Source organism: Carcharodon carcharias, chromosome 3 (genome assembly GCF_017639515.1).
Source record: "Carcharodon carcharias isolate sCarCar2 chromosome 3, sCarCar2.pri, whole genome shotgun sequence".
In the NCBI taxonomy this organism is placed as follows: domain Eukaryota; kingdom Metazoa; phylum Chordata; class Chondrichthyes; order Lamniformes; family Lamnidae; genus Carcharodon; species Carcharodon carcharias.
The window spans coordinates 201,939,940-202,063,489 of NC_054469.1; the positions used below are offsets into that span (position 1 = coordinate 201,939,940).

General features: G+C 42.9%; 2 protein-coding genes across 2 annotated transcripts in view; both read left to right on the top strand.

Moving 5' to 3' along the window:
* LOC121276499 (catenin delta-2-like) overlaps positions 1 to 18,587 on the top strand; it is a 943,152-nt gene extending 924,565 nt beyond the window's left edge. Inside the window, exons 19-21 of the mRNA XM_041184989.1 lie at positions 11,608 to 11,754; positions 16,366 to 16,424; positions 18,327 to 18,587. Coding sequence (XP_041040923.1) covers positions 11,608 to 11,754; positions 16,366 to 16,424; positions 18,327 to 18,587 — 467 coding nt within the window. The remainder of the gene's footprint in view (positions 1 to 11,607; positions 11,755 to 16,365; positions 16,425 to 18,326) is intronic.
* Positions 18,588 to 49,632: 31,045 nt separating this feature from the next.
* Positions 49,633 to 114,754, top strand: LOC121275645 (death-associated protein). The gene is made up of 4 exons (XM_041183150.1): positions 49,633 to 49,809; positions 61,443 to 61,545; positions 109,802 to 109,847; positions 114,161 to 114,754. The coding sequence occupies exons 1-4, from the start codon at positions 49,755 to 49,757 to the stop codon at positions 114,278 to 114,280; spliced, it is 324 nt and encodes a 107-aa protein (XP_041039084.1). The 5' UTR covers positions 49,633 to 49,754; the 3' UTR covers positions 114,281 to 114,754.
* The last annotated feature ends 8,796 nt before the right edge of the window (positions 114,755 to 123,550 follow it).

The window sequence follows — 123,550 nt, forward strand, 5'->3', positions numbered from 1 at the left end:
CTTCCAGCTATCAGACAGCCCTCTATTACCCTGGTAATGGAGGTTGTGGTCTTCGCTGGAGGCACCTCCCCTGAGGAGGAAAAGAGGGGCAGAAGGGAGAGGAAGCCAGGTGTCCCAATGCAGCTTCCAGGGGAGCAACCTGTGGGAGGAGAGGCGCAGGCACAAGGTGGGGGCAGGGTCAATAGAAAGGGGCCGCAGAAGATGCCACTATCCTGCGGCCAGGGTTTGCAGACAGCGATGCAGCTACCTCAATACGTCTGAGGTGCAATGCCGAAGGAGGCTCCGTCCCTCAAGGGAGACGATGACCGTCATCTGTCAGATGATCGGGCCTGAGATCAGCTCCGACTGTGTGGGTGGACAGCCCATGCCAGTGGCAATGAAGATCACAGTGGCCCTCAACTTCTATGTCTCTGGCTCTTTCCAGGGCTCAGTGGGGGATCTTTGTGGATCACAATCAGCTGTCCACCATTTGTCAAGCTGGTGACAGGAGGTCTGTTCAGTCGTGCATTGACTTTCATTCATTACCGAACGGACAAGGCCAGTCAGGCTGAGCGAGCCACAGGCTTTGCAGCCATTGTTGGGTTCTCCCACCATCCAGGGTGCATTAGACTGAACACATGTGGCCATCAAGGCACCAGTGGGTCAGCTGGGTGCCTTTGTCAACAGGAAAGGATTCCACTCCATGAACATGCAGATAGCATGTTATTAGAAGCTGCAGATTCTGCAAGTTTGTGCAAGGTACCCAGGCAGCTCCCATGACACTTACATCCTGAGACACTCCCAGGTGCCAGGGCTCTTCAGTGCTCCAGTCCGACTGGATGGATAGCTGCTGGGTGACAAGAACTATCCCCTCAAAAGGTGGCTCATGATGCCTCTCCGCCACCCAAGAACAGAGGCCGAGCAGTAGTACAACAGGAGCCACGCCTCCACAAGGGTGGTGGTAGAGAGAACCATAGGTCTTCTCAAGAAGTGCTTCCAATGCCTGGACCATTCAGGGGTGCACTGCAACACCCCCCCAGAGCATGTGTCACTGATAATAGTTGCATGATGTGCTCTACACAATCTGGCACTGGCAAGGAGAGACCCAGTGGAGGAAGAAGGCCTTGACCCAGCTGCACAGGCAACTGATGATGAGTCCAGTAGTGAGCCCGAGGACAAGCACGGTGAGGAGAATGCTGAGAGCATGGACACTGACCTGGGTAACCTCCAGAGAGGCAGGGACACCTGAGATGCTTTGATCCAACGCTCCTTCAGCTAGCCTACCAAATAACCACCACCACATGTCAGGACTGCAGGCTCCATACTCAATCCTTGACAGGACCATTTCCTTGGCCAACAACATGCACTCTGTGCCTTTGCAATAAATTTTCAGGGGACACACATCCATCATTACATAATGGCTTACCCTGCACCTACAGAACAAATGAAGCATACAGAGGCCAATAGCATAAAATTACATCTCATTTATTTGTGAATGTGAAACATAGCTGAAATGAACATTAACCAGTGTTTTTAATCACACCATGAAAAAATGTAAAGCAAAATGGGGGAACAAAATATCACCCATGAAAAGTCCATCTTGCGCTTAAAGTGCTTTACAATTATGTTATGCGAGTGCTATGTCTTGGTGTCCCTCCCCCCACCCCCCCCCACCCTTAGCTGGCACCGGCATTGAAGGCAGCCTGCTGATTCTGCTGTCTTGTTGGCCTTGACAGTCGTCCTATGGCCCGTGGAACCTGTGCTGACCCCGCCTGAGAGAGAACAGCCAGTGCCAAAGCTGGCATCTCCCCAGTCACTGCAGCATCATCAGATGCCACAGTCACTGGCAGAGGGGCAGAGGAGCTGCTGACGTCATCCGGAGTGCCCTGAGAGGACCCCGCAGAGATGACAGGCAGCTCGTGTGCTGGGATACTGGGTGCCCAAACTATCTTCCACATTGACTAACCAGCTAAGGTCATTGCCTGTGTCCAAGCACATCCCAGGAACCCCAAGTTTGAGTCCCTGGACCAGCCTCTCCATGAGAGTCGCCACTCTCTCCATGGAGGAGGCATTGCGCTCAGCCATGAGGGTCAACACAGTGGTCATACTGCACAGGGACTCCTCCACAATGGGCACCATGGCACGCATACCCTCTTGAATCTCCGCCAGATCCTCCCGCACACCCTGCTGGACTTCCAGCATCTGCTGCCTAATGGATGACCCCAGTGGCCTATCATCAGCCATCGACTGGTCCCCATCAGTCTTCTGACTGCCAGCACCCTGGTACTCTCTGCCTCTGCCCGCACTTCAAGCGAGTGTGAAGTCCCCTCACTAAAGTACACCGAGATACTCGACAGCGATCATATGCCCACCGAGGCTCTGGTATCTGCACTGGTGCCTGCATGATAGAGAGGGTGTGACGCATGTGTGTGTTCAGCATGGTGGTCCTCGGGGGTCAGGGGTGGGCCTTCAGGCTCCTCATTGTGACCACCTGCTGGTGAGCCTAAAAGGGACAAGAAGGACATGTCATTAGTTTAAGTCATGACACTGTCACTGTGCTTGCCAGGCACTCTGGTGAGACAGAGATATGCATCACGGTGCCCTCGTCTTTCCATTACATCAATATAGAGACTACACTAGAATGGCTGCAATAGCCAACATTCTCACCTCAGTGCACTGCACTCTTACTTCCCTCTGACACCCCAACCTCACCGCGGCTGCTTAACCGAGGTGCATGGCAACTTCCAGCTCCAGGGCCTCGTGCTCATAATGTGTGAGGATTAGGAGGTGTAGGGGTTCCCCACCAGTCCGCGACCTCTCAGTTGTTATGGGATGTCTTCTCCTGAAAGGATAGAGGAGCATTGATTAGTCCACTCTCTACCTGCCGCGCCATTGCACTATGGCCCACCCCAGCTGAGGAACACCTCGCAGGGCTCAACCGATTCATGATCCTGGGGCTGCAAGGCACTCAGTCCAAGCAGCCAGAGCTCACCCCCTTAGCCAGATCCTGCCTCACTGACTTTTGCCACTCACGCTCTAACACCCCTGAGGTCCATGGGGTGGGTGGCCAACTCTTAACTGTTCTACAAAGTGACTCATGCCAACACAGTAGTCACCCTTCCCAATTGCAGCAGATCATTGAAGCGCTTTTGGCAATGCACTCATGTGCATCTCACCATGTCGTGGCTGCTGACCTGGATACCACCTCCTCCCAGGCCTTTTTGGTGAGGTGTGGGGGCCTCCTCCTCCTGTCCCTGGGGACAAGGGTTTCCCTCCTGGTTGCAGTCTCCTCCAAGAGGGCTGCAAGAAACTCGTCCAAAAAACGCAGGGCCGACTGCCCTGCCAACCTGTCCTCCTGCCTGCCGTGTCCAACCGCAATGGGATCCATGAAGACTTCAGCATTCTTCCGTGGCAGCCTTCCAGGGGCTGTCTGGGCCAGTTTTGAATCAGCCGCCAGGTTGCCATTGGACCTGGCGGACATCATGCCCCCACCCCCACCTGCCCCTTCTCGCAGATTCCCCAGCTACCTTTCACGCTGGGCATGCCTTAATTGGCCCACCAGCGTGAAATAGCGGTGCGCTGCCAATCAAGGGTAGCGGTCAGCTTTCCGATCGCCCCTGCCTGCCCCTGCCAAGCCCACACACCAAGAGTAAAATTCTGCCCAGGGAGTGGTGACCACTACTGGGACTACATCAATCCCCAAGGACAGTGTGCAGTGATGGGGCCCAGATGAAGTTAGGTCTGAAGCTTTGCCTGGGCTAGGGTGGCAGGCTGGGGCGATGGGTGTCGGGGTGGGGGGGGCAGAGGTGAACAGGCAGTGGGAAGGGGAAACACAGTAGGAATTAGCTTGGGGAGGGCTCCAATTGGCAAAAGGGCCAGAAAAGGAGGCACTTCCCCCCTCTTGCCTGGCCACCGCTCCACCAGATTTCACCTGGAGAGCTGGACATAGCACCATCCTCACCTGGCGCAGGGTGAGATCCCAGCTGGTGTGGGAGCAGCCCCTTAAGGGTGCAGGAACCAAGTGACCTGAGATATATGTGCACAAATTGGTGAAGATGGCAGGGCAGGTTGAGAAAGTTGTTCATGAGGCATATGGGATCCTGGGCTTTCTGAATAGAGATATAGAGGACAAAAGCAAGGAAGTTAAGGTGAACCTTAATAAAACATTTGCTCAGCCTCAACTGAAGTGTTGTGTCCAATTCTGGGCACCACACTTTAGGAAGTATGTAAAAGCATTGGAGAGGATATAGAAAAGATTTACGAGAATGGTTCCAGGGGTGAGAGACATCAGTCACGCGGATAGATTGGTGAAGCTGGGGCTGTTCTCCTTAGAGAGAAAGGTTGAAAGTAGATTTGATAGAGGTATTCAAAGTCATGAAGGGTCTGAACGGAGTAGATAGGGCGTAACTGTTCCCATTGGTGGAGGGATTGAGAACCAGGGGACACCGATATAAGGTGTTTGGCAAAAGAATCGGGGCAACATGAGAAAAAACTTTTCTTTGCAGTGAGTTAGGATCTTGCATGCACAGGTTGAGACCATGGTGGAAGCTGATTCAATTGAGGCTTTCAAAACGCAATTGGATAATTAAGTGACACAGTGATGGGTTTGAGATCAGCACTGCTGCCTTCTAGAATTCTCTCCCTAAACCTTTCCCCTCACTACCTCTCCTAATTTAATACATTCCTAAAAAGCTACAATTTTGAACAAGCTTTTTATCAAGCATCCTAATATAAAAAGGGGCGACTCATTGTCAAATTTTGTCTAATAATGGTCCTGTGAAGTGCTTTAGGATGTTTTTACTACATTAAAGATACTGTGTAAATGCAAGTTGTTGTTACTACTGATGGTAACAGGGTGATTTAAAGTGATGAACTAGAAGTTTCACATAACATGTTTGCATCAAGTAGGATTCCACACACATCCCTCCTTTGAGGTCTTGCATGGCACCCAAATATTATGCAAAATAAGCTTGTTGACGTCACTAACTGTCCCACGCCACTAATTCACCAAACACCATCGATCCTATTTCACTTTACTAGATCATAGCCAGGGATTTTACGGCCTCTTTCGCCCTGTGGGATATTACAGTTCTGCCAAACTAAATGAAAGTTTAAATGGCTCACCACATCTGCCAGGGGTAAGATATGCTGCGGCAGGGCCATAAAATCCTAGCCCATAGTTTTGCCTACTGTGTTAGTAGCTGACCATTCCCTGTCCTTATCTAAAAGACCCTTTAAAGCCTCCCCCACCCTCCCTCTGAACGTGCAGCCAAATCACACCCTCCACTGCACTGGCCCTGGCCTTCTTTGTGCCCTCCTCTTGTTCTCTGCTCAACCATCAGTGCCAAAGCCTTCAGTCATCAGGAACCAGAGCTAGAAATTTTTGATAGCCCCTTCGACCTTGTCACTTTTTTCATCACTCTCAGGTCTCTCACCCATGGGATCATACCCCTGCACCCTGTAAAATACCGTCGGAATCATATTCCTGAACCCTAGGACCCAACCGTAGAAAAACATTCCTGTACCCAAGCGCTTACGTGTGGTCAAACCCCTGTAATCCAGAAGCCACCTGTGGGATCATAATACCTCTGTGCCCCAGTACCTACATGCATGATCCAACACCTGTACCTTGGGACCTACCTGTGGGATAATACCACTGTAGTCCAGTACTGACCCATAGAATCTTATCCCAATACCCAAGTGTGGGAGTGTACCCCTGTATCCCAGACCTACCTGTGGGATCATACCCCTGTACCCCAGTAGCCAATTCGGGGACCATACGCCTGTATCCTAAGACCTACTTTGGGATCATTCCCTTTTACTCCAGGATATTCCTGCAAGATCATCCCCTGGTAAGATTCAGCACCTTCAGGACCTGATGGAAAATGTTCATGAATAGGGTTGAATGTTATCACTCAGAGGAGGAGGAGAAAAAAAAGCTTCAGATTGAAATGGGTTCATTGTTCTGGGTAGCATTTGAAAGGCTGTCAAAGGCTTTACGCAGGTTTCAGACAGGACTTTGTGTACTCAAATTCCACCACTGCCTCCTAGTATAAACTCATGGTGAAACCCATCCCAAAGTCGAAAGCCCCTGGCCTGACTATGTAAGAGAGCGCAGGAATGAAATCTCATTGTGGCCACTTGGGAACAGGGCAGTCCTACTGCAGGATTACTGAAGAATCTTGCAGCTCCAGTGAAGACTCCAGCTGTTCCTCAAAAGTCAAGAAGTCTTTGGGCTCACTGCCACATTTAGTCGAGCAGCAAACTCCCTACCGGGCAGTCTGTTTGTCAGTGGACCCCCAAAATGGCTAGACTATTGTACGTATCCACACATCTGCTACTCATTTCTGTTTTACATGGAAAGTGCCCCTCAGAGGGGGGAATAGTTTCACCAAATCATGTAAAATAGTAAATGAGTCAGAAAAGTCACTTATTTTTTTGTGACCTGGAGCGTCACTTATGTTTGTTTGGTCCATCATTGCCCTTTAACATTGTAATTTCAAAGTTTGTAAAAAAATCTATCTGACCACTTATCTGATGAAATCATTCACATTAAACATTGAATCTGTCATCCCATTTTTTTAAAAAATGAAGGTTATCTGACTATTTTGTGACTGCGTTATTGATCAGTTGCAAGAATGCCCCCTTCTAAAATCTCCATGGCTTTAGGTTTAGTCAAACAGATTTCTTTAAGTGAAAGCGGGGAGTAATTTTTACCTTGCTGCAGGGGAAAGTCCCATCCAAAAAAAGTATATTGAGAGAAAACTCAATTTGTAGCTTTTACCATCCATCAGTGTCAGATGACCCATGTATCACTGCACTGGTATTAAGGAGGGAATGAAGAGCATCACCTTGTTTCAAAATACAATTGATTTTTTTGAAGGCGATTGAGTTGAATGCATCATTGGGTCTTGCAAGACTGATGGGCATCATTATATAATTGCAGTTCAGTGCTCTAAGCCAATGTGACCATGTCTGAGAGTAATAGATGTCTGTACACTAGTGCCACGATTTTGTGTTTTTATAGAACCAGCTTCAGCTCCCATAAATGAACATTGGCTCCGCAATCCGGATATTACACCTTTTTTCTATTCTGTGCTCAAAGAGGTGCATGAAACTAAGGAACCATCAGATGCCCAAGTTGGAGCAGTCTGCTTCCCCAACTTACAGACATTTTGAGTTGCATTGCCAAACTACTTCTGAAACTGAACAAAATAGCAAAGCATAAAAGTTAAACGGTGAAAGAAAGAACTTTTATGACCTCAGGATGTGCAAAATCTCTTTACTGCCAATTTCTAGAAGTAATTTCAAAGTGCAAATCACTGTTGTAATATCGGGAATACAAAGTGCAATTACAAACAAGCAGAATCAGTAATGGGTCAACCACCCTACATAAAAATATCTTTGGATAGAATATTCTGTAAACAAAGCACACTGAATTTGATCAGTTCGCTGTCCATTCAAAGCTTACCTTATCAGCATTTCTTAGCTGTATCATTGTCTCTCAAACAGGCAGCAAACAGAACCTCTTATGCAATCAGCTATCACAAATCATTCAGCATACATTATGCTATATCTACATTTATTGCTTTATGAAGTGATGAAAATTTTTACATAAGGCATTTTCAGGGTTAATTTTGCAGAGACTTCCCCAAGTACCCTGGATTGATCTAAAATAGGAGCAATGTAGGAGAACGTTATTTAAATTCTACTGCAGTAACTCATCTGCTGCAATCATGCTTCTAAATGAGCCAGAACATGTAAAAGATCACTAGTTGGTTGATATTAAATCTGTGAAATTGACCTGAAATTGTACGTGTCATTGAGAAGAAAGGAAAAGAAAGCTTTGAACAGTGAGTCTTCCCATCAGCGTTTCTTGTAAAAACCAATCAGTCACGAAGATTTGTCACGACCTTCAAGGTCCTTTCGGGCTTTGATTATTTTTATTATTTTTTCATAGGTTATTTTTTTCCACCAATGTTTTTACCTTCCTTCATCCCTTGAAGACATAGGGACTCCTTGCTGCACTATGATCTCAAAGGCCCTTATATATCCTGTATGCATCTTCCATAGGTGCTCAGACTGCGACCAGAGGAATCTAGTGTGCCAGATTGGAACGATCAGATCAGTCTTAGTGATCTGATTCAATATTAGTCTGCAATCCTGCAGATCGGTGGCTAGGTGGAAGCTGTGCCCAATGGCAGGAGAACTAGATAGCCTTTAGTTTTCTTATTGTCGAGCAATGTTTATGTTAATTTAATGTTACTGTGCTCTCTACATGATCTTCCTAATACATACTACCGTTAAATGACTTTGATCTACACCTGATTTCCCATGTGCCAGAATGGCGGGATTAGACTGAAAAGTGTTCCGCCATCAAATTAAATATAATTTTCCCTTTTTTGAGTCTGCCAGGGATGGGGACAAACACAGGTCGGGGATCTGGTCATAATGGATTTGCCATCTTATTTCCCTCTTCTGCCTGACCATTGACTGTGTGGAAATGGGTAAAGTTACCCTTGTGTGTGACGTTTTATGTTTGGGAGTGTGTAGGTCTCAGGGCAAGGAGAGGGGATGGGAGATACCAGCTCCGAAAATCCACCACCTTTCCAACAGATTCCAGTGGGAGTCAGGCAGAATGGCCCAAATCTGGCCAGACTCAATTTTGGCTCAGATCTAAACCTGGTCCAGGTAGATACTCCTAGTTTGCATATATTCACTTGTGACTAGTTTCACCGAAAGAAAGATTTGCAATTATATGGTGCCTTTCACAACAGTATCACAAAGCACTTTACAATGATTTACATACTTTAGAAGTGTAATCATGATTGTAATGTAGGGAACATAGCAGCTGATTTATGCTTACAAAGATCCCACAAATAGCAATCCACCATAATAATAAACAGATATTTTGATTTGAAATTAAGGGATATATGAATATTGGCCAAGATACCAGGGAGAACTCCCTGCCCTTCTTTGAATAATACCATGAGATCTTTCACATCGTCCTGAGATGGCAGGCAGGGTCTCGGCTTCATATCTCATCTGAAAGACTGCACCTCCAACAGTGTTGCACTGCTTCAGTGCAGCACTGAGTTATCTATGGTGCACATTTTGAATACACTGAATGATACAGAGCAAGAACTTAATAACCACAAATATGTTTGCATTGCAGTCTGAATGTCATTCATAAATTATTGCATAGATGTCACTCAAATGCAATGTCACTCAAACCTCTTAACAGTGCCACCCAACCCCATATACTTGTACCTTTAACCATCTGTCATTCTATATACAAAACTGTACTCAAGTTTATTCAGTATAGGTAGTAAACAAAAAAAATGACATTTGACAGCACTCATGATTTAGTAGTACAGAATATTATTTTCTTGTAGGATGCAAGATGACACACTAATTTTCTAGAGTAGGAATGTTATCATTTAAAGGGTTAAAACATTTGACACATCTCACAACTACAGACACCAATCTTCAGGCCATAATCATTGTATTTTCAAAATAAAAATGACTCGTATAAACCTAGCTGTCAGAAAGTGTGTCAATGCTTTTGATTAAATGTGCAGCTGTGAAACTAATTCACAAATGCAGTTTTTTTAAAATCACCTTCCTCATATCCCACTTTCAAGACAAGTCTTGAGCAACGACTCAACACAGGACAGTGTATGGTATTAGAACAGGTTACATAGCAGATTCAGTTGTAGAGCAGAGGGAATATTATGTTTCACTGGCAGTCTCCTGGGCTCATTTGGCAGTACTCCTCTGATGATTATGGATTGTACACTGGGTATGTAGATGGCTAAATAAAAGCCAAGGAGAACATTTATTGACTTCGCTTCCTATCGAAATCTCAGATGGAGCTCAGGTCAGGTTTCTCATCCCAGTGGTCTTGCAATGAAATTGACAGTTGTCAAGAAGAGATTTTCTGTCAAAATTTGCTGAGGGAGCAAAGCATTGATCATTTTTAATGCAGGAAGCTGGAGAATGGAAGCATGATATCTAATACTTTTAAGAGAGTAAACCTGTGCCACTGTTTCAGTGGCACTAACTGGGGATGTGCAGCTGGAATACTCAAACAAGCAGTATTCCAGTAGAATTTAGTAAATTGGTAACTTTGTTCTCCAACCACTAACCCTGCTCACAAAAATATTCCACCGAGCTTTTAATTCTTACCTTGTAAGCACATTCCATTTTCTCAAGCTTCTCAACAGGCAGAGAAAAATGGAATGGGGCTTTGACACTTTAAAGGATAACTTTTCCTTTTGCACAAAATTAAGGCCCAATTCTTAACATACCAAATTCATTGGGAGTAAAACATTTTAGAAGGCCTCTCTACGCTTAATAACTTTAGCCAATTATTTTCAAAGTGGTATCGAATAGAAAAGACAGTTGAGTTCACTTGTTAACCCTTTCAGCTCTGCTTACCCATTTAAAACAAGTACGCCTGAGATTTCCTATTCTGTTCAGTCAATTCTTAAAATATGTAATTAACAATTTAAAACACAGTTTGAATTTTTTTGTACTCTTCACCTAGGTGAATCAGTTTTCTCTAGTGTATCACTTACTGCTGATGTTTTTGTGTGGTACAGTGATAGCACTCTCACCTCTAAGTCAGGAGCTGGTGGCTTCAGCTCCCACTGCAGAGACTTAGCACAATACCTAGGCTGACATTCCAGCGCAGTGCTGAGGGAGTACTGCACTGTTTGAGACGCTGTCTCTCGGATGAGGTGCTAAACCAAGGCCTTGTTTGCCTCTCAGGTGGACATACAAGGCCAACAGCGCTATTTCAAAAAAAAAGCAGGGAGGTGTTCCTTGGTTTCCTGGCTAACGAATATCCCTCAACGAACATCACTAAAACAGATTATTTGGTCATTGTCACATTGTTGTTGTGGAACCTTGCTGTATGCAAATTCACTCCTGCTTTTCCTACATTAGAACTGTGACTTCAATTCAGAAGAATTTTGTTCGTTAAAAAGTGGATTGGAACATCCTGAAATTGGGAACACCCAACATTGTGAAAAGTGCAATACAAATAAAAGTTCCTCTTTTAACTCGTGCAGATGCTTTTTCCCTCAGCTGCAGTTTTATTCATTCATTTACAACAAGAATTTGAAACAAATTTTGATAATGCTTTGACTATAAAGCTAGCTCCCCTCTTCATTAGGTCATAGATCATAGAAGAATAGTGTTCCTGACTCCATGCTTCACCACAATCATTGTATTGGCCCTTTTATTTGAGCGTGTCTTTGCCCAATGTGTTTAGCTTTATTGGGCCAGCATATCATTGTAATTCAGTGATTCTCCCTTCTTTGTCAGAAGGTTGGACATTCAAGTCCCACACAATTCAAGTTTTATCTCAATGGTTTTCTTTTCCATTGTCTTCAATGGATTAGATAATGGGGTGGGGTGCAAAACTAACTGCCGATTCCCTATTGCCCTCTCTGTGTTCCCACCCTAAGACAAGTTTCTGCCCCAAGTTATGCCTCAATCCTAAAAGGGTTTCAGCCAGTGAAACAGAGGGGACCTCTGCCATCTTCAAGAGGGACTGACCTCTTGCTTGCTCAAGGATGCAGGAAATGTATTGGAATAACATTGGTGCTCTCTTGTTTTCAGCGAGTGCCCCAGCCTCTCCTCGAGAGATGATCAACTTAAAGGAAAGAAAGTCAGACTATGACACAACCGGAACCAACTCTGGCTACCACGGGAGTAAAGGCGAGCACATCTCTAGAAAAGATACTCTTCCAGGTGAGCAAACTGGAAGCATCCCCATGAAATAAAAAAAGGTCTGAAGGGGAATATTCCACAGCATTTTCGATCCCCCCTTCCCCTTGCTGAAAATGGTGATGCATGCTTAAAAATAGTTTCACAGAATGACCCTCCTACCTGTTCAATTCTTTGCTCAAGAGGTCATTCATAACTGAGTCGTGGTGGCGTTACAAGGCAATGAAAGGGCATCACAGCTGAGCTGAACTCTGTCCTCAGCTGACTTTCATTAATTCGCTATTTAAAGAGATAAGGCCTGGTCCCTCTTTCTAACCCAGGCCACTTAAAGGGTGGAATGTAATATTAATCAATACAGAATCTGCAGTAAAATGGATGGATGCGTTCAACCATGTGAAACATAGACACAGACTAGGCCATTCAGCCCCTCGAACCTGTTCCACTCTTCAATAAGATCATGACTGATCTGCGGCCTAACTCCTAACTCCTGCCTATGTCCCATGTCCCTTAATATTTTTGGTTATCGAAAAGCCATCAATCTCTGTTCTAAAATTAGAAATTGATCTCACATCAATTGTAGCTTGCAGATGAAAGTTTCAAACTTCTACCACCCTTTTGGGCTGGATTTTATGTGCCCCCATCCTGGACGTGTTTTGGGTGGGGTGCTAGCCCACCACCCTCCCAACCACCCCTGAGCTGACCCCCATAATATGCCAGGTGGGCAGGTGCCAAAATCAGCAGCCTGCCTGCCATATGGAAATAAATAATTAAAGGTCTATAAAGCTTGTTAGCAAGCCTATTGACCTGGATAATATACTGCCCACAGCGTAATATGACTGACATGGGCAGGTGGGTGGGAGTGAATTGGCTTTTTCTTCATGGGCTACATGAAAAAAGATGGGAAGGAAGGGGGTAACGCATTTGGGTTGTGTCCCCTGTGCATCAGGGTAACCTCCCTCAAGATGTCACCCCCCCCCGCACCTCCCCTCCAAAACTCAGACCAACCACCACCCCCCCCCCCTCCCCCCCAACCCAACCCCCCCCCCCCCCCCCCCCCCCCCCCCCCCCCACCACCTTCTCCCCACTCCTTAGGCTCCAGGATTCCCCCCCGCCCCTGCCACTCTAAAACCCAGCTCTTACCTTTCTATGGCAGCCATCCATCTCCTTTGTTCTCCTTCCTGCAGTCCTGGTAGCACCCAGTACTGAGTTCTGGCACTGCAGGGACTGCTAGAACTGCCAGTCAATCTGATTGGCTAACAGCTCCCAGGAACAGGACTTCCTCCTCCCACTGAGGGGCAGAAGTCCCTCTCAACCACCTTAGCGCGCCTGCAGCATGTTATGGTTGCAGGTAGGCTTCTTCCAGGTGTGTTGGTTTCTGGCTAACATTCCTTCCCTGGGGAAGGGCGGGGCAAGCAGTCCACCCTCTGGTAAAATGCAGCGCTTGTGTGAAGAAGTGTTCCCTAATTTTACTTCTGAAATGTCTAGTTCTAATTTTCTGACTAAGTGTCTTGTCCTAGACTCCCCAGCTTGCAGAAAGAGTTTCCTCTGACCTACCTATCTCGTCCCATTAATATTTTGAAAACTTTGATCAAATCAACCCTTAGCCTCCTAAAATTCCAGGGAATATAACCCTAGTTTATTTAATCTCTCCTCATAGCTCGACCATTGGAGTTAAGGTATCATTCTAGTAAATCTATGCTTCACTCCCTCCAATGCTAATGTATGCTTACTAAGGTGTGGTGTGCACAAAGGCTTCCAATTTTCAAGGTGAGATATAACTAGAGACTTGTATAAATGAAGCATGACCTCTACCCGCTTCCATCACATTCTTCTAGATATAACGATCAGCATTCTAATAGCCTTTTTGATTAATTTCTGTACATGCTCATGATGTTTTAATGAGCTGTGTAGCTGTATTTTCTCAACTTTCACTGTTTCTAGCATTTAACCATTTAGAAAGAAAACTCTTCTATCCTTTTTAGGTTCTAAGTGGTGACCTCACATTTTCCTACATTGAAATCGATTTGCAACAGTTTTGCCCATTCACTTCATCTGTCAATATTTCTTTATAATTTTATGCTTCTATCTACACTGCTTACAATGCAGGCTATCTTTGTATCACATCCTGTCAATAGGAGTATTTGCCCAATATCCCTATCCTGGGTCTCCTTCTGCTCAGCCAGTTTCCTAACCAGGTCAATAATTTGCTTCCAACTTCATGTGTTTCAACTTTAGCTAACAGTTTCTTAGGAAGTACTTTATCAAATGCTTTTGGAAGCCCATATGAATAACATGTATGGACATTACCCTGTCCACTACTTTAGTCACGGCTTCAAAAATTTAGTCAAATTCATCAGCGTGACTTGTCCTTTGCAAATCGATACCAGCTCTCCCTAATCAGCTGAAAATTTTCAAGGTGTTCAGTTACCCAATCCTTAATTATAGAATCTATTAATTTCCCAACATTAGATGTTAGGCTAACTGGTCTATAGTTCCCTTGTTTCCCTTTGTAACCTTTCTTAAAGGGCAGAATGATGTGCAATTTTCCAGAGTAAAGGAACAGTTTCCAAATGGAGAGAACTTTGGAAGATTATAGTTGGGGCATCTTCAGTGTTCTCACCTACTACCTTCAAACCCTGCATGGAAGCCATCTGATCCTGGGTACTTGTCGCTAATTGGTACCATAATTTCTTCATTTCTGTTATTTTGTTTATATTAATTTTCTTGAGACCCTGTCAGTGTTTCAAAAATAGTTTCCTTGGGACGTCTGCCTTGCTGGCATGTGTGAGATCGCTAGCGGCAGTCTGTCCAGATAAGAGATTTTCTACTGACTATTTAACTGTTACTATCGATAAAGAGCCCCCTTTTTTGTCACATTTCCACTGCCGTTGAAGCATTTTTATATTTATACAAAGATAATTTTTGACTAGATCAAGATGTGGAGCACATTAGATAACGAAGGCACACGAAACAGGCTCAGTGGGTAAGGGAGCAATAACTTGCCAGGAAGGCAGTCAGTAAATTCACAGCCAGTCACCACTGGGTGTGGAGGAGCCTGGTTCCTGAGATTGTAGCAGCAGGGACCAGGAAGAGAGGACTGGTTACCAAAGGGAGCAATTAAAGCAGAAAAATCAGAAGCAAAAGAGGAATTGGCAGTGGGAAGTGCAGTCGAAGCTGAAGAGGTAGCAAAATGGGACAAGTCATCAAGCTGAACAGTCAACGGGAAATATTGGAAACAGGAGGGAGAGGGAATGGGAAGGAAAGAGGTAGTATGGGGTAGAGAGGTAATTGGGAGAGGAGAGGCAGTGGCAGAACCTGCAACTGCAGATCCAACAGGGGTGAGAAAGGTGTGAAAATCAGAAATTGGGGAGGTGAGGTGAGTTGAGTTTTTACGATACAAGTTCATGCCATTGCTCCCACAAGGCTTCCATATTAATAAAGAACATAAGAGTAAAAGCTGAATATATCTCACACATCTTCCCATTCCTGACCCCCAGCCTTTGATTCTCCTGCTGCCTCCCCTACTCCAGGAGACAGGAACAGAAGCATAGCTGCAGGGCTGAGGGGCCTTCAACTGTGGAACTGTGTTGTTGGCTTCAGAGCTTTCTGGCTGCTGTTGGAAGATGAACTAGAGCCTCTTCATGCCCAAAGATCTATTAAGAGACTTCAAAAGAATGGAGTTAAGGCCTTGTGGCCTCTTTTGCCTTGCTACCTGTCTCCTCTCAGACCTTCACCTCCAACTTCCACTGCACACTATCTGACTTGGGTGCAAATCACTGTTCCTCCATCATCACTGGAACACTTGGAGTTCCCTAACTAATCACATTCTGGTTTATAAGGGAGCCTTCACAACATGGACTGCTACCCCATTCAAGAAGGACCCACTGGCACCTTTTCAAGACAGCTAGGGCCAGGCAATAGCCACAGCATTGTCTTGCCACCCACATCCTGAGGACAGAGGAAGAAACAGTATGGTTCAGCCGGTTCCCCTAAAACTGAGAAATTTCAGATGTGGTAGGATGGGAGGGTTGGGTAGAACCTTTCTGCACCTGTTTTGGGCTCAAGCCCAGGCATACGATTCTATAATGTAAAGACACAACATAATGGAACTTGCCCTGTTTCCTCTGTTCCATTCAAAAAATGAATGTTCCCCAAGCTCACCACCACCTTCAAAAGGGCAATTAAGGATAGGCAACAAATGCTGGCCTAGCCAGCAAGGAATAGATCCTCTGAAAGAATAAAGAAAGGTTTGTTGGCGAGCAGTGTCGAGGCCATCGTTTTCAATGGGATTGGCTGCAATGACATGCTATGTAGCTGGCAGACATTCAATACTGGTATTCCTGGAATGAATTATTTTTGAGAGAAATTAAGGCCTAGTTCTATAGTTCAAAACATCACCAAGGTTGATCACGATGTGTTGTTTAAAAAACACTGTGCCCTGGACTTCAGGGGCCCAGAGATTATAAGAGTAAGCAAAGCCTCAAGGGGAGGTAGGGATTTAGTTATGTAGAAAGGTCAGCAAATACAATTCACCAAAGGAGATTTAGCCAATACCTACATGACCTATTGTACAACAAGCTTTGGCATTAATTTTTAACCATTTTAATTATGTCTCTTTCTTTATTTCAATAGCTCAACTTTCTGTAGTAGCTGGATCAGGCTACAGGAATTCCTATGCTACTCCCGTTGAAGCTACCAAGCACAACCAGGTTTGTTACACACTTTACAGAACATCTGATCGATGTCTTTGACCTTCAGCAGCTATCACTGCGATAAGAGATTTGAGTCCAGCATTGAATTGCAATACCTTTCCTGTATCTTAGTCTCACTCCACCACTTCCCGTTATAATGAAGGTTGGCTGCTTTTTTCTCTTGCTTTGCTTGGAGAGAAAATGAACCCTGTTAACCTTTCTGCCTCAATAATATCATACACAAGTGTTTTAATGTAATTTAGACGACATTTACAAACCGATGGAAAAAGAAAATGCCACTAGGCATTTAAAAAAAACTCAGCCCCATTTAGAAAAGAGAAAATTTCATTTTTCATTCCCAAATGCAACAGGTGGGGGCTGCGGAGGTGGGGGGTTGTGGGGGGGTGAGGGGTGGGGGGGGGGGCAGGAGGGTGGAGCTTGGGGGTCAAAATTGCAGGAAACTGGCTCTGCCTCTGGAATGGAGATATAGCCTGGCCATCCCAAATCTTGGTTCTGACATTCAGTTAGAATGTGGCTAATCTGCATTCAACTCCATTTACCTGCCTTTTCCCCATATCCTTTGACAGTCTTACCCAACAAAAATCTATTGATTTCAGTCTTGAAAGCATCTTTTGACCCGCAGCGTGCACAGCCTTTCGGAGAAGGGTGTTCCAGATTCCCACTGTCCTTTGTCTGAAGAAGTGCTCCCTGATTTTCCTTTTGAGTGGCCTTAGCCCTAATTTCAAAGTGAAGCTTCCTTCGTTCTGGATTCCCTCGCCAGAGGAAATAGTTAATTTGTAATTATTTTAAAACATCTCCGTCAGACCACTTCTTAACTTTCAAAACTCTGGTGAGTGATCATTACAAAATCTAGTTGTAAAACACCACCTAGCATCTATATACGTCACTATTAGCACTAACCACTACCATTAACAATCCCTTTGTCCTTTAGTTCATGACATCTTTGTCAATCCCTCCTTTGTTCCACCTATCACTGGCCTTCTATCCAGCTCCATCTGTCCCACCATCTTCCCCTTAAACAGTATAAATTTCATCACATTTCCACTTCTCTTCAGCTCTGCAGAAGGGCCATACGGACTCAAAAAGTTAACTTTGTTTTTCTCTCTCCACAGATGCTGTCAGACCTGCTGAGTTTCTTCCAGCATTTTCTGTTTTTGTTTCAGATTTCCAGCATCCGCAGTATTTTGCTTGTACCTCGCATCTATGGTCTGGAAAGTTTCTGCAGATGGAATTTTAGAACAAAGTTTTATTCTGAATTTCAAATTCCATTGATCTAGAAGATCATTGTCGTGTTGGATGAACCATTTCTTTGTAATCATAAAGTAACTGCGAGGAGACACTAGAGATGCTGGAATTATTATTCTTAGAGCAGAGGAGGTTGATAGGAGATTTCATAGAGGGGTTCAAAATTGTGAAGGGTTTTGACAGAGTAGATAAGGTGAAACTGTTTCCACTGGTACGTTGGTTATTAAGAGAATGCAGGTTGAAGGTAAATAGCAAAATAACCAGAGGGGGGATTGGAATTTATTTTACTCCATGAGTTGTAATGATCTGGAAGGCACAGCCTAAAAGGATAATGGAAACTGATTTGATTGTACCTTTCAAAAGGGAATTGGATATATACTTGAAGGGGAAAAATTGTTGAATTATAACCAAGCACTTATACAGAGAGAATGATAACTGAAATACCTCCTGCTTCAGAAAGCCACAGTTGCAGTAGCTTGTATCACCAAACATTACGTAAAACCTATGATCAAGATTTTCTTCCCCTGCCCTAATATCTCTTTGTTTGGTTCAGTGTCAAATGTTGGGGCATTTTATTATATTAAAAGCACTAAAATAATACAAGGTGTTGTTAAAAGAAAACAAGAATTATGGCCTGTATCTTCTTCTCTCTAGGTCTCATCACAACCTGCTGCACAGGAACCCAGTAGGAAAGACTATGATACCTATCAGGCCTATCAAAACTCAACAGCAAATTACGATGACTCTTTCTTTGAGGATCAAGTGCACAGTCGCCCAGCGGCCAGTGAATACAACATGCATCTCGGCCTGAAGTCAACTGGCAATTATGTTGATTTCTACTCTGCCGCCCGTCCCTATAGCGAGTTAAACTACGAGACGAGCCACTACCCGGCCTCACCCGACTCCTGGGTGTAAGCGGTTGGCCTCTTGGGTCTGAGCAGTGGCGGCAGATACACAAGAAAAGAATAATTATACAAGACCCTGGGAACTGTGCATGTGCATGAATACCACAAGACATTTTTCAGCAAGTCTTAGTCTATCAGTGGTCTGTTCCGTAGGACAGTCATCGGGTGAATCATGGCAGATGGCGTTCAGATGGATAAGTACAGAGAGAAATGCAAGTGACATTCAGCTCATACAAAGGAAATGGAAAATTTGCTCGCCAGAGGGTGGGACGGGGGCGGCTGCGGGTGGGGGTTAGGGAAGGATTAAATGATCTTGTTGTTCATCCAGAGAAGCAGGGTGGTGGGGGGAAAAGAATATCAAAAGTGTGCAAAGGTAATGGCATTGTGGGGAAGAATAAAAGTTGGCAATGGAAAGTGGTTGAAAGTGATAGGAAGGAAGTTGGAGAGGCCAGGTCAGAGGTCAAGCACAAGAACCTGAATGTGTTTACACTTGTTACGGGGACAGTCTGTCACCTCTTGGAAACAAACATTCTCAACTGATTGTGTGTCACAGCTTGTAGTTTGCAGTCGGGTTTTCTTCTGTACAGCAAGACCATTTCTCTCGCCACTTTCTTGGGTTCTTTCTTTCATTTTAATGCTTTGTTGTGAAGTATTGGATGTACATTACCGATCAATGAGAGCATTGTGTCCATTACAGCAATGCCAAAGTACTCCTTCCGTCTCTTGTTCTTAATACTGTTTTAATTATGGACAAAAAAATGTTAAGCAAATTTGATCAGATGTGTGAATTTCTGAGCTTTCTTTTTTATGAAGTAACTAACTGAAGGAAGTATTTAGCAGTATTGTTTGTTCTGGTATGTGGATTTGTTTGTGTGGTCACTAACAGAAAACCCCATCAATCGCTGATATTACGAGCATCATTCCACACGCTCATTTGATGAGACGCGCTCTCTCTCTCTTTCACTGCCTAAAGTTTTAGATGTAGATATTTGAAGACAATTTTTCATTTATACCGGTTTTGTTTATGACGATACAGTGTTAACAGTAAATAAATGAAGTTGTCATCCATGTTTGTAAAAAAAATCAAGGAAAAAAAGGAAAAAAAGTCTTTTTTTTCCATGTTTCTTTCTCTTCATACAAAGTCAACAATGGTCCCGATGTGCCATAAGGTCTGGTCGTATTAATCCGCAGTATCCCTTTTTTGGCTTGAAGCACATTGAACTTTCAGGGGGGATAGTGGATGATAATTATAGCCCAGTTCGCTGGGCAGGAAATGCATGGGAACAGATGGAGAACTTGTTTTATGCCTGCCCAATATTACTGTCCATCAACTTTTACTCTCTGCCCAATATTACTCTCCATTGACTTTTACATCCCACTCTAAATTGCTCTTAATTGACTTTTACACCCCTCCCAGTAATACTCTCCATTGACTTTTACACCCTGCCCAGTAATACTCTACATCAACTTTTACACCCCGCCCAGTAATACTCTCCATTGACTTTTGCACCCCGCCCAGTAATACTCTCCATTGACTTTTGCACCCCGCCAATAATACTCTCCATTGACTTTTACTTGGCCAATATCACACTTCATGGACTTTTAACACCTTGCCCAATATTACTCTCCTTTGACACAGGAAAACACAACCAAATTGTACCCTGCATTGACTTTTACACCCACCAAATTACTCATTGACTTCAAGGATTGGGGGAGGGAGAGGGTTGTAAAAATCAGTGTTGCAAAAATCAGTTTTGCACCTAATCTTGTAGTGTTGGATCACAATGAAACCGCCCCTACCCCAGGTCTTTACTGAAAAAGTCTTGAAGCGTAGGCCCAAATCACAGAGCTCCTAAACTCGATCATGAAGCATTTCAATCCCTTTTCAACGCACTTGGGATTGACGAACTGACCCGTAGCCATGCAATTTATTGTACATAAAGCATTGTGCTGCACCCCATGCAAACTGGAAACTTTCTTTCAAAGATCATATTGTATATCACGAGGCACCGACTATTGGCCTTAAAAAAAAGCTACACAGTGTTTTGCCGGGCTATGAAATTACCTACATAGGCAATCATAAAAGGGATACTGCCTGCTTTAAAGCAACTTTGTTTTCGGGAACAATAGTGCAGCAGTACTCTGGTGCCAAATGAGAGGAAAAAAACAAACAAAAAAAAAGACACTTTGAATTTTAATTGTAGGAAAAAATACTCTGAAATTGATGGCTAGCTAATTGTCCTGCTGACAGTTTGTAGATGTAGATAGATGAGATTTAAATTTGTTAAATGCTTTTTACAGTGTGTTTTGTCAACAACGAACAAAAAGAAAATATAAGGGTAAGCAGCATATTGGGTTACATAGCCTTTAAACCTGCAGTTGGAAAGAATCTGGGTGATGTGATTTAAAAAAAAGATAATAAATGATGCTATTAAAAACTTAAAAAAAAATGTTCAAAAAAGTTTCTTTAAGTAGTGCAACACAGTCAAGTGTCACAGTGTTTCCCTGATACATGACCGCTTTTGAAAATTCTCACAGATTGTACCAGTGTCTAAGGTCCAGGGCGTCATGGTGCCTTGTGTAATTATGATTCGATGTTGCAGGATCATACAGTGGTTTGCAGAGTATAGACCTGGAGTTTCCAAGCTAGCGTAAAATATCACGGAATTTTAAGCACAAGTTATGTCAAGCACAATCAGATTTCTGTGATCTTCAGTGCTGTTTTGAAAAAAATCATGCTGGAAGCCAACCCTGCCCCCAACAATGGCCATGACCCCAGATCGGAATAATTTTGCATGCCAATTTTCTGCTACTTGCATCCATTTCCAATCATTCAAGGAGGCTTAATTTTTAGGCACAAAGGCACATTTTATAAGTTTTTAAAGTTTAAGAACTAATTTACTAAGGAATTGACTGGTATTCACCAATAAAACTAGTAAATGGATATGTTTTTTAAGTCATTTTCAGTGATTTAAAAATTTAAACTCACAGTTGGTGGTCTGGACGCTCTTATTAAAAATGCTTATTTTTTGTGATATGCCCATTTTCAGCTGTATCAATAAAACTGCACCAAATTACCACTCTTAAATATATCAATGAATATTTTTAATGCAAGGCAAAGAAATTATGGATCTATTGCATGGCCTGATTCCACTGGTACATTCAAGGTTTTACCTTTGTGATTATGCAAATAATTTTGGGTGGATCCATGAGCCATAACTTCACTTTAGAAGAACTGTGCAATTTCAAGCTCAGCCTCAGCCATGATTGCTGATTGTGCCCAAAAGGGAAACTCTATGTAATGTCAGTGAATGTAGGATCTAACAGTAACACACCATTAATAGGAAGCACTTGGATTTTTCAACAACACAAACCATTTGTCACATACTACATACATCTATGCAATTCCATGAGCTCCAGCAATTCCATGAGCTCCAGAGTTTGCGCAATACTGGCATGTAAGCGATAGTGTAAAACTGGTGACAGTAAGCTGGCAGCTCACTTTACACCTCTTCCAATTATTATTTCCATTGCTGTCAGTCAAGTTTGAACTCCCAAGGAGAATACCTTGTTTCGAATCTCGCATTTTGATCGTCTTATATTCCTTGTGACATTCTCATTAAAAGGGCTGTCTTGAGCTCGGCATTTATTAGCCGCAACATATAATAAGGATTGACTAGCAGCAAATTCATTGAATTAAGATGCTGTCAAGGAATAACAAGGATGATCTGCTCCATTTGCGAATTAAAGCCTCTGACTCGTCCAATAGGTTCATGAATTACAGGATTCCTGCAATATAGCCATGTAACAGCACTTAACTCCACATCAGATGGTTTATTCCCATGATCTGGAGCTGTGAGATGTTTGGATGCAGTTCCAGGGTCAGCCTTGGCTCAGTGGTATTACTGTCAATGGTCATGGGTTCAAGTCCCATTCCAGGGCCTTGAGCACATAACCAAAGCTGACACTTTAATACAGTTCTGAGGGAATGTTGCTCTGTTGGTATGCTGTTTTTTGGATGAGATGTTAACCCCTTTCTAATGAACGTAAAAGATCCCATGACACTATTTCAAAGAGCAGGGGAGTGCTTTCCATTTCATGGCCAACATTTACCCCGCATCAGGGTAATTGATAGGTGGTCATACCTATATTTAAGAAAGAGGATAGAACATATCCAGAACACTATGGGCCTTTCCGCTTAACGTCAGTAGTAGGAAAAATAATGGAGATCCCCTACTTAAAGAAAAAATAGAAAAATATACAGAAACCAAAAATATAATAATGAACAGTCAGCGTGGATTTTAAAAGGGAAATTTTTGTTGACCCATGTCATTGAATACTTTGAAGAGGTAATAGAGTCCATCTGTAATTATCCACAGTCCATGAGGCACTGTAGGCATCTGTCTCTGTTTAGAGAGACTAATGGTTTTAGCTTAAGGGATGTACATCACTCCAACAGAGAGAGAGTAGGCAAGAGTAATATAGTAGATGTAATATATCTAGGGGCAGAATTTTTAGCTTTACAGGCGGGCATGATCAGGAAGTCCGGGATCAGCTGGGGAACAGGCTGCTGACCATGATCAGCCCCCAACCGCGATTCACATTGGCTCGAAGTAGACAGGAAACCTGTCTCCATGCCAAATAAGGGCTCCCCATCCCCAATCCCCCACCAACCTTGTGAATATCTGAACTTTAATCGAGGCTCAGTTGCAATTTCAAAATTTGGTCAACACCAAATTGGGAGGAAATGGCAACACAAGGATGACTGCAACAAATTAAAAGACGTTAATAAACTTGCTTCAGAATAGGCAAATTGATTTCAACATTGATAAAGTGCAATATTAAATTTTGGTAGAGAAAGTAAGGTCACATATTATTTAGAAAGTCAGAATTTAAATGGGGTGGAGAAACAAAGGAATCTCAAGAGTACAAATACACATATCATTATAAGTTGCAGCATAGGTCAATAAGCACATAACAAAAGCAAATTAAGCTCTAGAGCTTATTTCTAGAGAGATTACAATTGAAAAATAGAGAAGTTATGCTAATCTTGTATTGAATTGTGGTTGCACCACATTTGGAATACTGTATACAATGCTGGGTGTCATAATATAAAAGGATATAGAGGCACTGGAGAAGGTGCAAAAAAGGGTTAGGAGGTTATAAATATTAGGAAAGGATGAACAGGCCGAGATTCTTCTGAAATGAGAAGGCTGGGAAGTGACCTAATAGACATATGAAAGGCTTTGATAGAGTAGGCAGAAATGCTAAAATTTTACGCCCCTCCTCCACAGTCAGTCTTAAGCTGGCAGGCAAAGGCCGAGGGTGGAAAATCCTGTGGCATGATAGGGACACCTTGCCTGTCGCCTACCCACTTCAGCTGGAGTTTTACCAGCAGTGAGGTAGGTGTTGGCTGGCCTGCCTGCCCTTGGGCCAATTGAAGTTTTTTCCTACCTTCACTGGTATTTTACCAGCTGCCCACATCACACAGTGAGGCTGGCAGGTAATCCCTGGCAGCCTGACAGTGGCTGAATGGTCCCTCCGATGATGCTCCCTACCCCTATCTTATTCACCCACCCCAGCTACCCGATCATGGCCCCCCAGCCCCTCACCGGGGCCTGCCTATATTGCCTCTCTCTTATCACTTAACATTTAGTACAACATTCTGCTGTGTGTTAATCCTGCTTTAAAATGAGGCTGACAAGGAGGAGATGAATAGCTGGTCGATTTGGGAGTTATGATTCTGGTCTTCATTTGAAAATATATCTTGGAAGATTTATAAGTGTGTCCTCGCAATACTTTATCGCCCTACAGGGCAGATGTCAATTCAAACACATGTAAAGGATCAAATCCTGTTAGTATTTAAAGCTATCCACAGCTGTTTATAGACCTTTCTGCTGTAGAAACCTCAGCTGATTTATTGTTGGGAATGAATATTACCTGACATTCTGATCATTTCAAAGCAACAAGCCAGTTTAATCACAGATGATCCCCATGTAATCTAGCGATTAGCATTGCAATATATGCTTCTGCACATAAATCATTTCATATACACCCATCAATCATTCTTTTTTCCTCTGCCACAATATTTGCTACTTATTAGTATTGTATTGCATTATGTAGAGCCTTTGGACAACTGCGGGTACCTTTCAGTATCACAACTATTTACTGCCTTTGTCATCAGTTTCTTAATTCAGACAGATGACTGATCTTATGTAAGTGTATCCTGCAAGTTCTGGTGAATCCGCACTGTATTCTTTGAGGCCATTATTTCCTTCCTGAGGTTGATGCCCAGAATGGAACGTGGTTCCCTTGTTAGGCTCTGACCGAGGCTCTGTATAACTGAAGCATAACTATCTCCCCTTCGTATTCAAGCCCCCCTTGAGATATAAGTCAATATTCCAGAATGTTTTCTGTTTACTTTTTATACTTGGACACAAGGATCATTTTGCTCCTCTGCATCGCACCGCTGAGAAAGCATTCTGCTCTATCTTGAACCCAAAAGTTAAGGTGAAATTTAATCGAGGTGTTAAAAATTGTGAAGTGTTTCAAAAGAGAAAATACAGAAAAATTGTTCCCACTTCCAGGAGGGTCAGTAACCAAAAAGCACAGATTTAAAGTAATTGGCAAAAGAACCAGGGAGGAAGTTGAGCAACGTTCCCTCTAAGAAGCATGGATACATAGCAACTCGGAGTTCCAACGTGGGCTGCACAGAAGTAGGCCTCTTTAGTTACTACACGTGAGCAGCCATGCAAAACAATTTAATGGGCCCACGCAGTTAAACAAATCACCCACTCGCAACAAAAAAAGAATTAGAGGATAGGTTGGATGTTGAGCAAATAGTTATGATCTGGAATGCACTGCTTTAAAGGTTGATGCAATAGTAACTTTCAGAAAAGAATTATACAAATCCTTGTAACTCACAGCAAGCCCTGTTCCCCTAATATCTCTGTGCACACTGACCTGCACTGGCTCCCAGTAAAGCAACATGTTGGTTTTAAAATTTTCATCCTTGTTTTCGAATTCTTCCACGCCCTTGACCATCCCTATCTCTGTAATCTCCTCCAGTCAAACAACCCCCTGAGATATCTGCACTCCTCTAATTCTGGCCTCTTGTGCATCCCCAATTTTAATTGCTCCACCATTGGTGACCATGCCTTCAGTTGCCTAGACCCCAAATCTGGAATTCCCTCCCTACACGCATCCTCATCTCTGCCTTATTTTCCTTCTTTAAGATACTCTTTAAAACCTAACTCTTCCAACAAGGCCTGAATCTTGTGTTCCGAGGTCAGGAGGGCGCCCAACCCAAACACACGTAAAATTGCGCAAAAAGGTGTCAGGGGGTCTATTCCGATGTCATCGCGCATGTAATGCAATATTGAGGTCGGCAGGTACACGCGGGAGTTGGAGCAGCAGCTGCCGACAAATAACGGACCAATTAAGGTCATTAAAAAGCCTATTGACCGTGATTTTATGTTGCCCGTGCGGGTTTTAGCTTTCCACACGGGCAAAACGGGTGGGCGGCAATCACGTTTTAATCACTTCCTCAACCACCGGTGGGATAAAAGGCTCCTGGATCAGCTGCACTTTCTCTGTCATTGCCAGTCCTTTGTTGTGTGAGTACAGAGTTGTCCTAGAGTTTCTTGGCATCTCATTTGATTGTCAAGCCTGCCTTTCAGCATCTCACGTCCTCATCTTCCCTGGAAGATGAGAAGCACGGACTCAGTTGGTGCAGGGCCAGCAGGGAGGCCAAGGCAAGAGGGCATGCCAAAGACGCCACTACCCAGCACCTAGACTGTTTAGGCAGCATTCAAACCACCTCCAGATGTCCGAGGTCCAGTGCCGCAGGAGACTCTGCCTTCTCAGGAACACAATGACAGCAATATGCCACATGATAGGTCCAGAAATCGCTTCCAACTGTGTGGGTGAACACCCCATGCTGGTTGCTTTGAATGTCATGATGCCCCTCAACTGCTATGCCTCCGGTTCTTTTCAGGGCTTAGTGGGGGATCTGTGCGGCATTTCTCAATCAGCTGTTGTGTCAAGCTTGTGACTGATGGTATCTTTAGACACGTCCGCATATTCATCCACTTCCAGGTAGATGAAGCCAGCCAGGTGGAGAGGCCATGAGGCTTCGCTGCAATGGCTGGGTTCACCCGCATCCAGGATGTAATAGATTGCACTCACGTGGCCATCAGTGCGCCAGTAAGTGAGCCTGGAGGATTCATAAACAGAAAGGGGTTTCACTCAATGAATGTTCAGAGCATCTGTGACCACAGCACACAGATTCTCCAGGTTTGTGTCCATTACGCTGGGAGCTCACACGATGCTTACATCTTGCTGCACTCACAGGTACCAAGGCTGTTGTGGCTCCTTCACATGCATGAATGGCTCCTGGGTGACAAGGGCTATCCCTTGAAGAGGTGGTTGATGATCCCACTCTGTCACCCAAGGATTGAGGCCAAGAAGAGATACAACAGGAGTCATGCCTCCATAAGGTCGGTGGTGGACAGAACCATTGGACTGCTGAAGAGGCACTTCAGATGCCTGGACCGGAAAGGGGGAGCTTTTCCATATCCTCCAGAGTAGCCTTTCTCATAGTTGTGGCATGCTGCCCACGTCATGCCCACTAACCTGGGCAGCGACCTCGGTCCAGGCCTTCTTGGTCAGGTGGGGCAGCCTTCCCTTGCCATCCCTGGGCATTAGGACATGCCGCCTGGCATTGGCCCCTCGACCAGCACTCTCATCTGAGAAATGGGGGACAGAGTGCCCACCCGACATGCCCTCCTGCTTTCCATGACCATCAGGTGCTGAGGCCATGACTGCAGACCGGGACACTTCTTGGACAGCTTCCAGACAGCTCCATCAGCCTCCACCCCACAACTCCTGGCAGGGAGCTGCCTCTTCCGTTTTTTGAACACACCACTGAGTCCTCATTGGACCCAACGCCCAATGCATTCCCACCCCCACACACGGAAAACACATCCGGCAATCATGTTTTGTGCTGAGCAGGCCTTAATTGGCCACCCAGAGTAACGCAAACTTGGCCAGGAGCAGGTTTTACATCCACTTCCAGCCGTGCCGACTTCAGGCGCACCCCGAGGGTAAAATTCAGGCCAAAGTTTTTGGGTACCTGACCTATTGCTTCCTTATATGGCTCAATGTCATACATCATTTTATAATGCTCCTGTGAGGTGCCTTGGGATACTTTAACACTTAAAAAGACAAAATGTTGTTGTTATTGATGATGATAATTATGGCGATGATGGGAAATAGGAAATATTTGCAGGGCTAGGCAGATAGATAAAGGAATTGGAACTAATTAGCTAGTTCATTCAAAGATCTGGCACAGGTACCACATGGGCCAAATAGCCTCCTTGCATGCTGTATGATTCTATGAACACATTATGCAGAATCGTCCCAGATTTGCACAAAATGCAGTACTGGGCAAGAAAAAGGACATTTTACCTGCCGGCCGCAATGGCGGCCTTTTGCACCATATGGTCCCATTCCTGGCAAGTCGAGCCTCATTAATAATGCATTCCTGGAAAACACGCCAGATCACTGGCGAGGTGGCCTCTCATTCACCTGTCCCAAAGGTCGCCCCTGCACAGAGCTAGCTCTCTCTAAGATATCGGAAGCTGCTGGAAAGTCATGGCTGCCAAAGGGAGGAAACATGCTGTCCCCAAATTTAGCGACTCCTCCCTCAGGTATCTACTGGATGCTGTGGAGGCCCACTGTGAAGTCCTCTACTTTCCGCTGGTTGGAGTCATACCTAGCACAAAGGAAGTTGGCCATAGTTGTTCAAGACCAATCACCTCAGTTCCAGGACATTGCTGCAGGAGTTCCTCAGGGTAGTATCCTAGGCCCAACAATCTTCAACTGCTTCATCAATGACCTTCTTTCCATCATACGGTCAGAAGTGGAGATGTTCGCTGATGATTGCAATATGTTCAGCACCGTTCATGACTCCTCAGATACTGAAGCAGTCCATGTCCAAATGCAGCAAGGCCTGACCAATATCCAGGCTTGAGCTGACAAGTGGCAAGTAACATTCAGACCACACAAGTGCCAGGCAATGACCATCTCCAACAAGAGAAAATCTAACCATCACCCCTTGGCATTCAATGGCATTACCATCACTGATTCCCCCACTATCAACATCCTGGGCGTTACTATTGACCAGAAATTGAACTGCACTAGCCATATTAATACTGTGGCACTGCGAACAGCCACACAGACGTCAGATGTTCATAGAGGCAAGCTGAGGATGTCAGGACTGATCTCACTGCATCTTGTCATCATCCTCCACGAATCTTGCAGCTATGAGAGCCTCCTGAATGAACCTACCTCGTCTAGCCAGTGCAATGGCCTCACTGCTGACATCCTCACCTTCGAGGACCTCAGTACTATCATCCCCTTTGATGTCCTCTTCATCAGAGGAGCCATGCAGCTCCTCCATCTCCTCCTCAGCCAGTTCCTCCCCACTTTGCAGCGCCAGGTTGTGGAGTGCTCAGCTTCTGTGTGGCTGCTCACAGTGTACATACCCTTAGTGCTCAGGCTTATGTCAAGGAAATGCAACAGAGGACTTAATAGTCACTAGATTCCAGGAGGATGATGATGACATGCAGTGGGGTCATGCCATAAATCTTCACAGAGCCTCTGTGAATGTCTGACTCCTGTCTGGTTGAGGGCAGATCGCTTGCTTTCTGTGATCAGGGTCATATCATGGAGACACAGCCGTGAAACTTTAAATGTATCTGATACTTTGTCAGCCTTCAGCACCTGACCCCTTCAGGAGCACAGGGTCACCGGTCACAGATGCTGAAGAGATGGAGGGCCAGCCCCACCTCAAAGGTGCTGAGAGCACACAGATAGAATGACGGAACTCTGTGATGCCTGCCCATGACATTCTGGCAGCAATGACAAGCACCATCAAGGTGCAGGCATCACTAATGTGTCCAGTCGGTGTGAAGCTGGACCTTCACTTTGGTCCAAAGGTTACACACTGCACAGGGAAGAGGCCCTGGACTGAGACATCTGTCTTTATCTTGTGCAGGAGCCAAGGTTTCACATATGAAAGACATGAACATTGCTCATGGAGCCATAGGCAGGGACACACTTTTGGGAGTTTACTTACAATAGTGAACAGTATGTAAAAGTGATTAACAACCATGCCCAGGCTGTGCAGCCATATCTTCTTAACCTTCCCAACCCTGCTCCCCCAACATCCACAGCGGAGGTGGAGACAGCATTCACCATTTCACTGTTGTCCGTTTGAAGTCTGTACTATGTAAGACCTTGGTTCTCCTGTGATTCCTGTGACAACAGCAGGGTTTCAGATCCCTTCATGCTGAATCCTCACTGCCTCTCCCATATTTAGGTCAGGCAGAGGTCAGACGCCTCGATCAAAGTACTTGTTCAGCAAGTGATGATGATGTGTAACACCCTCGGTGGACTGTATTGCAGTGCTCCACCAGACCTGTCGAGGCACCGGGACCTCATTTTCAATATGCCTATCGTTTGCTCCACAAAAGTCCGAGCACAAGTCTCGTTATACCATCGCTCTGCTGCAGTCTGAGGCTACCACATGGGCATCATCAGCCATATCCTCTGTAGGTAGCCATGTCCCTGAGGAGCCAAACCTGCAGACTCTCTGGACACTGGAATATTTCAGGGATCTAAGACCTGCTAAGGATGTAGGTGTCTTGGGTGCTCCCTGTGAATCATGCACAGACCTGCAGAATATGTTTGTGGTGTTCACACACCAGCTGAACATTTGGTGAGTGGAAACCCTTGTAGTTGGTGTAGTTGACCGCTTGTTGTCACGGAGATCTAAGCGCCATGTGAGTGCATTCGATGGCACCCTGCACCTGTGGAAAACCTGAGATCTGCGCATTTCCCAGTGGTCTTGCTTTCTGGCATTCCTGATCCCAGGCAAAATGCATGAAGTTCTGTACTTTGGTGAAGGTGGTATCTGTGATCTCTTGGATACACTTGTGCATGGAAGCTTGCAAAATCCCACACAGGTTACCTGTGGAGCCTTGGAAGGAGCCACTGGTGTAAAAATTGAGCGCAACAGTCACTTTCACAGCCACTGGCACCCTCCATGTCCCCATGGCACCAAATCCTGCAGCAGGTGGCATATGTGAGCGATCAGTTCCCTGGACATGTGCAGTCTTCGGCGACATTGGTTCTGAGTCACCTGCAGGAATGTCATGCGCTGTCTATAGACCCTGGGCCTAGCGAGGCACATATGAGCGACAACTCGCTGTGGATCTTCAGCTGCATGCGCAGCTGGCCCTGTCGCACCTTCATCTCAAGGGAGGTGCTCCTCCCTTTACCAAGCCAGATGCCTCCACCACTCTCTTCTTCTTCTTCTCCGGTCTGACTCCACTCCTCCAGGGAACCAGCACCCTCACCAGTATCCAAAATGGAAAACCTGATTTGCGAGCGGGACCTCAGGGGACTCCTGCACAACCTCCCTTGTTCCCTTGGACTGCGGTCACCCATTCCCTTTTTGCCTCCATGCTCCGAGCCCATGGTGTAACCACCTCTCTGAACAAGAGGCCATGGAAGGATTTGAAAACAAGAATGAAAATTCTAAAATCAAGGCATTGCCAGGCTGGTAGCCAAAGTAGGTTTGTAACTGAACACCAACTGAAAATTCGGAAGACAAGACTTTACCTGTCTTGTTTAATTTATTTTAAACAGAAATACATTATTAAAGAAAATAGTGGGGTAGAAATTTAGGCACGGCGTTCTTGGGCTTATGGGGGCGGCAGGAGAATGGTGAGGACCGAGATGCCCCCGATATTGGGCCTCAGGCCTAACTGACATCAAACCAATGTGTTGTACAGCCAGCCAGCAAAGGATCAACAATGATCAGGCTGCCACGATGCTAACATCTGTTCCCAAGTATACAAAGGACAGAAGTGTCAGCCTAAATTCCACACTTGGGTTTCTGGAGTGGAAATTGAACCCACAACCTTCTGAGTCAAAGGCAATGATACTACTAATCGGGCATTGTCTGACATCTAAGAGCTGTGATCAATGTTCAAATTATAGTGTTAAAAAGTTAATTCTTACTTTGCATATAATGCCTGAATGCAGGTGATGCTGAAACCCGGTGACAGCAAGTACAGTTAAAATAAAGGGAGATTTATGTTCTTTTGTCCTTGAACTGCAAGGCAAGAGAAGACTTTATCTTTGTCACATTATCCTCTGCTGATTACACACTGGGAGATTGAAAGGTGGAATAAAATTATTTAAAACCAAGGCTTTGTAAAGCTAATTAAAATCTGGCCGTTACAGTTTTTTTTAAAGACTTGTCCAAACGATATCTTGGAAAATGCTCCTCATAGCTGAATTTTATCACATATTAGTCGGATCACTTGAAGTGGAATTACCATTGTCGCACAAGGTATTTAGAGATCGTCTAAACTGGAAGGTATTATAAGGAATTAGAATGCTCACAAAAGGTCAGGAAGAAAATTAGCAATGGAAAGATCAGGGAGCTTTTGGATGTTCGAATGTTTAAAGCAGTACTTCCCGAACGTTTTTTTGCTGTGAGCCCAGAACAAAAAACAACTTAGACAACTTTTGCATTTTGCAGGCTCTGTTGGTGTCACTAATCGGGCCTCAGAGCTCATTGGATTAGGCCACGACCATAGGCAAAAAACAAATCATACACATTTACCTCACAGCCGACCCCACGACTGCCAAATCTGAGCTGCCACTCCACAGCCGCCATTGCTCCCTCGGAGCTCACGACCCCAACTGTCCATCCTGTCACCCCATTTGGGATCACGACCCACAGTTTGGGAACCCTTGGTTTAAAGATTAATTTATAAAATTGAAACTAGTAGTGGAAAATGTAAAATGTACTAAAACAGTTCATTCTTAGCATGAATTTTAAAGTACAGGGAGGAAGCACGGTTATAACAGAGAAATTGCAGTATCACAGACAACAGTAGTTGGTGAGGTTAGCTAGAGGTCAGGAAAAGGAGGCAGAAGGAAGAAAATGACCATGGACAGATACTCATTAAAGACGTGCCCCAGGGATCAAACTGGACCATCATAGAAGAAGACAAATGTTGCAGCAAAACTGCAGCCTGCGGAAAGAGGTTATCTACTTTCATGCAGACATCACCCAGGGGACAGATTTATCACTGAAAGTGAACCAGTGACACCTTGCGGCATTGTCTGTGAACTTAGTCTTGCCAAGCTCTAACTGTAACCTTATACATTGAATATCATTGTTATTCAGTTAAAGCTAAGGTGTTATGAGACCTATAAGTTGCTATTGTTCCCCTGTTAACCTATGTCCTCATTTAAATAAGTATCAATCACCTTTTCTCTCATGACTGATTCTGAATTTTATGATGATCGTGTTCAAAGCATGCAGCTTCTAAACTTGCAACTGTGGTAGAGTGAAGTACCCTGTTCCCTTTAAGAGAATGCAAGTGTACTGATCATGTGACAGCACTGACGAATCACTGTACAGCGCGGGCAACTGGGAGCTGTTAACCGAGCTCTGGAGGTTTCTGAGTCAGCACGTATGATCTGTTGCTCTGCCCTATGTCTCAATAAATCTTCACTGTTTACTCTTACATCAGTCTCTCCGCATTATTGATTGCAAGCAGCAACTGAAGAGAACGTAGGAAGGCGTGCAGTTAAAGTTCGGTTGACCAATGAACTCATTTAACCAAGATATAAAAGCAACTTACCACTTGATGCCTTTGGAACTTAAGCATAAAGTTGAACTTCACATCACACCATATTGTACAGTGCAGGTGGTATTTCTGATTCAACAAATAAATCAATATTTTTGAATTTGGTCAAACAGGAGGCTCAATAAGACCACATTTTGATGGTAACACAATGCAGGTTCCAGAGATGCCTGAAAGAAAGTAGGAATTTGTGTTTGTATAGCACCTTTCATGACCTCAAGGTGTCCAAAAGCATTAAACAGCCAATTAAGTTTTATTTTGAAGAGCAATCACAATGATAATATAGGAAATGCAACAGCCAATTTGTACACAGGCTGTGACAATGATCAGATCATCAATTTTAGTGGCGGTAGTTGAGGGATAAATGTTGACCAGAACTCCCGTGTTCTTTTTCGAATATTGTCATGGGTTCTTTTATGTCCATCTAAGAGGGAAGATGGGGCCTTGTTCTGGCAACACTCCCTCAGCATTGAGTGTTGGCCTAGATTTTGTGCTCATGGGCAGAATTTTACAGTCTGACACTGCAAGTTTGCTGGCAGGGGGCACATAAAATTCCCTGGGCTGCCTTCCAATTACTGGCCACTTAAGGGCTGCTTCCTGCCTGGCCTCAATTTTGAGGCTGGCGGGAGGAGTTCAGGAGCAGAAGGAAAGCCTGTCAGGTCACACGGCTCAGGCCACGGGTGACCCTCAAGGGCCCCCTTTCCACATCAGACCTCTCCCCCAGAAACATCCTCCCCTTGTGTGTGCTTCCTAACCATCCCTTCCACCCCTCTCCATCAAAAGCCCCACCTCCTCTGTGCCACACCTCTCCTCCCCACTGTGAGAGTCCCCAACCCCAAACTTACCTGGTCTCGGACTCAGGGACTTAGAATCTGGAGACAGCTTGTAGTTCAAGTCCTGGTCACTGCTGCCATAGGCGCTGCAGGACTACAGAACTGCCAACCAATAATATTAGCTGGCAACTCTCTGAGATGGGACTTCCACCCAAGTGAGGCAAAGAAGTTCCATCTCCAGCCAATTAACGCTCCTCAGAGTGTTAAATGGCTGTGAGGCTGTTGTTATCAGCATAGATGCATTCCCCGATGACTCTCCAGGTGGTGGGGCAGAAAACCATGCATCAGAAAAATCCTGCCCATGTGTCTGTGGTGGAACTCACAACCTCTGATCAGAGGCAAGTGTATTACAACCTGACACCTCAAAAAGACAAAAACAATTTCCCGATGAAAGACAATTGTCCTTTCAGTATATTTTCTCAGCCTCGCTGGGAATATGTTTGCATACCATCCACCAGTTTTCTCCTTGTATCAGATTTTCAAAAAGTCTTTTTATTTGTAATTATGCCCATGCCCAATTATGACAGGAGTCAGCATTGCCGGTTCTTGAGTTCTACTGATTGCTTTCTGTCCTTCTCCACTTTGTTTTGTTCATTGACATTAAGGAACTCATTGGACCAGATTTACCCGTCAGCGGCAATGTCAAGGCACATGATTAAAACTGCAGCCTTTCCTCCTTCCAATGGAGGCTTAGGATCTTCTGATCCTGGCTGCAGGATGTAGCCATTGGCGAAGGCAGCCACGGATACTGGCAGGACGCCAAAGTGCTGAGGTCATGCCTCCTTTGAGGTCAGATTTGGAAGAAATGCCCCTTGAGTTCGAGCAGCTTTTCAGACTTCTGGTGAGTGTTTTTCAAAGTTCTTCATTTTTTTCACAATTTTCAATCCTTTAAAGACTTGTAATTACTTTTACAAGTTTGTATAGCCTCAATTTGATGTCAGTAAATATGGACAAGTTTTGAATTGAATTTAAAAAGTTATTTTAAAGAATAAATGGTAAAGTGCATGAGGTCTCTGAGTGCATTGATATTTTTAAATTCATTTGTTTAGTCAATGGAATATAATGCCTTAGGGCTCAGAATGCATTAGGTGAAATCTTCCCAGGTTTGCACAAAGTGCGGTCCCTGTTGGGGGAAAATTCGATTTACCCACCAGCTGCAATGGCGGGATTTCACGCCTCATCATCCCATTCCTGCCTCATTAATTACTCGCTCACGGGGAGCATGCTGTTACACTGGTGGGCGGCCCCTGATTCGCCCACCACACCATCACCTCGCCTCTTCCTCAAGCCGGGCACTATATTTAATCTGCAGCCACACTCACACCTTTCAGTGCTTCCAGTGCAGGACTGCTGCACAGAAGACATGGCCTCGAAAGGCCCCAAAAGTCAAGAAGGCTGCAGCCCTCCAATTCAGTGATGCGTCCCTGGAACGTCTTTTGAACGCCGTGGAAGCCCACTGTGATGGCCCCTACCCCCGCTCTGGCTGCAGTAGGGGCAGCAATACCACCAATCTGGCTTGGGAGATGGTGCCAATACTGCACACAAGAAGTCAGCCATCCAGTGCAGAAAGAGGATGAACAATCTCATCCATACCCCCAAGATAAGTCAACCGTCTCATCAATCTCATCTCACCCACTCACAAGCCTAACACACATTCACTGGCATCTCACTCACTGCCAGCTCAAGGGACATCACCACTCATTCTCTTGCACACACCTTCACATCTCCATCTGGCCTGACCTCCTCTGGAGATTGCCTCCTCAGCCCATCCATGGCTCCACTCAGCACACACACATGCACAACTGACATCTTCTCATTTGGCCGGGCATGCACCTTGCTCACACTCTTTCCATCTGTCTTTGTGCAGGACAAGATCGCGCACAATAAAAGGGAGAGGTCCGGGGCTGGAGTGCCAGACATCAAAGTCCTCACTCCCTTTGAAGACCACACATTAGAGCTGGCTGGAGAGGACATGGACCATTTCTGTGGCGATGGTGAGGTCGGTGCCAAGCATCGAAGTGAGGATCATGCACCAGATCACTCCTGTGGCAACTCAACACTGTTCTGTGTACTGTGGCATCCATGCACTAATGATCTCCACTTTCTCTCGTAGGCACATCCGCCCTGTCGACCTCAGGCAACCTTGTCCCCAACTCCAGTGCCAACAACGCCTCAGATGAGGACCCTGAGGACAGTACCCATCACAGCGCTCTCCCACACCCCCCACCAGCGCAGTGACATGCACCTCAGTTGGACTGACATGTACAGCAGGCTCAGGTTGTCAGCACAGCAGACAATCTGTTCCACAGGAGGTGAAGGCAGGGACACCCAAGGTTGCCGGCATTCAGAGGACTGCTGGAGGCAAGGGATCTGCTGAATCCAAGTCAGATGATGAGCCTCTGGACTCAGTCCTCAATCAGTTGTTGGATCTACAGCGACAATCATGCAAACAGAAGGAAGGGATGACAGCTACACTCCTCAGATTGAAAGGCACGATGGAGTCCATCTGCTTTCAGTCCGAGGTGATCGTGACTCATGCCAATGCACCGAAATCAACATTGGTAGGATGGCAGTCGCCATGGAGACCTTGGTCCAGGACATCAGTCCTGCACTGCTGCGCAGGCTGAAGTCCATCACTGATGCCATAGTTGGCCTCCAATAGTGTCAGCGCAAGAGGGGTGCAGGGAAGCTGGATCTCATTCCAGCTACCCCTTCTCCTCAAGGACTCTGCCAGGGACTGTCAGCAACCCATAGGGAGGGGGACCATGCAACAGCTCAACACCCAGGGTCATCCAACCAGGTGACTCTGGGAATGTCTGGCCGATCTAACTCCCCTCTTCCTGCGACCCCATTAGCTCCAGCGCCACAGGCCGAGGAGGGTGCCACTGCTGCACAGTAGGAATTCCAAAGCAGGCCAGGGCCCTCCAGGTCTTGGCCCTCCAGAGGACATCCACCAAGGTCATCACAGATATGGTATAGCAGTCAGCAGGCTGCTTCCTCCTCTGCTGTGGATGTTGGAGGAGCACCAAGATGTAGCAGCAGGGTTAGGAAGGTTAAGAAAATGTAGTTTCACCACGTGGGCAAAGGCATTAATCACTTATACATAATGCTGACTATTGTAAATAAACTCCCAACAATGTCATCCTGTCTATGGCTCCTTGTCACGATGAGCAGTGTTTGTGTCAGTCTGAGTGAAAGCTTGGCTCCTGCAGAAGATAAAGATCGGTGTTTCAGTCCAGAGCCTCCTCCCTGTATTTTGTGCAGCCTTCCCAGCACACTGATGATGCAACTTCACAGTCATTAGACACATCAGTTATGTCTGTACCTCAATGGGGCTTATCATTGCTGCCAGAATGTCCTGGGCCGACAGCACAGAATTCCGTCATTCTCTCTGTGTGCTCTCAGCAACACTGAGGTGCAGCTGGCCTCTCATCTCATCAGCATCTGTGTCCAGTAACAGTGTGGCCTTGAAGGATTCAGCCTATGAAAGATGCCATAGGATCAAGAGAAGTTAATGTTTCCCAGCTGCATCTCCATGTTATGACCCTGTTCAGAGAGTGCAAGCGATCTGCCATCAGCTAGAGAGGAATCAAACATTTACATAAGCCAAGTGAGGATCTATGGAGTGTCCCCACTGCATGTTGTCATTGTCCTCCTGGAATGTAGGGACTATGGGCATCCGTTGTGTCTCCATGACAGGAGACTTATCTCAGAGGGTATGTATGCTGCAATCAGCCAGACTGGAGTCAAATGTTCACAGATGCATTGTGAGGATTTATCAAGTGTCCCCATTACATGCCATCATCATCCTCCACGAATCTAGCAGCTATGAGGGCCTCCCAACCGTGCCTGTCTTGTCTGGACAATGCAACAGCCTCATCGTTGTCATCCTCACCTTCGAGGACCTCATCACCCTCATCCCCATTGATGTCCTCTTACGTGCAGCTCCTCCATCTTCTCCTCAGGCAGCTCCACCCCCCTCCCCCACTCCAGTTGTAGTGCCAGGTTGGGTAGGGCGCAGCAGGTGACAACGAAGTGTGACACCCTCTGTGGGCTATATTGCAGGGCTTTACCAGACTGGTCCAGGCACCAGAACCTCATTTTCAACATCCCAGTGGTTTACTCCACCAAAGTGCAAGTTGCAGCACAAGCTTTGTTGTACCTCTCCCTGCTGCACTCAGAGACCACTGCACGGGTGTCATCAGCCAAGTCCTCTGCGGGTAGCCCTTGTCCCTGAGGAGCCAAAACAGTAGCCTCTGTGAACCATAAGACAGTAAGACTATAAGATGTAGGGGCAGAAGTAGGCCATTTGGCCCATTGAGTCTGCTCCACCATTCAATGAGATCATGGCTGATCTGATAATCCTCTACTCCACTTTCCTGCATTTTCCCCATAACCCTTGATTCCCTTACTAACTAAAAACCTGTCTATCCTCAGCCTTGAATATATTTAATGACTCAGCCTCTACAGCCCTCTGCAGTAAAGAATTCCACAGATTGACTACCCTCTGAGAGAAAAAATTTCTCCTTATCTCTGTCTTAAATGGCGATCCCTTATTCTGAGATTATGCCCTCTGGTCCTACAACCTCCCACAAGGGGAAACAACCTCTCAGCATTTACCCTGTCAAGACCCCTAAGAATTTTATATGTTTCAATAAGCTCGCCTCTCACTCTTCTAAACTCCAATGAGTACAGGCCAAACCTACTCAACCTCTCCTCAAAATAAAATCCCTCCATACTTGGGATCAACCTAGTGAACCTTCTCTGGACTGCCACCAATGCCAATATATTTTTCCTTAGATAAGGGGACGAGTATTCTAGGTGTGGTCTAACTAGTGCCTTGTATAGTTTTAGCAAGACTTCCCTATTTTTATACTCCATTTCCTTTGAAATAAAGGCCAACATTCTATTTGCCTTCCCATGCAAAGTATTTATTCAACTCTTCTGCCGTTTCCTATTATTTCCCCAGCCTCATTCTCCATAGGGCCAATAAGGGGCCTTGGAATATGCTGAGAATGTAGGAGTCATGGACACTCCCTGGGAATTATGCACAAGCCTGGAGGATGTGCTTGCTGTGGTTGCAGACCAGCTAAACATTCAGTGAGTGGAAACCCTTGTGGTTCACAAAGTGCACTGCTTGTTGCCATGGAAATCTAAGTGCTACATGAGTGCAGTCGATGGCAACCTTGTGGAAAACCAGAGATCTGTGCAAATCCTAGCGCTGTTGCTTCCTGGTTTGTCCGGTCCCGGTCGAAAAGCACAAAGTTGTGGTGTCTTCACGAATATGATGTCCATTACCTCCTAGATGCACTTGCAAGATCCCTGTGGAGCCCTGGAAGAAGCCACTGGTGTAGAAATTGAGCGCCGCTGTCACTTTTACGGCCACTGGCCTCCAAATCCCCTTGGTGCCGAATTCTGCAGTAGGTGGCATATATGACTGAACAGTTCCCTGGACATGCGCAGTCTTCGGCGACACTGGTTCTCAGTCAGCTACAGGAATGACAAGCACCATCTGTAAAACCTGGGTCTAGCCATGCGCCGACCCGTGACAGGTCGCTATGGCTCTTCAGCGGCATGCGCAGGAGCCCCAGCCCTCCCTTCTTCTTGAGGGCGCTACTCCTCCCTCTGCAAGCCTGCTGCCTCCATTGCTCTCTTCTCCTTTGTCTCTGCTCTCTGTAAGCCTTGAGGCATACAGCCAGGTCACTGGGCTCCATGCTCCTGATGTACCCCTCCTGCAGGATAAAAGAGAGAGACACATGGGTTAGCATTGGTCTCCTAGAGACTTCCCATGGCTACATGTGCTGCTCCAACTCCGCCTCAAGGTCACTTAACACATCCTGGAGAGTGCTGGCCACCACTTGGCTGGCCAGAGTTTAGTGTGCTGCAAGGCTGTCCGAAACCCCATCCACCTCCGCCTCGCTCCACCTGACCAATTGGTGGCTGCTTCACTCACTGAACTGACTGCATGCTTTGCTCTCAGCTCAGGCACAGACATTCTCCTAACCCACACTGCAAGGCTACGCTGTTAGCATGGACCAGGGGGGAAACTGGTCCAAACCTGAATGAAAACATTGCAAGGGGCTGTGAGTGCCTCCACCAGTGACTGCTCCATGGCCAGCTTTCGCAAGGAGATTGTCCAACTTGCCCATTCGTCCAATTGTTCCGCAGCCCCCTAAGATGCTCATTAATTTGCAATCTGTGCCTGAGGGGGTGAATAGTTCAGGAGCATTTTGTGGCACTTTCATGCCTCTATTTTGCTTGACTGGGCAGATAAGCTAGAGGCCCAACTCCTATCATGTCAATGTAGCTGTGCCTGAACTGTTTCAGTTGTGGAAGAATGCTCACTTTATACAAGGTTTCCCTAATGCATGGCCACTTACCCCCCACCCCCAACATGTGCTTGTATACTACCACCAGACTGTGCTGCCTTGCCCCCTGACCTCACCCTGACTGCAGTGCAGCCCTTGACCCGGCACCACGCTGTCAGCCAGATGTGAAAAAATGACTTGCCTATGCCCTCGCCTAAATATACGGCGCCTCTTCCTTGAAGTTGAACGGGCGACTCTCGCGAGTTCCCTTCAAAGTTCTGCTCGCCAGGTGCATGCCTTTTAAATGTTGTTGTGAATCACGCCGTTCCTAAGTCACGCCGATGTGGGAGGTCAATTCAACGTGGGGGGGAGGATGATTGCGGTGGGCAGAGAAGACAATGAAATGCAAATACATTGAAATTATTATCCCAGCAATGCATGGCAGGAAAGGCGGCCTGCTGTTGATGGGTGGAACGGACAGTGGCTAACTGGTTTCATGATGGCGTGAAACTGACTGTTAACCTAAAACAAAAACAGAATTACCTGGAAAAACTCAGCAGGTCTGGCAGCATCGGCGGAGAAGAAAAGAGTTGACGTTTCGAGTCCTCATGACCCTTCGACAGAACTTGAGTTCAAGTCCAAGAAAGAGTTGAAATATAAGCTGGTTTAAGGTGTGTGTGTGGGGGGCGGAGAGATAGAGAGAGAGAGAGAGGTGGAGGGGGGGGGGGGGTGGGTGTGGTTGTAGGGACAAACAAGCAGTGATAGAAGCAGATCATCAAAAGATGTCAACGACAATAGTACAATAGAACACATAGGTGTTAAAGTTAAAGTTGGTGATATTATCGAAATGAATGTGTTACTTTACAACTTTATGTCCAACTTTAACTTTAACACCTATGTGTTCTATTGTACTATTGTCGTTGACATCTTTTGATGATCTGCTTCTATCACTGCTTGTTTGTCCCTACAACCACACCACCCCCCCCACCTCTCTCTCTCTCTATCTCTCCGCCCCCCCACACACACACCTTAAACCAGCTTATATTTCCACTCTTTCTTGGACTCGAACTCAAGTTCTGTCGAAGGGTCATGAGGACTCGAAGCGTCAACTCTTTTCTTCTCCGCCGATGCTGCCAGACCTGCTGAGTTTTTCCAGGTAATTCTGTTTTTGTTTTGGATTTCCAGCATCCGCAGTTTTTTTGTTTTTATGACTGTTAACCTTCCTGTCATATTGCAACCCCCGCCACCAGCGGGGGTGGACTATTCCACCCATTGTTATCTTTTAATTGCAGAAGTGTTTAGCAATGGATAAGAACGGTTTACAAGTTGGTTGGTGAGTCAGGTGGGAATGTAGACGGGTGGAGTATGGGGGGGGGGGAGAGGTTGTGGGGGATGATTGGAGGGTGGTGAGTGTTAATTTTTCAGCAAGTTTATTTTTACATACATTTTGTGATCATCCTGGTACAGTTTCTGCTGTTAATCACTTTCAAACTAGGTCGTTTGCCTGTGATTAATAGCATGCGTATCCTGAAGTAAATTCCTCGGCAAGTTCAGCTGAAGCCCACAATAGCAGGGTCAGCACGGAGGCATCCAAAAGGAGTCCAGGCCGCAAATCGCTGCCCATCAGAAGTTTGAAATTCTTGGGTAAGTACAGCACATGTGCGCACATCGGGACTTCCTCTGGGTTCTGATGCTCAGCAGTGGTGAAGAACGTGTGAAAGTTTGCTGCTAATTTAATCAGAAAATCTGGGCCATTTACTTCCCAGTTTCCAGATTTGCTGACAAGTCAATATTAACTCAACATTACTGCTCCCAAATTTTTCTGGACCTGCTGTGTTTTTACAATTGTTGTTTTATACAAATATGGATTATGTGGAAGTATTTGACAATAAGGTGAAAAAGATTGTGTGTATTAATAAACTTGGCACTTACATGTCAAGTCATTCTGGAGCAACTGCTACCCCCTTAATAATGGATTCCCCATTTTCCTAATGATAGATGTTAGATTAACTTGCCTATAATTTCCTGCTTCCTGTCTTGAATCGAGGTATTACATTTTGCAGTTTTCCAATCCACTGGGACTTTTCCAGAATCTAGAGAATTTTGGAAGATTACAAGCAATTAATCCACTATCTCTGCAGCCACTTATTTTAAGACCCTGGGATGCAGGCCATCAGGTCAGCCTTTAATCCCATTAGTTATCCAAGTACTTTTTCCCTAGTGATCATGATTGTTTTAATTTCCTCCTTCCTTTTGCCACTTGATCCTCTATATTTTTGGGATGTCTTTTGTGCCTTCTACTGTGAAGACAGATACAAACTAATGGTTCAAAGTCTCTGCCATTTCCTTCTTTTCCCATTATTATTCCCCTAGTCTCACCCTCTAAGGGACCAACACTCACTTTAGTTACTCTTTTTTTTATATACTTGAAAAAACTTTTACTGTCTTTATATTTCTGCTTGCTTTCTTTGATAATCCAAATTCTCTCTCATTATTTTTTTAGTAACCCTTTGCTGGTTTCTAAGATGTTTCCAATCTTCTGGGCTACCACTAATCTTGGCAACATTGTATGTCTTTCCTCAATTTGATATCATTCTTAACTTCTTTAGTTAGCCACAGATGATACATTCTTCTCACCGAGTCTTTCTTTCACAATGGAATATATATTTTTTGAGAGGTTTGAAATATCTCCTTAAAATTCAGTTATTGTTACTCTACTGTGTTATCTTTTAACTTATTTTCCCATTCCACTTTAGCCAACTCCGTCTTCATACCCTTTGAGTTGCCTTTATTTAAGTTGAAGACTCTAGTTTAGAATCCACATTTAGAACCCTCATACTGAGAATGAACTTCTATAATGTTATGATCACTCTTATCTAGAGGATCTTATACTATGAGCTAATTGATTAAACCTGTCTCATTACACAATACCAGGTCTAAAATAACCCGTTCCCTGGTTGATTTCAGAATGTATTGTTCTAAGAAACTCTCCTGAACTCCATGAACTCATCCTGCAGGTTGCCTTTGCCAATTTATTTGCCCAATCTATGTGAAAATTGAAATCTCACACAATTATTGCAGTACATTTCTTACAATCCCCCATCATATCTTCATTTATACTAGCTGCTGTCAAGGAGCTTATAAATTATATCCACCAGTGACTTCTGTCCTTTGCTATTTCTTATCTCCACTCAAACTGATTCTACATCTTAATTTCTGAACCAAGATTATTTCTCACTACTGTACTGATCTCATCCTTTATTAACAGAGCTACCCACCTCATTTTCTATTCTTCCATTCCTTCTGAAATGTCAAATACCCTTGAATATCCAGGTTCTAGTCATGGTCACTTTGCAGCCTCGTCTCTGAAATGACAGTCATATCATACTCATTTATTTTTGTTTTGATATCAATTCAGTTGATAGATTATTGCTGATCTGTACCTCAACTAAGGGAATATTAGGGCAGTAAGAGGCAGGTTTTAAGGAGCATCACAAAGGAAGAAAGGCAGCCATGGAGGCAGAGCGATTTTGGAACAGCTTGGTTCCAAGACAGCTGAAGATAGGATAGAATGGTAGGGCAATTAATACCAGGGGTTCTCAAGAGGCTAGAATTAGAGCAGCACAGATATCTTGGAGCATTGTGCAGCTGGAGAAGATAATGGAGATAGGGAGGAACACATGGCACACAGTTTTGGTTACTAAAGTGCAAAGGCCTTGGGATGTGCAAAAAAAAAGTTGCAAGGCTGTTCCTAGCTACCAGAGGCTTGAGATATGAGGGAAGGCAAGAGAAGAGGGCTTCTTTAAAACCTACCTGTTTGACAAAGCTTTTGGTTATCTACCATAAAGTCTCCTTCTAGCTCAGTGCCATATTTTGTTATATAAGGCTCCTGTGAAACCTTTGTGGAAATTTATTACATTAAAGGCACTATATAAATACAAGTTATTGTTGCTGTTTAGCCTTGAATGACGGTCACTGAGACAAGAGTTGGGATTTTCTGGTCCGGTCGTGGCAGGATCTGCTGTGGGAGATTCGGCAGCCCTGCCAAAAGTCCATTGACTTTCGACGGGACAAGACAAGCTTGGTGGTGGGCGGGGCCAGAAAATCCTACCCAAGGCCTCATGCAAATCTATCCAGATAATAATCTTTAAAAAATCTTACAACTGCAACATTAGTAATGCTACAACTGCCTGCTCTTCCAGACAACTTACTACTTGCTTTATGTAAACTTGCCACACGGTAATTGGAACCTCTCCAAGTGACTGGCATGAGAAGGTAATTATATCACAAGTTTTATTCATTGCTTTCATTAGACACAGATTTAAACAGAGATTTAAAAACACAAACAGGCTATTCAGCCCAGCTAGTCCATGGTGATATTTACCCTCTACATGAATAGCAATCAGAGTCACTGTTCCCACATGCCTTTCCTTTAATCACCTAGATCTTTTTTAAAATGTTGGCATTATCCCTGCTTCAACAACAACTTAAAATTATATAGTGCTTTTGATGTAGCAAAATGTCACAAGACAATAAGAATGTAATCAGACAAAAAATAGCACTGGGTCAAAGAAGGAGACATTATCAGAAGCGACCAAAAATTTGGTTAAAGAGAAGCATCTTAAAGGGGGAGTGGTGGTGAGGGGGAGAAGTTTAAGGAGGGAATTCCAGAGCTTAGGGTCTAGGGCAGCTGGCATTACAGTGGAGTCAAGACAAATCAATCAGTAACTTTACAGTTGCAACTGCTTGTATAGAAATTTTCTCCTATTCTGTGTTCAATCTCTGATTTTTAATTTTTTATTTATATTTTCTTCAATCTCGGCAACTCAACCATTGGAAACAGTCTGTTTCTATCAGCTGCTCCAAGATTTTAAACTTCTCTGTCAGTTCACCCGTAGTTTTTTCTTTAAACAGGGATTTATCATGCAATATAAAAATAAGAACAGTATGTATAATATTAAAATGGTGTCTGAATTATATATGTGTGCCCTGGTGCAACCATCACCTAATTTCCAATCGCATTTCAACTAAACATTGTTCTTGCTCTTGACTGCCCTCATGCAATGCCATGATTGTCAACAAGTGAGATATTAAACACTATAGAAAGACCATAAGACCATAAGATGTAGGAGCAGAAGTAGGCCATTTGGCCCATTGAGTCTGCTCCACCATTCAATGAGATCATGGCTGATCTGATAATCCTCAACTCCACTTTCCTGTCTTTTCTCCATGACCCTTGATTCCCTTACTGATTAAAAATCTGTCTATCTCAGCCTTGCATATACTTAATGACTGAGCCTCGACAGCCCTCTGCGGTAAAGAATTCCACAGATTGACTACCCCCTGAGAGAAGAAATTCCTCCTTATCTCTGTTTTAAGTGGGCACTCCCTTACTCTGAGATTATGCCCTCTGGTCCTGGGCTGTCCCACAAGGGGAAACAACCTCTCAGCATCTACCCTGTCAAGCCCCTAAGAATCTTATACGTTTCAATAAGGTCACCTCTTAATCTTCTAAACTCCAATGAGTACAGGCCCAACCAACTCAATCATTCCTCATAAGAAAATCCCTCCATACCCTGGATCAACCTAGTGAACCTTCTCTGGACTGCCTCCAATGCCAGTATATTTTCCTTGGATAAGGGGATCAAAGCTGTTCACAGTATTCTATGTGTAGTTTAACTAGTGCCTTGTATAGTTTTAGCAAGACTTTCCTATTTTTATACTCCATTCCCTTTGAAATAAAGGTCAACATTCCATTTGCCTTCCCTATTACCTGCTGAACTTGTATGTTAGCTTTTTGGGATTCATGCACGAGGAACCCCAAATCCCTCTGTGCTGCAGCTTTCTTCAGTCTTTCTCCACGTAAATAATATTCAGCTCCTCTATTCTTCCTGCCAAAGTGCATAACCTAACACTTTCCCACATTATGTTCCATCTGCCATGTTTTTGCCCACTCACTTAACATGTCAATATCCCTCTGTAGAAATGTAGGATTCTTTGTGTCATCATCACCACTTGCCTTCTCACCTATTTTTGTGTCATCCGTAAACTTGGTGATTGTACATTCATTTCCCTCATCTAAGTCATTAATATATATTGTAAGTAATTGTGGCCCCAGCACTGATCCCTGTGGCACTCCACTAGTTACAGGCTGCCATCCTGAAAGTGCCCCCCTTATCCCAACTCTGTCTTCTATTAGTTAGCCACTCTTCTATCCATGTTAATATACTACCCCCAACACCATGGGCTCTTATCTTATTAAGCAGCCTTATGTGTGGTACCTTATTGAAAGCCTTTTGGAAATCCAAATATGTTATGTTTACTGGTTCCCCTTTATCTATCTTGCTTGTTACGTCCTCAAAGAATTCTAACAAATTTGTCAGGCATGATTTCCCCTTCATAAAGCCATGCTGACTCTGATTGATTATATTATGCGTTTCTAAATGCTCTGCTATTACATCTTTTATAATAGACTCCAACATTTTCCCAATGACAGATGTTAAGCTAACTGGCCTATAGTTACCTGTTGTTTGTGTCCCTCTCTTTTTGAATAAGCATGTTGCATTGGCAGTTTTCCAATCCTCTGGGACTGTTCCAGAATCTAAGGACTCTTGGAAGATTACTACCAGTGTATCCACTCTCTCTGTAGCTATTTTCTTTAATATCCTAGGATGCAACCCAACATGTCCAGGTGACTAATCGGCCTTTAGCCCCATTAATTTCCCTAATACTTTTTCTCTAGTGATAGTTATTGTATTTATTTCCTCCCCAACTTTTGCCCCATGATTATTTAGGCTAAGTGCAGAATATTATTTAATTGTAAACCATGATGTAAGACAAGAGATTCAAATTTGTTAGGATTGCTGTTCTATCGCTGGAATACAAGGCAATTCAAACATGAGTATAAATGTTGAAGAATCAATGAACATCTGAGCTCTGAGACGAGCTGGATAATCTAAATCCGCATGAGTGAAATGGATAGTTGACAACTGAAGAGGGTATTGCCTCCCATCCAACAACTACCACATAGGCCAGTTGAAGAGGTGAAACTACATTCCCTGATAACACAACGACCACAGAGAATCAGGCTTCTTTTTACCAGTTTTATTCAAGCATATCCAAGGCAGCTGCAATCCTTCCTAAGAAGGAAGACCCAGCAGCTCCCTGATTGATTACATTTCATTACTTTTGTACTTTTTCTTATCACAATACATTTGAATATATCCAATTGGTAACCTACACATAGGTACCATGTTAAAACTATCCTATTGAGTACATAAACATGTGATTTTGCTAACCAATTATTCTAAAGGGTGTATACATAATTATATTATCCAATCAAAATTAAAACATGTACGCAAAGACCTTGGTTCTCACAACTCAAGACTGCTTGTGTTTCATCAAAAGACTTCTCTTGTCTTTGTATGTCCTCCCAAATCTAAGCTAAACCATCTGCCCTGTACCGTTCTGAGAGAGGAGTATACCTAAACTAACTTCATGTTATGTTTTACCTCCAGTCCAGCTCTCAAGGCTTTACCGCATCGTAGCACCACTTGAATGGTTCTGCCTGTGACTGGACATTAGCTCATCTCTTGAAACTGTGTAAATCACACAAACTCAAAGCTTCTTTGTGTGCAATGTCCATCTGCTTACCCTCAGCTGTCAAAAAGTTTAACATCCATGGCTGCTTGGAGGTTTGAATTGTCCTTCAGTAAATTCTTACAGTGTTCTCTTTTAGCATTTTTAATTTTCCCCTAACAGCAACTATGGTGGGACACCAGTAGCTTGGTTATTTGAAGGGCGGACAACTGAATCCCAATATCATACAACATAGAGTGTGGCCATTTGGTCCAGGATGCCTGTACTAGCTCTTTGAGCGAACTATTCATTCCATTTCCTCCATTTCCCTGCAATTTTTTTCCTTTCAAATATATTTTTGGCACCCTTTCACTGGTAAGGAATGTTAGGGATGCAGCCCTGGAACTTTGGTGAGGTCATCTCCCTCACTTCTTTTGATGGCTAAACAGACCAAACCAGTCCAGAATCAGCTTATTCAAATCATATCCATATATTCAAAATCATGAGGGGTGGTAGACAGAGTTGGTGGGGAGAAACTGTTCCTAATGGCGTAAGAGTAGAGAACCAGAGGACACTGATTTAAGGTAAATGACAAAGGGACCAGAGGCGATATGAGGAAAAAGTGGCTAGGACCTGGTATGCACTGTCTGGGAGTGTATAGAAGCAGGTTCATTGTGCCCCTGAGGGAATTCAAACCTAAAGAGAAAAAAATTGCAGGGCTAGCAGGAGTGGGACTAGCTGAAACAAAAACAAAATACCTGGAAAATCTCAGGTCTGACAGCATTTGTGGAGAGGGATACAGTTGACATTTCAAGTCCGTATGACCCTTCATCAGAACTAAGACATATAGAAATGAGATGAAATATAAGCTGGTAGAAGGGGCTAGGACAGGAGAGCTCGATAGGGGGCCAGTGATAGATAGAGTGTATCAACACCCCTTTGTCCTTTTGTCTATGACATCTTTGGCAGTCTCTTCTTGGCCTCCACCTATCACTGGCCCCCTATCGAGCTCTCCTGTCTCGCCCCCTTCTACCAGCTTATATTTCATCTCATTTCTATATGTCTTAGTTCTGATGAAGGGTCATACGCACTCGAAACGTCAGCTGTATCCCTCTCCGCAGATGCTGTCAAACCTGCTGAGTTTTTCCAGGTGTTTTTGTTCTAGATTTCCAGCATCCGCAGTATTTTGCTTTTATCTTAGTGGGACTAGCTGAGTTGCCCTTGCAGAAAGCCCCCGTGGACATAAATGGCCAAATAGCCTCCTTCTGTGCTGTAACCATTCTATGTTTCTACGATATCCAGTGCCCTTTTGCAATTGGATCTACCTCCACCCAGCCAGCCTCTCTGACAATCCATGCCTCATGCCAATAACTGCAAAATAAACAGATCTCCTCCTTCCTCCCCCCGCCCCTCTGGTTCTTTTTCCGATTGGTCTCTTTACTTCCGGTGGCTTCTCTAAGTGGCTGGGCAACGCATGACGTCACAATGCCACTTTGTATTCCCACGTGGGCCGTCTTTCTCTTCCCAGCTTCCAGACCCCGTTATGTCATGGCCTGGCACGGCGCTACGACTGCGCAATGACGCAACGCCCCCGCGTATGATGACACGATGGGATGGAGAAGAAGGAGGAATTGGAAAGTGCGCATGCTCGGGAGGTGTTGATGTGTATGTAGCCACGTTGCCACTTTGTAGCAGCGAGTGAGCGAAAAAGTAGCTAAGGGCAAGGATGTCATCACCTCCCAGGGAAAAAGTGGAAACCAAAGCGGGGCACCTTCCTGCCGGTATGTATTAATCCATGGGTTGTCAAGATGGGCGGCTTGTGGCATCACGGGATTAATTGTGTTTTTCTCCCCTTTTTCTGAATCATTGGCTGCAAAGTTCACTCAACGTAAATAAATATGGAAGAAAAAGTTGCAGTGATGCAACCTTGCAGATCAGTGTAGCCCTAAAGTTTCCAACTCTCGTTAAATTTATTCAAATTTATTCCTTTTCTTCGGTGTATTTGGTGACTGGCGTTTCACTTTCGAAACAGAACTTTAAGTTGTAACATTGAAGTGAGAACATGATTTACTCCTGTTGTCCAAGGGTCAAGAAATGCCTGGTCTGGAGGGACACGGTAAGGGGTTAATGGAAAGAAACAAATAATCGAAGGTTGTACAAATTGCTGTGGCAATTTAGTCTCACTTTTGTGGATGTTTACTTAAAATTAAGATCTTGGGTTTTTGAGAATGCGTTTTAATAGTTTGGTAGTTGAAAATCTATCTGTCAGCAGAAGACTCTTCTATAAGTTAAAAGCAAACAAGAGGCAGGAGCTGTAAATCGGAAGCATAAACAGCCGCACTGCTGGAAATACTCAGCAGGTCTGTCTGTCAGTGTCCGTGCAGATAACAAGTTAAAGTTTCAAGTGTGGGTACTTCCGACTATTTCTGGTACGTGATTTAATGTTCCATAAATAATGATTTGGAAATATGGCTGCTTTTACCAAAGCAGATTTAACTGTCTAGCAATCAAAAACAAAATACTGTGAATCCTGGAACTAAGCAGTAAAAAGAGAAAATGCTGGAAAACATTCAACAGATCGGACTGCATATGTGGGGAGGGAAATAGTTAACGTTTAGGGTCTATTACCTTTCTTCAGAACTGCTTGTTTTATTCAGCATTTTCTGTTTTTATTTTGAACAATCCATCTACTTGTTCCCTCGGTTTTAAAATTCTCATTCTTGTTTTCAAATCCCTCCATGGTCTTTGCCCTGCCCAAGCTCTGGAACTTCCTCGAGCCCTGTCATCATCTGAGATCTATGCACCCCTTCCAATTCTGAAAATTGTACAGCTTGTTCATGCCCTAACTTCAATTGCTCCACCATTGTTTGCTATGTCTTCAGCCGCCCGGGCCTTGAGTTCTGGAATTCCCTCACTCTTCCTTTTAAAATACTCCATAAGACATTTGATTAAGTTTTTGCTCACCTGCCCTAATATTCTGCTCTGTTTTGGTGTCAAGTTTTGTTTGACAACATTCCTGCAAAATGTTTTGGGTTTTTTTATTACATTAAAGGTGGTATATAAATGTATGTTTGTTGCGGGATAAACCTGCTTAAATATCAATTATGGATAGAAAAATTATGCTGATCAACTTTCAAGAATTAGATGCATTTGATCAGCATTTATTTGATTTGTTGGCCTGTTTGTAATTGCCAAAGGGTAGCGATCTCAAAATACTGCTTCTCAGATGAATTTCACATAATACTTAATTTGTCTGTTAAAAGATGCTTCATAGGTCATACCAATCATGTTGTGCTGTATTAGTTAATTGGGGAGTGACATTAGAGTACAACAATTGACCTCAGTACCTGGTCTGAGGAAGGGAAACATCAGCTCAGGTTCCTGTTCCAGATTACTGTCAATCAACTCCTGCTCTAAGTAGTGTACATGCATTGGATGGCTGTAATGTCCATCAGCAAAGTGTGTTCTATCCCATTTCATGCTTGAAAAGTGGCCACATTGCAAGAGCTGAAGGGCCCTTGCTGCTTTTAGAACCCCAACCCATCATGGAAGCACTTTCAGCAGGGCAAATGGTGAGGCGGAAGTAGAACAGATCAGTAAGAGGTGAAAAAGTCTTTTTTTTTCAGTACAACACCACTCTTCACTTTGAGAACCCTGACTTCAAAGTATACAGTCTTAATAAGTGGACTATTTGAAGGTAATCTTTGAATTTGTATGAGTTATAAATCTGCTGCTAGTGGGGCATTAGATTTTCCACCTGTTAACTGTGAGTAATTGGAGGTTTGACTTTTTCTTTTTTCCCAGTTTTTGGAATGTTGAGGGTGTACCGTAAGTAATGGTTTGGAAACACTTGTGAGAATTTTAATGTGACAGATGATTGTGTTATTCTACAGATTTGTGACACTATAACAGCAGTGTGGGTATATGTGACACTGTAGTACAGTTGTTCCTGGGAACTGTTAGAGATGGCAAGACCCTTTTTAGAATCTCTGACTTTAGGTTTGTGCTTAAGATAATATGGTCTAATTTTACTTTCTTCCAAACATGATCTGAGGTCTGTATCCTTCCACTTTTGTCCACCTTTCCCATGTCGCCCCATATTCAGAACAGCTGCCTTTAAATCTTTAACTCCAACTTCACTTGGCAGTCCAAGAAATTTGCATTAGAATCTTGTTTCCAATGAATAATTGTTTTTGTTACAATCAGACATGAGACCTTGGAGGAAGCCATTTTTAAAAAAAAAATGAAAGCTGGGAGAGTTGACCTGCAGATGCAGGCTTTCACAAGTTAACTCTCCCACCAATGGCAGAGAGAATCATTACATTTGTAGTTTTTATTGATCTTTTACTACACTGTCCACTCTGATGTTCCGAAAGAGCAAATGTTTTCTTTGAAGGAATGTGACTTTAATGTACAAAAAAGGTAGTAATGGGGAATGAGATACAAGATATACAGCAACACTTACATGGAAGGTTTGCTAAGCTGTTAGCATCATCTATGTTCTTTAATTGTTATATATCATTTAACCGTACAGATGGTGGCCATTGGACCCTTCATGCCTATTGGCATTCCTGCTTGGCAAATGAAGCTTTGCACTGGGGCTGATAATTGGTTAAAATCTACCTCTGCATTTTAACATCCACCTAATTGGATAATTACTTCAAGGGGAGAAATTTGCAAGGGAGTGGGATCAATTGAAAAGCTCTTTCAAACAGTCAGCACAGCACAACGGGCTGAATGTCCTTCTGTGCTGTGAGATTTTGAGAATACTTCCACTTTTGGGTGTGATGTAGAAACTGACCTTTATTTTTTTAACATTTTTAACCTTTCCAGTTGTTAACTGTGGTTTGATTTCGCTCAAGCACTTATTATGCATAGTGATAACCATTGATGGCCCTTAACCTCAAACAATGCAGGATAGTGTGGTAAAAACAAAAAAACTGCGGATGCTGGAAATCCAAAACAAAAACAGAATTACCTGGAAAAACTCAGCAGGTCTGGCAGCATCGGCGGAGAAGAAAAGAGTTGACGTTTCGAGTCCTCATGACCCTTCGACAGATGCTGCCAGACCTGCTGAGTTTTTTCAGGGTAATGTGGTAGTTGTTTTATATATGTACTTTCAGAAGGCATTCAACGAAGTGCCTCATAGGCTTATTAAGGAAATGTAAGTCAATGGAATTAAGGGGAAAGTGACAGTATGGATACAAGATTGACTCAGTGATGGGAAGGTTGGTGGTGGATGTAGGTTTTTCAGACTGGAAGGTTGTTTGCAGTGCAAAACTCACTGGCCAATTTTGGTTCAGTTACTCTTTTTTTCAAATTGTATAAACAACCTAGACTCAGACATGTTGGGCAGCATCATTAAGTTTTCAGGTGATACCAAACTTGGCAAAATAGTAGCTATAAATTTCAGGGTAATGTAAACAGAATGCTGCCATGTGCAAAAGCATGGTAGATATAATTGAATATGGAGAATTATGAAGAGATGCACGTTGGGAGAACTAATATGGAAAGGTAAACGTCATGATTTGCAAAGTGCAAATGACCAGGGGATCTTGGTGTCTTATACTCAAATCCTGAAAGCTAGTTTGAAGAAAAGCATATGGGCTATTTAGGTTTATAAATAGAGGCAAAGAATATAAATACAAATAGGTCATGCTAAAACTTTGAGTCAATGGTTAGACCTCAGGTGGAGTATTGTGAACAATTCAGGAGTATGATGGAATACTCCATTTGCCTGAATGAGTGCAGCTGCAACAGCACTCAAAGTTCCATACCATCCAGGACAAAACAGCCTGGTTGATTAGCATCCTATCTACCAATTTAAGCATTCACTTCCTCCACCACCAATGCACCGTGGCAGAAATGTGTGCCATCTATAAGATGCACTGCAGCAACCCACCAAGCTGCCTTTGACAACATCTTCCAAACTTGTGGCCTCCACCACCTAGAAAGACAAGGGCAGCAGATGCAAGGGAACGCACCGCCTGCAAGTTCTTCTCCAAGTCCCACACCATCCTGACTTAGAACTATATCACCATTCCTTCACTGCTGAGTCAAAACCCTGGAACTCCCTAACAGCACTAATGGTGTATTTACACCACATGGACTGCAAAGGTTCAAGAAGGCGGCGCACCACCACCTTCTCAAGGGCAGTTAGGAATGGGTAATAAATGCTGGCCTAGCCAAACACACCCACATCCCATGAACAAATAGTAAAAAAAAAAAATCTGAGCACCACATTTAGTAAAGGCCTTAGGATACTGAGGAGGGTTACCACGGATGAGGGACTTCAGTTATGAGAAGAGGTTGGCAAAGTTGGGATCCGTTCTCCTTGGAACAGAGATGCTAATAGGTGATTTAATAATAGAGGTTTCCAAGATGATGTGACGTTTGGATAAAGCAGATGGAGAAAGCTATTTCCTCTACTGAGTGGGTTGGTAACAAAAAGTGATGAATTTAAAATCATTAGCAAAAAATATAACTGGGAAATGAGAATTATTTTCACTCTGAATTGTCAGCATCTGGAATGTTCAACCTGAAAGGTGATGGCAGCTGATTCCATAAATAACACTTGTAAGGGAGTTAGACAGGTACTTGATGAAGAATTTAAGATTTATGGACAAAAAGCGGGGATGCAGGACTAAGCATGACATCCAAAGAACGGGCACAGGTCTGAATGACCAAATAGCCTCCTTTTGGGCTGTACGTTTCTATGAAAAACTGAAAATGAATAGGTCAGTCAGTATCTGAAAGAGAAAAATGGACTTTCTTTTATTCTAAATTTAAGTTGTTTGGGGCTTTGGCTGTTAGTTTGGCAGTTTTGTTGTAAAATGCTGCAGACAAGAGAATTATAAGTCATCATATATTCTGACCTCCATACTTATTCCCTATAAAATAAAATCCCTATTCAATATTAACTAATCAACTGACCTGGGTTATGTGTAAATGCTCTTTGGGATTCTCTGTTAATTTGTACATAGACAGAAGTGTTTCTATGTATGCTGTCTTGACAATCTCCAAGGGTGATGTGAGGAATGACTACATAATTGACTGACTTGAAAGCCATTTTAATGTCAGCACACAAGTGACATTCATCTGGGAGGCAGGATTAGAATCTGATTTGTCTTGATAAAAGGCGGCTGTATATAGGATGGGAACTTGCACATTTCAATAAGCATTCCATTAACAGAAAAAGAAATCCTTCATTTGCATAATGGAAGACCTTGAAAATTTTGTAGTTGCATAGGTAGCATTTTTAGTTCAAAAATCTCTCCAATTCCAATTTACTTATTTTTAACCTGATAAATGTTTTTGAGAGAAGCACAAACATTGGCTTGTTACTGGATTTTACATGTGAATCACTGCTTGATAATTTAGCTCAAACAATTCTGTTTCCTGTTGAATAGCAGAAGCATTTACTGGTTAAACCTGTCCTTGCCTCCTAAAATTTGTATTATAGTGCCATATTTGAAGGTTATCCCTGCTAAGGTCTATATGACTAGTTTACCAGTTATCAAATGCCCATCATAACTCGTACTTTTAAAGTGGGAAAATAAACTTTGCACAGGTAGTTTTAAAATCAGCGATAACAAATCAGAGGTCACAATGTTGCTATGAAAGTGCCCCCTCCCTCCTCTGCCCTGGTCTGTCTCTATGCCAAATACATTTCCTTTGTTTGAGAATCACAGGCTAGTACCTGACCTCTATGTCTGTGTTTTCCATCTAGTTACAAGGAGTTGTGGTACATGTTCCTGAGCATACCCTTACACTGTTGTCCATCTCTAGCCTGCCTCCTTATTTTTTTGAAGCATCTGACCTTTGCTGAGTTCCACTCTGGAAAAGCATGGTAGATTTGCCAATTCTGGCGGAACATATTCTTGGAGTTCTCATCACAAGACTTTCTGCAACAACCCCACCCAGTCTCACAGCCTTTTATAAAACAAAAACATTGGAAGGAAATTAAAACAAAATGAAAAAAAATATATTTTCTGCCTGATTTGCTCACAATGTCTAAGAAGAGAAAAAGAAGGACTTGTATTTATACAGCCCAAAGCACATTATAGCCACAACCAGAAATCCTGAAGTTGTCTTGCCTGCCTGGTGCCAGGGTTAGGGACATCGTGGTTGGACATGAACTTGGATTGGGAGGGGGAGGATCCAGTTGTCGTGGTCCATGTGGGAACCGATGACATAGGTAGAACTAGGAATGATGTTCTGCTGAGGGTTTGAGGAGTTAGGGCCCAAATTAAAACGCAGAGCATCAAAGATAAGCACCTCTGGATTATTAGCCTAGCCACTTTAGCATAGGCCAAAAAAATTAGAGAATTAAACACATGGCTCAAAGAGTGGTTTGGGAAGAAGAGGTTTTGATTTATGGGTCACTGGCACCAGTACTGGTGAAAGAGAGAGCTGTTCCATTCGGATGGGCTCCATTTCACCTGGGCTGGGACCGGTATCCTCACAAACCATATGACTAAGGCTGTGGTTAGGGCTTTAAACTAACAGGGTGGTGGTGGGTGGTGGGGAGAGGTTTCGGGTGAAGGGAGATTTAGAAATCCAAAAAGAAAAGTTGAGGCAACAGGATAGCATAGCAATGTGGGTAAAGAATAGCAGAGTGGGACAGGAAGGAACAGCGAGATTACCAGTAATTGTGCATCAACGAATAAGGTCCATGCAGGGAATAGTTTTTAAAAAAAAAAGAAATTATATGCTCTTTATTTTAATGCACAAAGCACCCATGATAAAATAGATTGAACTAATGGTATAAATAGAGATAAATGGTTTGGATCTATTCATCATCACAGAGACATGGTTACATGGTGACCAAGGTTGGGAAATAAACATTTCAGAAAGACAGTATGGCAAAGGAGAAGGTCATAAAATATGACACAAGGATATTAAATGAGGTATGATCTTTGCTCAGAAGATGCTTAATGGCCCAGAACTTCCATTCTCCAAGGGTCATACTGGGAGGTACCCCAGAAGATGCGCTGGGGGACACCCCAGAAGATGCGCTGGGGGACTCCCCGGAAGTCCCCAGGCAAGGACTGCGCAGAATTGGCTAGGAAGTATAAACTTCTGATAGGCAATTACCCTGTATTGGGAGCCATCTGATACTCCAGTTTTAAATTAGAGACTGATGGTTCTGACTCCCTTAGCAGAATAGTTACCCAGAAAAAGTTAGAAGGATTAAAACCACTTTCAGCTCCTGGATAGCTACACTATTGACCCACCCTCCTGACTATCAGAATCATCATGGGTGGAAATTAGGTATAGCAAGAGTCAGAAAATGATACAGAAAAGTAGCTTATAGGCTTCCTAACAGTAGTTATACTGTTGGACAGAGCATTAAACAAATTATTGGAGTATATAACAAAGGCAGTGTAGTAATTCATATAGATCAGAGCAATCAAATTAACACAGTTGTCTAAAACATGAGTTTATAGAATGTTTTTGACAGTTTCCTGGACCAATACATTGTGGAACCAACAAGGGAGGAAGCGATTTTAAATCTAGTATTGTGTGATGAGGCAGGTCTAATGTGTAATCTCCTTGTAAAAGATCCACCGGGAACTAGTGATCATTAATACAGTTGAACCCCATGTTAAGTTTGAAAGTGACATACTGTAATCACAAACAAGAATCTTAAAATTAAACAAAGCCAATTACATTGGTATGAGGGGCGAAGTGACTAATGTTGATTGGGTAAATAGATTAAAAGGTATACTGTAAACAAATGTGGGAAACATTTAAAGAAACGATTCTGAATATCCAACAAAAATACATTATATTGAGAAACAAAAACTCAGCAAGAAAGATCCAGTCATAGCTTACTCTGGGAGTTAAGGATAATATTAGACTAAAGGAAGAGGCTCGTCGTGTTGCAAAAAATAGTAGCAAGGCTACTATTTAGTTCCTTCAGTGTAGCAAGGCTGAGGATTAGGAGTGCTTTAGAAACCAGCAAAGGGCCACCTTAATATAAAAGCAAAAAACCGCTGATGCTGGAAATCCAAAACAAAAATACCTGGAAAAACTCAGCAGGTCTGGCAGCATCTCCGGAGAGGAGCACGGTTAACGTTTCAAGTTCGAATGACCCTTCAACAAAACTAAGGAAAAATAGAAAAGAGGTGAAATTGTGCTGGATTAAAGGTTGGGGTGTTGGGGGTGGGGAGCGGTAGAGCTGGATAGGGGGCCAGTGATAGGTGGAGATAACTAAAAGATGTCACAGACAAAAGGACAACGAGGTGTTGAAGGTGGTGTTATTATCTGAGGAATGTGCTAATTAAGGGTAGAAAGCAGGACAAGCAAGGTACAGATAGCCCGAGTTGGGGTGAGATGGGTTGAAGGAATCAAAAAAGGCTAAAAGGTAGAGATAAAACAATGGATGGAAATACATTAAAAAAAATTGGAAATAGGTGGAGAAAGAAAAATCTATATAAATTATTGGGAAAAAAGGGAGGGGGGAAATTGGAAAGGGGGTGGGGATGGAGGAGAGAGTTCATGATCTAAAATTGTTGAACTCAATATTCAGTCCGGAAAGCTATAAAGTGCCTAGTCGGAAGATGAGGTGCTGTTCCTTCACCTTAAAGTTAATTAAAAGGAGAAAAATTAGAATACAAGAGTAAACTAGTCAGTAGTATAAAAACCAACTGTAAGAACTTTTACAAGTATATAAAAAGGAAGCAAGTAGCTACAGTAAACAATGGCCCCTTTGAAGCAGAAGCAAGATAAATTGTTATAGGGAATGAGGAAATGGCAGAGACATTGAACAATTATTTTGTGTCCATCGTCATTGTAAAGGGACAATTTGCATTCCAGAAATAGAGGGTAACCTAAGTGCTAAGAAGAGTGAGGAAATTAAAGTGATTAAATATCAGCAGAGAAAAGCACTGAAGGAACTAAAATCTGAGAAATCCCCAGGGCCTGTGGCCCATGTCCTACGCTTCTAAAAGAGATGGCTGCAAGAGAGAATGGATGCGTTGGCTATGATTTTCCAAAGCTCCCTAGATTTTGGAAAGGTCTCAGAAATTTGCAAATGTAACACTGCTATTCAAGAAAGGAGTGAGAGAAAAAGCAGGGAACTACAGGCCAGTTATCCTGACATCAGCCCTTGTAACCATTGTCGATTGTTGTAAAAACCCATCTGGTTCACTAATGTCCTTTAGGGAAGGAAATCTGCTGTCCTTACCTGGCCTGGCCGACATGTGACTCCAGACCCACAGCAATGTGGTTGATTCTTAAATGCCCTCTGAACAATCAATTAGGGATGAATCCCATAAATGGATTTTTCTTTTCCCACCTATTTCCATTATTTTTAAATGTATTTCCATCCATTGTTTTATCTCTACCTTTTAGCCTTTTTTGATTCCTTCACCCCACCCACCCCCACTAGGGCTACCTGTACCTTGCTTGTCCTGCTTTCTACCCTTAATTAGCACATTCCTTAGATAATATCACCGCCTTCAACACCTCTTTGTCCTTTTGTCTGTGATATCTTTTGGTTATCTCCACCTATCACTGGCCCTCGAGTATCCAGCTCTACTTGTCCCACCCACTGTTAAACCAGCTTCTATTTCACTTCTCTTCTATTTTTACTTAGTTCTGTTGAAGGGTCATTCGCACTCAAAATGTTAATTGTGTTCCTCTCCGCGGATGCTGCCAGACCTGCTGAGATTTTCCAGGTAGTTTTGTTTTTGTTTTCGATTTCCAGCATCCGCAGTTTTTTGCTTTTAACAGTCTGCGTTTGGTCTCTCCAATGTAGAGGAAACCACATTGGGAGCAATGAATGCAGTAGACTAAATTGAGGGACTGCAAGTGAAATGCTGCTTCACTTGAAAGGAGTGTTTGGGCCCTTGGACATTGAGGAGAGGAGAAGTAAAGGGGCAGGGGTTGCATCTTCTGCGGTTGCATGGGAAGGTGCCGTGGGAGGGGGTTGAGGTGTAGGGGGTGATGGAGGCATTCTGCAGGGATCATCCCCTCCGGGACACCCTGGTCCACTCCTCCATCATCCCCTACACCTCAACCCCCTCCCATGGCACCTTCCCAAGCAACTGCAGAAGGTGCAACACCTGTCCCTCTATTTCCCCTCTCCTCACCATCCAAGGGCCCAAACATTCCTTTCAAGTGAAGCAGCATTTCACTTGCACTTCCCTCAATTTAGTCTACTGCATTCGTTGCTCCCAATGTGGTTTCCTCTACATTGGAGAGACCAAACGCAGACTGGGTGACCGCTTTGCAGAACACCTTCAGTCTGTCCGCAAGCATTACCCAGACCTCCCTGTCGCTTGCCATTTCAACACTTCACCCTGCTCTCATGCCCACATGTCCGTCCTTGGCTTGCTGCATTGTTCCAGTGAAGCTCAACGCAAACTGGAGGAACCGCACCTCATCTTCCAACTAGGCACTTTACAACCTTCCAGATTGAATATTGTGTTCAACAATTTTAGATCATGAACTCTCTCCTCCATCCCCACCCCCTTTCCAATTCCTCCCCCCACCACCATTTTTTTCCAATAATTTATATAGATTTTTCTTTTCCCACCTACTTCCATTATTTTTAAATGTATTTCCATCCATTGTTTTATCTCTACCTTTTAGCCTTTTTTGATTCCTTCACCCCACCCCCACTAGGGCTATCTGTACCTTGCTTGTCCTGCTTTCTACCCTTAATTAGCACATTCCTTTAGATAATATCACCACCTTCAACACCACTTTGTCCTTTTTGTCTGTGACATCTTTTGGTTATCTCCACCTATCACTGGCCCTCTATCCAGCTCTCTTGTCCAACACCTCCCCCCAAAACAGCTTATTTTTCATCCCTTTTCTATTTTTCCTTAGTTCTGTTAAAGAGTCATGCGGACTCAAAACGTTAACTCTGCTCCCTTCCGCAGATGCTGCCAGACCTGCTGAGTTTTTCCAGGTATTTTTGTTTTTGCGCTGGATTTAATGATGAACTGATTTCTTGTGTGCGTGCTTTTGAGGTAGCAGTGAACTTTGCCCATTTGCCCAGTTCAGGAAAGCGCTCCATTCCATGCCTTGAGGAGCAACCACATGCCATAAGGAGATGTAGGTGATGAGGTAACTTTGGAATCTGTACTTTGAGGAATAAGGGCTTTTCCCAAAAGGCACAGTTTGTTACTAAGCTGCGCCTCATACCACCAATTTAAAAACAAGAAGTCAATGATTTTGTTTTGTGAATGATTATGATTTAAAATACAATTTGCCTGAAACAATGAGATATCCAGAAATTTGTCCATTTTTATTCTGTTAACTTTCTCTTTTTATCTCTCCCCCCCCCCTCCCCCCGATGTCCTTTCCTTCTGTTACACTGGGGTTTGCCTCCTTCCCCCAACTCTTTGCCCACCCTCCCCCTCTCTTTCTTTCTTTCCCTGGTCTTATTCTCACTGTGCAGTCAAAGCAGGCGGTATGCGGATTGTGAAGAAACATCAGGGCCCTGTGAACCAGGCTTCTGCTGTGGAGAAAGATAAAGAGAGTGAAGACTGGGAAAGCAACAGGTGAGATTGACTTATCACCAAGTAGAGCAAATCGATAGTCCTTAAATGTGCTAGAAAAAGCAGGTGTGCGCTGATATGGTGACTTTGATCCCTATGGTTACAGGTATGTTTTACCGTATGAGATTAGTGCAGATGATGTGATAATGCTACAATTAAGAATAGTTGGCACCGTGAGTGGAAAGACATTTAGGGACTGCATGAACATATGGAATTGACTGGAATGTGAAGCCAGCAGGTGGATCCAGCCTGTCCCCACACCAGAGCACCATGACTAAACGCCCAGCCCCTCACCCAACCCCTTATAGCCAGTAATATCCTTAGAGGGGCAAAATAAGAGAAAAACCCCAGGAGCAATCGGGGAACAATTGCGGACAATTCTTCTGTCTTTGGGTGATCAAAACCAGTTCAGGAGATCGTGTGGACTATATCTGTGAAGTCAGTTACTTTTGGTATGCTGTGATCTGTCTCTGTCAAAAGCCAGTCCATCTTTGCCTTGAAGGAATACAGAGAATCGATACTCACTTCATCAGCCAATGCTGAATATAGTATTCTTTATCCATTTTTGTTCCACTCTATCCTACCTTGATACGCCTTCTGTTGCTTGGCTAAGGTAAACTGAAATGTGGGAAAGCTATTTGATCTTATCGAATGAAATTAATATCTCTTCAACTTGCTAAGTGCACTCAATTAACCTTTTTGGATTCTGTTTGCTTTCACTGCTTTTAAAATAAACATGATTACTGCTCATGGCCTCCCATGGAACTGTCCTAACTGTTGATATTACTCACAGGAAGTGCAAGAATAAAATTACTCCCATCTTAAGATGCTGATCCAGAAAACCTCATGAACTATTATAGAATCATAAAATGATACAGCTGTTCAGCCGATTGTGCTGGTGCTGGCTCTTGAAAGAGCTATCATTTAGTCCCTGCAAATTTGCTTCCCTGCAAATTTTTACCCTTCAAGTACTTATTCAGTTTCCTTCTGAATATTATTGAACTGCTTCAACTAGCTCCTGAGACAGTGCATTCCAGATCATCATCATCACTACACAAGAAGCATTCTGCTCATCCAAAATTGCTCCATCAAATGTAAATACTGTTTTGAATTATTGCATATCTCAAGGCCAGTTATTGATGGGCAACAAATTCTAGTGTAGCCAATGATGCCCACATCCCATGAAAGAATTAAAAAAAAAATTAATCAGAAGAGTCAACAAGAGCTTGCATATATACATAGTGGAAATAACCTAAGTTATTTTGCTGTAATGAGATGGGAGGACTTTGGGGGGTGGAGGGGGGCTGGTGGGAAGAATAAAATAAATAGGACTAGATGAGGGACTGGTTACGAAACATGGGTACAAGATTAGGGAGAAGCTTGGTTGCAAAGGTGAGTCTTGAGAAAATTTTTCAAGGTAGAGCAAGATTAAGCCAGGCTCAGGGAGGTAGCTCTAGTGAGGGGAGGGTGGAAACATTAACTCTGGATGGGTCCCTTGAGGTTTCATTGCATGATATCTTTTCTTTAACCACCCCACCTCAAATATTTTTGTAACAAATAGTTAAGAGTTCAGAGAAACTGCTAACAATACTCCATCCTCTTAAAACATCTGATTTTTTTTCTCCACTGCTGCTTGCAGCAGGAGCCCTGGTGATTAATCTTTAATTCCTAGAGACTCTGGAAGGTTGCGAATCCTAGAGCAGGTTGAGGCAGCTGAAAGACATGCTGCTAACGGGGAGAGGGAACGAAGGAATGGGAGAAGTGGAACAGGGACCAAAGGCGTGGGTTAACTACCGGAACAACGCAGAGTTAGCATTGGAAGAAATGTTCAATGCTCTAGTAACTATTATTAATAGAAGTTACCAAAAAAATTATGTTAAAGCAGAGGCAAGTTCATTTGAGGCTAATTAACGTATGGATTAAGGGTAGAAAGTAATGTAGTTATAGCTTTGCAAAAAGTTGAAGGAGAAATGAAACTTAGAAATTTTTGATGCAACTGAAGGGCTTTAGAAATTGTACTTGGGATTCTATCAATGCAGAGCTTGATCTTGAAATACTGCTGCTAAGAATGAGTGCTTGGAATATTGGACCCAAAATCTCTTGTTTCCATTAAACCCTAGTCAGATTTATTTTTACTTGCACAAGAGAGAAAATGAATTTTTTTGAAAAAAGAGAATTATTCCAGCCACAGACTATATTCTAAGCTCTCACACAGAAAGAAGATATTTGGCAGCATTAGGGTTATCCTTAGAACATCACCTCTGCTTTGCTTTGTTGCATCTTTGGGCATGTACTCGAGAAACAGAAAATGTCTCCTTAAATGGAACCCATTGTTAACACCAGTACTTGTGCTGTGAGATTTACTTTTCACACCACACAACACTTGGAAATTTCCATAAAATGTGGTCAACAGTAGATAAAAACCTTGATGTTTTAAAAAAACATGATATTGAAAACATTGCAGTATAAAGTGAATGGAAGATAATTGTGGGAAAAACAATGGGATAAGATGTACTTGCTGTAAGAGGATGTCAAAATCAATTCTGACGATTATAGATTTGGAAGTAGCTGAAATAATTTGAGGTATACTCAATATCTGCTATACAGATTTTAAGTGGGTAGCTGAAGACTAAGGGATTTAAGTTGCTATCAATGCATAGATAAATGATGGCTGTATGATTATAAGTGGGTAAATGTGGTTCATTATCATGTGGAGATATCCAAAAGTACAATTAAAGTAGTTTTAGCTCTGGTCCGTGATTTGACAGTTACAGATCTAAGAATACGTTGCTCTAAGTGAGGCCCATTAGGCTCTATAGCACTGATGCTAAGAGAATGCTTTTTAACTGAAGGGATTCAAAGCAACAATGTGTATTATAATTTGGCAAAATGATTATAGATTGTAAATTCTAGGAGAAAGCTAACTAACTATTCAAAATTAGAAGCACAAGATTGAAAAAAACATGATGACGGAAAGGATGAAGCTTGACTGGACAAAATAACTGGGAAAGACGTGCACAGAATAGCTGCACCATGTTTTCTTGTTATTGAAGCTACACTGACTTAGTTGAGGAGAGTAGGAGGGACCTTATAGAAAGAAAGACCTAAACCGGCTAGACATACATGGAATGTTATGACCAAGTGAGAAGAGATGAACTGGCTCCCCTCTATTCAACCTCCCCATTTAGTCTGACAACAAAGGTTTAAGTTTCTTTTTTACGAGGATACGCCTCTTCCAAATTGGAATGTATTTTACTATTTAAGCTATGCAATAAGGAGCCAATCAAGCGAGGTTTTTTTGGTTCAAAGAAAGGGCAAATTTATGAACTACTAAACCAAGAGAAAAAATAATAACGTGTTGTCAAGCATTCAGCCCTCATATAGTCATTAGTCTGCGTATGCCACACACACACACACACACACACACACACACACACACACACACACACACACACTCTCACTCACTCTCTGCCACAGGTATCAGAAGTAAGGGGAGCTAAGGTCCAATTTTAAAAAAGGTAAAATAATATACAGTTAAGTGTCCTTTGATTGTCCTTGAGGCATAGGTTTTAAACGTTGCAGCCAATTTAGGTTAGCTGGCTTCTTGGATGTGGTCAGATGTAGAGATGTTGCAATTATCATGAGTTCTCAGTTCGCTGGTAGGTTTTTGGTAGAATTGGCTTCTCGAACCAGGCGACACACTTATTTCAGAAGAGAAAGACAGAGAGGGAGCAGCCTTCAGCCTGTTTCCTCTGCTGAAGACTTTATTTACACTGTCTTTGACACTTGCAATCTCTCGCTAATGGCTGGGTAGCCTTGCCTTGAAATACTTCACCCATTGTGTGTTTCCAAGAGGTTTTGGGTGTGTCTGTCTATGGCAACCATTGTTTCAATACCCAGTACTTTGCACTTGTAATGTCTCTTCCTGTAATAGCTATGAGTTTTGATAGGTATCAAGGTTATAGGAAATGTCTCCATCTTCACGCTCCCCTCAGGGTGGTTTGCTGGTTTCTCCAACTTGGACTGTGGCCTTGCATTTTTTGAGCAGTTTGCTCTGTCGCAGTTCAAATTGCAAAATTTCCAGTCACTTGAAAGTTGAAAAATCATATTTTTAAAAAAATGAAAGGGTGTAGCCCCACAACAGGAATAAGAAGTTTGCTGTTGCTTGGTAATAAAAGGGTAGGGCTTTCAAGGGAAGTCTTTCTCGGGGATTGTCACTACATAATCTTAAAATTGGAGCTAGGTAATTTAAGAGAAAAATCGGGAAGCACCTTTCACACAAAAGAAATATGGATTTTAGTCATTTGGTATTAACAGAACTTGAGTATTTCTGAAAAAAATACTTTTTGTCGAAGCTTTTCACCTTTCACTCATCAGGACAATTTGCAAGAAAATGTCAAGGGAAACAACAAATTTATACTGTATGAGAAGAGAGTACCAATTGGTTGGCAAGTGGACTCTGGTAGAGACGTGGCCATGGAGAATGCAGCAAATTATGGTGGCTGACAGTTAACTGTCAAGTGTTGTTCGAAATTTAAACCAGGCAGCTTGACTCTGATCAGTCAAGACATTGCCCTGAGAAATGAGTCAGTGAATGGCTATCACTTATTTTGTGAAGCTGAAACATGCAAAATGTGTGCACATCATCTTTATGTATGCAAATAACAGGGCCCTGTGTATGTAACTTCCAGTATACACACATGTGCCACACTGCGAGCCCTACTGACCATCTTAAATTGGTTGTCAGCGTAACTCTTAGCACACTGAGTCACATCTGTTCATAGATGACTGGGACTTGATGCAAGTAAGGAGACGGGCAGCAGAACTTTGGAAAAGTTGAAGTTTATAGAGGGTGGAGGCTGTCCAGGGCATCATTGGAATAGTTGAATTTGGAGGTGACGGAAAGCATGGACAAGGATTTTAGCTGTAGATGGAAGAGATGAAAGGGGTGGAACAAGTTTGGTTGAAAGGAGGTAAAAGTATCAAGAGTAGTGGGAGATACCAAGGTAGAAAGTGTAGGCAGCTGGGCAGGCTTCAGTGAGAAGCAAGATTTCAGCATCTGTGAACCAGGCCTCTGTCAAAACAATCATCTACAAAAATGGACCAAGAGGGCAAAAAGTGATAGAGTAATGGACTCAGTTGACTGTGGTATCCAAAATGTGAAAGCAAATGGGTATGGGATTGGCATGCCCAGTTTAGAGATTTTCCTAATACAAGTTGATATGCAGGGGTCAGTCATGTGGAACCTGTTTATTTTTAGGGCTGCTTGATATTCAGGGATATTTTGCAAAGTGTGGGGTTTAAAATTCGGTTCAAACTATCTGAGCAAAATTTAGAATGGTTCAAAAATCTGAACAACTTAACAACTTGAACCAGAGACAACTGTGTTAATAGTATGTTAATTATATTGTTACGACACACTGGTGAAGGGCATTATTTAATTAAGAACTTTGATCACAAATAGGGGACAGCTGGGATACTGGGTGTTGGCGGTGAGGTGTGAGACTGAACAAAATCAGAAAACTTGCTTAGTAAAGAAAAGCTTCGTGTCTTGGTTTTGACTTCACCAACCAGCTTGGATTCTATCTGCGATGCGATGTCACTCTGTAGTGGATGGCCACATGACTGAAAGTGGTGAACAAACTACTGTTGGTTTGAGCAAGGCTTTAGCTTTCAGTCATGTGGCCGTGGTAGGAATGAGCAGATTGCAACTGTAATGAACTTACGAAACAACAAGAACAAATTAAGCCACCAGCTGGAGAAAAAGAACAACCTTTGGTTTCCCATAAATGTTTCCATGAGCAAGATCAGTGCAGCACTGCCCTCGGAGATAGTATGATTGGTTGGTGGGGGTTGTTATAACAATATAGTGCTGTTAATATTCCATCACTTTTTTTCAAAATGCAATGCTATTTCAGGGTATACTATCTGTCTTTGCTTCACTGATGGTCAATTTTAATTCTAGCAGGGAAGGAGCAAAATGACTATATGGTTGTCCAGCTAGATGATGGGTGGGATTATAACAGCAAGAGAACAGTGTACAGGAAAAACAAATTGGGCCGTAATTTCCAAGCTCCCCAGCATCGGATCTGGGGGGCACCCAAAGATGTCCTGGGGAATCCCTCTCGGAAACTTCCAGATAAGGGTTTGCACGGCAATTTCCCAGAAGTGCTAACTTCCTTTGGACAATTGCCCTGTGGTTTAAATCGCAAACTTTGGATAGTTTCACTGGGGTTACACCAATAGTTACCAATAGTTACTCAGAAAAGGTTAGAAGAATTGAAACCTCTTCTAACTCCTGGGTAACTATTGTAAACACCCAGACTGACCCCCGAGGGACTAGCCAACTCCACACCCCCCTCACCCCCCACCCCCACCACCAACCTCTGACCCTCCTAACCCCCTCCACCTCTGACCCTGCCCCCGACCATAAAAAAGGGGACGTGGCCTCCTCATACCTGCCGGAGCTGTACTTCACTGGGTCCTGCATGGAGTCTTTTGATGTAGGCCCCAAGCAGCTTCAATGATTGGAAGTGTTAATGTAATTTTTAAGAGCAAGTATGTATTTATTTCTTCTAATTCCTGCAGACTATCACTTTCCGATGCTAGTTGGCAGTTACAGCCCATAAGATACTATGTAACTTAATGTAGTTACAGAACAGAAAATGGCATTTCTGTTCAAGTGGTCTATGCTGGTGTTTATGCCCCCCACAAGCCTTCACCCAACCCACTTCATCTAACCCTTTCACCATAGCCACCTATTTCTTGTGCCCTGATGTAATTAGCTAGCTTCCCATTCAATACATCTGTGTTATTTGCCTCAACTACTCCATGCAAAAGTGAGTTCCATGTTCTAACCACCTCTGGGTAAAGAAGCTCTCCTGAATTCTCTGTTGGGTTTATTAGCAGCTATCTTGTATTTATGGGCCCTAATTTGGTCTCCTCATGTGTGGAAACTTTCTCTCTGTCTATCCTATCAAGTGCCTTCAAAATTTTAGAGGTCAACCATCAGTATTTTTTTTTCTCAAAAAAAGAGCTCCAGCCTGTTCAACCAACTTGTGATCAAAGAGATGATAAGATGCCCTGGCATTGCCTTTACCCTGTAACATAAGCACAAGAGCTTCAGCTGATTTAAGATGATGAAATTTTAATGTTAGTCTAGGCTTTTGTACAAATTTACAACCTCTGTATTCAGTACTGGAAGCCAAAAGATAAAAACAACATTAACTCAATTAATGGAGTTAACAAAAAGAAACAGGATATTGCATTACGTTAATAAAATTTTTTTATGGGTTCTCCAGATACAAAATAGTGCCTACAAGGTTTTCACCAGGGGATGAATAGAGTATTCTGCTGTAGTATTTAAAATGCAACAAAAAAAGCATTGGTATCAGAGAACTGATGAGGTAATTGCCAAAGGTCCTGAGATCAAGTTTGAACTGAATACATTATACGCAGTATAATGGTATAGTGGTAATGTCACTAAACTAGTAATCCCGAGGTTCAGACTAATGCTTCGGGAACCCAATATCAAATCTCACCATGGCAGCTGGTGGAATGTAAATTCAATTAATTAACAAATTAAATTGATAAAAATTTGGAATTGAAAAGCCACTCTCAGTAATGGTGACTGTGAAAACTATCGTCGATTGTTGTATAAACCCATCTGGTTCACTAATACCCTAAACTTTCCACTGGTTGGAGTCATACCTAGCACAAAGGAATATGGTTGGGGTTGTTAGAGGTCGGCCATCTCAGTCCAGGACATCGCTGCAGAAGTTCTTCAGAGTGTTGCCTGAGGCCCATCTATCTTTAGCTACTTCATCAATGACTTTCCCTCCACCATAAGGTCAGATATCTGCTGATAATTGCACGATGTTCAGCACTATTTGTAACTCCTCAGGTACTGAGGCAGTCTGTGCCCATATTCAGCAAGACCTGGACAACACTCAGACTTGTTGATAATTGACAAGTAACATTCACACCATGGTGCCAGGCAATGACCATCTCCAGTAAGAAAAACAATCTAACCCTCTCCCTCGTTGAATCACCCACCATCAACATCCTAGGGATTGCTATTGACCAGAAACTGAACTGGATCAGCTTTAAAAATACTGTGGCTACAAAAGCTGGGAATTCAAAGAACAAAAAACAAAAAAAAGTACAGCACAGGAACAGGCCCTTCGGCCCTCCAAGCCTGCGCCGATCATTCTGTGGTGAGTAACTCACCTCCTGACTCCCCAAAGCCTGTCCACCAATTAAAAGGCACAAGTCAGGAGTGTGATGGAATACTTTCCACTTGCCTGGATGAGTGCAACTCCAGCAACACTCGGAGCTTGACACCTCATCCACAACCTTAAACATTAATTTCCTCCTCCACTGATGTACAAAGGCAGCAGTGTGTACCATCTACAAGATGCCCTACAGCAACTCACCAAGGCTCCTTTGACAGCACCTTCCAAACCTATGACCTCTACCACCAAGAAGGAAAAGAACAGCAGACAGATGGGAACACCACTACCGGCAAGCTCCATGTACCATCCTGACTTGGAACTACATCGCTGGTCCTTCATCATCACTGGATCAAAATATGGGACTCCCTTCCTAACAGCACTGTGGGTGTAGCTACACCACGGGGACAGCAACGGTTCAAGAAGGTGACTCACCACCATCACCTCAAGGGCAATTAGGATGGGCAACAAATGCTGGCCTTGCCAACATCACCCACACCCTATAATTTTTTAAAAGCGCAGATAAAGCAGGCAAACTTGGTTGGTATGCCATGTTATTGGAAAAACAAAACATGTCTAATCTTAGTGTAGGAAAGTACCATCCATTCCATGAATATTAAGTAAAATCAAAATTAGTACGGCCCTTCAAAGTATTTTGAAGTGTGTACATTTAATAAAAGTGATCCAATTTCATTCGTTTAGAGGTTCTTTTGAGAAATCTGCTACTGGAACGTTGCTTGGGCATGAATGCTCCATGAGTTATAAAAACTGAATTTGAGGAATTCTTTCTATTGAGCACAGGCCCCTGGTGGAGTTGGATTCGGCCCGGAGCTTGATGAAACATTAGGGAGAAAGGGTTTCTTCTAATAAACAATGCTGATAGCTTGCATTTATGTAGACCCTTTGTAGAAAATGTTCCATGGCATTTAAATAGCATCTTTCATGTCCTCAAATGTATAACAAAATGCTGGACAGCAATTCCTCACTTAACATCGTAGTAGCGTACTTAAAAGAGTTCATCTTTAAACCAAACAATGTAAGCGAATCAGATTTTCCTATAAGAATTAATGTGTAAACTGCAGTTAAGTTCTTTTGGACTCGTACAGTATATTCCTTACAATAACTTTAAAAATAAAATGAATTTCTAAATATAAAAAATTGAACATTACTCTCCAGTGATGGTTGTGGTGCTTGTTTGGTGGAGTGGCAAGTGTTGGAGTTAATAGGACAGATTTCAAGGACAAGGACAGTAAATGCATAGGAAAATGACCACCAGCAAGTTCACCTCCAGGCCACACACCATCCTGACTTGGAACTATATCGTCATTCCTTTACTGTCGCTGGGTCAAAATCCTGGCATTTCCTTCCTAACAGCACAGTGGGTGTTCCTACGCAACATGGGCTACAGTTGCTCAAGAAGATGGCTCACCACCACCTTCACAAGGGTATTTAGGGATGGGCCAACAAATGCTGGCCTTGCCAGCAGTGCCCACACCCTGTGAAATAATTTAAAAAAGCATTCCCTGTGTCAAAGGACACCTGGGTATCCTGGCAAAGTTGCAACCATTAGACAATGACGTGGCATCTAGCAGACTGTTTGGCTTTACTTCAAGCAGCTGTTAGTGCATTCAGAGTATTCTTGCTTGGATCTCTTTTGTAATTAATGAGAGCAGATCACTTTGTTTCAATGATTTGTTGCATTACAGCAGTGTTAGCCTGTTGGTGTGTTTCAGCACCTGCTTCCCATATGTTGAGTGCGGTATTGTCAATGGTACATTCCAATTTGCTTGTGTGGGAATGCCAGCGAGTGCCTGTTCAATTGAGTCAAGGAACTGCTGGCTCTTATCAGGGTAGGCAGTTTGGCTGACGTTGATATGAGGACAGCCTTTTTGCTTTGAATGAAAAAATTTTCAAGGATTGCATTCTGGTGCATACCAGGGCATGATCTGTATCGCAGTCAGTATTGTGGTAACTGTGTGTATTGAGAATGCTATTGAGAGAGTCATTCTGGGTGATCAGGTCCAGCTGGTCTATATCATAATCCTTGATGTATCCAGGACACCTTGTGGCATGGCTTGTTCTGAAAGGTGTTAGTTCCACAAAGCTCGTGTAGTTACTGTCCATTTTTCATTTATGTTTCCCTAGCCATGATGCCTGAAGCAGAAAGCCCATGCCTCATGGTCCGTGCCCACTCCTGCATTGAAATCTCCTGTAGATAAAGATGTTCTGTCTTGGATGCTGCTGATGGCAGTATTGAGCTCCCCTGAAGAACTGGTCGTTCAAGGCTGAGTTAGAGAGATTTTTGATTGACAAGGGAGTCAAGAGTAATGGACGGGCAGGAAAGTGGAGTTAAGGCCACATCAGATCAGCCGTAGTCTGATTGACTAGCGAAGCAGGCTGGAGGGCCAAATGGCCTACTCCCACTCTTCCTGTTCCTTATGTTGTTCCTTAGATTAGACTAAATTGATTCCAGAGATGCAGGGCTTGTTTTATGAGGAAAGATTGAGCAGGTTAGGCCTATACTTGCTAGAGTTTAGAAGGATGAGAGACGATCTAATTGAGGTATTTAAGATGCTAAAGGGGATGGACAAAGTAGATGTGGGGTGGATGTTTGTGGGGCATTCTAGGTTGAAAGGTCCATAGTTTTAGGCTAAGGGATGGTATATTTAGATCAGAGATGAGGAGGAATTACTTTTCCCCCAAAGAGTCGTGAATCTGTGGAACTCACTACCTCAGAGTGCAGTGGATACCAGGACGCTGAACAAATTTAAGGAGGAGATAGACAGATTTTTAATTAGTAACGGGTTGAAAGGTTATGGGGAGAGGGTGGGAAATTGGAGTTGAGGCTGAAATGAGATCAGCCATGATTGTATTGATTGGCAGGGCAGGCTTGAGGGGCTGAATTGTTTACTCTTGCTCCTAGATCTTATGTTGTATCTTTCACCCTTGCAGCCCAGCTTTGGAACACAGACACTCATGAGGTTAACTGGCACTGCTTGAGTTGAAAGGCGGATAGAGTGAACAATCCCTGGTGGTCGAAAATGGAAGTATGGAAATTGTTATGCCCACAGCCGATGTTATTTGCTGAGCAAACCGAATCCCAGAGGGAAACTGGTCTTGCTGATCATAACCTTTTAATTTCTATTTTGAAAATGAGTGAAAGAACTACTGACCCCAGAAGCTTAGAATCCCAGTAACACTTTTATTAGGATTTTAAAATTAAAAGACATATTAACTGAAGGAAAAAATAACTTAAGCATACAAGATTAAAGTTATACAGTTTAAAAATAGTTTCACAAAACTTCTCCATTCCACCCCCCCCCCCCCCCCCCCCCCCCCCCCCCGCCCCCCACCCCAACCCCCAAAAAAAAACGACTTGGTCAAAACACAGAAGTAAACTTCTTGGCAACAGCTCCCTTATAGATTTTTAGCCATAAAATCTAGTAATATTACCCAAGGCAAAAACTGCTGTCACTTTAGTAGAGGTATACCACATGACTTCTCACTCTCGTCCACTTTGTTGTGGAAATCCATAAGAAAGTTTCAGAGACTGGCTGCTTTCTGAAAACAAAGACTTCTCTGGCTTGAAAACTCAACGGCTGCTTCAAATTCACAACTTTCACACCTTTTCCCAGCGCAGATCTGGTCTCAGGACATAGCCGCCACAACTCAACTAAACAGCTTTCCTTAAATATCCTTTTCTCCTTTCATCTTAGGTTCCATTGTCCTCAACACCTCTTTGATCTCAACTTTTCCAAAATATAACATTTTTTCATGTTTTCCTATTGTCTACACTTTTGGGTTGAATAAAATGTAATAACTTTCCCTTGTTTACTTATGAAATCTTTGTAAGTTGTTAAAGTCTCTTGCCTGAAATTTCACAACTGAAAATTCAAATCCCTACCTATAACCTAACGCCAATTTTAAAACCCAATCAATTTGCTTGTAAATCCACTTCACCAGAGCCTCTCATTACAAATGCTTGCACCTAACATGTTTACCCTTTAATCTCTCAGTTCCCACAGACAAGCTTTCTTTACTAACCTTCCCCCAGTTTTAATTAATAATGGATGTACTCAAATACACAGCCTCCTTTGCAGAATACCACCATGTTCCCCAAAATATTTAAAAAAAACAAAATATCCATCTTCACAAAATGGAAATTAAGCAACATATTAACCCCTGTTGGAGTAATTGGAAGAACTACAGTGGAGTGTTATGTGATAGCAAATGTCGTTGAACCTGAAAGGAAAAATCTATGTCAGCTGTGAGACTGGCCTTGTTCTATAATGCAGAAACTTGGGCACCATGAAGAAGACAGGAACAATGGCTGGATGCTAATGAGATGTGGTTGAGATGGTTGTGTGGTGTAACACAAAAGGATAAAATCAGGAATCTGCACATCAGGGGGGTCAGTGAAGATTGTAGGAGCACAGAATGAAGTAGCTGAGAAGAGATTGAAATGGTTTGGTCATCTGTCGCAGAGAGAGAGAGGCAATGTGGTGAGGCAAGTGATGGTGATGGGACTGCCAAGAATGAGAAGAGGAAGGCTTAACACCAAATGGAAAGATGCGGTTGCAAGAGACTTAAATGTGTTGAGAATGGAAGAGGAATGGGCAACTGCCAGAGGAGATGGGAGAAGGTTGATCAACCAGCATTGTGGCGATCCCAAATAAAATGGGAGAAGCCAAAAGGAGAGGACTGTACTTGAATTTTGTCAGGTTTCCTTTCCAAGAAGGCTGAAAGTAGATCTTTGAATCTACATGCTGTAGTTGTAATGACCAGGAATTGACATGGTACTTCCCTAATACCTTGAATTCCTAATTTTAAACTCTGAAACAGTGAACATACAGAGAATATCAGTGACATCTCTTGTACATTTGTTGATTTCCCTGTGGTTCTTGGGTGCCGCCTAGTGGGTGGCATTGATAGAAATAATGTAAGATAACTAGTCTCCACCTTATTGGAATATCGCAGGAAAGACAAGATTATATACCTTCCATGTTTGAAATAAAAACATTGCTGGTTGTGAAGCATCCTTCCAATTGCAATTTGTACCACCCACACCCACCCCCACCCCCATTTGCACCATTGTTCTCTTTTAAAGTCATCCTCACTGGACTCGGTTTCATCCTGTGCTTAAGGGCATCATTAATAGATACTGTCACAATTTTGCTGAATGATGAATGGTTGCCATGGGCACTTTTAGATTGATGATGTCGCAGATGCATTTGACAATACAAAGGAGGTAAGCTCAATGTTCCCCAAAACCGTGTGGGACTCAACTTTCTTGGATCCCAAGAGTGATCAAACCACTTTTTCCCACTGGCCTTTCTAATGGATTCCACATCCTCCAGTGCCATCTTACATCAAATAAACTTGGGTGACCAACACTAAGACTTCAGAGTCTTCACTTCAATGTCCTTTTTCTGCAGCCCTAATTTTAAATGTGAAAGTGCTAATAGACTCTCTTGTCTAGTCTGAAGGATCCCAACAGAACATAATTGTTCCCCTTCCCCTCCCCATCCCATTTCTCTTGTTCTGCAATTAATTATGCAGAATAATTACAGTAAGGCTGATTCTTTGCCTTTGTCATATTGATTTCTAAGGTAAAGTCTTCTCTCTTTTAGGTGGAAGATTTTATTTTCTAGGTTTTCCATGATAGCAAATTTCCAATTCCTTTTATGTTAGTGCGATCAAACACAGCTCCTGTGTAATATGAAAAGTGCCTCATTTATTGAAATTAATGTTTTACTTACTAAGGGGCAAACTTGATTAGCTAGTGGTCTGGGCAGTGAACCTGGCTTAACCTAAGGCCAGATTAAACATTTGGGCTCAAGGTCAGTGTGCCCATCATAGCTCTCTCAATTATCCAGTCATTAAAATTCATTGAAAAAAAAATTTCCAGGTCTCAGAGCTCATGGCTGACCACCAGGAGCCCAGCCTGGCAAAACTCATCCCTAAATGTATAGAGATAACTTAAATTAATGCAGCTGATACGAACTCTCATTAAAATTCTGATTTTTTTACACACACTGTTACATATGTCTCTCTTTTGTTATTCCTTTCTTTAGAAGGTTCTCAGCAGCTAAGCATATGTATAACAGCAAAGCTATCAGTGTGGCTTGATCAGTTTGCTGTTCACAAACAACCCTTTAACCAGGTCTGTCTGTTCTTGATCACTTCAGTTTGATTTTTAGCACTTGTTGAAACAAGGGTGTGTTCAGATCTATGTTGTTCTGCATGTGTTTTTAACACTTGCTACTGGATAAGCAAAATAATTGGGACTTGTCAGGCACCTAAGAGATGACCAAGACTTTTTTCATGGTTCTCTTTCTTTTGTAACTTTAAAGCTGTGCCAGTTTTGTCCACATATGTTGCCCTATACTTTGAATCCTCTAGAAACCTTAAGAAGGAGTTGTGTTCATAATATCAAAAGAAGTTGGTGTAGAACAGTATGTGAGCAAGAAATGTGCTGAGGTAGGATGCAACCTTGTAAACAGTGGTGAATTCAGGACCTTAGCTGGCTATCTGAAGGAAGGTAGATGAAAGCAAGGCTCTGTATTCCTTTGCACCTCTCCCCCCTCCACTTACTGCATTTCGAGATGAAAGCATGTTTAATTTTGACCAAGCTTTTGGTAACCGATTCTAATGTATCTTTGTTTGGCTTGTTGTCATTTTTTTCTGATTACGTTCTTGTAAAGTGCTTTGGGATCTTATTCTATGTCGTCTTTTGCATGAGAAGTTAAATTGAGGCCCCATCTGCCAGCTCAGGTGGATGTAAAAGATCCCAAAGCACATTTTCAAAAAGAGCGGGGAGATATCTTCTGTCCTGGTCAACGTTTATCCCTCAATCAATATCACAGAAACAGATAATCTGGTCATTCTCATATTGCTGTTTGTGGGTGTTTGCTGTGCGCAGCTTGCCTGCCACGTTTCCAACAGTGACTACACTTCAAAATATACTTCTTTGGCTGTAAAGCACTTTGAAATGCCTGTGGTCATGAGAAGCACTATGTAAATGTAAGTCTTTCATTTTTATTACAATGTAAATGCAAGTTGTTAATTCATAACACAAAGGATAATATTTATGGGCAAATAGGAGTGTAATCAGCTTATAGATTCAGAGTACATGGGCCTGACTAACATCACTGCCTCATGCCATTGCCTTAAATACGATTAAAGCTTGCCCTTTTATTTCCCTTTTGCAGTCATGCATCCAGAAAGGGAATAATCCACTCGTCATCATATTGCTAATATTTGCATGCATTCTTTAGCAAATTGGACTGTAAATGAGGATATGTGCAATTGCCTTTAAATTTAAATATTTGCAATTAACAGTTGCAACAGTGACTGTAAGAATGTGCTGTATTAGCATTCTGCCTCTGGGCTGGAGGTGTTGATACAGCATGATAATTATAAATTGGCATTCTCTTATACATTTTTTTTAATTCTCTTGTGAAGTCCTGATTCTTTAAACAATGTGAGAAAAAAAACTCTGTCCCAATACATCTTTACTTTATTCAGTAGCCAGCTTGGTAATTACTCCTACATTCATGAATTTGTGGACTAAATTGCTTGAACGTTTAACAACAGGATTTTTTTTTAAACTTCAAATAAATGTTTACTCAAAAATAGACTGCTCTCTGAATTTGGTTCAGTATTCATTTAAAAATGCATCAAGTTCCCTATTTAAACTATATTATTCATTTCTTGACTTAATCAGTTAAGGGATTTTTAAAGAAAACATGTTTATACAAATTTTAAAATCCAGTAGTTTTGCACTGAGGCTAAAAGGGAAGACCCATGACTAAACAGATTATTGCAGTCAAAATTAAACCACCTTAAACCAGAGAAAAAGAAAATCATAAAGAACTAATTAGATATTTTAAATGGAGACATTTTACAGCTGTTCTCAGGCAGATGGCATCAAAGCAAATGATAAAATACAAGCCACAATAAATGTTCAGACCTGACTATGTGCCATGTGTGCAGGGCTGTGAAACTACGAACACCCAGCTGATTACAAACCAATGGGTTGGATAGAGGCAAGCAGCTAAAGGAGAAACTGTACTATAAGGCAGAGCTTCAGTTACTCTAGCATCCTCCTGTAAAACCTTAATTGCTTATTGAATAAATAATTCAGTATAAATATTTTGCTATAGAATTTTTATTGTCTATATAAATGGATTGCCAGCTGATGCATTTAGAATTAATCTAGCCCGTGCTTGCTGTCCAAAAATTGGAATCGATTGTTGCAATACATTCTTAACTGACCTAATATTTGCCACCATACATGATCCTGAGCTCATCCAAATCTCTGCTGCCTGTATCCTGACTTGCATCAGCAAGTGACATTCAACCATCAGCCCGGTGCTCACTGGCCAACATTGACCTCTGGTCCACCAATACCTCGATATTAAAATCTCATCCCTTTTATGGCCTTTCCCCTCCTTATCGCTGTAACCTCCTCCAACCCTACAACCCTCCAAGGATTCCATATTCCTCCAACTCTAACCTCTTGTGTGCCCCCCTACCACCAGCTCTCTGCCCAAAGCTCTGGAATGGGACTTCCCAAGTCTCATTACCTCTCCACCTCTTGTCCTTTTAGGATGCTCCTTAAAAGCTATCTCTTTGACCAAACACTTGGTCACCTATCCTAATATTTCCTCCTTTGTCATGGTGTCAATTATTGCCTGATATACACTCTCTTCTGTGCCTTCAGATGTTTCACCTCACTTAAAGGTGCTATATAAATACAGGTTGTTGTATTCCTATCTGATTTTAAATTGTTGGTTGCAATGCAGCTTGAAGTTCTGGCATTTTTTAAAATGGCATCAAATGCATTAATTAGTCATTAATCATTTTTTTTGTCCATTACTGAAATGTTGAGTACACTTCACTCGGTGCATATGCAGTACTTCATCTCACGACATTACTTTCCCGAGGCATAATGTCTTGACATTGAAATGTTGTAAAGTGAGCTGTGATTAGAAGTGCTCGGCCGTAAGGGAGATATCACTGCAGTAATTCTATCTCAGTGTGTTGTTATAGCTCATTAAGATTTTTACCACTTATTTTAATTACTTGCTTGAGATATGTCCTGAATTTTTAACTGCAACGTTTTGTATTCATACAAATCTTCTGCTTCACGATTTCCCAGCATTTCTGAGGCCAACAGCCAGAGGATTTCACCTTGACGCGTAGAATAAATAGCCAGAGTTGTCAGTGGTTATTGCCAGCTGTGGCTCTATTCGAGGATGATGTCTACTCAGGGCCGCAAGTTTCTGCGAGGGTCTTCATGTGACTAAACAGGCCAGTTCTGGAACCGTGGATCTTTGGGCACGTGGGGCAGGATGTCCCACGAGGTAATGGGGCTCTGCCTCATCATTAAGCCGTTTGGACTTGATGCAGCTTGATGTGCAATTTGTTGCTATTTCGAATGATTGGTAGCCAGCTCCTCCCAGTCATTAATGTCAACGCTGCCGTACATCAAGGAGAGCTTCATAGTATCTTTGAAGTGCTTTCCTTTCAGCCAAGCTGCGCAGCTAATCCAGTGTTGGATCTCCCCGTCAGTGGTGGCCTTTTGGGAGAGGTGGCTGCCAAGGTTTCCAGGGGAGGACAAAGAAAACGTTTCAAAGATGCTCTGAGTGTTTGACAACAAAGACCTCTGCAAGTCATCAAAAGCCCTAGTGTACAGAGCATTGTCATCACCACACTCCTGTACTGCTGTGAGACCTGAATTGTGTATTACCGACACTCGAGCACTAGAGAAATTCCACCAGCATTCTTTGGATTCGATGGGAGGACCGGCGAACCAACTGCAGGCCCTGTTTTCTCAGTGATCATACTCTTGCCTTGAGCTAGAAGGTAGTGGGTTCAAGTCCTGCTCTGGAGACTTGAGAATATATTGTAGATTGACACTCTCAATGCAGTACTGAGGGAGTGCTACACTGCTGGAGGTGCCATCTTTTGTGTGAAATGTTCAACCAAGGCTCTGACTGCCACCCTAGTGGCTATAAAAGACACCATGGCACTTTTCTGAAGAAGAGTTGGGGTGGTTGCCTCTCAATCCTCAAGTATTAAAACAGTTTACCTGGTTATTAACTCGTTGCTGTTTATTGGACCTTGCAGTGTACAAATTGCCTGCTTCATTTCCTACATTACACTGTTGAATACACTTAAAAAATTCTTTGTTAGCTGTAAAATGCTTTGAAACGTGCTATATAAATGCATCTCTTTCTTTCTGACTGACTGACGCTTCTTCCCCTTGCCTTTATGTGTCTCTTATTCCTCCTCTCTCATTGCCTAATTCTCTTTTGCTCTTCCCTTAATTTCTAGCACAATTAATTGTTGAGAATACCTGCAGTCCGTTATATACTGTTTATACTAACAGGCTGGCACAGTTTCACAAGAAGCTAAAATTTGTACACTGATCTATACATCTATGTGAGGGGAAAAGGGTCACAGTTCAAGCGTATCCTTAATTTCACTCCTAAGCTTACGTGTAAACTTTACTGATAACACAGCAATGCCAGAATGGAGATGGTGAGTTTCTGTACTTGTCCAGCCCACTGATTGCAAGGTTTTCATGTGTCAGTAACCTCTGCAGTAGCACTGCAGGCTACTAGTGAGGTAATACAGGGCTTAGCTTAAATTGCACTGTATTTGGAGCAAAGAAGAATTAATAGAGTTCAGGTACAAATCAATCATGGTTTGATTGCCTGGCTGGATGGTGAATGGTCTACTCCTATTGCTGTAACAAATTTGTACTTGTGCAAGTATTTCACCATTTGGCCTTAAACAAAATATAGAATCATCTTGCATTTTTCTCGGTAATGACATTTAAGTACTTCATTTGGATAATTATAGCATGATATTCATTTACCTTCAGTCCTTAGAGGATTCTCTAGGGAATCCTGAACCTTGCTTTAGTAACTAATGTATTATTTATCTCCCATTACATCCGCTGCCATCTTCCTGTTTTAAGTCTATATCTTTGACAGGCTCAATACGAAAACGTACTCCATCTGTGATCAGGTAGAAATCTAACTGCTGTTTCTGCAGTGTGCTGACTTAGGCTCTCGAGTGCATCTGTAGTCTTTCCTGATTTATCAGCAATCTTCACTTTCTAACTTCAAATTGACACATTGGATGTATTTTAAGTTGAAACTTTAACTTGTTAAACAACTGTTGCATTTATCTCTGAATTGCCTTAAGCACAATTTAATATATTTTTCTTCAAATTCACGTGGCGCCTGAAGATTAAGGCAAAATAACACCTCACCTTTTATTTCAGGCAATCAGATGTGTTAGTCGCTCACCCCCCTGCACACACACATTACCCCCCCCCCCCCCAACCCACAGCAACCCCGCTGTGCTGCCGGTTTCATTAAAACCATACATGGACACTTATCCAGACAGCGCCGTCTCTGAAAGATTCTTCACTTCTGGTTAAAGATGAGAAAGTAGTATTTTCCTGGCAATAGTTCCAACACTAGCCAATCACACAGAAACTCTTTCAACAGTTGCCAAAGATTGCTCCTATAATGTTGAATTGATTTTGCTACAGAGTAATCCTGATGTGTTTTGCCTATTAGGGACAATACTAAAGTAATAATCTGAAGTTGTTGTCGTGGTTTCAAACAGCATAGTCATTTGGGGAAATGACTTAGTTTTTCTTTTGCATTGGTGCAAGCTCCCTCTATTTTGATTTCATCTGCTTAAATTCCAGAAGTTTAGAAAGGGCTACCCTTGCTGCTATTGGAGGATAACTTCAGCAGATGAATAACATCGAAGCAGCCAATCACTGAGAGCAGAACTTTCCAAGTCCTCAAAATTCAGGCAGGTAAAATCAGTGGATGAAGAAGTAGACACTCCTGGTGTCATGGGACAGCTGGAAGGAGAAGCAAATGTTCCATGAGTTGGCAATCATTGCACTTCAAATATGTTTACTCTTAGAATTTGGGCTGTGTTTGCCTACAATCCTGCAATACAGCTGCACTATTTTAATGGTATCATCTCCCAATTGCCTTGTTGTAGGAGCTGATGGTTTCAATCACTTTGGAGTTCTATTTGGGAGAGTTTCTTCGTCTTGCTGTGAATGGAAGTAAAGAGACATTGTCTAAGATTTACTAGGAAATTTAATATGTACGTGATTGTTAGTTTGTACATAAGATAGCAATTTGTGGTGAAGAGGAGAAACACCTTGTTGTGAATTGCTACCAATTGCTAGATGACTTACACCAGTCTTAACCTGGCAACAAAGGAGGCTTGCTCTCAATCTCTCCATTAGTTTCAAGGCATTGACGCATTTGTGCTATTAGAATAAAGTCATTGCAGAAAGTTACTGATATAAGAGCCCTTCTAATGACAAGATTAATGTTTCTGCAATGTCACTCAACCTCTTAAGCCATTAAAGGGCATACTTAATACCCATGGCATCTCATTCTGTAGGAAATAAATTGTTCCTAGGGGTTTTTAAAATTTAAAATTTTACATGTTAATTTTTTTTCTCTCTCAATCTAACCTCTTCCCCTTTCTGTACCTGATTTGATTTTTAATTCACCCTGTTCCTTTTTTGTCGTTATGCTGTTTCTCTCTTCATCCTTAAATTTCATTAGTTGAAGAGAAAGGCTGTTGTTTCTGTTGTTCACCAAGGTACCAGATGCCCTGTTGTTCTCGCCATGCCATTATCAGCTTCTACTTCAGCTATTTGCAGTGCAAATATTTTTCAAGCTGACTGATGAGGAAAAAAATTCTAACTTGGCCTACTGCAAGATGCTTCCCTCTGGCAATTTTTTGGCCAATATCAGCTGTTACATTCTGAGTCTATTGGTGCAGACACCAATGTGCTTTTTACTGTGTTTTAACATATTGCTGCGATGTTATACATCTCCTCTTGAAACCAGTGTTGATGATGCCAATCATATTAGCAGCATCCATTGCATGATGGTCAGGGTACTAGACTAACGTAGGCTATCTTCCCACCATTGGCCATGATAAGGGTATTGACTTCAGTGATGGCAAAATCAATGTGCAATTATATAACTCCTTTAATGTAGTAACATGTCCCATATCCTTCATAAGTGGATTATTAAACAAAATTTGACACTGACGCCACCTGAGATGATTTTGGGACAGGTATGCAGAAGCTTAGTCTGAAAGGCAGATTTTAAGAGATCTGTTAAAGGGGTAGAGAGAAGTAGCAACATCAATTCTATATTGTTTCTTGACAGCTTATTTGATTTGATGCTCGTTGGCTTTGATGTCAAAAATTGAAGTCTTGAAGTAGGGAACATTACTGTGTTTTTCTCTTCATATCTGGCCTTTCTGCATCCCCTGAGTCCAATTACTTGGAGTAGTAGTTTAAATTGCAACTTTTTTTATAGCTCACTATCAATGGTTCACTCATTATAAATGATAAAGTATTAATAGTCCTTTCCACCAGTGGTATTCAAACATTTCAGACAATAAAGACTGGAAACTGAAAGGGCTGCATTGCAGCATTTCAGACACAGTACATCAAACACTGGGCATCTGGCAAATTCCTATGATTGATTAATAATCATCTCCACAGGTTGCCCTTTTATCTGACCCATCCCTCCATCTGGGAAAATATAATTCCAATTGCAACCAGTCACTTTCCTTGTTTCCAACCGTTCATCGGAATCTTAGCTGCACCTGCTGGTTACAAGTGACTCCTGCTCAGCTGTTGTTTCCTCCTAAACAACCTTTATCTTGTTTGCCTAATCACTCGGTTCCCCCATCCCCTTCTCAATCCTGTTATTCCCTAGAAACAAAAGCATCAACAGAATGCTGTGGACAGAATAAACCATTGTTTGACTTTTTAATTCCTTGGGCATATATAAAAATTGTATCCAAAGTTTTTTTTTCTTTCAATCTTACTGTGATCCTCACACCTTAAATGTCTGGGGATATTTTACTATAATGCAAGTTGTTGTTGAGCAACAGGTAACTGTTGGAGGAAAAAAAAACCTTGAATTTGCCTGTTTCATATTTTGTATGCAAGTCTCGTACCTACCTGTCAAAAGCAATTTAGGTTGTTTCAGTTAACGGTTTTTAACTGAGCGCAAATGAACACCTGTGTCAATACAAAATAGGGCCAAAGTAAAAACACCACCACTGCGGAAATAGAGCCCCATTAATATCAATCTGTGGGACTAGGTTGCAATTGGACCATGCAACTGTCTCAGCTGGTGGTAAAGTAACCTTGCCTGACAGGAGCTGGCTTCTGTATACTGTAAATGTCCCAGTCTAGAGACACAATCTAAGCTAACACTCCCTGTGCAGTACCACGGGAATGTAACAATGTCAGAGGTGCTGTCTTTTGGATGAAACATTAAACCGAAGACCCGTCTACCTGCTGAGGTGACTAGATAACGTGTTGTCGAGATAGTGTTTGAGAAGTAAATGTTGGCCAGGAGACCGGGGGTGATCCCACTGTTCTTCTAAGTAGAACCATGGGACCTTTTACCACTAACTGAGAAATGTCCTTGGTTTAATGTCTCATCCATATAATCAGTGACTATAACTGAGCTTCCCCATCTATGGGCCACAACCCCCATTGGGGTCGCAAGATGAGATTTTGGAGTTATGAGCTCCAAGGCAGCAATGGCTGCCGTGAAGCTCGGACTAATTTCTGACAGCTGTGAGGCCCTTTTAATGTTTACTTTATCCCCACTGTGTTCTCCTTGGTCAAGAACTAAAGCCTCCCTGCACCTTCCCTCAATAATACTGAGGCCTTTTTCTCCCCGTCAACCTCTTAGCAACACTGAAACCATTTCTCTCCATCCGCCCGCCCCAATCCCACCAGCAACTGAAGCCTGCCAGACCCCACTGAGCAACTGAAACCTTCAGCAGCTGAAGTCTTCTCCCTGCGCCCCCACCACCACCACCTACCCCCACCTCAGCAACTGAAGCCTTCCATTTCCCCCCACTCAACAGGAACTGAAGCCGCTCCCCTACTCCCCTAATTCAACAGCTCTTGTACTCCTCAAATTTCACTCTGGGGTCACAAAGTCTGAGGCATTAAAATGGGGTCACACTGGGGGAATATCAGGACTCGAGATGAAGGACCCAAAAGAGAATAAAAATCACCACTTCTCACTTCTCAGCAGAGACCCGCGAATAAAGTGGGGAGAAAAACTTTCACTTATAAGAGTGCCTTTCATCACAATGTCCCAAAGTCCTTTATAGCCAATGAAATACTCTTGAAGTGTAGCCACTGTTGTAGTATAGAAAATGCTGCAACCAATTTGCGCACAGCAAACTCCCAAGAACAGCAATGTGGTAATGACCACTGTTTTCATGAGTTGGAGGGAAAAATATTGGTCAGGACATAAGGAATAATCCCATTGCTGCTCTTCAAATTAATGCTAAGGGATCTTTTACATCCCTTTCTGAGAGGACAGATGGTGCCTTGGTTTAACGTCTCGTCCAATAGATGGCACCTCCAACCGTGTAGCACTCCCTCAGAATTACAATAGATTGTTAGCTTTGATTTTTATGCTCAAGTCCTGAAGTGGTACTTGAGCCCATAACCTTCTGATTCAATGGCAAGAGTGTTGCCAGCTGAGTCATGGTTGACACAGTGAATGTGAAGATAAGTGGGATTCTATGCCTTCGTTGCAGATTGTATGTTTTCCCTACCTTTGAGTAACAGATTGGAAATTGTCACTCTGATGGAGGCTGAGGTGACATTGGATGCTGTGTAGTTCTTCTTCCATCCCCGCTTTAATCACTACAGAAATCAGTCATTCGTGGAATAAAGTTAATGCAGTTATGCTTGATGAAATATAAGGCAGCCATCCTTTCTGTTAATATTCCCCATGGCTGAAAAATGTGGGGGTGTAACCATCTGGGTATGTACAACCCAAAAGCCAGCATTAGTGCTGCACAACTTCTAATTTATTTCTCCAAATCTATTGCCTTTTTTAATAATACCATAAAAAGGTTTAATTCATTCCTTATTGAAGTTCTGTTTGCTATATAATTTATTGCATTTCAAGATAATGCACCAAGGTGCTTTGGAAGATTTTGAAGTGATAAAGTGTTATATTTTATGTTAAAACTGTCATTGAATTACAAGGACACTAACCTGATTTTATTTCAGATATCAAATCTAAACATTACTTAAAGGCACTTATCACCATCTGCAAAGTTTGAAATCTGGTTAAGTCAGGTGCCGACTGAGTCACAGGATGCACATCGTTGCATCAATGCAGATGAGTCACGTGCATGGTGCTCTCACATTTACAAAGGTGTAACCACTTAAAACTAGGTTATATGCAGCCAGGCAGTAATGCTTTTGAGATTTGCTAACCACCCTTTATTGAAATAATTTCTTGCATAAAATCATATTTTGATGTACAGTTGAGTAATTTGAGAAACCGCATAGATGTATAGATGGCTAAGAGGAACAGGTGGCTTTAGACCTATAGTTACCCAAACCTTTCCACCACTGGAGATTTCCTTGCCTCCTGTCAGGATCTGTTGTAGACTAACTGATGGAGATTAATTGCCATAAGATTAGTCATTGTCACTGTTGTTATTGTATCACATGACTACCAGGATTATAGAACCCAACTAGACAGACTTGGGCTTTTTTTTAATCCAATAATTTCTATTTCTTGTACAACTGGGAGCCACTCTAAATATTGCTTTTGGATTATTTTAGTCTAGTTTTTATTTTGAGCGGTTCAAGGTGTCTATGTATATTCAGTGCTAATGAGGCTGTGAGTTCAGGGGGAGATGGTGGCGTAGTGGTAGTGTCACTGGACTAGTAATCCAGAGGCTCAGGCTAATAATCTGGAGTTCAGGGCAGCTGGTGAAATTTAAATTCAATTAATAAATCAGGAATTTAAAGCTAGTCTGATGTGACCACGGAACCATTATCGATTTGTCATAAAAATCCATTTGGTTCACTAATGTCCTTTATGGTTTTAAAAGAAAATCAGCTGTCTTTGTCTGGTCCAGCCTACATTGCTCCAGACACACAGCAATATGGTTGACCCTTAAATGTCCTCTGAAATAGCCTAGCAAGCTATTCAATTGAATCTCACTGCTCTGGGTTGAGTCCCTGCAGTGGCAATGTGAGAGGGAAATGGAGCAACTCGACATCCCTCCAGGTGCTCCTTCCATTCAAGGAGTCAGGCCTGGGCCCTAGGCACCCGAAGGGAGGAGAAATGGCCGCTGGACACCCCTGGGTCACCCATTCAGGAATTTCAGAGGCTGTCCCTTTGCCTGTGAAACCCTCAAGCTCATCCTCTTACAGCAGAAGGAGCAGCTGGCCGACAGGGCAGCCAAAGCAAGCCAGGGCCCTCAAGGCCTCACCTCTCCAGAAGGCCCATGCTGAAGTCATCAAAGGCAACAGGGCTAACCATTGCACAGACTGGCGTCATCCTTCCTGTGGATGCCAGGGCAGCACCGAGAAGAAATGATAGGCCAAGAAAAGTTAAGAATTTCTGATCACAAGTGGCTGCATGGGTGAACATTCTTCGTCACTTTATAATCCAAAAATATATTCGCTTTCACTGAATAATTTGTAATGGTGCCTTTCAGCTTCAGTGACAGACTTCGTGAGTCCCCTCCCTGCATCCACCCCCCACTGGCAGTTCAGCTGCACGCACTTGGCCCCCGAGGGATTCTGGATGGAGGAGTGTTTGTGTGGCAGGCCATTTTGGAGCCTCGTGCAAGCACAATCCCACGCACGCAGAGCCTTCCTCCATCACACTCATCTCAATGTCTCGAGCATTTTCACCGCCCTGCTGGGATTCTCTTTCAGCTGTCCATCTGAGCTGACCTGCATCTCTGCTTGCCCACTGATCACACTCCCATGCAGCACCCATGCCCGTCCAACACAGGGCTCCTCATGCTTTCAATTTCAGAAGCATGGTTGATGTAAGTATTGTTTTCAGCTCCTCCCTAGTTTCCCCTCCCCCAGTCAACCATGTCATTTCCCCCATCACTGTCGACCTCCAGCATCACCTTCCACCTCCCCACCATCACCTACCAACTAGAACCCTTTTCTTTCCAGGATGTCCAGGTGAACATGCGCATTCCCCATCTCCCTGAGATTCCCACCCCCATCCACACTCACCTCCCTAACCACTTCCCTCCCACCCCTAGGGTCCGTGTCTGTTCCAAGTCCCCTCCAACCACCCTTGCCATCTCTGCTACTGCAACCATCGCACCCTCACTTTCACCCTACAGGCTCACTCTGCTGTCTCTCATACTCCCCATTCCCTCCTACCACATCCACCCTCAGTTCGCTCCCCAGGAGGCAGTCATAGACTCCATAGGCCCCTCCCTTTCGCATTCACCCTGGACATCCTCTTCTCTCTCCTTCCTCCTCCACTCCCCATCCAGACGCCGACCTCCCCAGTTGCCGCATCCCCCCCCCCCAATTGCACTTCACCTTGATGCCTTCCTCTCCCAGTCAAACCTGGTCCTTCCTCTCCCACCACTGGCCACCATCTCCACCCTGGTATTCCCCTCTCCCACTCCCTTTACCCCCACCCCCACCCCCACCCCAAACCTGGTATACCATCCTCTCCCACTCTCAGCTGGTCCTTCCTCTCTTCGCTCCTCGACAACCATCTGTAGCAGCCCATGGCCAAGACACTGATGTCTTGAAGCAGACCCCAGACATCAGCGAAGATCTCCCACCTTCCGTGAGCTTCGTGGTAGAGCCACGTCTTCGACAATCCACCCAGCATGTGATGCATGTGTTCCTCCAGGGTCTGGTAGCTGTCGGGTTCCAGCATCTTCTGCTGCTTGGATGCCCATAATATGAACAAGGCCCTAATGCTAAGTCCCGACTTCTGCGCGTCACACTTGTCAAGATGTGTTCTGAGCTGGCATGTTATCCCACCAGTGTGGGCGGTAAATTTAATGTGAGTGGATGATTTCAGCCAGCAGTGCTTATAATTATATGCAGATACATTAAAATGAAGTTCCCGACATATGGCGGCAGGAAACGCGGCCCACCATTGAGAGGTGGAGCAGATGATCACAAACTGGTTTCACGATGGTGTGAAACCGATTTTTGGCCTTCTCACTATATTGTCCGCCATGACGCCTGGTGCCAATGGGGATGAAAAATTCCAGCTAATGTCTCAGACACCACCATCACCATCCCTGGGTATGCCATGTCCCACTGACAGGACAGATCCACCAGACGTAGCAGCACAGTGGTATACAGTAGGGAGGGAATTGCCCTGGGAGTCGTCAACATCGATTTTTCAACTTCGTGAAGTCTCATAGCAGGAGATTTCCTTGCCTATGTTGATGCTATTATCACTTATCCCCACCAAGCTGATGGATCAGTAGTTTCCCGTGTTGAACACCATGCGAGGGAAGCACTGAGGGAAGCAAGGGCACAGAATAAACTCTGGGTAGGGGAACTCTGTGCCCCATCACAGAGTGGCTCAGCAACACCACTGCTGACCAAGACTGCAGAGTCCTAAAGGACATAACTGCTGAACTGGGTCTAGTGAAGACTTATGCTCCAGACGTAGCCACAGCCCTAACCAAGCTGTTCCCATACAGCTTCAACGCTAGCATCTACCCGGCAAGGTGAGGTAAGAGTGACTGCCTTTGACATCAAGGCAGCATTTGACTGAGAGTGATACCAAGCAAAACTGGGGTCAGTGAGAATCGGGGAAAACTCTCCACTAGTTGGAGTCATACCTAGCACAAAGGAAGATGGTTGTAGATGTTGGAGGTCAATCATCTCAGTTGCAGGATATCACCTCACGGTAGTGTCCTCAGCCCAACCATCCTCAGCTACGTCAAAAATGACCTTCCTTCCATCATAAGGTCAGAAGTGGTTATGTTCACTGACTATTGCACAGTATTCACCATTCACGACTTCAGATACTGAAGTACTCCATGTCTAAATGCAGCAAGACCTGGATAATATCCAAGCAAGTGGCAAGTAACAGTCGTGCCATGCAAATGTCAGGCAATGGCCATTTCCATCGAGAGAATCTAACCATCTCCCCGTGACATTCAATGGCATTACCATCGCTGAGTCCCCCACTGTCAATATCCTCGGGTTTACCATTGACCAGAAACTGAATTGGACCAGCCATATAAATACTGTGGCTACAAGAGCAGGTCAGAGGCTGGGAATTATGGAGGAGCTGAAAACAATACTTAGAGCAGACAGTAACTCGCCCCCTGATTCCCCAAGGCCTCTCCACCATCTCCAAGCCACCAGTCAGGGACGTGATGGAATATTCTCCACTTGCCTGGATGAGTGCAACTTCAGCAACACTCAAGAAGCTGGACAGCATTCAGGACAAAGTTAGCCCACTTGATTGGCACCCCATTCACAAACATTCACTCCCTCCAGCACTGACGCATATTGGCAGCAATATGTACCATCTACAAGATGCACTACAGAAACTCAGAGGCTCCTTGGAAAGCAGCTTCCAAACCTGCAACCTCTACCACCTGGAAGGACAAGGGCAGCAGATACATGGGAACATCACCAGCACCTGGAAGTTCCCCTCCCAGCCACACGCCATCCTGATTGTAACTATAATGCCATTCCTTCACTGTCACTGGGACAAAATCCTGTAACTCCCTAACAGCACTGTGGGTGTACCTATGAAACATGGACTACAGCAGTTCAAGAAGGCAGCTCACCAGCACCTCGAGGGCGATTAGGGATGGGCAATGAATGCCAGTGCAGCCAGTAACGCCCAAATCCCATGAATGAAAAAAAAGTTGATTTTGCTTGTTATTGCACTGATGCACAGAGCATGTGCATATTTGCGCAATATTTTCTAGACATCTGTTGCATCGTACCATCTGCTACAGGCTTGAATTTTACCCTCCTTCCTGTGCAAACCTCTTCCATCACACCCCCTCATCTTTGTAATTCAACGTTATTTCAGTTAATCAAAAGTGGTTGCGTGTATTAGATTAAGTTGGCTGCATAACCTGGAGGCAAATTCGTGACAAAGGCATTTAAACACATTCATAGGTGGAAAGCAAAGTTATAGAAAATTAAACCCGCCCTGAGCCTGTTTCAGTTCCATAAAGTTTCAGGGGATAAAAGTGCATGGGAAACAGAAATCATAAGGACTGCTTCTGTTTCTGCCACCTGGTGAGTGTTGAGGTTCACACTGAGGGTTAGAGAATGAGATGCTATTGTGATTTTATGAGACCTTTTGGAATTGACTGTCAGATCTGACCAGTGCAATGTAAAAGGCAGCTTCTGTAAAAAGAAAGACCAGCATTAGGCCTATTATGATCTGGTTCAATATCATCTCATTCTGCTGGGTTTGTTTGCTCTTTTGCCACACTGTCTGAACATTGAAATTGGCCTTTCTATTGTCACTCTTAGTTCTACTTTGTTTCTTTCTTGGTAATTCGGTATCATTCATTGTATTACTTCAGTTCTACATTTTATTAGCCTATGAGTGTTTTACAACATTAACAGAAAACGCTGGAAACACTTGGCAGATCAGGCAACGCCTGTGGAGAGAGGAACAGAATTAATGTTTCAGGTCTGAGATTTTCCACCTGATTTGTTTAAAATCTGTTACATCCGTAATATTTTACAAGTGCAGAAGTAAGGGAAGAACAATGAAGGTCTGCGGTAGAGTGGATTACAGGAGTGATTTAAGTGACAAAAGGGATAATGGTGCAAGGCAAATGTGGGTAGTAATGGGACAAGTAACGAAACAAAAGATGTGCGCAGAGGAACTGTAATTGGCAACAGAAAAATCATTACTAGTACCTGCAGTCTGAAACAACTGGGCTAGTGGTTATGATCTGAAGTTATTAAACTTGATGCTGAGTCTGGAAGGCTGTATAGTGCCTAATTGAAAAGTGAGTTGCTCTTCCTTGGGTTTCTGTTGAGCTTCATTAGAACAGTAAACGCTGAAAATGCTCAGCAGGTCAGATGGTATCTGTGGAGGGAAGCGCGGTTAACGTTTCGGGCCATGATGAATAAAGAATGAAGGGCCAATCATGATCTGAAATGTTAACTGTGTTTCTCTCCACAGATGCTGCCTGACCTGCTGAGTATTTCCAGCGTTTTCTGTTTTTATTTCTGGTTTCCAGCATCAGCAGTATTTTGCTTTTGTTTTGGTTAGAACAGTGTTGGAGGCCCAAGGACAAAAAGAAAGTTCAGAGTGGGAGCAGGGCGGATAATAAAAATGATGAGCCACCGGAAGCGCAGGGTCATGCTTGTGGACTGAATGGATGTGTTCTGCAAAGCAATCACCAAATCTGCTTTTGTTCTCCCCAGTGCAGTGGAAACTGCATTGTGGGGGAAACACTGCATACTGAATTGAAAGAAGTGCAAATAAATCATTACGTCACCTAGCCATGGACAGTGGGAATGGCAGAGGTGAAAGGGCAGGCGTTCTATCATCTATACTTGCGTAGAAAAGGGAGCAGGCGTTGGGGATGATGGGAGAGTGGACCAGGGTTGTCACAGAGGGAACAGTCCCATTAGATTGCTGAAAAGGGAGGGGTGGTGTCATCATGCTGGTGGTGGGTGATCTATTTACATGTGGAGGTTGGTGGGTGGAAGATGAGGACAAGTGGAGCCTTATCATGATTCTGGAAGGGTAAAGAAGGGATGAGAGCAGAAGTGAAGGAAATGGGACAGTCAAGGTTGAGAGCTCTGTCGACCACATTGCAGGGGGATCCTCGGTTGAGGAAAAAGGATGGCATCTTGAAGGCAATTGAGTGGAAGGTTGCATTGTTGGAACAGATGATATCAAGAAACTAAAGGAATGTAATAGATCCCTTGCTGGAAGAGGAGCTGCAGAATGTGTAATAAAGGTAGCTTTTGGAGTCAGTGGGCTTGTTGCAGGCATTGGTTGATGACCTGTTTGCAGAAATGGAGATAGAAGTCAAGGAAGGGGAGAGAAGAGTTAGTGATGGACCATGTGAAGGTGAGGGAAGGTTGGAAATTTGAGGCAAAGTTAATGAAATTTCCCAGCTCACAGCAAGAGCAGAAGCAGCACTGACATTCATCAATATAGCAGATAAATAGGTGAGGGATGGAACCTGAGTAACAGTGACACAAAGAATGCCCTACGCATCTGTGAAGAAGCAGCATAGCAAACAGCACTTTTTTATTTGGAGGAAGTGAGTGGATTTACAGGAGAAGTTGTTCAAAGCAAGAACATTTTCCTCTGGAAGGGTGGTGGTGGGTGAGAACTTGGTTGGGCCCCCATTTCTAGGAAGAAGCAGAAGGCTGCAGACCATCATGTTGAGAGATGGAGGTGCAGAGATAAAAGGAGACAGTTAGCACTTAGGAACTGTTAGTGTTAGAGGCCTTTTGAAGTGTCGTGGATGAACATTGGAAGAGACTGGACAATGGGAGAAAAGGAGTCCAGAAGGGCAGAAGTGTGTTTTGTTAGGCAAAAACTTGCAGAAATGATAACTTTAATAGGGCGGTGTTGTTTGTGGACCATGGGATGGCTGAACGTGTTCTTACCTCAAATCACTTTGAGGTCAGAAGGGATGGTGATCACATGGTGACAGGTGAGATTGGAAGGAAGGGTAGGTGGGCTCAGAGAAACGTGAAAGGGAAGAAGGATCGGGTGGAACTTGAGTTGTTGAAGTGTGGTCCTTGACACCTAAAAGAAAAACTTTTTGTCAAAGCAGTGGATGAGGCGAAGGATGAAATCAAACTACTGACGAGAGCAGTAGTTCATGTGGCAGTGCTTGGCATTGGGCATTGACCTTCAAAAGTTGAGAGCTGTGATTTGAGGAATGCTGAATATCATGCAAATATCTAATCATGGGTTGATCACAACAAGTAGGGAGGAGTTTCAATTGGAAACCTTGTGGAATAAGTCTGAGCCAGAGAGAGTTGCTGAGACAGGAGATGTGGTTGTGAAAGCAATCTTTAGGACACACCTGATAAAACACAAGATGACAAAGAGAAAGCAAGTTGAGATGAGCAAAAGTCCCATTAGAGACAATCCACAATATTTTGCTTTTAGTAATATTTTGCATTTTTTGATGTTTAATGTGCAGTATGCCTGCATGACTAACCCAGGTTGTTAAACAAATGTTGACTCTATCTTGAATTTTCTTCCTGTAATTGCTGTATTGAGTCAACAGTTCTCTTAAAATCTCACTCTGTTGAAGTATTCTGGAGGAGAAGCTGTTTGATATAGTGGAAGTTCAGCTCAAAAGTCAAAGTAGGGCCTCCTGTACTGACTGCCACCCAGCCAAACTTTTGAATTTACTGAAGGCCTCTTAACTCTTGAGACCTATCCTTCTGTAAGAAAGCTGTGTCTATCTTTACTTTATCATTGCATTTATGTTCTCTATTACTAGTAATGCAAGTAGGCACGACTGAATAATAATCTAAGCCTGATGGCCTGCTCTTGGTGCTTTTCGCTGGTTGATGATGAGGAGCTAAGAATAGACCTATTCAGAATGCAAAATTATAACAATAAATCCCAGTGCTGTTGAGCAGAACAAATAACGTGGAAAATACAAAAGGAGCACTTCCTGCAGTCACTGGGGCTGGGAGTCCATCAGGAAATATGTAATTTCGCAGGCTGCACTTTGGTGCACAGAGATCCTACTGTATGTGATGAAAAGGCTGTGTGGGATACAAAGGAACTTCAGTATAACCTGCGACATATTCTTTGTTATAGCACACAGAATATTGCAATTTGGAGCATGCAGATGCTGTGCTGATGCTGAGAGGACCAGTCTCTGCTGGAGTTGTCATCATTCTCTGCATTATGACATGCCTTTGTAAATATTGTGGTCCTAGACTGCCCCCAGGTGGCTAATTGAGAAATTATAGTGTAAACGTATGATTAAGTATAAACCGCAGTATGTGATTGTATAAATGATTGGAGTGTCGGCTTTTTTTTTTGTATTTTGATGTTCATAAGGAAGGCTAGGAGAAGGAGAAAAGCTGTAAATTATCAACTTGGCAATGGATTTTTTTATTCATATATTTCTATATTATGCAATGTCCAGATTTCCAACCTGCCTTTCCCTCTATTCTGTTGTGCTTTATTCCATTTATGTTTTTTTGTTTGCTTTTTGTTTTGTCACCTTTTTTAATGTTCTTTCAACAACATTCATGTTTCATGATGCACTGAACAATGTATAACTCGTACACACGAGTTTATTTGGCTATAGATAGACTAACTTTCTGATGATGAAAGTGATCGCGTGTCATACCGTATTGAAGACTTTGTATCGTTAGCTGCTCAGTCAGGATCAATTATGAAGGGTGTTCTGGTTGTGACACTCATTGATCATGTGTTACTGTGCTGGCTTTTAAACAGCTATTTCCTCAACTTGTTTTCATAAACTCAAGGGTTTTTTGTAAATATGCCTGCCCATCTGAAACTTGCATTTTTTCTCTTTCCACCTTTTAGAAATATGAACATATAAATGACGGGCTGGTAAGAATCCTCTGGTTCATCCATTATCCAATACGATGGTGTGGGGAGTAAAAATGTTCTAAGACATTCCTGTCCCATCCACCTGGATGATGAAAACTAGTCCAGGCAATCACTTTGGCCCTGAATTTGTAAGAGGCCATCTTCACTGCAGCTGGAAACAGACCAAGCGCTCGCTTGAAGGAATTCAGCGAATTGAATTCACTGCTCAAATTTGCATCCTGTTCCGTAGGTCTGCTGTTCTGTGTAAAGAATAACATAAAACTGTGACCCCTGGTCCTCCTTAATCTCTTTTACTGCAATACAATCCATTCCCTTCATCTTTTAAACCTCAATCAGATCACCCCTAAGTCAGCACTTCTTAAAATGTAGGGTTGCAACCTTTCTTTATCCTTGATAACTAAGATGGTTTATACTGGGAATTAGTTTAGTGGTCTTCCTCTGCACCCTTTCCATAGGCACAATATCATCCATCATGAGGTCAGAATGAGACACAGTATTCCAAGTGAGACCTAGCCAAGGTCTTGCGTAAAGACAAAATAATATGCCCTGTCCTATGAGTGCATCCCAATACTTTATCCGCTCTTCACTGCATTTTTCCTGTGTATCTCGAGATGTGTATGTGCAAATGTCTGAAATTTTTCTTTCTGCACCTTTATGCATTTCTCTGAATGATGTAAGTATGTTGAGCATTTGCCTAGTCCACCTGTGCTTAGCCAAATGAAAAATCATGTGCCAGTTATTAGCCCAATCTCCAACACATTTTTTAAGACCAAGCTGAAGCCATTCAGCATCATCTTTGGATATACTTGTACGGACCTCAGTATTATCTACAAATTTGCAGTTTGTGTCGCCAACACTTAGATCTAGATCATTAATAACAGTAACGAAGAGCAATGGTCCCAAAACCAATCCCTGCACAGCACTAATCCAAATCCATCAATAACTACTTTCCGCCTACATCCTTCCAGCCAGCTCAGCTCAGTATATTGCCAGAGACTTTGATCTTGTAGTGAAAGCTCTTGTGCAGTATCTTACCAAAAACTTTCTGGAAGCCAAAGTAAATATTGTCTACTGGTCTTTCCTTATCTATCATTTTGTTGACTTCTTAAAAAAAAAAATACAACCAAATTTAAAAGGCATCACCTTTTCATGAAGCCATGTTAGGTGCCTTTAATATGTCCCTCTCTATCCAATCAATCATATATTACAACCCTAATGATACTTTCATGCATCTTTCCTATCGTTGGTCAGGATTTTCCCCTTGGCGATTTGGGGACGGGGCCCGCTCGCCGAGGGGAAAAATAACGCGGGATGATGTCGGGAAGAATCCCCGACGTCACCCCGGTCCCTTTAAATCTTTAGGAAGGTGGGCGGACAGCGAAATCAGCTGTCCGCCCCCCGACCTGTCAATGGCCAATTGAGGCCGTTGACAGGCTAATTAAAGTAATTAAACACCCCCCCCCCCCCCCCCCCCCCCCCCCCCCCCGGGCCAACCTTAAGACTGGTGGGCAGGCCAGGAGCTCCAGTGGGCTCCAGATTCTTCATGAAACTTCACCCACTGGTGGGATGAAGTTTCATGTCCATTTTGTAAAAGAGTTATAAAGTTTGTGTTTTTTATTAACATGACATTGTCACATGAGGGGGACGTGTTAATAATTTTTTAATTTTTGTATTTTCAAAGTTTTTCGGACTGTCACTGGTCTCCCTGAGAAAGGACTTTGTCTCAGGGGGAAGTGCACTCTTTCGCGCACATGCACGAAAGAGTGCACTTTGACAGATGGGTGTTCCCTCTCTCTCTTTCCCGCCCCCCCCCCCCCTCCTTAATTGGCCCACCCACTTAAAATGGCGGTGGACCCTGTTTCAGTGGCAGGGGTCGGTTGGCCGCCTGCCACTGAGCCAGTGGGGCCTGCACGCCATCCGAGGACAAGATTCTGCCCATTGATGTCAAGCTAATGGGCCTATAGTCACCTTTTTAAAGATGGGGATTACTTTAGCCGCCCTCCAGTCTGTGAGAAGCATCCCAAAGTGCAGTGAACTATTTTTAAAAATGGGTGAACAGTTTGCACACCACACTTCCCATCTTCCTCTGTCCCATCCACCTAGATGATGAAAATTAGTCCAGGCAATCACTTTGGCCCTGAATTTGTAAGAGGCCATCTTCACTGCAGCTGGAAACAGACCAAGCGCTTGCTTGAAGGAATTCAGCGAATTGAATTCACTGCTCAAATTTGCATCCTGTTCTGTAGGTCTGCTGTTCTGTGTAAAGAATAACATAAAACTGTAACCCCTGGTCCTCCCTAATCTCTTTTACTGCAATACAATCCATTCCTTTCATCATCTTCCTCAAGTGAATATCATCTGGTCTGCCTGCTCCATCTATTATCAGGTTCTCTATTCTATCTAAAACTAAGTGCAGACTGAGGCTATTGTCTTTGGTCCCTGCCACAAACTCTGTACCAAAGCCTCCAACATTTCTTCTAATCTGCATGGCTCCGCAGCAATCTGAACTTTACCACGCAGAGAATAATCAGGCAATGCATGACCCTTTTAAGATTGTTCCTACATGGCAATGCAGCAATATTAACTGCGCAGTGCAAAAACAGGCCACACCCAGTAAAGGAAAGGAGGCTGAACCAGACTGTTCTCAACCTTGGTGTCATATTTGATCCCAAGATGAGCTTCTGACCACATGTGTGTCATTAGTAAGGCCACCTCTTACCCCAACACCCCCCCCCCCCCCCCCCCCCCCCCCCCCCCCCCCCCCCCCCCCCCCCCCCACCCGTAACATTGCCCAATTCCAGTCCTGACTTGGCTCACCTGCTGCTGAAATCCTCATCATGTCTTTGATACCTCCTAGATTTGTTTATTCCAGTGCACTCCTGGCTGGCTTCTCACATTCTACCCTCTGTAAACTTGGCCAACCAAAACTCTGCCATTGTCTTTAGTCAACCAAGTTCTGTTCACCCATCAGCCTGTGATCTTGACCTACCTTGGCTCATATTTGAACAATGCTTTATTTTTAAAAATTCTCATCCTTGTGTTCAAATCCCTCCATGGCTTTTATCCTCCCTAGCTCAGCAAGTTTGAGCGGAGCATAAGCACTGGCATGGATAGGTAGGGCTGAATAGCCTGTTTCTGTGCTGTATATCTTGTGCAATCTCCAGTGCTACAATTCTCCAAAATATCCAATTCTGGCCTCTTGAACATCCCTGGATTTAATCACACCACCTTTGGTAGTTTTGCTTTCAACAGCCAAGGCCCTAAACTCTGGGGTTCTCTGCCTCAACCTCTCTGCTTCTCTCTCTTCCTTTTTATGTTCTCCTTAAAACAAATCCTTTGCCAAGCCTTTGGTCATCTGTTCTATTATCTCCTTATGTGGCTCGGCATTTATTTTTGATTGCTCATGTGAAGCACCTTGGGGCCCTTTGCTATGTTAAAGATGCCGTATAAATCCACGTTGTTATTCACCTATGTTAGAATTTAATAATTATTAACTGTCGAGCATCATCTTCAAAAGTAAAGTCTGATGCAGAGTGCTCATTTAATATTTCTGCCATACCCAGTGAGTCCTTTGTAACCTGCCCTTGAGCATCCTTCACTGGCCCAATACAGTCTTTGACAGTTCTGACTCTTCACATAACTGAAAAAGCTTTTCCCATTACTTCCACTATTGACTGTGATTCTTTTTTCCATTATCCTTTTAGCTGATCTAATAGCGGCCTTCATTTTCTTCTGCTGTTCCTTGGGCTTACGCTCACACTATACCGACTAAACTGAGTCAACAGTTATGTACCCTGACAGCAATAAAGTTTACGTGCTGAGGTTTACGTGGCATTCGTTTCCATTTTATTGGATGGATTTTTTTTAACACTCTATGTACAAAAACAGATGTATTGGATACATGCTGAATAATATGAGTAAAGTTTAAAATAACATGTACATCTAGAATGTACATTTTAGAAGGAACAGTTCATTACTTTGAAAAAAATACATGTGAAATGATGCAGAATTTTGCCTCAGATGGAGAGTTGCATTTGGAATAAATGAACCAGTCATCATGGGTTCCTTCATCCTTAAGTAAATTGCAACCAGGGGCCTGATTCCTGCTTCAGTCCCCCACTGACTTGAAATTCATATTGGTCTTTTTTTAAAACAGACTAACATTGATAGTTAGATTTTTGTTAAAAGGTAGAACAATTAAAATGCACTTCAATAAAAAATGTCAACAAAAGCACAATACCTGAATGCAAGACACAATCTGCCTGCTGGCTTAGAGTTTCATTTCTATAACCAAACAATGACATGGCTTAGAAGTACAAGAACAAATAATTTCTGTTTGACTCCAATAGCACACTTGCTTCCTTTAGAACAAGATTGCCTGTCTCATTTCACCTTATTCAGTTACCTTTATTCAGCAGCACTAAAGCCATTTATTTCATTTATTTCTTGTTTTTATCCACAGATTTCCAGCAGACAAGAATCCAGACACAAATTTCTTAACAACAAGATTGAATTGTTCTCAGTGGTGCACAGAGCTAACTAATTATGTTAATTAAGATTTGACCACTGCTTTAATTAAAAGTTCAGAACAAAGTGCTTTTCTTAATTAACCCTTGACGTTTTCATGCCAACCAAAAGAAAGCAAAAAGGCATAAAAGGGTTCACTAACTGCGGGCTATAATTGAGAGAAATGATCCAAGGATGTGATTGATGGTTGTGTAGCCATCTCACTTTGTGGATTCAGTGGATGGCTGTGAACTTCTCCAGCTTCCCTCTATCAGTTTATGAAATCATTCAAACCCTTTGATGAGGTTACTGCTTGCTAAACACTCTTAAATGCCCATCCTTTCTCCAGTTATTTAGCTTGCTGTATATGTTTCAAACAATTAATGGAAATGCACCTCTTCTGTTCATTCCACAGATTCCACTCGCCTCCCCACCCCACACAGTTAGAATGTGGCATAGCGCAAGGCAACTAACCTAATGATCTGAAACTCCAAATTGAAGGAAGGAAATTTCCTCTTTTTCAAATCCATTGTTTTGTATTTGTAAAGGACATTAAATAAAGGCTGTTAACAAATTTGAATTGTAAATTAACCACCTTCAGATCAGGCCTGAATGTAGTAGCAATAATTCTCGAGCTTCAACCTCAGTTCCCTGCACTCGTTGATCTTAGTTCATCCTCTCACCAATTTTCATTCCAGTCCTGCTAACGACCTCAGAAAAATTGCAATCTCCTCCTGTTGATAATTTAGATAGGAGTGAGGAAAGCAGAGTGAACTGTGATTAACTTAGAACAAAAACAGAATTACCTGGAAAAACTCAGCAGGTCTGGCAGCATTGGCGGAGAAGAAAAGAGTTGACGTTTCGAGTCCTCATGACTCTTCGACAGAACTTGCGTTCGAGTCCAAGAAAGAGTTGAAATATAAGCTGGTTTAAGGTGTGTGTGTGGGGGGCGGAGAGATAGAGAGACAAAGAGGTGGAGGGGGGGGGTGGGGTGTGGTTGTAGGGACAAACAAGCAGTGATAGAGGCAGATCATCAAAAGATGTCAACGACAATAGTACAATAGAACACATAGGTGTTAAAATTAAAGTTGGTGATATTATCTAAACGAATGTGCTAATTAAGAATGGATGGTAGGGCACTCAAGGTATAGCTCTAGTGGGGTTTTTTTTTATATAATGGAAATAGGTGGGAAAAGGAAAATCTTTATAATTTATTGGAAAAAAAAAGGGAAGGGGGAAACAGAAAGGGGGTGGGGATGGGGGAGGGAGCTTACGACCTAAAGTTGTTGAATTCAATATTCAGTCCGGAAGGCTGTAAAGTCCCTAGTCGGAAGATGAGGTGTTGTTCCTCCAGTTTGCGTTGGGCTTCACTGGAACAATGCAGCAAGCCAAGGACAGACATGTGGGCAAGAGAGCAGGGTGGAGTGTTGAATCTCTTGCCCACATGTCTGTCCTTGGCTTGCTGCATTGTTCCAGTGAAGCCCAACGCAAACTGGAGGAACAACACCTCATCTTCCGACTAGGGACTTTACAGCCTTCCGGACTGAATATTGAATTCAACAACTTTAGGTCGTAAGCTCCCTCCCCCATCCCCACCCCCTTTCTGTTTCCCCCTTCCCTTTTTTTTCCAATAAATTATAAAGATTTTCCTTTTCCCACCTATTTCCATTATATAAAAAAAAACCCCACTAGAGCTATACCTTGAGTGCCCTACCATCCATTCTTAATTAGCACATTCGTTTAGATAATATCACCAACTTTAATTTTAACACCTATGTGTTCTATTGTACTATTGTCGTTGACATCTTTTGATGATCTGCTTCTATCACTGCTTGTTTGTCCCTACAACCACACCCCACCCCCCCCTCCACCTCTTTGTCTCTCTATCTCTCCGCCCCCCACACACACACCTTAAACCAGCTTATATTTCAACTCTTTCTTGGACTCGAACGCAAGTTCTGTCGAAGAGTCATGAGGACTCGAAACGTCAACTCTTTTCTTCTCCGCCGATGCTGCCAGACCTGCTGAGTTTTTCCAGGTAATTCTGTTTTTGTTTTGGATTTCCAGCATCCGCAGTTTTTTTGTTTTTATCTCTGTGATTAACTTAGGGTGGGTGGCCTCAGATAACGCATAGCTGTGGACACGAAACACAACAGTAGGAAATTCTTTGGTGATGGGGAGTGGTGAGAGGAGAGGTTGATATGAAGGGCAAACGCAAAAGTTAATACTCTAAACAATTATGTTCTCCAAACATTCACAAAGGAAAACATCAACAACATGAGCTTCATTAGCAGCATTAACAATTTCATTACAAAGTCATAGGGAGGCTACATTACACCAGTAACTACACTTCAAAAATACTTAATTGGCTGTAAAGGACTTAACGAATACTGAGGTGAAAGATATATAAATGCAAGTTCTTTCTTAAAAGGATTCAGAAACAAATAAATCTTGCGGCACAAAGAGAATATCCTTGAGCGTCCTTCACTGACCCAATATAACCTTTGATAGTTCTGATTCTTCACACAACTGAAAAAGATTTTCCCATTTCTTCTACAATTTGTGAACAATTGACTGTCATTATGAGGGAATCAGTAAACAATGGGGAGATACCAGTAGATGGGAAACAGGCTAATGTGCCCACATTCATAAAAGAAAACAACAAAAGAACACTGGTAACTATAGAGCATTAGTCTTCAGTACTGTGTGAACCCATAGAATCAGTTATCAAGTAAATTCGTAGAGTATTTTTGCTTTTATTCATTTTTGGGATGTGTTGCTAGCTGCAATTATTGCCCATCCCTAGTTGCTGGTGAAAAGATGGTGGTGGACCATGTGCTTGAACCACTCCACTCCCTATGGCTTGTACAGTGCGGTTAGGTAGGGAACTCCTGGATTTTGACCCAGTGATGATGACAGCAAGGATGTCAGAATGCCGCATAACTTGGAGGGGAAAATAATAGTCTAGTTGAAGATGAACTTAAAAGGAGAAAGTCATGGCTGGCCAATGTTCAGGACTTTGTTGAGTAAGTGAAATACCAAAGGGGCTATATGAAGTCCTGTGCCATGGTAAACATAGATATTGAAAACACTTTGCAGCAGTTTAACTCGGAAGCTGGAGGGATTTAGGACAAACATTCAGAATGGGATAGAAATTAGACCAAGGGTAATGATAGAGTTATCTGGCCCAGACTATTGAAAAATTTGAGTCTCTCCTCCCGCCTGCGTTGCAGGCCTCACACACTTCCACAAATACTGCCTCAAAAGGGTGTGCTCATGCCTTGCCATCTTCATACATGTATTTTGTAATGGAACATTACAATGAAACAATAGTGGCAGGTGTTGACTAATCACGGCAATCAATCATTAGCTTACGACAGACCTAAACTCGAGAGCTGAGCGTTCTGCAGCCTGTTCTAAATTATCACAAGATAGACAAAATATATACATGAAATATTTTAATTTCTTTAAAATCATGAAGGAATTTGATAGGGTATAGAGAAGCGATTTTTATTTACATAGGGGAGTCCAAATCTAGGGACCAATAGGGATTTCAGGAACAATGGCTTCATGCAGAGTGTGGTTAGAATGTGGAACTTGCTACAAAAGGAGTAGTTGAGGTGAATAGCATAAAAGCCTTTAAGGGGAAACTAGAAAAGCACATGAAGGAGAAAGGAATAGAAAGATAAGCAGATAGGGTCAAATGAAGTAGGTTGAGAGGAAGTTCATGTCAAGCATAAATATTGGCATAGACCAGTTGGGCCAAATGGCCATGTCTGTGTTATAATTTCTGTGAAAAATTGATTTCAAATTATCTGAAGTTTTCCTGACTAAATATCTAAGCATTGAGCCACAGAGAGCCTTGACTTGTTGGAATATGCTCTGTTACATTACAAGAACAGTCAGTCACTCGAGAGCGAGATAACAACATTTGAGAGTGCGTGTGCGTGTGCGTGTGCGTGTGCGTGTGCGTGTGCGTGTGCGTGTGCGTGTGTGTGTGTGTGTGTGTGTGTGTGTGTGTGTCACAGCTGTGCTCGCTGTCAGTTTGTTTTGCGTGCAGAATATACCTGCAGGAAAAAGGATGTTAGCAATTCTTTTCCATTCGCCACGCTTCACTTGCTGTGGAAATGGTGGAAGAAGCAGCTGGAAATATGATAGAAAGTTAATTTTTAAAAGAGACGTATTGAGCCCTTCTTAGCTCTGACAAGATTGGCATCATCTTCCCTTTCTCCCATCATTACTTCTATTAGATTGTTTGCTGGTCCACAGAGAGGGAGAAATTAGATTTGTGTTTTTTTTCATTCTCCCAAGTTTTAGCTTTGTGTTTGCTTCTAAATTGACTACAGGAAATCTAATTTGACTAGAGATGATTGGAGTGCATCATCTGCTAAGCCTCAAGTTTTCTTTAATTACTTACAAATTCTGCCAAGACTTTTAAGAAAAGTGTCAATAAAAGCCCCAGGGATGATAGTAAGGTAAAATGGATGATCCAAATTCCGGGCAGAACAGTGGTTGGGATGAAATTTCTGTCACTTCCTTTTATTCCCTCCCCCCCCTTACAGGTTCCCCAGAGTTAGAAATATTTGCTGAGTCAAATAAATATACTTAGGCAGGTATTATAATGTAGTCATTATGTTGCTGCACAAATGATTTAGAGGCTTTGGACTAATAATCCAAAGAACCCAAATTCAAATCCCAAAATCACAAGTCAAGTTAGTTTTAAAAATCTGGCATCCGTTAAACTGACCATGAAGTTATCATATTCTAAAAAAATCCAACTGGGTTGCTAATGTCCTTTTAGGGAAGGAAATTTGTTGTCCTTACCTGGTCTAGCCTAGATGTGATTCTAGTCGCGTATCAACAGGGTTGACTCTTAACTGTACTGTGAAGTAGCCTAGCAAGCCACTCCATTGTATCCAGGACTAGGGATGTGCAGCAAATACTAGCTTTGCCAGTGATGCCCAAGTCCCAATAGTTGAATTTTTAAAAAATATTAATTAAATTTAAGAGCCCAGGCAGCCTTCACATTTTGCATGAAACCTCATCCATGGGTGGGATGAGGTTTTATGAAGGGTTTATTAATTGAATAAAAATTTTAATGAAAATTCATAAACATGTCCCAGCTCATGTGACACTGTCACATGAGGGGACATGTCTGGATAGTTTTTAATATTTTATTTATACCATCTTTGACACTGAACTTAATCTCCTTGAGGCACAGAGCTGCCTCAGGGGAGATTTCTGCGCTCTTTCGTGCATGCGGCGGAGGCCCTGACTCTCCCTCCTACCCCTGCCCACACAGGTAGCACTGAGTGCTACCGGGTGTGCGTCGCGCTGGGCAGGCTTTAATTGGCCTGCCCATGTAAAATGGCGTCGTGCAGCCGATCGCAGCCGGTGATCGGCTCCACGCCTGCCCGCACCCGCTCCCAACTGGCCCGCCCGATGGGGAGAAAATTCTCCCCATGGAGTTCTGGGAAAGATGGGAACAAATACGGGAGGCGGCAACACATTCAAAAACCTGCGAGGAAAGGGAGTTTAGCGATGGGGCAGTGGCTTTCCAGGATGGAGGGGGTCAAGGGTTAGTTTTTTGAGCTGTAATGAAGTTTGCATTGCTGCCTCACTTTAGAAGGCTGGAGAAGGAGAAAAAGGGCAGCGGTATGGCATACTGGAGGATCGTAAGATATAAGCAGGGCACCAATACAATCAGAATTTCCAGAATCCTGAAGATACTGCAATATTGTTGGGATGATGATAACTAAGCTATGTTCTTTATTGGCGCCTTAAGGTTGGACGGGCAGCCCTGACAATTGCTTTAATTACTTCATTAATGGCCTTAACAGGCCTTTGACAGTTCGGCGGGTGCACAGCTGACTCCGGTGCGTGCCCGCCGAATGGAAGATCAGAATGATGTGCGGTGATGTCGGGACTGCACGCCATTTTACATGTCAGCGTGCAGGGCCTGCCCACGCACACTGAACAAAATATTCTGCCCCATGTTTGAATCCCTTCAATAAGATTCTGCTCCATCACAGTACCAAAACTGCACTTCTATGAAAGGGATCAAAGGGTATGGGGAGAAAGCGGAAGCAGGCTATTGAGTTGGATGATCAGCCATGATCATAATGAATGGCGGAGCAGGCTCGAAGGGCCGAATGGCCTACTCCTAGTTTCTATATTTCTAACAAAGTCAGAAATGACACCCCACGTGACTGAAAAAGTTTAAAATTTCTGCCCTTGTCCTCCATGACCTGTTTGCAGATTTTAACACGGCTGATGATCCTGTCCCCTATCATTGTCCCTCTTGTCGTCCAGCTGGGTGGAAATGCATTCACCTGGATTCATACTTGCCTATCTAATTGTAGTCAGATCTGCAATGGCTTCTCTTCCTATCCATGCACTGCTAGTCCTGGTATCTCCATGTCATGAAGAGATATTAATGTGTATAATGTTATTGGAAATTTTTTTAAATAGATTTCCTGTAGAGGTCTGTGACTATGTGTGTGTGTCTTAATTGGATTAAAGCCAGCTAGTCTGGGTGCTTTGATGTATAGTAGTTTTGAGATATTAATTGGATGAACAGTAGGGAAAACAGGTAAAGTGTTCATTTGCACTTGTTGAATAAACCATTCAAGACTGTTGCTAAAATCTTGCACCTAGCTAGAAGAAGCCAAACAATGCATTTATTTTTCCAGCTTACTTGCTATGAAAGGGGCTTTATTGTTAGAAGAGCTGAAGTTCAAAAGACCTAGTGATACAATGGAAAGTTACATTCAAAGGGAAAGCTAGGTATATAAAAAAAGTAGTTTGTGTGTGTGTGTGTGTGTGTAAGGTAGAGGCATTTAAGACCTAACCAGCCTGTACGCCTCCAACGAACTTGCAGAGGAACCTCATTTGGAATTTGCCAGGCCAAATATGCTTTGCCTGGTGTCTATTTAAAGTCTATGGGTTACTGTTGCCTTTTTGGAGATTTACCTGGGGGTGGTTAATTTGGGGTTTCGTTAAAAAGTTATTATAGTATTATTGGTGGCCATGTGTATGTGTTTAATTTGTTAAATTAATAAATGTTTAATTTAGTGTTTATATAAAACCATGAGACCCAGTGCTCTTATTCCTAATGAATTCGAAGGCTGCATCTCAAAATTACAAATTGCAAAAGTGAATTACGACAGTTGTTTCAAGTTTCACTCTGGGGTTTGAACAACTCAGCCTTTACCACCGGCTGTGTCATAATACTCCCAAGGCTCTATCCTTGGCCCTCTCCTTTGTCTCATCCACATGCTGCCCATTGATGAGATCATCCAAAAAACACAGCATCTGTGATGATACCCAGCTCTACCTCACCCTCACCTCTCGACCTACCTCAGACTACTCATCTAACATCCAACGATGGTTGGACAGCAAGTTCCTCCAGCTAAATATTGGGAAAACCCAGATCATTGGCCTCATTTTTGCTGTGTACTGATGGGGAAACGATCAGCATCCACTGTCATTACTGAAATTGACAGCAACTTCAGAAGTTTGGATATCTGCAGAAGAACATGGAAATCCAGAAGTTGCTGTCACTAAGTCCGCAACCCTACATAGTGTGCTGTAGAGATCTCCACAGACTCCCTTGCGATCATGATTTGCTGAGAACTTTGATTCTAACACTGTTAGTATTTCTGTAAAAAGAAAATCCTGGAAAAAATTACCATGTGCTGAATGAGTTGCAGCTGAGCTTTATGGTGCACTGACTTCATAATTACTGCTAAATACCTGTACTGTCCCCTGAAAAACTAATTTTATATGTTATACTTGTGGAATATCAGATACATCCACACTGACTTTTTTGAATTCCACATTTTTAAAAATGATCTTTTATCTTTTTTTAAGAAGTCTGTTACCTTTTACGTTGGCTTCCATCGTAATACAGTCGTGCATTTATTTCACTATCCAAAAATTTAAATTAAAAGCAAAGATTTTAAATGCTTTTACCTTGCTGATTTGCCTTGTGTGAATGCTTCAATTTGATTGGTTGCCTACCTCCTTGCTGAAATCTCAGCCTAGGCATGCCAAGATACCCCCTTAACTAGACTCCAGATTTGTGGACAGTTGTCTTTGAGGTCAGCAGACAGTGTGCTTGCTTTGCTGCTGACCCCCAAAAGTGGATTATTGCCTCAGCCTCTGCCACAAACCCTGTTTACTAGCAACCAGCTCCGTACCTCTCCCTGGCAACTGGCTGAGGCTGAACCAGACTTTTCACAACCTCCTTGTCATATTTGACCCTGAGAGAGAGGCTTGCAACCACATGTCCGTGCCATCACTAAGACAGCCTATTTCCACCTCTGAAACCTCACCCGATTCGACCCCTGCCTCTGTTCATCTGCTGCTGAAACCCTCATCCATGCCTTTGTTACCTGTAGGCTTAACTATATTAACACAATCCTGGCCAGCCTGCCACATTCTAGCCTTTATAAACTTGGGATCATCCAAAATCCTGCTGCCCATGTCTTAACTAGTAGCAAGTCCCAGTCCCCATCACCCCTGTACACACTGATCTACATTAGCTCCTGGTTAAGCAATACCTTGATTTTTACAATTCTGATCCATAGCCTTGCCTCTCCCTATCTCTGAAGCCTCTTCCAGCCTGATAACCTTCTTGAGCATCCCCGGTTTTAATCACACCACAATTGGTGACTGTGCCTTCAGTTGCAAATTCCCTAAGCTGTGAAATGCTTTCCCAAACCTTTCCCTGTGGTCTTGAGGATATAATCTAGGTGGCCACTTCCAGCAGAGCATCAAGAGATTGTTGATTTGCAGATGAGATGTTAAGCTGAGGTTAAACCAATCCTGGTAGATGAGTTAGATGTTGCAGATCTCATGGCACTATTCCAAGGGCGGAGAGTTCTTTCATTCTCCTGACCATTTATCCCTCCACCGCTATTTCAAAAGATAATTAATTGGCCATTAGTTGATAGTGGTCTGAGGCATCTTGCTGTCAAGAATGTGAGCTTGTGGACAAGGTTGCAGTCTTGCATTTCAATGCAAGAATGAATTCAACCTGCAGTCAAAAGCTTGAAGTATTAAAGATTAAGAGCAGGATTTTAACCATTAGGAATGGGTGGTTTAGGGGCAAGTGAGAAATTTTTTTTAAGAGTTCTCACCCAATTCCAAACCACCAAGGTCACTATAATCGTTTTAGAGGTAATATGTGTTCCCATATTACCTGCATTTTTATTTCAAATTAATGGAGCTAGAATTCCTGAGCCTTGGGAAAACTGGCAGGTAAAAGGAGGTGAGAAGGGCTGGATTCATGAGGTAAGACCCTTTTCTTGCATTCTTTGTGGGCCAGAAGCAGGAGTATTTCCCCAAGCCCAAAAAACTAACCTACACGTGATGCACACTACGATTGACCAATCCCCAACCCCCTCCCTACGATGTGTGAAACCACCTAGATAGATAATTCTTCTCCTTCTCCTTACAACCCTCCCCCCCGTGGTGCCAGACATCCCTAACCTCTGTGTCCTGGCACAGGCAACCAGGCTATCAATCCGTGTAGTTGTCAGGTAGGAAATCACTCAAAAATTTAAAGGACGTTCCCAACTAATTTCCGTCTTGACATCCAGGCAACCTGTACTTCTGGGTTTCCTGTTCAAAATTTTTTTTCAGGAAGAAACTGCCACCCATTACTAGAATGAATTAACAGCCAAGTCACAGCATGTTTACTTCATCTTGTAAACTGTTAAATGTCGGGTGAGGTGGGAAATACTAAATGTATAGAAAGACTTGAACTTGCAAAAGTGATTCCAGGGATGAGGGGGGAAAAACAAACTAAAGGAATATGATTGTAAATCAGTTTTTTACATAATGATGAATGAAAAGTATGACAAGTAAACTATTAGAATATTGCCTCTGCTGTCAGTCATGTTGATTATTGTTTAAGCTTCATGCTTTTCTCTAAATATTGCTGCCTTTTTGGATTTTCTGCAGCATTGGGCTGTGCTGAATTAAAATGCTGTGAGCTTTCTTTCATTATCTCTATTAGATGTCAAATTATAACAGTTTCAACTGGCATAGCTACATGTTAATTTTTATTTTCTTTTCCAGCCCTAAACCAACTGTACCAATCATCATCTCTGGTGCTTTGGCCAGGGTAAGACACAGTCTACTTCTTCATTTTACCCCATTTCAGTGAGGGGGTGATTCATATTTTTGTATGTTTAGAGAGCGAAGTTTTAAAAGCTGGAGGTTCTTGGAAACGTACAGTTGGTCTGTCAGCATATGAAAAGTAAAAAAACAATGGTTGAAGTTTCTGATGTTGATCTTTTGTTTATCCCCCTCACCAAGCACTCTCAAAATGTTTAGTATCCTTTTCTCTTTCACCTGCAGACTGATTTACTGTGTATTTCTAGCGGTTTTATGTTTTGTTAAAAGGTTCGATCATTTGCAGCTTTCTCTTTTGCTTGCACTTTAACATGTTCATCAAATTTGCAGCCCAAACAGGCCATTTGACCCAACTGATCATATTGGTGTTCATACTCCACACTAGCCCCCTCCAATCCTATTTCATCTAACACTATCTACATAACCTGCTGTTCCTTTTCCCCTCATGTACTTAATCAAGCTTCTCTTTAAGGCCATCCATACTATTTGCCTTTGTTATTCCTGGTAATTTCACATCTAACCACTCTCTGTGGAAAGCAGTTTTTTTTTATGAACTCTTTATTAGATTTATTCCTCTTGATTGATTCTCTTCCTCCGCTTAGAGACACAAGAGGCAGATGAAACACATGATTACGGCTGTTTGCTTAGCTAGCTTTTTCTAGAACCGGTTGCTGGCCTGTCACCAGAGGGTACAGCTTGAGGGGTGTCACTTCACATCAAGCATAGCTGACCAAGAGACACTCCTGCTTTTATCGTCTGCCGCAGGCATATTGTAAGGCATATCGATAATCGACCTGTTTGGCCGCATTGTGAATGCACCTTCCGTGGCCACCAAGCCCTGGAGCCGGAATGTAACCCAGAGCTTCTGCTCAGAGACAGGGACACCATCCACTGCGCTTCAAGACCTCCATTAAATTTATTAGTGATCTTATATTTATGGTCCCTTAGTTTTGATTTGTCGTATTCTGCTTAGGTTTAAGTACATTTATTCTGCCCTTGGAATGGTATTTTGAAATCTCTAGAAAATAGGAAATTCTCTTCTAAACCTGTGGCCTCTTCCGAATTTGTACCTGGTCATTGTGTGCATTTGCCCTTGTATATGCAGTTTGGAGATTCCATAATCACCCCACTATCTACCATTGCTGCTATTACTAGCTGGTGACTAAGGCTGCACGCAATTGCTTTGCAAGTGTGACTTAAAACAACAACAACTTGCATTCATATAGTGCTTTTAATGTATTAAAATGCCCCAAGGCAATTCACAGGAGCGCTAAATTTAATACCAAGCCACGCAAGGAGACATGAGGGCAGCAGACCAAACATCTGGTCAAAGAGATAAGTTTTAAGGAGCACCTTCAGTAGCGTGGAGTAATTAAATAATATTTTAATAGTGGAGCAATTGAAATCAGGCATGCCAGAATTGGCAGAGTCTTCAGAGGGTTGTAGAGCTGGAGGTGCTTAGAGATAGAGACGTGTCAGGCCAGGAGAGGATTTGAAAACAAAATGAACATTTTTCAAACCTTGTTGTTGCCTGACTGGGGACTATTGGAAGCCAGTGAGCACAGGGATGATGAACGAACGAGGACTTGGTAAGCATTAGAATACAGGTGGCAGAGTTTTGGATGAACTCAAGTTTTTGTAGGATGGAAGATGGAAGGCCAGCAAGACGAGTATTGAAATAGTCAATTCTAGAGGTAGCAAAGGCATGAATGATAGTTTCAGCAGCAAGTGAGCTGAGACAGCAGTGGAGCAATGTTACTGAGGTGGAAGTAGGCTGTCATGTTGATGGGGCAGATATGTAGATGGAAGCACATATTGGTCAATCAGAAAGCCAAGACTGTAAAGGGTCCAGTTCGGTCTCAAAACAGTTGCCAGGGAGTGAGATGGTATTGGTAGTTAGTGAATAGAGTTTGTAATGGGGGATGAAGACAATGGCTTAGGCCTTCTGAATATTTAGTTGAAGAAAATTTCTGCTCATCCAATATTGGATGACTGACGAGCAGCATGTCAAATCAGAGGCAGTGGAAAAGTCGAGATATGGTAATAAGGTAAAGCTAGATGTTGTCAGGTGTACCTGTGGAACCTGATATGTTTTCTGATGACACAAAGGGCTAGCATGTGGTGAGAAATAGGAGGGGCTAAGGATAGATCCTTGGGGGATAATAGTGAAGGAGCAGGAAGAGAAGCCATTGCAGGTAATCCTTTGACCACAACTGGATAGATAAGAATGGAATCAGGTGAGTGATTCATCCAACTGGACAATGGTGAAGAGATATTGGAGGAGGATCCTGTGGTCAACCGCGTCAAAGGTGCAAGACATATCAAGATGAGGATGCCCTATCATGGTCACAGTCACGTAATTTGTAATTTGTGACTTTGATTAGGGTCTTTCAGTGCTGTGGCAGGGCAGAAAGCACATTCAAAGACTTCAGAGAAGAAAGGGGAGGTCAGAGATGGGTGGCAGTTTGCAAGGACAGAGAAGTTGAGTGTTTTTTGAGAGGGATGATGATGGCAGATTTGAAGGAGATGGTTCTCCACCTGAAGAGAGAGAACTGTTAACATCAAGGCCAGGATGGGAGATCGATCAGCAATTTGGTGGGAATAGTATCAGGAAGCAGCAAATGGTTTTCATAGACAAGCTGAACATGGAGAGGACATGAAGAGAAATGGAAAGAAACTAGAAGCAGGGGGAGCTTTGAGGAAGTTTGGCCCAGTGGGCTAAAAAAAACAAGCTGATGTAGTATTGCAGGTTAAACCTTCCAGCTGGTTTCCATTTGAGAAATTCACCTCTACTGGTGGGAAAGACATGGACAGATGCTAATCCTAAAACGTCCTTAAAGGTTTAAAATATTCAGGAGTCAAACAGACATTTTCCAAGATTGTGCCAACAGTATTTTTATGCTGCAGTACTGTATTTTCACCACTAGATGCTATCTCTAACATATGAGAGCAATAAAACTCACCACTGAAGTCCCATCTATGTTATACAAATACTGTCTGAATTTCATAATTTATTGCCCGTTCATTTAAAAATTTCTTTCCCAACCTTTGAGCATCCAGATTGCACGGTTGCTATCTCACCAATGTTTTGGAACTTATATACTGTAAAAAAAAAAGATTTAATTTAGCCAAGGAAAGATTGTGACTTAATTGTCAAGTAATAGGGAAGGCAATGATGAGGTCATCAGAAAAAGGAGGGAACCTGCATCAAAAACCCTTGAGTTATTTACCAGATATTTCTGCATGGGGATTCTTTCAATATCTCATTTTGACGTTGTTGGGAAGATTGGGGAAACCCCTGCAGAACTGATTTATAACAGGAAACCCCTCTTGGAAACTCCAACCCCCGTTAACTTCTGGAAATCGATTTCTTTCGCAACCTTTGAGCATCCAAATTGCACGGTTTCTATCTCACCAATGTTTGGGAACTTACATACTGTAAAAAAAAAAAGATTTAATTTAGCCAAGGAAAGATTGTGACTTAATTGTCAAGTAATAGGGAAGGGAATGATGAGGTCATGAAAGGTTATATAAATGCAGGTTCCCTCCTTTTTTCTGATGACCTTGGGGTGCATTACAGCCAATGAAGTAGATCTTCAAAATATTGTCACTGTTGTAAACAGAGCACTTTTACTGAATTATGGCATCTGTGATTACCCACAGCTGCACCCAATAAGCCCTTTCCTTCTGAGGAGAAACATGTTAACTATGCTTAAGTTGGTAGGGCTCTTGTCTCTTCCGAGTCAAAATGTTGTGGGTGCATGCCCTACTCCAGAGAGTTCAGCACATAATTCAGGCTGGTGTTCCTAGTGCAGGACAGACAGAGTGCTGTATGGTTGTAGGGTGCTGTTTTTGACAGTAGAGAAGTGAGAGAGAAACTGTTCTGTCTGGTGGGAGAACCCAGAACAAGGGGATAACCTTAAACATAGAGCTGAATCACTCAGTGGTGATCTCAAAAGCAATTCTTCACACAAAAGAGTATTGGAAAACTAGTGGAAACTCCCTCCACCTCAAAAAGCTGCTGAGGCTAACTCAAGTTGAAAATTTCAAAACTGAAATCAGTAGCTTTTGTTTGGCATATTGTTATTGATCCAAGGTGCGTAGATGCAGCAGGGACCACACTTCAAAAAGTGCTTAATTTGCTGTAAAGTTCTTTGGGATCTCCTGAGGTTAAGACACCATATAAAGGCAAGCCCTTTCTTTCCCCCCCATAAGTCTTTAGAGACAGAGAGGGCTATCTTTGTTTGTTTCCTTTAAGTTGTTTGCTATGGACTAATTGTGCCTTGATCATTCCTGCCACAGGGGGATAAAGACTTTCCTCCAGCTGCTGCCCAGGTTGCCCACCAGAAGCCTTACCCGTCAGTGGAGAAACTGCCTGTTTCACATCAGATCAATCATTCCATCCACCAGCCTCGCAAGTGAATGATGTGACCTCTAAGAATGAATATCCAGAAATCTTTGGGAATTGTCGATCCATTAGTTGGGACTCCTAATTTCTGATATTTGGAGCAAATTTTCTTTTGCTTTTGGGAAGGGAGCTACGGTTTTAAATTTTGTAAACCTTGTTGAAGCACATTTGAACAAATAATAGCCATTTTTTAATTAAATTGGTACCTGAGATACTATTTTGCTTTTGGTATTTCAGAAATAATAGATAAATCTTTGCTTCTGTAATAGGAGAGATTTGTTCAACACTCATGCATATGTGTCTGTGTAAATGCATGTGCACGTATGTTGTGTATGCATATTGTGTGTGGTGCATGCATGTGTGTACGTAATGGACAAATTTAGTGCTGTTTCACACTGTGACTCCGTATATATGTTGTGAATTTTTGTAGAACGTATGGCTGAGGATGTCACTGTGCCAGAAGTAAACTCAAAGGTAACCAAAAGTAAGAACGTGTGCTGTGAAATTGAACTATTCCTTTCAGGACCTGGAGTTCCAATTTTCTGAGTCTGGCAAATTTAGGTCTGCGCACACCACATCAACAGCAAGAGGAACTGTCCTAGACCACTTGTCAAATAGCTTGGTTTATGGGTAATGTCATGTCCACTTGTGTACGACTGTAGTGTAACTTAGAGAAGCATGAGGTGCAATTGGACTTCACTCTTCTGGGAATGTGTAAAAGAACTAGCATTGGTATGGCTTTTCATGATGTTGGTCGAGGGATAAATATTGGCCAGGACACCAACCACAGCAACAACTTGTATTTATGTAGTATCTTTAATATTATAAAATGTCCCAAGATGCTTCTCAGGAGCATTATAAAACAAAATATGACACTGAACCACATAAGGCGATGTTAGGGCTGCTGGCCCAAAGCTTGATCAAAGAGGTAGGTTTTAAAGAGCATCTTAGAGGAGGAGAAGAGAAACAGAGAGATGGAAAGGTTTAATGAGGGAATTCCAGAGCTTAAGATCTAGGCTGCTGAAGGCTCAGACACCGATAACCAAGCAATTAAAATAGGGGATGCTGAAGAGGCCAGGATTAGAGGAGTGCCAATATCTTGGAGGGTTTTGGGACTAGAGAGATTACAGAGGTAGTGAAAGGCGAGGCCATGGAGGGATTTGAAACAAGAATGAGACTTTTAAAATCGAGGCATGGCTTAACTGAGAGCTGGGGTTGGTTGGCAAGCACAAGGGTGATGGATAAGCAGGATTTGTTGAGAGTAAGGGCATGGGCAATAGAGTATAGAATAACCTCAGTTTTACGGAGTGTAGAATGTGGAAGACCAGCTTGGTTTACATTGGAATAGCCAAGTCTAGTTTGAGGGTCTCAGCCGCAGATGAGCTGAGTCAGGGCTAGAATTAGGCAATGTTATAGAGGTGGAATTACGTTATCTTAGTGATAGCGTAGATGTGTGGTTGTCAAGTCTCTGTTAGGGTCAAATATAACAACAAGATTCTGAACAGTCTGGTTTAGTTTCAGACAATTGCCAGGGAGAAGGATGTAGTCTAGCTAAGGAATGGAGTTTGTGCCAGGGACTGAAGATAATGGCTTAGTGTTGCCATTATTTAATTGGAGAAAATTTCTGTTCATGCAGTACTGGATGTCAGGCAAGCAGTCTGATAATTTATTGACAGTGGTGGAGTCAAAAGGTGCTAGTGAGGTAAAGCTGGCTATTGTTAGGGTACATGTAAAAACTAATACTGTGTTTTTTGATGATGCTGCTGAGAATCAATATGTAGATGACCAAAGGAGGGGGCCAAGAATAGATCCTTAGGGGGACACCAGAGGTAATGGTGTGGGAATTGGAAGAGAAGCTTTTACACCTGGCACTCTGGCTACGATGAGATAGATAAGAATGGAATGAGGTGAGTGCAGTGCCATCCAGCTGGATGACCAGAGAAGCTTTGGAGGAGGATGTCAGTTGTATCAAAGGCTACAGACAAATTAAGAAGGATAAGAAGGGATTGTTTATTTTTGTCAACAACAGCAATTTATATAACACTTTTAATGTAATAAAAGGTTCCAAGACACTTCATAGGAGCATTATGAGGCAAAATATGACACCCAACCAGATGAGGAGATATTGGATCATGTGACTAAAAGATTAGTCAAAGAGGTAGGTTTTAAGGAGTGTCTTAAAGGAGGAAATTAAGGTAGAGTATCAAGTGTAAGGGAAGGACTTCCAGAGTTTAGGGCAGAGGGCCTGATAGTCGCTTAGGATGTCAGGATGGTGGGGAGAACACCCCCACTTGTCTTCAAAATAGTGCCATGGAATTTTCTGTGTCCATCTGATATGGCAGATAGGACCTCAGCTTAACATCTCATCTGTAGGATGGCATCACCAATAATGCTGCAGGCTATTGGTGCTGCATTGTTGATCTTTTTCTGATCTCGCCCCTTCAGGCACAGACCTTGTTGGGGTGGCTGGTCTGCTTGGGCAGCAGCATAGCCTGGATGTTGGGCAGGACCGCACCCTGAGCTATGGTGACCCCTCCTAACAACGTGTTGAGCTCCTCATCGTTGTGGATAGCAAGCTGCAGGTAGCGGGGGATGATGCAGGTCGTCTTGTTGTCCCGGGTTGCTTTGCCGGCCAGCATGAGGATCTCGTCTCGGAGACAGTGGCCAAGTAGACGGAGGCTCTGGCCCTGACATGCCCGGCACAGTGACCCTTGTGCAGCAGCCAGTGGATACGGCCAATGGGTAACTGGAGACCGGCTCTGGAGGAGTGAGTCTTGGCCTTGGCGTGCTCTTTGCCTCCAGTTTTACCGCGACCAGACATCTTTCAGGTGTTATTGTCAGACAATGCACAGTTCCTCTGTTCCACTGAATGATGAACACTCAAATCAACAAATTCAAATAAAGACAGAAAATGCTGCAAACAGGCAGCAAATCTGGACAGCAAAGCATAGTTAACATTTCAGGTCATTTAACATTTATAAGCAAGTGCAGAGCCAGGGAAAGAGAGGCAAAGAAAGAACAAAGGAAAAGGAAGAGATCTGTGACGGGGTGGAAGACGGGAGTCATTAAATGACAAAAGGGAATAGTGGTGCAAGGTAAAAGGTGGTGCAAATGGGACAAGAACAAAACAGATGGGTCCAGTGGAACTTCAAATGATGACAGTAAAATCACTACCAGCACCTGCTAGCTGAGAAAATGGGATTGTTGATGTAGCCTAGAATTGCTGAAATCAATATTGAGGCCTGAAGGCTGTAAAATACTGAAATGAAAGATGAGGTGCTATTCCTTGAGCTTCCATTGAGTTTCATTGGAACAGTGCTTGCTGGCTGAGGTCAGAGTGGAAGTGGGATCACAGCTGTGAAGGAGAGAATTAGACCCAATTAGCTGCTGCTTGAGTGCATTTTGTGCATACAGACTGCAAACTGACTAAATGAAAATGATCCTGATTGCAATGCACTCAAAAGAATAAGTTTCCTCAGGGACCAATGCAGATACTACAAGTAGTTAGGCAGCTGTGTTTATTTACTAATTTGCTGTTTACATTTTCTAAGTGCCATACATTGTGTATTTACCTACTGTGAGCATTAGATGGGCAATTTTCTATGTATTAAAAAAAATTCTCCTGTTGTTGCATATGTTATGCTATATGTCACGGGGAAGCCACTGAGCAGTTGACAGCAGCCATTTCCGTAAAGAAGGAAAGTGGCACTTCAGACTGCTCAATAGACTCCGAAAGTGACTGTTCTTTAAGCGACAATGGCAGATGATAGGAAGAACTAACTTGCTTCCTATTTTGGGCAAAGGTCAGGGTACAGTAGGCATCAATAAACCCGCTTAGTGTTGGTTTAGTGGTTGGGGTTTGTTGTGTTTATCAGTGTAGCCTGGGTTCAATTCTCAGTTGGGGGTGTGACCTTTATAATTCATGAAGGGCATGATAACCTACTATTCCTATGTGTGCTGGGAGTGAGGGTGATAAAAGAGGATTTCACAGACATTTCAGCGTATTCTGAAACTGCTCAAATGGCTGTTGAAATGCTGTTTAGTTAGAGATTGTGTGGATCAGGACAAAGTTAAAGAGCAAGAGATAAAAATGTTGGTATCAAAATATCTTATACATAATCTTAAAAAGTTTCTCCTATTGAGTGGGTGGTGGAAGCAGCTGCAGCAGTAACTTAGAAAGGGGAATTAAATATACACTTAGAAAGGAAAAACTTACTGTGCTATGGGTTAAGAGCTGAAGAGAAGAATTAATTGTAAAGCTCTGTCAAAGTGTTGACACAGGCAGGATGCTTTGCATAACTGCCTCTTGTACTATGATTCTATTGCCACCTTCTTAGTTTTAGGAAATAGCTGTTAAATGATCACAAACGATTTTCTGTATTATCTGAATCTCTTGCTACACAGACATAACTGTATATGTTTCCACCATCTATGCTCAGTTTGTCTACGCCACTATCCCCCACCAGGAAGGCCCATGGAACTTCTACTTTCTCCCTTGAATAGAGGCAGAACCAGTTCCCAGCAACCACTACCCTACTCTGCTTGGCTGAACTTGTTCTCACATTGATTTACTTCTTTGATTTCTTTTGTTTCCCAAGTGAGCACCTGTGTGAGTTCTAGCTATGCTTGTATTTTCATGAGATATGTAGAACATTCACTCTAGTGCTACTTGGATTCCCTGTCTTGGCACATTTATGACTGTACTGGTGCCACTTCTGCCTCTTACCCAGAACTGGAAAATTTCATCAACTTTGCTTCTAATTTCCACCCTTCCCTTGTCTTCACAAGATCCATATCTGACTCTTCTCTCCCCTTCTTCAACTTGTCTACCTCCATTTCTTTTGTAGATTGTAACCAACATCTACTAAAGGACCACCACAATCTTCAGTGCACTCCTTGTATCTCTCCTCTTGTCAGGGCACTATTACATTCTTTATTCTTTAAAGCCATCTTCCCATCTCCACCACACACTCTTCCCCCCACCCCACCCCCCCCCACCCCTCCCCCCACACCACCCCAATTCTGCCTCTTGACTTGGTTAAAAACTATTACATCTTTAACTTCTAATTCTGAAGAAAGGTCATTGAACAGAATTATTTGGGCAGGATTTTCCAGGGCCTAAGGAAGAAGGTTTGGGGTGGGAAGGCCAGGAAATTAAGGGGGAACCATGTTGGGATGGCTACCCCGTACATTCCTGCTGGCAAGTGGCTTTCCTAAGGTCAGGCTAGTAATGGAGGCGGACAGCCAATGAGTGTGGTTCAGGCCCTGGCGAGGAACTTTCCCATCAGCAGAATGGCTCTGGCTGCTTGCAGAGGCTGCCAGCTCATTGGATGTGGCTTGGGAGCACCATTGGAGATGGAAGATTCATGTCCCACAGCAGGGCTTTGTGAAAGGCCGTAATTGAGGCTGTGTACAGTCCTGTGAATGGGTTTTCCCCCCGCCCCCAAGTCCCGACTGGCTACATTGAAGATTGTAGCCCTTTTGTGGACCAATGAGGATGCCTCACCATTGATGACCTATCTCAGCGGCACCCACTTTCCTGAAGGGGCTCCCAAAGCTCCACAGCTGCCAGTCCTCTAAGTTGGCAGCATCAGGAACCCGTGTGCTGTCCTTAATGGGATGACAAGCAAGGAAGCAACCAATTAGGAGACGACCTCCCAGAAGATTGCGCCACCGGTTTTGCTGCCACCAAGTGTGAGATTGGGAACCCCCCTTGGGTATCAAAGCCTGTGGGAGAATCCTGCCTTTTAACTCTGTTTCTCTCTCTCTCTCTCTCTCTCTCTCTCTCTCTCTCCAGATGCTGCCTGACCTGCTGAGAATTTCCAGCGTTTTTCTGTTTTTGTTGCACCTTGTACAGAATTTGTTTCCTATTTAAACAATGAATAGTCCTGTAGGACAAAGCATTCCAGATAGCTCTGTGGTTCCTTTTTTGGTCAATAGGTGGTAATCCTTGAGTAGAGATGAGAAATGAATTTACAGTTCAGTTTGTCTAGTCACATAGCCCAAGCGTGGGCTGAGACAGACAGAAATTCATTGTCAGATGTTCCTAAAAGATTTGAAACCAACTGACACAAATTGCTGGCTGTTATATACCCGATCAGCTGCAAAGGAAATCCATTGGGATCCTGAATGTGCTGAAAAAGAATATCTCTACGATAAAATGAGAATAGTCTGTAATTTCAATCAGGTTTATTTTTTTTTGCAAAAACAATGTTTTTAAAATTGATTATAGTGTAAGTTTCAACCTTTCATTTATGACATTCAATATTTGATGCATTTTTGCAAGTGCATATATTCTTTGCCATATTTAGTATTTTTTTTTCAACAAGGATCAACCTTGGTAACATTCAAACTGACACATCCCAAGCCAATTCAACAAATCTGTAAAATTATTTTCAAATGAGTCCTAAGTAGTATTATAACTGATTTATAAAAAATAGCTTGGTATTGCACATTTTTTAAAAAGTTGCATATAAACATCTTACTCACACAGTGTAGGACTGTTTACATTTTCAATAAGGTTGACACCTTAGCTTATTCCCCTCTCATAAAACATTACAAGGGGAAAAGGTGAGACCATATATTTTTAAATTATTGCTAATTGGCAAACTAGCAATAAAGACAGCAGAATCCTGTGCAAAAGCATCCTGTGTGCCATTGCTGGTGCGCACTGCCTCATCCCTGAGTGCCCTGCCTTATATTGTTAAATATGTTCCACCCTAGGGCTAAAACATGCTACATCACTGACTGAAAAGAGCGCTTAGTTGGCTGTAGGTCAGTTGGAGTTAGCTGCTGCCAATAAAATGGACGACACATGCCAAGGTTATTTCTGGAACAATACTTTTCCAAAGCAAATGATTCCCAAGTAATTACATTTCTTTTATTGGGTGAATGTTGCAGCCAATTCCATACCCCCACCCCCCCCACATCGAATTTGCTGTTTCAGTTAGAATTTGTGGCTATTTCTTGAGGGGGAGGGAGTTAGATAAGATTTGAGAGGACACATGATTCGGGTGCACATGGTAAGGACCATTATCATGAGAAGATGCAGATGGGTACTCTGGTATGACTAGTAGTACAGCTAGAAACCTTTAGTAAATCATTAATTATAGCCCAGGGGTGTAAACTGTGCAGTGCTTTAAGCACTTTCCCTTGGGTTTTTGAATTAGTCTCATCTCAAACCTGTAAAACTGTATTTTGCCTCAAAACAGTTGGGATAGTTTGTGACATGGACCCAGAGTGCATACAATTCACAACCAAGAACAGACTACCAATGGTGGCCTGTGCGATTTAACTACTGGATATCTCAAAATACTTAATAGCCAAAGAACTACTTTTGAAGTGTAGTCACTGTTATAATGGCAACCAATTTGCATTCAGCAAACACACACAGCACAATGTAATAATGACTATATTTTTTTGTGTGACCTTGATTGAGGGATAAATGTTGGCCAGGACACTGGGGATATCTCCCTTACTCTTCCATGAGATCTTTTACATCCACCCAAGCAGGCAGATACGCCTCACCTGAAATAAGGCACTACCAACAATGCAATGCTCCCTCAGTACTGCACTGGAATGTCAGCCTCAAATTTTGTTCATGCCCTGATGGGACTTGAACCCAGAACCTTGTGATGCGCAGGCAAATGTACTTCCAACTGACCCATGGCCGGGACAGAGTGGTATCTTGGGGTAATCAATATTTGTAATCTCTCAATTTCACGTTACAGGCAGACATGATTGTTTTGTGGACCTGGGACTGGCTACGTTTTACTAAAGCTCTTATCTAAATCAACTGGAAGTACATCAACAGCACCAAGTGATTTCCTACCTGGAATATAATTAGTGTAATCCCACTGATAATGCTAGCTGTACAATGATACCAATAAGAAATTGATTCCCTGCTGTGTAGGCTGCGAAGCTGCCACCATCAAGGAGCGTATCCTTGGGTGACCTAATCTAGTGCTGCCATTGTAGAACCTCTATGACTCCCATGTTAATGAAAACATATTATGGCATGTTGATGCACTTATGTGTAGCTACTGAAAACTGCCTTAGGTGTTTCTAAACTGAGCCAGGTGTCTCAAAGGAGCTGTAGGCTAATAATGAGCCTTTTGAACAAGAAAATATTTCAACTGATTCAAACATCCAAGTGTTAAATTATCCAAATGTGTCAACTTTTAGAAAAGTGAGAACAGTTGGCAATGATATACCTTTTCTCTTGCTGAACTGCAAAGCCTGTCACCAGTCCCCTATATAAAATACCCATATTGACCTTTTCCAATATGGGCAACAGTAGTACTTTGAGGATGATGTTAAAGAGCTTCAAGTCTGATTAAATACAGTCAGTTCGGTTCCTTTCATGAAATTCAGGGGGAAAAAAGTGGAGCATATGAAAAACAGGAATGATGTCACAGGCTTATTCTGTATATAAAGCTTAGGGCTTTGTTTTCCTGAGTTTGTGCGATTATCTTATATTGCATAATGTTGCACGTTCTTTAGCTCTACATCTCATCGATGTGAAGGAAAAGGGGATAAACAGCACACCCTGAAAATCTGACAATATGCCACAGTTGTGCAGTAAGTTGTCATGTTTATCATATGGCCCCAAGGACCACTTTTGGCTGAACTTTTTCCCCTGCTATAAACTCTGGCTGTCTTGCTGCTCAGGCCCCTCCTTAACCTGAATGGCTATATAGCGGATTCAGGAGGTGGGATTCAGTGTGATCTTCTGTTCCTCACCCCTTCAGAGGTAATCAGAGGAGCGCAAGCAGAGTCAGCAGGCCATTGAGTGGGGAAGTGCTGATTCAGACACCTGGCTCATAATCTTTTGTGGGACTGTTAGTCTGCTTGGAGTTCTGGCTCTCAATGAAAGTTTAATTTTATAAATGGCTCTAAAGATTGATTATATGACCCCCATTTTCTCTCTGAAAGATTGAAGGGGCCCACTACAACGGTCACGGGAGTTTTTATCGTCTCGGATTGCACCTCTTTCCAGTCGTTGGTGTGAGCTTGGACATTTGCTCAGTTTTCACATTTATTGCACATTTTAAAAAAATGTTTATCTGGAAAAAAATGCTGATTAGTTACATCCCATACAGATCTTTTCAAACAAATAAATGGTCACACATTGCTCTGTCCAATAGACAACTGAGAGTGTACTGAAAATGACGCACATAAAACTCTCACTCCTGAATGAACCTATTTCTATGGTGTGGACATTATCTCTGCCCTGGAATAGATAAGGATAAGCAAGTACTCCAAATTCTCCCAAGCTGCCCTTT

Coding starts and splice junctions, on each gene's coding strand:
- LOC121275645 (XM_041183150.1), top strand. CDS start 49,755: ATGTCATCACCTCCCAGGGAAAAAGTGGAAACCAAAGCGGGGCACCTT. Junction 49,810..61,442: donor AGCGGGGCACCTTCCTGCCG/GTATGTATTAAT, acceptor CTCACTGTGCAG/TCAAAGCAGGCGGTATGCGG. Junction 61,546..109,801: donor GAAGACTGGGAAAGCAACAG/GTGAGATTGACT, acceptor TTTCTTTTCCAG/CCCTAAACCAACTGTACCAA.